Raw genomic sequence first — 119,932 nt, forward strand, 5'->3', positions numbered from 1 at the left:
GGACTTCGTCGGCTAGACCGGTGAGGAAATAGCATATGGCCGAGTCATCGGAGCAGTGTGCAACCTTCAACTGCTCCTCCTGGAATCTGGTGACATACTCCCGCAGCGTCTCACCCTTCTTCTGCCTGATGGTGGCAAGATGGGTCGCTGTCTTTTTGTCATAGTGCCGAGAAGAGAACTGGGCGAGGAACTCCCTTCTCAGCTGAGAGTAGGTCGAGATCGACCTGGCTGGCAGTCTCCGATACCACAATCGCGCGCTGCCAGTAAGCGCGATCTGAAAGGCGCGGCATTTGATTGCGTCTGATGCCGCTTGGAAGTCCATGAGGCCTTCAAAGACCTCAACATAGTCCTTGGGGTCCTTCGTCCCATCATAAGGCTTCACGGTAGGAGCTTTGAACTTCGGAGGGATTGATGCTTCCAAAACGTCCGAGGTGAAAGGCGATTCTCCCAAGTCGCCATCGTTCAGTGAATCGTCTTTCTGCTCACATTTGGCCTTTAAGGCCTCCACCTGAGCATCGAGCTCCCCCCTCAGCTGGTCGAACTCCTCCCTTGTGATTATCCCTGCGGGATTGTGAGAGGATTCAGCCTGCTGGTTGGAGCTCCTGTGGGAGCGGGATGGTGGCTGCCCTTTTCGGAGAGACGAGCCTCTCTTTCTGTTGAGATGCTCACGGAGGTCTCCCCTCTGGCGAGTGTACCCCTTGCTCTCGTTGTCTTCGGGGCGTTCCTCCTCGGCTGGGCCGAGGTGGGAACCCCTTTGCTCGCGTACGTCCATGCGCGTCACTCTATTTTCAGATCGGGACCCTGCGCCTGCAGCTAGCACCATTTCGTTATACATTGCCTCCATGGAGCGCATTTGTGTGCGCATTGCCTCCATCTCTCTCTTGAGCACATCAAAGTTCTCGCTTGTTGGGGCCGGAGCTGGATCCCGGGCGCCCTTCTTAGAGGTCCCACCTCGGCCACGGGTGGCCTTGGACGTCCTCGGGTGCGCAGGCGGTAGGGCAGACGCGGTGATCCGTGCCGACCTACGGAGGGGTTCCGTTGCTAAGCCGTCGTGACCTTGCCCCTCTACCACTGCCGCTCCGACCTCCCTCTGGTGGGCATCGCTGGCAGCTAGAGTCCTTCGATCTGTCGTATTGGTCGAATTCGCTGGTTGAACCATGTTCGCTCGCGTGTTGGTTTAAAGGGATTGGGATGACTTAGATTGTCGCGTCCCCACAGACGATGCCAAATGTTTGTGCAAGGATATGCACAACAGTGTGTTCCTGATTGTAGCTCGAACTCGGCCTCCGGATCGACCTGAACACTTGGGCGGACCTGCACAAAAAGGTGAGCACTCCGACGATCAAGTCAGTATAGGTCGGATTCCGAGTTTAGTTCGAGGCCAGAAATCATCGTACCTGATCGGGGAGTGAGGTCCTCTACTTATGGGTGGTGGTCCCGCTAATCTAGCGACGGTTACATTCGATAATCTCAGGACCGTCGGTTACACCCGGTAATCTCGGGACCGACGGTTACGCCCGATAATCACGCCGTAGACAGTTGCTCACATCGGCCCCTACCGAGCTCCCCGGTAGGTCAGACCTGGGCCTGGTTCACCTCGGCTCTCATACTTAGCATTTGTCGGCGTTGGTGGCGGCCATCTCGGCTATCTGAACTGGGCATGACTCATGAGCCATCTTGGAGCACCAATAGGGGTCCTCCACGTGTCCAGGGTATTCCCTTCCCCAAACATAGTTAAACATTGTTTTAGCTCAAGTGTGTTCTAGAAGTGTTAACTCTCGTTGATTTCTTGTTTCTATATTTGTTGAACTCAAGATATTATAAATTTAAAATGCATTTTGAAAAATGTACTTTTAAGAGAAGCACTTCTTATATAAACACTAATTAAATACTTTATAAAATAATACTTAAAAGTATTTTTTTAAAGCATATTTAAAAATTTAAAAATTACTTTTGTTATGTAATCAAATGCTATCAAAGTTTTAAAAATTTATTTTCATGGACATGCCTCTCTCAAAAATTATCTCAAACTCATCTTAACATCTAATGATTGTTACCAACTTAACATAACTTAACTGACTAAAACATGTCGTTGAACAAAAAAAAATGTTGTTGAACAAAAAAGAAAAAACTAAAAGAAAGGAACTAATTGTTGTTAGACTTTTATTTCTCCATAGGAATATAAAATATGTATTACTACTTAAATAAACTACCATCTATGATTTATAATTTTCAATGCCTTCATTTTTATAATGTGTGTGCTTACTATTAAAATTCTTATATTAGTATTCATTATTTATTACCCGTTGACTTCTACAAAGGAAGGTAGGTAATTATCATGATGTCGGGATAAGTCATTTTTCTCGACCTTTCGGAAAAGGTCACTTGTCTTGACTTTTTTTTTAAATAGTTGGGAAATTTGTATTTATTTATTTTTCATAAATCCATATTAGAATCTCATCCAGACTTAATTTAAGATATTTCAATTCACGGTAAATTTATATATCCAAATATCAAAAAAATATGATATTTATATTAAACAAAATAATATTCTTACAAGATGTTACAAAAGTACAAATGTTACAAAATAAACCTAGCTAAAAGCTTCGTGTCATTTGCTTTATGAAATCTAAAAACAAACCTAACTTTTAAAATCAACATCTCATGCTTGGAACCTAAAGCTAATACTTGCAATACTTAGAAATAACACGTGAGTTAAAACTTTATAGGATTCCAAAAAGGCATTATACTCATGACAAAACACTAAACTCAATGACAAGCATAATCATATCGAACCTAACTCACCCCAAACTAAAAATGAAAAATCAAAGTTATAATGAAAAATTCAACTCATATATCAAAAGAACATGATACTATACCAATCAGGTAAAAAAGTGATTTCAATAACATGAAATTTGTTGGGATCAACTATTTTTTTTTAGTACAATGTGTGACGGGTGTGGAATCAAACTCACAACCTCTTAATTGGAAATATATGTCAATTATCGTTTGAGCTATGCTCGCTTTGGCATCAACTACTTCCTCTTGACGATTTATGTTCTAATATTGATATACATCACCACATAATTATGTGTGAGACTATAAATCACACTCATTCCACTCGACAACTATGGTTAGATTCGACGGAATGAAATTACTCAAGTTAGGTCACCATTATGCTTCACTATATAATAAACATTACATTTATGTCTACCTTTTGAACAGCAGCCTCATTTTTACCAATATATTTCATGGAAAAAACTATTATGACCCTTACAAAGGAAAAATAAAATTGAATTGAGATTAGGGGCATTCACGTGACAGAGACTATCCCTGTCCAATCATTTCAAACCCCTATAAAATTTCTCACCGTACGTTACCCGCTTATTATTATTTTTAAATAACTTGTCGATTAAATATATTTTTAAAGAAATTTCTAATAATTAAATGCTTTTACCAACATTTTGTATCTGGACAACTTTGAACATGCATAGACATCAAAAGAAATGGGTAAGAAAGTTTCAAACTTTCTAGCTCGACTTAAGAATATACATGCATGGTCCGAAGAGTGAATCTTGTTCACCCTCTTTGTAGGCAAATGTTTTTCTCAATAAAACGTGACTAATAGAAAATCTTAAATTTAAACATTTAAATTTATTTAAACATATAAATAGTTAAATATATGTTGCTCATAAGGTAAAAAACGTTTAAATATATGTTTGCATCCCTGTCACTTAAAAAGCTGACACGATAGATTTATTCGATAAAAATAGTTAAGTTCTAATCGGTCATCATGCATCTTCCTATTGACCATCAATAAAAAAACTCATAGCTATTTAATTTTTTAAGAACAAAAAAATATGTATTTTTATATATTTATCTCTCCTACTTGCCAGCAATTTAATGACGTAAATAAAAAAGGGGAAGGGAGTTCAATGATAAACATTTAAGCATTATTCCCTTATTCAATATTGCAATGAGTCAAGTAACATATCTCAGTGTAGGAACCTTAATGAATTGGTTTTTAAAACTATTTAAATTATAATATTTTAAAATTTAAGGACTAGATAATGAGAACTATGTTTTTATTTTAATTTTTTATATCAAAATATAATATTTAAATTTAGTAACAATGACCTTAGAAGTTAGAAGTAAAAAATAAAACATCGAAACATACAAATATGATATATATATTTTTTGAAAAATGTATAATGTTGTACTTTGTTTATGCAAAGATTTGCACAACAGTGTGTTCCTGGTTGTAGCTCGAACCCGGCCTCCGGACCGACCTGACCACTTGGGCGGACCTGCACAAAAAGGTGAGCACTCCGACGATCAAGTCAGTATAGGTCAGATTCCAAGTCTAGTTCGAAGCCAGAAATCATCGTACCTGGTCGGGGAGTGAGGTCCCCTACTTATGGGTGGTGGTCCCGCTAATCTAGCGACCGTTACATTCGGTAATCTCGGGACCGTCGGTTACATCCGGTAATCTCAGGACCGACGGTTACGCCCGATAATCACGCCGCAGACAGTTGCGCATCTCGGCCCATACCGGGCTCCCCGGTGGGTCGGTCCTGAGCCGGGCTCACCTCGGCCCTCACACTTGGCATTTGTCGGCGTTGGTGGCTGCCATCTCGGCCTTCCGAGCTGGGCGTGATTCATGAGCCATCTTGGGGCACCAATAGGGATCTTCCACGTGTCCCGAGTATACCCTTCCCCAAACATTGGCCCCCTCTCTGTCTGGTCCGATCTCGACCTGGCAGAGAAGTTCATTCGACCTGCTTTTGACACGTGACGACTTCCTATTCGTGGGAAAATACAACCATCGCGGAATATTTATCGTCGGAATATTCAAATATTCCGACGCTTCGGGTCTCAGAGAGGATCCCAGCCACTCGTTGATTACACGTGTACGGTGGGGAAGTTCCTCCGACGGGCTATAAATGCTCCCAATCCTTCAGATCATACCTTACGTTCCTTGAATTCTTGGAGTTCGATCTGAAGGCAGCTCGAACCCCTGGTAGGTCGGTCTCTTCCCTCTCTCTTTCGAACATAATCGCCATGTCGTCCTCTATTAGCAGCAACCTAGGATCCGATCTAGCTCGTAGGTTAGAGGCCGAGCTCGAGGAGATAGAACACTTTAGAATCTCCGATGACGGGGAGGATAGCGATGTCTCCACTTCAGGTCAGGGTTTGGAATATCCTTCTAGGATACCTGAGCACTACCTCGGATCCCTCCGTAGGGGATTCGCTATCCCTGAGAACATCCTCCTCAGGCTTCCGGAGGAGGGGGAGAGAGCTGACCATCCTCCAGAGGGATGGGTCACTCTCTACTTCAAGATGTTTGAGTACGGCCTCAGACTTCCCCTTCACCCTTCTGTCCAAGAATTTCTCTTCCGGACTGGGTTGGCTCCGACTCAACTGGCCCCCAATGGGTGGGGTGTCATTTTCGCTTTGGCCATCCTTTTTTGGTTTCTAGCTCGGGATAGTGAGGAGGCCGAGCTGCTGGACGTAGACCAGCTCCTCGCGTGCTTCGAGGCGAAAAGGATAGCTAAGAAGCCTGGTCGGTTCTATATGTGCGCAAGGAAAGGCGCAGGTGGTATAGTTAAGGGGCCGACCTCCATCAAGGGATGGGTGAGGAAGTGGTTCTACGCTTCGGGGGATTGGCTCGCAAAGGACGAGTCAGGTCGTTCCTTCTTTGACGTCCCCACTAGGTTTGGGAACCTAGGTACGGAGTAGTTCTTACTTTTCGTAAATTTCTTCTGTCATTCAAGTCTAACTCGGATTTTGTCTTCGTGTAGTCTCAATCCGACCAGTCCCCGAGCTTACGCAGGCCTCCTTCGATACTCTGAAATACTACAAGGAGCGCTTTCCGAGGGGTAGGAAGGTCGGAACCCTGGTGACTGACGAACTGCTGCTCGAGTCCGGGCTGCTAGATTACAACCCTGCAGTTCGTCTCATCGAATCCTCTAGGCCGAACTCTGAACTCGGTATGCCGAACTTGCCTCCCCCCTTTTTCCTCTAACCTTGTGTTGACCCTTGTTTTATCTTGTAGCCATGGTTTGCGGATTTGCAAGCGGCGTGAAGCGCAAGTCCAAGGGCCGAGCACATGCTCTTGAGGCTGCCTAGAGTTCGAAACCGCCCACCCCTGCCGTGGCAGGGACTGCCTCGGAAGATCCAGCCCCGGTGATCGAGCTGGAGTCTTCCGAGGGTCCCTCGAGGGAGAAGCGCCCCAGGGATCAGGCCGAGGCGGTGGACGCCCAGACCGAGGCGGCGGAAGCCCCGCCTTTGGGCGAGGAGGCGAGGGAGGAAGCCCCTCTAAAGCGAAGAAGGAAGAAAAAGAAGGCGATCTCTCCCTCGGAGGTCGGAGCTTGCAGGGTCTTGCCTGCAAGTTGGGCTGATCGGGTGGACGATCCTACGGCCAGGATGGGCGGGACGTCCGATGTGACGGCTCGATTCAGAATTGAGCCGTCAAGTCTCGGGGTGAGGGAGCAGGTGACCCGCATCTCAGCTGCGAGTTTGGACCGCTGCATAAGGAGGACGTCCAAATTTGTGAGCGCTCTTGGGTCCGTTCTGCAGAGGACCATTGACTACGCTGCCGAGGTAAGACTAGTGCCCCATTTCTTTTTGCTTGATTTCGCCCAACAGATAGTTCGACCTAACTGTTTCCTTGTACCGTTTCTCAGACGTTTGTTGCTTCCATTCAATCGGCTCTGGTTATAAAGGCCGAGCTGGATGGGAGAGAAGCTTTGGCAGCGAGGGAGAAAGAGGAGTTCTCCGCTGCCTTGGAGGCTGCTTCCTCCACCATGAAGGATGAGCTGCTGAAGGCTCACTCCGAGGTGGAGACTTTGAAGGCCGAAGTGGAGTCTCAGGCCGAGCTACTGAAGAAGGAGGTGCCCACGCCATCACCAGGGGCTTGGAGAGGGAGAAGTTCCAGCTCCTGAAGGAGAAGGACGACATGCTCCAGGCGCTCGAAGCGAAGGATAAGGAGTTGGAGCATGCGACTGCCGAGCTGGAGACGGCGAAGGAGCGCCTCAGCAATGGAGTCCTGCTGGAGGAATCGTTCAGGCAACATCCTGACTTCGATGGATTTGCCAAAGACTTTTCTGACGCGGGCTTCAAGTTCCTCATGAAGGGCATTGCTTCCGACATGCCCGACCTTCAGATCGATTTAAGTGGTCTGAAAAGGAGGTATGCCGAGAAGTGGGCGTCTGGGCCTAGCGGCACCCCTGGCCCCCAAGCGTTGGTGGATCGGTATGTCAGGGATCTGGATTCTGACTACTCCGATCCCGAAGAGGACCAGGTCGACTCCACTCAGGAGGGCGCTCCCCCAGCAGGCTCTTAGGCGACCACCCTTCATGAGGCTTTTCGCTGTTCTCCCTCCCTTTTTCTTTTTGTTTGTAAGTGTCAGGGCAGAGCTGCAAGGTCTATAAGCCTTGGCTCTGCTCTTCATTCAATAAAGAGACTCCCATTCGCTTCTACTTTGTTGTTAGTGACCTTTTTTCTTCGCTTTTCCTTTGAACTGCAGCTAATGTCACCTCGCACCTCTTTACTTTTGAGGTCGCGCCTTTAATTAAAATAATTTGAAAGCTTGAGTTTGAATCTCTTAATGTTTAATCACATTGCACCAACTCTGGATTTTAACATTCCACCCTTAACTTAAAAAGGTAAAAAGGCCAAAATCCTAAGTCCGTAGCTGTTTTTCATATCATTCCTCGTACCCCCAAGTTCGGAGGCTTGATCATTTTGAACTTTTCACATCGCCCCTTTGCCTTAAAGGTTTGAATTTTAAGTTCGTCAGTGGTTTTGGCATCGCACCTCGTACCCTTAGGCTTCGAAGGATTGAATTTGAACCAACTGCTGGAATGCGATCGCGTGGGAGTCCGTGGCCCCCATTTAATTTCTGGTCGAACTCGGAAGCACGAAATTAAATCATCACATTTATTCCGATCATAATGCTTTTGGAACAGTCGTTACAAATTCATTGAAAACCCTTTTGGCATTTCAAGGATAATAACGCTTCAGGTGTTCCACGTTCCACGGGTGCGCGAGGACATCTCCTTCCAGATCGGCCAATACGTACGTCCCAGGTCGGACTATGCCCTTGATCTTAAATGGGCCTTCCCAGGCCGGATCGAGGGCGCCCACATGCTTTTGGACCCGCCTTAAGACCAGATGGCCGACCTGAAAGTCCCGAGGTCGAACGCGGGCATTGTAATGCCTGGCCATCCTGCCCTGATATTCAGCCAGGCGTAGCTGGGCAGTGCTCTTCTTTCTTCCAACAAGTCGAGGTTGAGGAGCAGCTCTTCCTCATTCGTCGAGGGCTCGTAACGCTCTACTCTATCAGATGGCATGTCGATCTCAACCGGGACCACAGCTTCGGAGCCGAAGGCCAGGGAGAACGGGGTCTCACCCGTCGACCCCCGTTGGGTGGTCCGGTACGACCATAGGACTTCTGGTAACTCCTCGGCCCACCTGCCTTTCTTGGAGTCCAGTCTAAGTTTGATGCCTCGCTTGATGATCTTGTTGACCGCCTCCATCTGCCCATTTGCTTGCGGATGTGCGGGGGACGAGCTGAGGTGACTTATGCCAAGTTTGCTGCAAAAGTCTTTGAACTTGGCGTTGTCAAACTGCTTCCCATTGTCTGTCACTATGGCCCGTGGTATACCAAAGCGACATATGATGCTCGTCCATACGAAGGACGTGACCCTGGATTCCGTTATGTGGGAGAGCGCTTCGGCCTCGGCCCACTTGGTGAAGTAATCCACAGCAACCACCGCGAACTTGGTCTGGCCCTTGCCCAAAGGGAAAGGGCCAATGATATCCACCCCCCACTGCGCGAATGGCCACGGGGCCGAGATGGGGGTGAGCAGCTCGGGAGGTTGGTGGATTATGGTTCCGTAGCGTTGGCAATTGTCGCAAGTTCTAACGAACTTCTTGGCGTCCTGGCTGAGGGTCGGCCAATAGTATCCTTATCGGATCACTTTGGCTGACAGCGACCGGACGCTTGAGTGATTGTCGCACACTCCTTCGTGGATCTCTCTGAGGACGTACAGGCCCTCTTCAGGGGTTAGGCATTTCAACAGAGGCAGGGAAAAGCCACGTCGGTACAATGCCCCATCTCGGATCACGAACCGAGCTGCCCGTCTTGCCAACTTTCTACGCTCCTTGGGGTCTTGTGGTGAGTTGCCCCTAATGAAGTCCGCGATCGGGTCCATCCATGAGGGTTCTGGAGCACCGATCTCCATCAGATCTAGCTCTAAGATCGAGGGATTATCTAGGATCTCGATGGGGACCGACCTGGCCAGGTCGGTCTCGTACGCCGATGCTAACTTGGCCAAGGCGTCAGCATTAGAATTTTCCGCCCGCGGAATCCGGCTTACTTCGTAAGTTCGAAACTGGGCGAGGTATGATCTGACCTTGCCCAAATACTTCTCCATTCGGGTGTCTTTGGCTTGGTATTCGTCCTTGATCTGGCTCACAACCAGCTGGGAGTCACTGAAGACCTTAACACAAGAGGCCCCCAATGCTCGAGCGATTCACAGGCCAGCAATAAATGCTTTATACTCAGCCTCGTTGTTAGAAGTCCGGAAGCTGAACCGCAAGGCATACTCAAATTGTTCACCCCCTGGTCCGAGCAAGAGGACCCCGGCTCCGCACCTCTTCTCATTGGAGGATCCGTCGACGTAGACTGTCCAAGGCAGGTCGGACCCGCTCAGCTCGGAAGGTGGTGTGAGCTCGGCTATGAAATCTGCCGCTGCTTGCCCTTTCAACGCAGTTCTGGGTTCGAACTGGATGTCGTACTCACTTAGCTCTATCGCCCACTTCATTAGGCGTCCGGAAGCTTCCGGCTTGTGGAAGATACTTTTAAGGGGCGAGTTAGTGAGCACCACCACCATATGGGCTTGGAAGTATGGTCTAAGTCGTCGGGCCGAGGTGACCAAAGCGAGAGCCAACTTCTCCATCTGAGGGTATCTAGCCTCGGCTTCGGTCATAGCCTTGCTTGTGTAGTAGACCGGGTTTTGCCGCGCTTCCTCTTGCCGGATTAGGGCCGAGCTGACGGCACTGTCAGACACTGCTAGGTATAATTGGAGCTTGTCCCCCGGCATAGGCTTGGCAAGCAAGGGTGCCGAACAGAGGTAGTTCTTCAATTGCTGAAACACTTGCTCGCACTCCGCCGTCCATTCAAACGGCCCTTTCTTTCGTAAGACCTTGAAGAAAGGGAGGCACTTGTCCGTTGACCTTGAAACAAACCGGTTCAGGGCCGCAATCCTCCATCTCGATCACGGCTTTAATCTTTTCGGGGTTGGCCTCGATTCCCCGGTTGTTTACCATGAAGCCAAGGAATTTTCCCGAGGAGACTCCAAAGGCACACTTAGCAGGGTTGAGCTTCATTTGATATGTCCTCAGAACCTCGAAGGCTTCGGCCAGGTCGGAGAGATGCGACTTAGACTGCTTGCTCTTGACAAGCATGTCGTCCATATACACTTCCATATTCCGGCCGATCTGCTTGGCGAACATTTTGTTCACCATTCTCTGGTAGGTCGCTCCTGCGTTCTTTAACCCGAAGGGCATGACCTTGTAGCAATACAGACCTTGGTCTGTTATGAAAGCGGTATGACCTTCATCTGGGACATGCATCTTGATTTGATTGTACCCAGAGTAGGCGTCCATGAAAGTGAGCAGTTCGTGCCCGGCTGTGGCGTCCACGAGCTGATCGATCCTCGGTAGTGGGAAGCAATCTTTCGGGCATGCCTTATTTAAGTTCGTAAAATCTACGCACATTCTCCATTTGCCGTTAGATTTTTTAACTAATACAACATTGGAGAGCCACTCGGGATACGAAATTTCTCTTATGTATTCAGCATTCAAAAGTTTGTTAACTTCCTCAACAATTACATCACTCCTCTCCTTGTTTATAGGTCTTCTCTTTTGTTTCACAGGTCGGAATGATGGATCTATGCTGAGGCGATGCGTCATAATTCGCGGGTCGATGCCAGGCATGTCCTCATGGGACCATGCAAAGACGTCCGAGTTGGATCTGAGGAAGTGGATTAGCTCCTCTTTGTCGGTGGCCCCCAGCTTGGTTCCTATGCTTACCTGCTTCTCGGGACTAAGCAGAAGGACAAGCTCGAGCTCCTCAGTGGGCGCGGCAAACTCCTTCCTCGGCAAGTCGGCCTCGGACTCGAGCGTCCCATCCCTGAGAGTTTCGAGGGCGCAGACCGATGGGCCTTTGAGTGCGGCGGCATAACACTCCCTCGAAGCGGCTTGTTCTCCTTGGACCGTGCCCACGCCGTTGGGGGTGGGATACTTCAAAACTTGATGAAGTGTTGAAGGAATGGCCCGAAAGGAGTGGATGATGCGTCTCCCAAAGATGGCGTTATAGGCCGACCTACCGTCAACTACCACGAACTCGTCCATTTGAGTGATCCGGGTTTGGTTCTGCCCCAGCGTGATCGGCAAGTCGATGCAACCCTCTGGGATGACCGACTCTCCAGAGAACCCAACCAGTGGCGTCAGGCTTCTCTTCAATTGCGACCTCGTCCAGCCCAAGGCGAGGTAGGTCGGTAAGGACAGGATGTTGGCTGATGCGCCCCCGTCTACCAGCACTCTCCTGACCACCACATGATCAATCAAGGGAGCAATCACAAGGGCATCATTGTGGGGCAGGTGTACCTCCTCCAAGTCTACACCGTCGAAGGTGATTGGGCAGGTCGGCCCCTGCTCCCTGATGACGCACATCTCGCGTCTGGCTGCACGGGCTAACTCCTTTCTTTTATGTCCGGATTGACCCCCGCTCGGCCCTCCGAAGATGGTATTGATGACCGCAGGTTGGTCGGTGCGCCGGGGTGGCGTCCTTGAACGCTTTCGCTCCTCCTTTTTCTCTGCTGAGCCGGTCCCGGGCTTTCCCACAAACTTCTTGAAGTAGCCGTCTTGAATCAGATCTTCAATTTGGCGCTTCAATTCCCAGCAGTCCGACGTGTTGTGGCCGTGCTCCTGATGAAAGCGGCAATACTTGTCCTTGTTGCGCCTCTCCGGGGCTCCCCGAAGCTTCTCCGGACGCTTGAGTAGTTTTTCCATTCCAGAATCCTCGATGTTCGTTAGGATCTCGGAGATTGGAATCGTTGTTGGGGTGAAGCGCTCGTAGGGTCGGCTCCTGGTAGGTCCGTTCTCCGCCCTTCGATACTCAGCTCGGCTGCTGGAGAAGGATCCTTTGTCCTTGGACTTGGATCTGCCCTTTCATCTTTTCCACTTCTGCCCAGGCCGATCTTTCGTTCAGGTCGGCCGGTTTTGGTTCGAAGGAGCTCCTGTCCATCGATGACTTTCTTTGCCTTCTGGAGCACCTCGGCGAAGGTGGCCGGGGCCTCCTCTCCAAGTTTCACCGTGAGGGCCTCATCGGCTAGACCGGTGAGGAAATAGCACATGGCCAAGTCATCGGAGCAGTGTGCGACCTTCAATTACTCCTCCTGGAATCTGGTGACATACTCCCGCAGCGTCTCCCCCTCCTTCTGCCTGATGGTGGCGAGATGGGTCGCTGTCTTTTTGTCGTAGTGCCGAGAAGAGAACTGGGCGATGAAATCCCTTCTCAGCTGAGAGTAGGTCGAGATCGACCTGACTGGCAGTCTCCGGTACCACAATCGCGCGCTGCCAGTAAGCGCGATCTGGAAGGCGCGGCATTTGATTGCGTCTAATGCCACTTGGAAGTCCATGAGGCCTTCAAAGACTTCAACATAGTCCTTGGGGTCCTTCGTCCCGTCATAAGGCTTCACGGTAGGGGCTTTGAACTTCGGGGGGATCGGTGCTTCCAAAACATCCTAGGTGAAAGGCGATTCTCCTAAGTCGCCATCGTTCAGTGAATCGTCTTTCTGCTCACATTTGGCCTTTAAGGCCTCCACTTGAGCATCGAGCTCCCCTCTCAGCTGGTCGAACTCCTCCCTTGTGATTATCCCTGCGGGGTTGTGAGAGGATTCAGCCTGCTGGTTGGAGCTCCTGTGGGAGCGGGATGGCGACTGCCCTTTTCGGAGAGACGAGCCTCTCTTTCGGTTGAGATGCTCGCGGAGGTCTCCCCTCTGGCGAGTGTACCCCTCACTCCCGTTGTCTTCGGGACGTTCCTCCTCGGCCGGGCCGAGGTGGGAGCCCCTTTGCTCGCGTACGTCCACGCGCGTCGCCTGATTTTCAGATCGGGACCCCGCGCCTGCAGCTAGCACTATTTCGTTATACATCGCCTCCATGAAGCGCATTTGCGTGCGCATTGCCTCCATCTCTCTCTGGAGCGCATCAAAATCCTCGCTTGTTGGAGCCGGGGCTGGACCCCGGGCGCCCTTCTTAGAGGTCCCACCTCGACCACGGGTGGCCTTAGACGTCCTCGGGTGTGCGGGCGGCAGGGCAGGCGCGGTGATTCGTGCCGACCTGCGGAGGGGTTCCGCTGCTAGGCCGTCGTGACCTTGCCCCTCTACCGCCACTGCTCCGACCTCCCTCTGGTGGGCATCGCTGGCAGCCAGAGTCCTTCGATCCGTCGTATTGGTCGAATTCGCTGGTTGAACCATGTTCGCTCGCGTGTTGGTTAAAGGAATTGGGATGACTTAGATTGTCAGTCGTCCCCACAGACGACGCCAAATGTTTATGCAAAGATTTGCACAATAGTGTGTTCCTGGTTGTAGCTCGAACCCGGCCTCCGAATCGACCTGACCACTTGGGCGGACCTGCACAAAAAGGTGAGCACTCCGACGATCAAGTCAGTATAGGTCGGATTCCAAGTCTAGTTCGAAGCCAGAAATCATCGTACCTGATCGGGGAGTGAGGTCCCCTACTTATGGGTGGTGGTCCCGCTAATCTAGCGACCGTTACATTCGGTAATCTCGGGACCGTCGGTTACATCCGGTAATCTCGGGACCGACGGTTACGCCCGATAATCACGCCGCAGACAGTTGCGCATCTCGGCCAATACCGGGCTCCCCGGTGGGTCGGTCTTGAGCCGGACTCACCTCGGCCCTCACACTTGGCATTTGTCGGCGTTGGTGGCGGCCATCTCGGCCTTCCGAGCTGAGCGTGATTCATGAGTTATCTTGGGACACCAAGGGGTCTTCCACGTGTCCCGAGTATACCCTTCCCCAAACATACTTTTTTTTCCTTCTTTTGTTTGAAAAAAAGAAGAGGTATAATTAATTTTTAAAAAGTGAATATTTGGAGGAAAAAAAGTCTCAAACCGCGGAATCGGCCCGGTCCGGTCCAAATAACAAACCGCTTCGTCGGCACGAAAACGGTTGCCAGCCTGAGAAAATTATTTTTTTTTTTGAAAAAAAGGGGACCAGGATAAGACCGCTGGTTTAGCCAAAAATCTTGTTCTGCTGCTCTCCCGCCTCTTGGATTTTGGAGTTCCCATTTCAGTTGCATCTTCTCTGCTCCACATTTTTGCTCAAGTATGCTTCTCTCTTCTTCCTCTCTATTCTAATTCGTTCTATTTCGACTTCATTTCTGTATGGTAACCTGTTTGGTTGCTGAGAAAATTGTGCTCAGAAGCGGAGAAGAATGAAGTGTTTTCGAATTTTTAGTTTCGTTATTCGAGCATTTTGTTTCCGAGCTACTGGATTAGTTTGACTTAGCTGCTTATTTGTTGATTATGTTGAACTTAAGGTTTTACCGAGACAGGGGAAGTTGCAGGAAGAATTTGAGTGGCAGTGCTATTTATTTTTCGCTTTCGTGTTCTTCGTGTCGAATGGAGCACATTTCTGCCGGGGTGAACTAAGTGTGTTTTTGAGGTTCCTATCATTAGTTTTTCGGAGCTTGGGTGTGTGGATTTGACGGGAATTTTCACAATCTAGTAACACATGCGACTATTGGAACCCTAATTCTATCCGGAATTTAGGGTTTTCTTCGTGCCGGGCAGATGGTTATTGAAGATGAAAAAAGCAATGGGGATTGCACGGGACATGCTTTGGAGGTCAAGTTTGTGAAGAGCGAGGCAGGAAAAAATGGAGTCGGCATGGGGGTTTTGAATGTTGTTACTGAAGGGGTTCCAGGAACTAGCGATGGTTTTCGAACTTACAAGAGGCGGAAGCACACTAAGTTGACTTCTGGAAGCGAGTGCAAGGGAGATGGCAAGACTCATGTTGAAGCTGCTGGTCAATTAATGGTCCGGGTTTCTCTCTCTCTTTCAATCTATTACAGTTGAAATTAATCATATGCACCTATTTCGTTGAACTCCAAATTAGCTTAATCTAATATTCATGTTGATTTAGTGTTGTTTGTTGATTTTATCTTGGCCACGTACTTGTATTTAAGAGTTAAGACTGTAAGTTCTACGAGATGTAATTGTAGTTAAATGTGAATCATGTTTAATTCATAAAACTATCAGGGCAAAGTTATAACTTGAAATTTGGAATTTGGATTCTACACATAAAACTTAACCTTTGAACAACGTATAAGATTTAAGGATGTACTTTTAAATGCAAATGTTCTCAACGTAAAAGGAGGGTTGAGAAAAGCTATTGATCTGCTGTCAAATTTTACTTTACCATACTACCCTGTATTAGTTGAAAAACTTGTAGTGAAACATGACCGAAGTTTTTATCAGATGGTAGGAGACTTAGAATCTAGAGTTTCTGCAACCTGATTTGGTGCAGTGGAATCCTTCAAGATTTATGACGTTCTTTTGCTTTAGGAATTTGGAAGAATCAATGGTTTTGATTGTTTTTGGGGTAAAGTGCATGTTCATAAATATATTAGGGAGTATATATGTAAATCCATGGAGGTCTTGACCTTAAGGCTTTGTAGGTATATGGTGGTTTTTTTTAATCCAATCCTTACTGTAATTTTGCCTTGTTAATGAAATTTGTTTTTTTTTCTTTCCATTGTCAATGATATTTATTTATTTTTTTAATAATCAAATTCTCCTTTCAGCAATAAATTACAGTTATGATTAGTTAACCATTGATTGTTTTATTTGTTTCTAATTGCAATTTACAAAGAGTTCTGGAACAAGGTTCTTAATGGATTGCTGTTCAGGAAAGTTTTTCAAATTCGTCAATGGGATTTGTTTGGCTGGCGGTGATCAGGGAGAAAATTTTATATAGGATTGTCCAATTTTGGCCCTCTTGGATATTAATATTATGATTAGAATCCAGTGGTGGAATGTTTTGGAGGTCAATTCAATGAAATTGAGTTTACTTGAGACTGGAAAAAGTTGTTTCCCGTTAGATTAGGGATGTCAAGATCATTGGGATTTTAAGTTTCATTTTTTTGCTTGCTTGATGATGGTGTTTGGTAATGTTATTCAAGTTTGTGCACTTTAAGGAGAACCCTGCAAGGGTTCCTCCAACTACCGGTGTTCCTTGTGTAGATATGCCTAAGAATGCATTCTCTTCCTCTGTCTGGAGCAAGTTCTTTCAATGCTTCGACAGTTATTGGGTACATTCCTTGCACTAGAAGGGAAAATTCTTTGGGATAATTTGAATCTTGGAATTTGTTTAGGATGGAATAAGAACATTTTTGAGATGGAGTTTGAATATGCTTGACTATGAAGCAGAAACTATATGAAATGGCATTTATAGATTGATACATTATTTTTTAAAAAATGAGGACATCGTTGAACTGAAGGACATAACAATGCAGTCTTTTTTTATGTATACATCTGTAAGCAGATTTATTACATGATTATCTATTTATTTATCTTTGACAGGGAACATTTCTTTCAATGAGATGATCTGTTTTCCCTTGTTGCACGATGCAATTCCTATACACTTCACTGTTATTATTCTCTCTCTCACTCTCTCTCTCATGCTCAATATGTCATGATCTTTAAAAGAATTAGGGATGTCTTTTTGCTGGTATTTGTGGTTTTGGACCCACTTTGTTATTCCATGGGACACAAAACTGTCCCCCGATACTAGCTTCGAAGATAACAAGAACTTCCATTTGTTTGTTTTCCACCTGGAGCTTGAACTAAATAACTTGGGAACCTTCCCCGAACATCCCAAATCCTTACTACAACAGCGATTCCTGGTGCCATGCCATTAAACAGTTTATTATGCCTTTTTTTTTTGGGGATCATAAGTTCAAGGACAAAAAGAAAGTTATTTGGCTTTGTGATATATCTGCTATCTTATCGGAAGTTCGGTTGAAGACAAATAGAATACGTTTCAAAGGTTTAGAGGAATCTTTGAATGAGGTTTTAGTTGCCATTTTTGACATATAGTTATCGTGATCATACAAATAAAGGAAGAACCATCTACTTTACATAGATTACTCATTTTCATGATGCAACTGATCAAAAATACAATTTTCTGTCATTGATAGATTAGATGCTGTGGTATATCGTGTGTGCTTGTTTTTTCTTCTCAATCTATTTTTCTTTTTTTTTGCAGACTGATGAGGAAACTTTTCACACGCTAAGAGGCAGTAACTCCTGCGATCATGTCCATTCTTCAATGGTCAATTTAGATGAGTGCCCAGAGGATATCTGGAGATCTGTTCTGTTACAGCAGATATGCCATTCATCAAGTGTTAATGGAGGCAATGTTGTACAGGATGGAATTCATTCAGGATTCAATGACCCCTCAAGAGTTAGGGCTAGCTCAAAACATCCTTTTCCTTCAGATAAACTTGTTCTGAAGTTTTCTTTCTTTCTTTTGGTTCAATTTTTAAATAACCCTTGTTCTCCTCCTGTAATTACTGTGCAGATATTTGATGCTCAAGATGGAAATAGGAATAATGACCTTGCCTGTACTGAATCAATGTCTAATACAGTTCAGATGGCATCTCATAGAGGGAACGGTGTTGTATCAAATGGATCATTAGAAAATTCAAACAGATGTAATATTAACGAGAGTTGCCGGCGAGCTTTCTTTAGTATTATAGATTCACAGAAGTTTGTCTCATTGTGTAAGCTTCTATCTGAAAATTTCAGAGGAATCAAGGCTGATAATGTTTTTGACTTTAGTCTTGTAAACTCGAGGATCAAAGAAGGGGCTTATGAAAATTCACCCATGCTCTTCCTCTCTGACGTACAACAGGCAATATTTGATTATCTTGTTTTCCTTTTTAGTTGTTACCTTTATTATACATTTTTGCTCAGTTTATTGTGAAGCTTATTATTAATAAAAAGTGCTCGTCTAATGAACTAAATATTTATCTTCCTGGAGAAATGAAATTTAACTGAATGTATTTAATAAATTTTTCATGTATAATGGCTGCTCCCCAGTCAATTTATTCTTCTCATTGTATTTTCATTGTTTATATTGAAAAAAAAGCTTGTAAAAAATTGATTGTTTCCTTATTTCATTTAACTCTACAGCATTCTCTTGGATTTCATTCTAGATTGTTTTTCCAAATCTACTATTTTCCATTTTTTCTGATTTCTAGATTGTGTTGGAATTGTGCTTTCAAACCACAGCTGTACTCCGTTACTTGTCTTGATTTGCAATTATATGACAGTTATTTTTTATTTTCTTCAGATATGGAGAAAGTTTCAAGCAATTGGTACTGAATTGGTATCACTGGCAGCAAGCCTCTCAGACTTCTCCAGAGCTGCCTATCGTGAAAAGGTGAAAACAAGTATCTTCAGCAGTTGAATAAGATGCTATAAGAATTGTTGATCATATGTTTTAATCATCTCTATTTGATTTTCCTTCAAAGAAAGCTATCTGGTTTTGTCTAAATCTATTGTGGTTACCAATAGTTTTTGCCTTCTATCTTGCTTTTTCTTACAATTTTCACTCTTTCAGGTTGGAGTTTCAGGACGCAATGTATTTGAAGATGGAAAGCATGAGGTAAAAGAGTTCATGTTACATTACATTGGGCACTATTGATTTGGAAAAATTGCATAAAAATTTATAAATTATATTTCTTTAGACGAATATTTGAGAAAAAAAGGAGGATTGAAGCACTAAGACACCACATAGTTCGGGTGTTGTTAACTAGTCTGTATCCAAAATTCATTTAGTTCTTAAACTTAAACTTAACCGAGTTCTTGTGTTCTAAAGCTCATTAGATGCTCTTAAACATCATAATGCTGCTAATTTGAGGCTCCATCATTAAGGGCTAGGAGGAACCCTTTTGTCTGTCACCAATGAAGGTGGTCGTTAACTATTTTGCAAGGGGAAGAGTGGAATGAAGGTGGCGGGAACTGGAAGGATGGAGTAGAGTTAGGGTTTATTCTTCAGCTGAGCCCCATTCTTCATCTTGGACGGTCTCCAACTTTCCTTGTAATCTTCTGCATCAGAAAATATTGAGTTTATTGTAGTTTCCTATGTGCTGTGTGGACTCGCATTCAGATTTTTTTTTTGAAATGAGAGCACTGGACATACTGGATACCCGTGAAGTTGGGATGGAGATATTTGGGATAACCAAGGTTTCATGTAATTATTGGTTGAGTTTTAATCTATGTGAACACCTAGTGAGAGGTGAATTCTCCTTGTCTTTGTTCATCCTTAATAGTCACAACTGCCATTGGCCACTTCCTTTAACTGTTTCACTATGTGACACCTTACTTGGATGTTGGGTTTGGGGGAGTAGATGGGTTCCATAGGACTACCTTTTGAATCATCAACCTCATCTATTCAGTGTTTTATGCATATAGGATTGTCTCATTCCCATCCATGTTAATTATGGCCATTTTTCAATCTGAAGCATCCTATTTATGTACAATATGTCTATCTTCCAAATTCTTAAAAAAATGGCAGTGATGTTAGAGAGAAAAATTAAGATTTTCATTTGGGAATGCTACAAGGAAGGGAGGTTAAGTCACTTAGTTAATTGGAATATAATTTCATTACCCTTCGGAGAGTGGTGGATTAGGCATTGAAACACAAGGATAAAATATTGGTTCAGTCTTTATCTCCTCGCCCTATGGGTCAATGTGATTAAATCCATAATCTTAGAATCTTGGTTTGAAAGGAAGCAATGGATATTTGAAAACAAGCGTAAATCTTGGGTGGAACGTTTTGACTTAGGTGTCTACGGAGCTTTACAATGGTGTTCTCTATCTAATTGTTTTACTTATTATTCCCCAAATTATATTTGTTTAAATCGAGAGGCTTTAATTGGTTCTTATTAGATTCTTGTTTTTTCCCTGCTTTGTTTTACTCCTCATGAGAGTTTCTCTCCAATGAACATTTTTGTATCTTATCATTTTATCAGTGAGAAGTTTGTATCTCGTTAAAAAAAGGCTTGGGAGATTTTGGAGAAAATCTAGTGAACCATGGAGTTAGATAATAGCGAGTGTATGAGGGAGGGAATATGGATGGTTAAGCCTCATTAATGGCCAGTGGTTCAAAGGTCAACCTAAGTGGCTAAGCCTAGCCTAGTTCATACTTTGGAAGGTCGGCTTGGCCCGTTTTGTTCATACATACTTTGGATTGGATGTGAGTCATCTCTTTTAAAGTTGGGGCCATCTTGTTTGGGCCATGTTTGGACTATTTTGTTGGGTCAACCCTTTAGGCTAGGCTTTTAGCTTTCGGCTCTTCTAGCTTTGGATCCAATTCAATTAAATAATTAAATATGTGGGAAATATTTTTTTTTATTATTTTGAAAATTAGTTTGTAAGCCCTGCGGGTGGCAATGGGATAATATTAATGAAATAGATTTAGTAATTTAAACTTTATTTTCTATTTGAAAACAAGAAAGGGAGAAATTACCTTTTTATCCTTGAGTCATCACTTATAGTTATAGGTCACTTTGGTCCTTGAGTTTTTAAAAGCTACCCTTTAACCAAGTTTTGAGAACTAGGTTTAAAAGGTCCTTGGACGAGCATAATTGTTAGTTTCCAAATGAGAAGGTGACTATGGTTTATAATATGCTGATGTGGCAAGCTGAATTGATAAAAAAAAATCACTTATGTGGCATGTTAAAAGACAAAATGGCTCACCAAAAGGAAGAAATGTGGGAGCACTTGGAGCCCATGGGAGGACTAGTGGTGGGTGGGTGATAAACCTCTTTTGCCCCATCCATACCACCTTTCTAATGTGAGGTTGCATTTGTTGGCCTCTATTTTGGCACTAATGGAGAGTTGGTTCTCTATTTCTTTGGGTCCCAGTTGTCCTTTGATGAATAGGGAGACTCTGGAGGTTTTTGCCTTGCTTCTTTGGTAAGGGATCTTCCTTTTTGTCGGGGGAGGAAAGATTCCAGGGTCTGGCGCCTAGCTTTGCCAAAGGGTTTTCCAGTAGCTCTTTTTTTTTTTTCACCCGCTGAGTTCTCCTTTGCTCCCCCATTTTGCCTCGTTTTCTAGTAGGAGAAGTCAACACCTTGGATTGTATTCATAGTGTTCTGCCCTTTCTCTTCTTCGATGATGGAATATTGGTGGGGCTAAATCAATGTCTTTCTGCTGGCTTCGGGACTTTCCCTAAATGCCTCCGAAACAGCGGTGATTGAGATAAATTGCAGCCCTTCGAAGGTTGCTTTGTGGGCTCCCCCTTTTGGTTGTAAGGTGGAGAACTTCCCTTTTTCTTATTTGGGCTTCCCCCTTGGTGGCAATCATCGGCTTTATAGTTTTTGGGATCCTTTGATAGAAAAGATGCGCAAAAGACTCCATAAATGACCTACCTTGATGCTCTCCCAGGGAGGTAGACTCACATTGGCTCAGGCGGTATTAAATAATATTCCCTTATATTATTTTTCGCTCCTCAAAACTCTGGCAATAGTGATAAAGGAGATAGAAAAGTTGATGCGAGACTTTATCTGAAATGGAGATACTTATCGTTCGACAGGGAACTTAGTCAGATGGTTTTGGACTGTGCTACCCTACAATCGAGAGGGATGGGGGTTGGCTCCCTTCTTCAAAGGAACAAGGCCCTACTCATGAAACGGTTATGGCATTTTGATCTTGAATAGTCAAGACTTTGGAGAAAGGTCATTGCTACTATCTATAGGGTATAATCTTTTGGATGGATGATGAGAACCTCGAAGGTCTCATCGATTGGAAGACCGTGGATTGACATCGATGACACTAGAAAAGAGTTTCTCAATTTTGTGATGTTCAAGGTTTATAATTGGAACCAAGTTCGGTTTTGGGAGGATGTTTGGGCAGATTCATCGTCTCTTGCCACCTCTTTTCCAGATTTTTTTTCCTTTTCATCAAAGAAGGGCCTTTCGATAGCAGAATTTTGGGACACCGAGGCTTCTACCTGGAACCTTGGCTTATGTAGAAATCTTTTCGACAAAGAGCTGAACAGTTGGGTTTCCTTCACAGAAAATGTGGAAGGGGTGATGTTAGGGCAAGGTCGAGACAGATTATGGTGGAAAATTGACAAGAGTGGAGTCTTTTCGATCGAGTCGGCATTCTTGGCCCTTACATCTCCTTCACATAGGCTGGAGTCTTCATCCTTCAACCAAATTTGGCACTTCAAGGTTCCAAAAAAAGCTTCCCCATTTAGCTCCTTCTCCTTCCTTTTGTTGTATGTGTATGAATGGTGCAGAATCTTTGAACCATCTTTTCGTTCATTGCTCATTAGCATCTAAGGTTTGGTCTTTTACCTCTTCACGTTTGGAGTTGTCCTTTTGTCTCCATAGGAGAATTGATGATTTTATTTTAGAAGGTTTTGGTGGTATTTCTCTCAAAGGTAAAGCTTTTGTCCTTTGGAATTGTGTGGCTCGGACTGTTCTTTGGTTCATTTGGAAAGAACGGAATAGTAGGCTTTTTGAGGATAAATTGTCCTATGTGGATTCTTTTTGTATGACTTTACTGCATATAGTTTCTTGGTGGGTGTCAAATCACAAGAATTTCTTTTGTAATTACAATTTACATATGATAGCAAATGATTGGAAAATTGTGATTGTATAGTTCTAGGGGAGGGTTTTCTTTTCTCAACCCTCTGCCTTTAGGTTGTTCTCTTTTGGCCTCTTTGGCTTTTTGAATATATTGTCACTGTTTCTTATAAAAAAAAAAAATAGTGCTCTTCCCCACTATATTTCCAAAATTTCCACAATTGAAATTGTTTGGAATGCAAGGGGCGTTAGCAATGGCCCCACGCGTAGGCGTCTCGACGATATTGCTCGGACAGGGCTTTAGTCTATGGTTGTCATCCTGGAACCCATGGTTAAAAGGGCCAACTATGTATCAAAATGGAAGTGGAGATTGCGTATGGATGGATGAATGTCGAACATCTAGCTCGGATGAATCCCCTGCCAATATCTTGGTCTTTTGGAGAGAGGATATCCTTGACCTGTCCATGATTGAAGTCAATGCCCAATTCATTTCTACCAATGGAAAGATCAAATCTTAAAATACTCAAGGTGCTCTCCTGGATCCTCAGTGGCACGTGCTTTACATATATTTTCCCCACTAGAAAGTTTGAAAATCCTAGGAAATCTTTAGGATGGTGGCTGATACCCGCCCAAATATTATTCTAAAATAAGAGAATTTCCATGGCCTATCCTGATCGTAGAAAACTTTTCAATCATGTCTTCAAACTTCATGATGTTCTACTAAGAACTTCTTGAAAACCTATTTCTTTGAATCAAAGTCATGGGACATGATTCTCGGTATTTTGTTTGTTTTTTTTGGAAACTGAGGGACCAAACAGCCATGCCAAGCATTGTGGAAGCAATCCCATCTTGAGTTCGACTTGATATCCCACTCTCTTTCCTCGCTTGATGGTGGGGCAATGGCACATACATCCAATCGGATGAGAGGGACAAGGTGGCAGTGGTAACTAGCTTGTGCAACATATTAGTCAATGGGCTGCACACTTGTGGTGCCTTAGGCATCAACTTGAACGTTCACTTTTGCTTATCCTACAACATCCTTGGCCACACTCACAGCTTGAACGTTCGCATTGCAACACATCACTTTTGCTTATCCTACTACATCCTTCGCCACACTCGCATGCTCTGGGGGCAATGCGACTACTTGGAGTCTTGGACCTTGGGTGCTTGCTTGAAGGTGGCAACCAGCACCCTGTTATCCTGTGCCCAATGAGGCTCATTCATGGGAGGAGGCTTTGTGGATGTCATTTTGAGTAGATAAGGTGCAAAATTTCTTGCTTGGTTCACAAAAGTTGGTAACCTTAGAGGAAGCTTGTGGCCTGAAATCATGAAGAAAACAGGATTGTTTCTAAGCAATATTTCTTTCAAAGTAGGCATGGGACAAAATATGTGTGGTTGGAGGCATATTTCTTGTGTGCTATTGTCCCTAATATTTATGCTATTTCTAACACTTAGGGTCCTTAATTAAGGAGACATGGAAGGAGGAATGTGCAGGCCTACTACTAACACTCTTCTAGTGGAACCTCTCCGGAAGTACTTCATGGGGAATAGACTAGCGCTTGCAATGCTAGCATGTCATATTAATAAGGGTTTTTGACTGAGTGGTTGATGAATGCCTTCATTTTTCCTTTAAAATGTGATCCTACTAGGGTGGGCTTTGAGAAGAATATAATGGTTTGGAACATTGAGAGGAACGACTATTTTTCTTGCAAATAAGCATTTTCCGACATAATTTTAGTGAAGTTATATTCATCTGATGAACATAATATTTTCCAGACTATTTATCTTGCAAAATATTATGTAACTAAGGGATTTCTATAATTATGATAGATGGCCTTAAAAAAATTTACCTTCAAAATTTAGGCAACATGAAAATTTCTTTTCCCCAAGAGGCATTTCCAACCAATAATTTACAATATTAAGGACAAGACAACTGTGAATGTCAGCAGTATATCATGATCGGATATCAACTTCTTGACAATTAGGAATGCTTCTAAACTTTGTCCTAGTTATGATCTCATATTGTGGGTTGAAAGTGCACTCATTTGTTTAAAGGGTTTGTAACATCTTCAAAGCTAATTTACTAATTATATTCTTATGAATTCATCTGTACAGAGTTGGATTTTTAAAATGATTTGTTATGTTTGCTAACATGAAATTTTTTTGTCCATTTAGTTCTCAACTTGGGAATCACCCTCTCATGCTAAAGCAGAGCATATGGATGGTAATGGTACGTATAAAGTTTGTACGTGCAGAAGCTGTGGAGAGAAAGCAGAAGGGATTGATTGTCTGGTTTGTGATTCATGCGAGGAAATTTACCATATATCCTGCATCAAACCTCCCGTCAAAGAGATTCCCCTTAAGAGTTGGTACTGTGCTAGTTGCATTGCAAGTGGATTTTGTTCACGTCATGACAACTGTGTAGTGTGTGAGAGGTTGAATACGCCCACAACGCTAGCCAATGGAGTTGGTGAAATTCTAAATACAAGTGAACAAAATCACGATCACAGGGATGAGGATCCAAACTGTTGTATAGATGACGGAATTGAACAACTAAAGGAGAGTAAAGATTTGGGCCCTTGCAAAATTTGTGGAAATGAAGTAGAAAGTGGCGATAAGTTTAGAATATGTAGCCACCTCTTTTGCCCTCATAAATGTTACCATACTTGGTGCTTGACAAAGAAGCAGTTAAAGTCTTACGATACATGCTGGTACTGTCCTTCTTGTCTTTGTAGAGCCTGCCTCATAAATCAAGACGACGACAAGATTGTTTTATGCGACGGCTGCGATCACGGATACCACATTTATTGTATGAGACCACCACTTGCTGCAATTCCGAAAGGAAAATGGTTTTGTGACAAATGCGAAGCTGGAATCCAGGCAATACGCAGGGTAAAAAAGGCATATGAGAATTTTGAAAACAAGCAAAATAAGAGAGGTAAAGATACATTTGGGGGTTATGGAACTTCGGGCAAGAAACGGGTCAATAGTGGCGATGAGGAATCGGAAAAAGGAATGGGGGGAATGGATATGCTTCTTACTGCAGCCAAGACTCTAAATTATGAAGAGGGTCTGGCTAACATTTGATATAAATAGTTAATTAGAGGGAAGGCCTGAAGCAGGATGGATTCCCCGTGACTGATTACACATTTTATTTCTGTTAGAATTTTGTTTTATTATGTTCTTGGATGGAAATTTCATTAGGTTTTGGACATTTAGGTATGCTGACTTTTTGGAGAATTGTAACTTGTAATGATGTCTGTAGGCAGGCTGTGTAAAAGAAAACATGACACATCTTAAAACGAGGAGTCTGAGTAACCAGGATGCTGTTGGATTAAAGAAGATCCAGGTGAGAATCAACCTTTTAATGTTTTACTCATTTTGTACCATGAAGTATATAATCTCCAGGGATTGTGAGAATTCCGATGTTTCGGTTCTGTTGTAAAATCCATTTAACACATTTGACAATCAAAGGAAATGATGCCTTTTTGTACGTATTCTTAGGCATTCTTTATTTCTATAATTGGCACTTGATATTTATTTATTGTTACTATCTTTTTGTAATCTATGTTATGTTTTGGGATTTTGTCTGTCTGTTGAATTCTTTGTTTCTTTCTTGTTCAACCCAAATTTCCTTATGCACGTCTTAATTTACAGGAATGTTTTACATATATATATATTTCTTAAATTAACTGTGGCACAGATCGGATCCTGCTATGTTCAGGAAAAAAGCACATATGATTATTTAACTGGAAAGCAGGTTTTTCAAAGTTATCACTGGCAAGATCAGCGAACTGTCCATTTAGCTGAAAGTGAAGGAAAAATGAACAGAAACGGTGAGGTAAAATGTTCCTACTTGATTTAGTTAGCCTTAGCATTGCATCGATGAATGCGAGGGAAAGGCTAACTTTAAATCACAATCTTAATTTTCATGAAATAGATTTTGGTAATACTGGCCCAATCAAGGTTCAAGCAACTCTTGATGAATGACCATACTGCCTACAAAGTTAGTGTAGGAGATGGAAGGCTTGGAAAGCCTCTTCTCGTACTTTTTAGTCTTCTCTCAAATTTCAATGGATGAGGAAACATGGAACAGTGGGTGGATTTTGATATCAGGGGACGATCTAGAAGCAGTGTTTCCTACTAGCTTGATGACTGGAAATGGGCTATAGTAAGGCAAAATAAACACCTCACTTTTGTTTAGAATTTATGGAATGTTGTCTAGTTTTAGGAAGGCTAGGTCATCATATGAAACTGCACTCCCACTCGATTAGATTACAAGTTTGGTCCCTCAAGTTTATGTGTTAGTATCTAATAGGTAAACTTTGAAAAGTACTAGTAAGTTTCTAAACTTTCAATTTTATGTCTAAGTAATTTAAAATTCATGGACTCATTGATGGGTATATGACCTTTCAATTATGTGTCTTTTATGTCATTTAATTGCCACCTATTAGACATAAAATTGAAAGTTCAATGCTTACTAAAAAAGTTTCAAAGTTCTAAAGTTCATTGAAAGTTTAGGGATTTATTAGACAACTTGAAATTTTAGGAACTAAATTTGAAAATTATCCTATTATGTTGTAAATGATCAAAATACAAGGCACTTGTGGAATTGGAATTGCATTGAGGGGTAGGGAATTGCTTACACCTTCCGACTCTTATTTGGTTTCATTTCAATATTTTTTTAATGCAAAAGAGGGAAGTAAGTTTCAAAGCTACTATTCACCACTGTAGGTAGCTCGTCCCCATGTCATCATCTTTCGATGGCTTAGTCTTTTGGAGTGACTAATTTGCAAATAGAAGTTGCTCCATCGCCTTCAATTGGAGGAACGTAAAGGGGTTGATCCCTTGAAGGTCGGGAGTGAGGATGAGGCAGTATGTCACATGTTTATTGCAGTTCAAAATGCTAGTTGTGAAACATCAATTGGAAATAGCAAAAGATAGGATCGAGTGAGTCACAATCGAACTTGATAGATGCAAAATGACTACTTGGACTCCTTTTATGTGTTCCAATTCTCAAGTTAGTTATGAATTGACTACTCATCATAAATGGATTGGTCTTAGGTTACTACTGTCATCCGATCTAATAAATTATGAGGATTAGTTTCAATAGTATATTATGTATTGTCTTGTTAGGTGTTAATTTTATGATGAAGCTAGTAACGAAATTTGTCGAGCCAATCAAGTAAATGGAGGCAATGACATGCCACCATGTGTTGAGCTGAACATGGTTGACCATGACTTGCCTAACTGATCCATATCCATGTCAGGCCAATGAGTTAACATTGACACATTGGCATCATTAGAGGAGTGGTTTTTCAATTATGCGTTACTTTTTCTCTTCTTTGAGCCCAGCAAAGTAGCAACTAACAAGGCTTTAACTCGATGTTTTCTTACATAACTCAGATAATTAGGTAAAACAAATCAGTCACATTGAAATGATCTTTAAAACAATCATGTTCAAATTAAAATAACGGTAAAAAAATCTCTTTAATTTCATGGTGAATTATTTATGCAGAGCCAAAAAACAATTAAATTTTTTTTTTCAGAGCAATATCGAAAAAAATTATTATGAGTGCCTACTTAGTTCTCAAGTATTAATTAAAAATTTAAAAATAATTGACCAAAATTACCTAACCAGTAGTTCTTAAATAATCGTTCACAGGATTGGTAGCAAGATTAGGCACCATCGTAATTTCAAAAGTTGAATATAAAATTTTAAATTTAAAAGATATTACAAAATCCATGTACAAGAATGAAATTACAACTAAAAAATCAACTTATAGAACAACTCATACACATACATCTTTTTCAACAAAAAAAAATTTAAAACTTTTCTTTGATTGTATTGTGCATATCAAGTTCAACATCAGGTAAGTCAATCGAAGTTTCCAACCGCCCCTTAGTTACAAAATTTACAAATCACAAAATGATTTCATTGAACACAGCCCCATACAGTCAAAACTAACTCATCATTTGGGATTCCTGAGAACTATAATAACAGAGTCTCCTCTCAAGAACATCTTGCTGATGAATCTGTCTTTGTTTATAGGCTGTGCTTTATTCTTCCCTTTTCCACTTTTAGGGGCCTAACCCATTGAAGATAAAAAGGCACATCACAAGATGCTTCTAAGAAACCAAGGGGTTGAAATATTATGACAAACTTTAGAATGCATACCTCAGTCCACATTTCTCTGACATTTTCCAAAACAATGTTACAGTGGCGAAGGCTCTCACTCGTCCCAAAAGCTTTTTATTGTTTCGACAGTTGATAAGAACCTATGCAATTGATGAAAAACTTAAAAAGCTTTTGGGCCTTAAGCTAAAAACCTATTCACTAATAAGAAGCCTGTAATTCACAAGCTTTTCCCACTTTGTGAAACAGAAATCTTACCTGAGTGTTGTTTTTTACACTCATCATGAGAACAGAAAGTGGACCAGTGTTGAATTCCTCTTCCTCGTTCTTGCTAGACTGCCATAACTTTCATTAGTACTTAGACGGGGCACAAATAAGGGGGGCCAATTGCACTTCTACACCTCCTTTGGTTTGTCTTTGATTAAAGAAAATATATAAAAAGTAGGTATTTCAAAATTTTTTCCCTAATACGTAGCCTAAATTTATGATAACAAATTAGAATGTAAAATTTTGCCCCAAGAAAAAATTTCTGGATTCAAGGGAAAGCACTGGGATATATCAAAGGATTTCCAACATGATCCTAAAACGAAAAAAAAAATGACACAATTTTGCTTCATCACTTCCAAGGGAAATAGAATTATCCCAACCAACCCAAAAAGGAATATGTAAGTTTGGATGTAAATCACAAGTAAAAACATAACAAGGCTTTGTAATTAGTAGTAAACTTCTAAACTGTCAAGTTAAAAAACAAAGCTACGTGCTAGAACAGAAGTGATATTCCAATTAGTAAACGGACAAAAGTGCTAAATGCATAAAAGAGTTAAACAACTTACTTCCTCTTCCATTGGTTGGCTGCAACAAAAAGGGGAGAAGAATAACAAAGCTGTTAGAAAGTGAGAATGCACAAAAAGAAGATACAGAGTAGATTAGGTAGATAGGTGAAAGCCAATACCTCATCTCGCATATAAGGAAGTACTTATCTGATGCTCTTCTAGTAGTAAACCTGGCAACCTGCTACAGACATTAGAAAGGCATTAATCACTAATACTTAGCATTAAAAGCAAAGACAGAAGCCAACCTTAAGTTATGCATGATAAAATGTAGAGATCTAAGGAAATTGACAAGTATTGTTGCAACCAAAGTGGCACTTCAAGTTCTAAAAATTCAGAGTACAATCAATAAAACTCTAGACACCTGGACATAGAAAAACATGCACAATTTTCAAAATGTTATACTTCAACAGATATGAATACTGTTAAAATAAATAACTCTGAACTGAATAAAAGACACTTTTATTCTCATCCATGTTATCCTCATTTTAAACACACTTTTCCTAAATAAAGTGTTGCAAAAATCATCAGCTTTGAACAAACATATCACTGTTAACAATTTCATACATGACATTGAGTTTTATAATTTGAAACCAAGTCAATTTATATCCTTTTATGGTTTAGCTTCTACAAGCCTTTAAAATATAGCAATACAAATGTGGGGGGGAGGCTCAAAACCTTCAACCTCAACAAATGCTCTAGGCAGCTATGCGCATGTAGGCTCTGCAGGATGGTATTATTTTATAAATCGTCTTAGTATAATGAATAAATATTTCTTGGTCATGATAAAGAGTTATTATATTTCGAATAATAATTTCCAAAATTCATTTTCTTTTACCATGTAAAGTGTATTTCACACATCCTTCTTCCCATGGGATTTCAATCTTTTATTAATCCTCTTAGTTTCTTCAATAGATATTCCTCGTCAAGATAAGGAGTTATTATCTTTGAATAATTTCCAATAGTCCTCGTCTTCATTTTGCAAGTAAAATGCATTTCACACATAATTCCCATGCCCCATCTGATCTAAAGATGTGTCCTGAGTGTGACTCTTATGTGTCCATAACATGACCAAGACAATTTCATGTACAATATAAAATTAAGAAAGCCAGAAGCGAAAAGCACTTCAATTGGCATAAACAATACTTAAGCAAACTAAGAACATTGATAGAACAATTTTGGGAACATTTCATTCATTCCATGAAATTATGATAGCCAGTACTACAAAGATTTAGAAGTCCAAGAGAATAATTAACGGATAGAGATGAAAAGATTCTTCATGAGTTGACATGAAAAGAATCTTAACCCTTCAGTTCAGGTCTCCAATGATTTGTCAGCATTGATAGCCTCAGGAGAACGAAAGTTTCAATAATGGTCATCCTTAGGGTCAAGAAGATTTAGCATGTCCACTCCCAATCATGCAAAATTAACAAAGAGATAGCATTAATTAAAATGCACACTTCACAAAGTCAACATAAAAATGGGCATTGTGCCCAATTGAAGATTATGAAAACTGTAGGAATTTTGCAGAGAACATATCAAAACGAGTTAGAAAGAGAAACTCAGATCCCAGATAGTCGAATTAAAAAACCAAGGCAACCAAAAATTTTTCTTGAGAAGAAACAAGAAAGGAAGAAAAATAACTGCAATAAAGCCTCTTCAGTTCAGGTCTCCAATTTTTTTCCGCATGGGGAATCTCGGAAGAACGAAAGTTAATTTTTTTGATCATCCTAAGAGGCAACCAAGAACGCAGCAAAATCGAAAGACACATTGAAACCCAAAACTCATCAACAAAACCGATGAACGATGAAAAATAATTAACCACAAAATCAGTTTCTTGGATTACAAAAACAAAATGAAGAACATAAGACGTTGACAAATCTAATTACACCTCAATCGTACAGCGAATCGAAGTGGGAAGAACTAGAAATTACGGAAAACAAAAACTGTACCAAATTAGAAGAAACTTCAGATCTGAGCGTTTCTTTTTCACTTTGAAGAATTTGATGAGCGGCAATTACCTGGAATTTATAGAGGCAAAGCGGCAAAAGGGGGAACTTCAAAAACCCTAGCAATGGAATCGAGTTAGGGTTTATTGCGGAAGGCCAGACGATCACTTTTAGGGATCTTAATGGGCTTCTCTCTCGAAATTGGCACAAAACAGTTATGGATCTTCAAATTTGGGCCGAAAAGTTTATTCAAAATGATAATCTTTTCTTAAATATTCATGAATATGTATTTATTCATTAAAAACTTGTAACCATTTCCTTTTTTTTATTTTTGGTTTTTGATTTTTGATTTTTGAAAATAGATTGTTCGGTAACTAATTCAATTTTCTGTTTTTTATTTTTCAAAAATCATTTTGAAATTATATGCAAATAAATAAATAAATGAGTAATTTTCAAAAAGTTTAAATCTCATTTCTTCTCTTAATATTCAACTTTTCTTTTTCTTTCTCGTATTTATCTCTAAAAAAATTATTTTCCATTCTAATTTTTTTTATTTCTAAATTTCTCTCTCTAAAAATTTCATATTTTGAATATTTTATTGTTATTTGTCTCTCTCCAAAATTTTCTCTACTTTTGGTTTTTTTTTTTCTAACAAACCAGTTTTATTTATCTTTCTAAAAACTTAATATTTTTCCTAATTTTTTTTTCGAAAATTTCATATTTTATAACTTTTTTGTCTCTTAATTATCTATTTTTTCTTCTAAAAATTATATTTTATTTTCTCGTTCAATTTTCTTTTACTGTAACTTTTGTTTATCTTTGTATTTATTTATTTTATATAAAAATTATATTTTGAATCTTATTTTTATCTATAAATTCGTTTCCACTATAATTTTTCTCTTTCTTTATATTTTTTTTTCTTTAACATATTCTTTCCTCTCGACTTTATTTTTTCTCCAAAATTTTTATTTTTTGTCTTTAACTTTTCTTTCACTATTTTTTTTCTAAATATGTTTATTATCTCTGTAAAATTTATCTTGCAAAATTTTATTTACCTATCTATTTTCATGTCTCTACGAAGACAAAAATTTCCGCAGGGTCGGGTCCCAAAATAGAAAATGCATGTCCCAACCCCGTCCCCGTCCCCAATTCCATTTTTCAAATAATTAATATATATTTATTACACTTTTTTTATATTTAAATTCTAAAAATAATTAAAAACAATTATAAAACCGATAATTTTTCTCGAGAACATCTCTCGGACCCAAGAACTAGATGGAGACGGAGACTAAAAATTTTCACGAGCCCGAGAATGGGGGAGAGCATCCTCATTCGCAACCACACCATCTCTACTCTACATAAAATTTTCTCTCTCTAATATATATTTTCAATTTTCTAACTTTTTAAAAACAAAAAACAAAAATGGTTATCAAAAGTTTTGTTTTTAAAAAATAGAAAACCAAAAACCAAAAACTAAAATATTATCAAACGGGCCCGTCGGCCTTAGTTGGATATGATCCATATTTATCTCATTAAAGAAAGAAATAAGAAAGAGGATATGATCCATACTTTATTGTGTTTATCATGATTTTTTACGTAATCAAGCACCAATAACCTATAGAATTAGTGGATATAGTCAATCATTTGATTAAGTATGAGTATAATTTGTATGATACATTCCGTCGTTAGTTATGTTTATAACTATTATAATTATATGAATTAAGTTTTGTAGATGGTTAAAATTATGCCCGAGTTGAAAAATAAGAGAAGATAGCTCAAGGATTTGGATATTAGTGTGGTATTAGTTAAATAAGCTTTGATAGTCAAGTTAGAATACTCATATTGTATAAAGAGCAAGTGAATGTTAAAAATTCAGAAGATTCATTAGCATAGGTATGAAGGTGGTCTTTATTAGAATTGGACAACTAATTAATTATGACTAATGAAGTATTTTGGTGCAGCTATAAAACGAAGGAATTAGTAATTTTTATATGTTTCTCGACACCAAATGTTATAGGGTCAGACAGTTACTCCGTGAGACTAATCGAGGTGAGTGTAAGCTGGTCCGAATACCAAAATAAATAAAAATAAAAAGGAAGGAAGAAAAAATTAGCACAAACGAAAAAAGAAGAGAGGAACTCTTGGAACGTGAGAAAAATACAAGTGCAGACCCTTTGAGAGAACTTTAATTCTCATTCACTTGCCTACTACGTGATGGCAAATATTATATTTTATAAGCTAGAGATCTTTCAAGCTTCTAGGTTCTTGAAATCTTGAATATCCTAGGATATTTCTTTGGAAATCTAACCCTATCTAAAGGAATTCAAAACTCCTTAAGCTTAAGGAATATTATTTAAGACTAAAATATTTTTTAATCTTTTAGATATCCATTTACAACTTTTGAGATGTTTGTAAAAAGAATTCATATAGGGTAAATATTTGAGATATGTATTATAAACTTCAAGAAACTAGTCAGCGTTGCATTTTATTTTATAAAGGCATACTTCGACTTTTTTTTTTTTTTTTGACATGTATAAAGCCATACTTCTACTTAATTATCTGCTTGAGTGATGTGTCATATTTTGATTGAATAAATGATAAAAGATTTTGATAAAAAAAATGTGTTACCAACTAATTTGACATATTAAATGAATCTTCCAGGAGAAATAACTAGCTAAGATTTTGATTTTTAAAATCATACTTGCTTTCTCACCATTTATCTGGCATTCATCACATTTCTTAAAAATTAACTTTAAAAAACATAACTAATTTTTTAAAAACTAATTTTTATAGTTTTCAAATTTTGACTTAAAACTTTAAAAATATATAAAAGGGTAGATAACAAAACAAAGTATATAATTTATTTCATTCTTTCATGTGCTTTCTAGAATCGATTATAGATTAAATCTTAACGTTTTAAAAAATCAAATAGGCACAAAATTATAATTTAGCCTAATTGTTTTTCATTGAACACTCATAATACTTCAAATAATTATGAACTTCATGCAGAAGTCCACAAAAGCTATCTTTTAAGAGCATAAAAAAGAAGTGGACCTGTATAAAAATTTTATTCTAAAGACATCCAATCATAAAACTTGAATTTTTACAGAATTTATCCCTAGTAATACTAATGGGTCAAAAACAGAATATTGGAAAATCTCTTCTAGGATTGTTTCTTATTCACTGATAAATTTCTTGTGAGAAACATATTAGATTGCAACTCATGATTGCCATCTCCCTAAGCCACAACCTCTATGTGATGTAGTAAATAACAAAATTTGATGCCAAAGTTCGTTTTTCTTTGTATGCACATTCTGCATTCTGATGCCAAAAAATATAACGATACCTCGACAAACCTGTGGCAAAGGCTTTCGAGGTTGCCACTTCGACCTACGCCACGAGTAAGGTGAGCCAATCTTTACGCGTCACATCGTGTGGTTTCCGCATGTCGTGATCGACCACCTAAAGCAGCAGCAACTAAATTTGAGTAATGGGTGTGAGGTTAATACCGTTCATTCTTCTGATTAGTCATTATGTAGATGGTGCTTCCTCTTTTGGCATCGGTTGATATACCAAGTTGAATACTTCTGGAGGCTTATGCCAACCAACGTCTTGAGGCTTATGAGCATGACATAGGTCACGCCGAAGAGGAGAGGAACCAGAAGAAACCTCCATCGGAGTGGATCGTAAGGAAGAAGGGCAGCGTATACTGGAGTCAGCACTCGTATGACCTACACCGAATGTAACATTACTTTATGCATCCAAACTTTTCAACTTAAACTACCAAAAGTGATCATGATCCGTGAGAAAAGATCCATGAGAGTCTTTTTGCATAAATGTTCCTAAATCTTTGGTTCACACATGAGAAAGAAAAATAATTGCCCACACCGGTAAGTAGGGGCCTCCTATTAACTTTCTAATATGGTACATTCTTAGTGGTTTAAAAATGTAAGTGAGACCCCACTTATCTACTAGATGTAGTAATGGAGTTTAAAAGAAGTACTATATTAGAAATCCTAGCGTGTACACAAGTATTGTGCATGAAAAACTGCAACATTCCATACCGTCTATCTTCTATAAAGAAGTTGATAAAGTGGCAAAAGCAATTTAGCTCTAAAGAATTAACATTCTTATGACGTGGCAAGACACTCCAGGGGACAGAATTTACGGTTCATAGAAGGATATTTCCTACTTCGATTTGTTGAAGGTATAAAACAAGTATCTTACCACACAAGCTGGCGCAACGGGAACAAATGTCAAGTTTTTCTTTGCATCTTCACCTTGCATATTTAGAGCCTAAGGATGGATGTAATAACAATTTAAAAAAAGTTACATTATGTATTTATGACGTAAAGTGATGTATTGACAAATTAAGAAGAAGAGGCATAATTGAGAAAATTACGAACCTGTTTGCAAAGGTCTTCAAGAAACTCTGAATATGCAATAGGCTTTATGTCGTTGAATTTAGCTAAGAATGAGTGCTTTATGATATCAATGAGCATTTCACAAATGAAAACCAAGAGAGCGTTCTGCAGCCACCCGACAAAAATTATTAGAAATATAATTCCTACTCATCAATTTCAATAATAAAATGTTTTCAAGTAAAGCTGTGTCAGAACTTACATAGAGAAAACTCCCAAACCAGGGACCCTCCGCCTCCAAAATATTTTGAGCCAAAACAAACAAGAGAAACGCCAAAATATGGAATCTTTCGATTGAATCTATCGAAATTAATAACATCAATAATTATAAGATCTAAACAATGCTTTAATCACACAGGATGAGATAGAGAACACTAATGACCAAGCAAGATTATTCGATATCTAAACGAACTTTAGGGTATGGAGAGGACAAGAAAACACCAGCACATCACTCCCTATCGCAAAATCTTATTAGATAAGATTCCACGCACACGGATAATATGCATCTAATATAAACTTTAGATAAGAGATTTGGTATCTTCAGCATACAAATGAACTCTAATCAATCAAAGTAATCTTAAAATTTAACAGAATGCCATCAGATAAGATTCGAAAGCAGTAGTAGTAGTAGTACAATAGAATCATAATATTTTACTCCTAAATACAACTTGATTTATTAATACGGGAGTAGCATGGCATTTTTGCCTTCTAAGTTTCCTAACAATAGTATCTGAAAATTGAAAAATAAAAGAATTACAGTAAAAGCATGCATAAGACTCCTAATTGTAATCATGCAATAAAAAAGGCTGACGTACCAAAGTAAACCAGTCTGTGAATATTGTCTTTGCTATAACGCTTAAACACATTGCTTTTAATCTCTGCAAAGTTATTAGACACCAGCAAAGCAAGCAAGGCGTTGTTATGTGCCACTATACAGGTTGATAAGGTGATTGCCTGAGCTAATAAGATAAAAGAATGAACAAGTATGAACAGTCAAGGAGCCAAAGGAGCATCAAAATATCTATAACTATGAGAAAGATTCTAGAACTCAAGGATAAGGATATTTGAGGCAGTAACGGCTAAAACTTGATCAGAAATGAATCTTCCAATCCAGAACCCCATGTTTTCCGGTGGACAGTTTGCAAGTCCGTCTGCTGAATTAAATAAAGTTTGCAATACATCTCCACCAAAACTTTGAAATAGTTTATCAAATATCTGAAACAAGGGAACAAGGATCAAGAATGTTACTATTCTCATTAACCAGAAACAATAAGACCTTCATTTATAAAGTTATCAATATTTTACAGCTACACAATAGTGCAAGAAAATTTCTCAAAGATACAAAATCACAGAAAGTTTGATATGTGATCAAAACTGCAAGGCAATTAAACCATTTTACTCCCAACATTAAACTCGGTCCCATCCTCTTCTATGCATTATCTAGATCTTCAAATTCTTTTACGTGCACTCCAACCACGAAACAACTCAAAGCTGAGATAGCACATTCCAATTATCTGGATCAATACCAAATGCATTGGGCGCTAATTTTTGGGATCAACAATTTGCTTCATTGATGGATCTCACCCTCCCCCCACCCCCGCCTCGTTGCTGGACTCTCTCGACATGAACCCTGATCCCTGCCCTTGCAGCCATGACACACAAGCTTTCTCCCCGCCTCATTTACATAGAAAGAAAACATTTCACAATAGAGATTGATAGGAGAACTAGAGGTAGCAGAGTCAAACTTACAAAAACCACCAAAGATAGAGCTTCTTCCTAACCATCCATTGGTCCTTCCTCACCTGGATCAAGAACAGCTTTCATTCCCTCCTCAGTGTTCCCCTCAACCAGAAATTCTTCAGAGAGATGCGCACATATGACCACACAATCTGGGTGGAAAAGATCCTCAATAGGAAGGGAACCCTTGCAGAAATCCCGAAACTCGACAACAATGGAGGTCCGAATAAGATACTGGTTCCTATAGGTGAGGAAAGAAAGGGATGGGAGGCTTTATATAGTCTTTTAAAGACTTCCCCTATTAATGATGCACCAACCTCAAATCCCCCCACCCCAATTGAATACTACTGAAACTGCTTTAAACAGCACAACTACCTAATGCGATATAAATGTCATTAAGAAAGGGAAACAGGTTGTGATGGAAGACCCCACACCTTGCCTTGCCATCCTCCTCCAAACAAATGAACAAAAAGGTTCATGGAACTTTTGAATACTACCCCAAAGCAGATCCACAGCTTGAACCTTCCATCATTATCATCAGAAAGTATTTTCATGACGATTGGTTCAATGTTACCAGTGCACTCCTGGAACATATCAGCCACTTCTGCACCATAAATCCCTTCTTTATGAACATGAATCTCCTCCGATGTGAAAGCAAGGACCAAAGCCTTATTATTTGCGGCATTAAAGAATGGTACAAAGTCGGAAGATTCCATCTAAAGTTTATGCCTTGGAGCCCTGAAGTGGCAGCCCTTTCCCCTAACATTCCACCTTATGGTGGATGGATCAAGATTAGGAACCTCCGATTGGACAAATGAAATAAGGAGACCTATAAATCGTGAGAGTCCTTCTAAGGATAGTTTAGGAATGGTATTAGTATTATAGTTAGGGTTATTATAGTAATTAGTTAGGGGTGAGTTTGTCATAAATAGTAGTAGGGAGGGAAGAAAGATATCTTGGGAATAGTGTATGGTGAGGAACTTGAAAGAGTTCTTGGGACAGAGATAGCCCTCTCAAAAGACTATTGATATTGTAATTTCTCTTTGATATTGCAATATAGTTATCTTGTTTCGTTTAGTATATTTGGGAACCTAATAGATTCTTGTGGTGGTTATGTTGAAGCAACCAAAACGACCCTTTTTTCAGTTAGATATGCTCGAGGCCACCATCAAAATCAAGGATTACCCATATGGGGGTTCCTCACCATATCTTGGGAATAGTGTATGGTGAGGAACTTGAAAGAGTTCTTGGGAGAGAGATAGCCCTCTCGAAAGACTATTGATATTGTAATTTTCTCTTTGATATTGCAATATAGTTATCTTGTTTCGTTTAGTATATTTGGGAACCTAATAGATTCTTGTGGTGGTTATGTTGAAGCAACCAAAACGACCCTTTTTTCGGTTAGATATGCTCGAGGCCACCATCAAAATCAAGGATTACCCATATGGGGGTTATTCCAGTGGAGATTAGGATACCAACATATTCCTCGCCACAGATCAAAGTGATAATAGACCCCTTCTTCAACACAGAGCAATATTTGAGTTACTCGACCACAATCCATGGCAGAATTCCCTCCGTAAAATTTTTCCGTCCAACATCCTTGAGGTTGGGTTGCTCGAACTGTACCCTCGAGCTGCACACTCTGAAAAGCCTACTTGTCCCCTTGTCGAAAGTATCCTTACCTCTGCCAATCTGTGTACTTCTACTGCCAACGCTGCCAACCCTAGCCCACACCATTTAATGGCTCCATCTTTACCCCTTGACCTAACAATATCACAACTTATACACTGCCCTTAGCCAAGGTTTTAAATGTCGATGTCGATGGAAATGTCGAGGTCTCAAATTCATGGAAATATCGATAGAAGTATCGATAAAATGTCGACGTCGATGGATATTTTGTAAAAGTTAGAAAAATTAAAAAATCGTAAAAAATATTTAAATTAACAAATAAATATTTTCCTATTTATAAATTTGTTAAAAATAATTCATATTAATATTATGTACATATTAGTGATATTTTGTTGATATTTTTTATATTTTGTTGACTTCCTTATACTATGATGGAAATGTCGATTTATCTCTCATGTCGATGTCGAACCCATGGAAATATGGATATGTCGATGGAAATTTCAACGTATTTATGGATATTTAGAACCATGCTCTTAGCACAAACCTTTCTGACAACTTTTCTACACTCTTACCCTCCTTAGCTATCTCTTTCACAAAACCCCAACCCAACTTTAACACCTCTACCCCACCCCCCACAAAGAAAATGATGTCCAACAAGAAGGAAAGCAGGGTAATCATCAGGAATCATCAGGGAATTAAAGGGGCTTTCTTCATCCATCAACTATGACAAGAGAATAGGTGGGTCGACCTCAAACTAGATGATCATCTTGTCTTGGAATGCCAGAGGTTTAGACTCTTGGAAAACAAGAGCACTCATAAAGAATCTCATCCTCAAATAAAACCCCACCATTGTCGTCTTGCAAGAGACGAAACTGATGCATACTGATTGGCTTACCATCAAATCTCTCTGGACCTCTAAAGACATTGGATGGACCACATTGGGATCTAATGGAGCATCAGGGGTATTCTCATTATGTGGAACGACCCATCCTTCCAAGTCTCAGATATAACCAAAGGTGTGTTCTCCCTAACCCTCCTCATCTCTCTCACGGATGGTTCCAGTTTCTGGCTTTCAAGAGTCTATGGTCCATCCCAAACAGAAGACAAACTTTTATTTTGGCGTGAACTGACTAATCTCTCATATCTTTACTCTTACACTTGGCTTATGGGAGGTGACTTTAACTCGATCAGATGGACGAAGGAGAAATCGACTTACGAAAGACAATATGAAACACTTTAATGACTTCATTGAACAAGCTGCACTACAAGAAATTCCTCTATCCATTAGCCTTTAGACTTCCGACTTTAGAGAGTCCCATCCTCACTCTTATCGACAAATTTGTGGCCACGGAGACCTTTACTACGAAATTCTAGAACGCTTTTACCAAAAGACTGAACCGTCCTACTTCTGATCACTTCCCAATCCTTCTCTCCTTCGGCTTGCACAAATGGGCCCCACTCCATTCCAGTTTGAGAACATGTGGTTGCAACATTGTTTATTTCCCCAACTGGTCGAATATTGGTGGGCTAAACCTACTTTGAGAGGCTGGCCAGGACATGGCTTTATACAGAAGTTGAAGGGCTTGAAGGCAGTCATCAAAACATGGAACGAGTCTACTTTCCGCAGCATCAACTTACAAGAAGCCAACTCCAGATGGAGCTTTCTATCCTAGACAATTTGGAGGAATAAGGGGAGTTACTACTTGTCCAAAACACAATTTAAATCCATCAAATCACTGAATCACTGCTTCTTTCAGTAGCTGCCAAAGAGGAAATAATTTGGAGACAACGATGTAAATCCAGATGCTACACGAAGGTGTTCTAAACACTTCATTTTTCCATTGAGTAGTGGTTGCAAAGAGAAGGAGGAGCGCTATTACTAAGGTTTAATCTGAAAATGGTAAGAGCCTTCTCAATGAAAACGAGATTGTAGAAGAATTTCTAACATTTTTTCACAGATTGTATACAGAAAAGGAAGGCAGCAGATTTCTCCCTCACCCTATTGATTGGAACCCAATCTCTCCCCAACAAAGTGCTGATATTGAAAAGCCCTTCTCGAAGGAAGAAATTTGGAGAGCAGTTAATGATCTGGGTGCACACAAAACCCAATCTCTCCCCAAAGAATAATTACAAAACAAATTAGAATTGAAGAGCCCAGGAGAAATATTGAAAAAAATACACATTCCGCAAACCCTCCCAAAAACCATCTTTTCTGAGGAACACTCATCTGTTTATTTCCAGGAGAGTGTTCCAAAATCAATTATTGGAAATAGAATTCTTCCGATGATTCTAAAAATAAGTTACTGTTCACAAGATCGATTTGAAGAAACAGCGGTACAATTGATAATTAGCTAAAAAGTTCTATCAACATCAGGTTTTAAAAGACATTAAACATGCTGGTAGGTGAGTATACATACATCATGTTGTTTTTTCATCAAACAATTATGTCCAAATATCAATAAGAACAAAATGAAAATAGTTCCAAAAAATTAATGACTAATACATTTGAAATCTATTAAAATGGTAAAGCACTGGATTAAAAGAAGGGTTATTCTACACCTGATTCTCAACTAACCTCCAGTACATTGTAAACAACATATAGTTTGATTGTTCCTTGACCACGAATCATGTGATAAATTAAGCTGATATCTGAAAAGGGTTTACAATATATAAAAAAAAATATTAGCTAACATAAAATGTGTAATGTGTATAAATAAGACTTGCTCACAGTTGCGGCACAAATTACTTTTTGAAGAAGAAACAACTTTTCATTGGTAGATAAAAATGAACAAAATGTGCAAAAAAAACCAACTTCCAAAAGGAGGAAAGGAATAAAATCCACAACCAACCAAAGAGAGTGGGGCGAAACAACAGCCCTAACTATATAATCCAAAATCAAGTCAAATTACCAACAAACTGACCAGGAAAACAAAAACAGGAGCGAAAGGAGGAACCCTTCCCAAATAACCAGAACCAAAAAAAAAATCTAGACAGGCCAACCAACAGTTGTGGCACAAATTTTTACTCATCTACGAAAGCACAGACACAATTTTTTGAAGAGATTATGTGAGGCACAACCATGACATGCCAAAATGCAGCTTTTGAAGAGATTTTCTCATTAAAGACTATGAAAAATAAGTTTTAAAAGAAGCAGAAAATATGCATGTAAAACCTTGGAAGGAAAAAAAAACAAAAGTTTCTCAGCAGCAACGTACAAAAAACAGAGGGGGAAACGATCAAAAGCAAATCCTACGTCACTCGGTCATAGCAGAAACAAAGAGGGAAGGATGAAACTGAAAGAGGCTTAACACTGAAATAATGCTTCTGTTTTGAGTGTTGGCAACAAATTTTAGTCATGTTATGAGGGGAATCAAATATTACTTGCTTTTCGATATTTAAACTTGCATCAAATTGAACATTGTGATTATTATCCATGAAGTAAAATTTTATATACACGACTCATAGACCTATGAGAGTAGAGTCCATAAAAAATATCTCCGACCAAGAAATCGTGAGTTCGAATCCCCAACCCACTTGTTGTACTGAATAAAAAAAGACTATAAAAAATATTAAAATCTATTTCTCAAATGTATATTTTAATCAATTGGGACTATGCTCTATGTGTCTTAAATTTTTCCACATTCGCATACCAACCAACTATATCCTAAATTTCCAAAAATGGCATATTTTAAAAATCTATCTATGTTTGAGCTTCCTCAGTACTCAAGCCACTAGTCTAATGCAAAACAATAAACAAGATATAATAAAAGTTCCATGATCTGAAGTCGTATCCCATACCCGTCAATTGTAAGAGAGCAACTCCACATGCCATTATTAAAAAGCAGCCAAAATCAGATAACTCTGCTGATGAAGGTCTTTCAAACTTCCTGTTATGAAAGCGAAAGTGTAAATTTTTACATATCATTAGTTACCTTGAGTTGAAAACATTGACAGGCAACAAGCTAATCAAAAGTATCTTGTTCAAGAAAAGAGATAACAAACAGATGCTCCACAATATTTCATAAGTTTGACTTCAAGTATCTGAATTTAGAATTCCTAGAACATATCAAAACAAGCAATTAAGCACAAAAGATACCTCTTTCACACAAAAAATGAGATCAACATGTACGTTGGTTTTGGAAGTTGAAATCAATAGAGAAAGTGAGATGAAAGAAAAACATTTTTCTTGAATATATGTTTATTTAAGTTCGGATATAAAGATCCATGTAGCATGACTTGTTTAATATCACACTACCAAGTGTAGCCTTTTAGGTACATGGCACTGGCAGCCAAAACATCTGATCATATTAACCATGCAAATGTTTAACAAAGAATAAGATGGGATGTCGTCCAACTATAAAAGAAGAATCTTGCCTTTGAGCAAGGATCAGAATTTGGTCATTCAAAGATCATATAATAAGTTTTATCATAATTATCTACTAATACATAGGACCACTAAAAGGCTAGATTCCTCAACGACTTGACTCTTCACAGGAAAATGCAGTATCTGCAGTTTCATATCAAACTTCACAAAGAAAAGGATATCGAAGCTGATAACTAACCTTGTGTTAAAAAGCCTCCAAAGAATTATCATGATCCTTGTTGGCATAACGGTTAACAATGAAAGAAATGAATCAAGGCAGACAAAGAAGCCGACATCTATGAGCTGCAACAAGTCCAAATTAGGAGTAACTATTGGAAGCAAGACTGTTCTTCCATAAAGCTCTTACCCTCAACCGACTACCCAGCCCCCCAAAAATGGGCGGGGAATGTTTAGTTTTTTTCCGGAAACAAGTATATATCAACAAAAAAAAAAACAAGGATATAACTTTAATCCATGTATCTATCAACAGAATATAAACCAACAAACGTTATAAAACAATGCAAAATACACCTATACAACACTTGAGACCAACATAATTGTCAAATGATTAGTTTGATCTAAATGATTAAAAAGCTAGTCTCAATAGAACCAAAACCATGTTCATGTACTAACAAGTTTGCAGCTCTCTAATTGATAATTATGAAAGGAGAGCCAAGGCTACCAATTCACATCTCCATGGTAAGCGAAAGATAGTATCATAAACTCTTTCTCGTTCTTTCTCATTGCCAAAGGTGGTTGTAATCCGCAATGAGTTTCCATTAAACATTTCCTCCAGGTAGCCTTTAACTGGTGACTTATCTGCAGATAACTTATCTGGAGCAAAAGATCAGTAATATGAAGAAAGCATAACAACAGATGAACTAATATTGATCACATACAGGAATCATATCGGCACACTTCCCAATTTGACTTTACTTGCATCTTCTATAGGCCCCATTTAATTAATGTGAATAAGAATAAGAGAGAATGAGATAAAAATTAATCATACTAAAAAAATTAAGCAATGAAAATAAAATTTTTAATATTGTGTTTATTATTATTTTGGATGAATTGTACTGTCAAAAAACATTCTTTGAATCCTCGCTATACTGACACAATGAAAAACATAGTCATTTTAAACAACATACACGAATTGGAAGAGATACGGTCCCTCTTCCAGGAAGAAGCACCACATTTCCAATTTGCAATAATTTGTACATGAAATTTATTTGGTAAAACTCCAATCTAATGGGTTAATCTAGATTCAAATGTACACCATAATGGGAGTAAACGATCAGAATTATTTTTTACAACAACTTTTTAGTTCTGTAAAAGCATAAAAACAGAAAGCATAGTTAGCGTTCCTCATCACTTGATTGACTTAATTTTAATGCAAACATGAGGTTGTGCTCTACTGCACTGCCATTCTTCTTTGTCGATGGAGATTTGTTCAATAAGGAAGAGATCAAAATTTCTAGTCAAAATTTTCCTACATCAAAAGCAACTAATGATATTCAACCACCTGACCACGTCTACCTCACGGAAGATGCTAAGGGAATTCATAGAGAAAATAATCATAAGTAACAAGGAAAGTTCACTTACAATTAGGATCTTCGGCCATGAGCCGCTTCCAGTCCAAGGATCTCGCAGTATCCAGTCTTGGCACCACATTTCCATTTGGCTCACTTTTTTGCTTCACTGTAGAGTTTTCTTCCACGTAAGTCTCCACGTTCCTCTCATCGCCAAACCTTGACGATGTATCATCTCCAGCCACAGCTCTTTGCCTCAACTCACCGAAACTAAACCGATCATTGCGCAAATTTTGACAATCCAGCTCTGTTGCCTGCCCCAATATAGATACGCTCCCTCTACTCTCCTCCGGAACAGGCAACTCCTCACAAACGACAGTCCCAGCAGAACAGCTCCGGTAATTCAGTTCCAACTCCAATCGATTGGTACAACTACTGTCTCTGTTCACGGAAAGTCGCCCCAAGTCTTCGGGCTTGTCGTAGACGGAATTAGAGATCATGCATTTTTCAGTGATCGGATCCTCCGGAATTGACCAATCCGTAGGTGCCGTCATCGTCGCCGTCGCCGACCCTGCCTTATTCTTCCTCGAGCCACGATGCCGCCTCTTTTTCCGATTGGGCTTCTCAATCGCATGTGGAGATATGGCTTCTACGACGCCAATCGGAATTGGATCAGACTTCGACGCAGACAACAAGGATCTGTCTTCTTCAAAGGAACTGCTTCCGCGAAGCACATCGAAAGACAGCTTTCTACCGCTGGTTCTCAATTCCATGACTGACCAAAAAAAAATCGCATATAAAAGAAGGAAAATACCGAGAATCAAAGAGTGATTCTAATCTTCCTTCCGTGCATCCCTATGAGGAAGGGAAGAGCGATTGTTTTTTGATCTGGGAAATGGGATTATGGAAATGGAAATCTAGCAATTGAAATCCAGAAAGGAGGAGGAGAAAACTTGGATTGGAATTCGAGAATCATCAATGGAGACCTAAAGAGCGACACGTACGATTCATCCAATGGAGAACGATACACAACGTTCCTCCGCCCAATCCAAATTGAGGATGAATATAGAACAAAATAGGGAAATTGAACCAAAAGAATCCGCTCTTCACTATCTACAGTTTGGCAAAATACCTTCCCTAAAACGTCCAATATACATAAATTATTTGAATTTTGAATAATAGTCCTGATTGAAATTTCGCATAGATAATGAAATATATATTAGACCTTCTCAAAATGGAATATATATACATATATTTATTCCATAAATTTCAATTTTATGGGATTTTCTATTTTCAAATCTTGCTTCTTTTTTTTCCATCAAGAAAAACAGAATCCTCATTGCTAACTAATTGTTGTTTGTTATTTTTTTTAATTTTTATCGGAAAATGACAGAGATAGCTACAACGTAACTCACCAAGACTACAGATTTCGTAGTGATCTTCATGAGGAGTCGCGCCATTTGCTTTTCAAAATGTCAAGCAAAGTCTCGAGATATTCCAAGGATGCTTCGAGGATTGGATGCATAGTGGTAACCTTAGACGTTGGACAGTCGTTTTGTAAGTATGCAATTCTTCATCACTAATCTCGAAGGAGTGTCTAATTAGAAATTCTTGAATGGGGACCGTGCGAATGACTGGAAGAAGTTGTGTGACGTCATCAAGTTGCTTGTCTGATGATGGGACAGAAGATGTTTGAAGATAATGCAGATCTATCTTTCTTTTGCTTTTGTAAAGTTGTTTGTCTGTTTGTAATTATTTCGCTTTACTTGTAATTATTTTACATTTTTTGTTAGGGTCTTGTCATTTAAAGATAAGATTCCATAAGATAGGGTGTTTTGTCCTATCTTGTTGGCCACGTCTTATCTTTACTTTCATAAAGCAGATTTCAAAGTGATAAGGTTATCGGTCAGGGTCTTGTCCTGTGACCACAAACTTATCTTTATCTGTTTTTCATGTAATCAATCATTGTCTTGGCTAGAGACTTATTGGTGTCTCAAGCTCCTATAAGTATACTCATAAGCCTCAACCAGTTATGGTATCAGAACGTTTCCTCAAAAAACTTCTCTCTTCTCTTCTTTCTATGAAGTAGTCTCCTTTTCGAGGGGAGGAATTGGGAAACATATAACCTTTTAGTGGTATGCTTTTGCCTTTTGAATTTTAAGTATGATATATCTCTATTGTTTTGTTATATCTTCTATCTATTCAATCAATCCTATTCCTCAACAGATACGATAAAATAGTATTCTAAATATCAATGTCATAGGTGGAAATCAGGCGATAAACGAACAAAAGGACTGGTCAACCTCATGAACGGGTGTTACAGATGAAATTTCCTTCTCCAAGTTCAGAATACTCTCTTATAATCTCAAAAGAATAATATTGAAGGATAAAACTAGGAGAATTAACGAAACGATGGATTTAGATCGTATGTAGAAATTTGAAGTAAAACATATTGCTACTCTAGGTATCCTATCCTCCCCTCCATATGCCTTTATGAACCCCCTTTATAAGTTTCTCTCTAAGCTCTATCTTGCTCTCTAGACAAAGGTCTTAGTTCCTTCTTCATCAAGTAAAAAACTATACATGAACACCAAGATAATGGTGAAATCGTCAATAAAAGTAGAGACATAGTGAAAATTGAAGAAGCTCTCTATCTGGAATATTCCTCATGTTCTTAAAAAGGAAATTTATCATATCAACACTTTCAACTTTGGTCAGAAAAATATCATAGAGATTGTGGAGAAAAATCTCCCTATTGCTCATGAATTTACTACTCTTGAATTTACTTACTCGGAAATCAATTTTAGAACACCAAACGAAATTCAAATATATTTATATCGGTTGCGTTCAAGTTGCTGTCAAACCTCTATTAAGAAGAGGTTTAGACAACCCTGTTTATGTTGCCTTAAAGAGACAAAAGGCACTTAAACTTTTCTGACTCTAGAAATCGTGCAATCAAACCTTAAAAAAGGACAAGCTTCTTCAAGTGTAGACCCGAATATTGCATTGCAGATGATGATCCTCATATTCTTAAAACCCCCACTCTAGATATTAAATGTAAGGGTTTAAAATCCAGAAGATGAAGTCATAACATACTCTATTATATTTAGAGTATATCACAAATTGCTTTATATCAGTTTGGCCCTAAGAGTCTTAGAAGTCTATCCGCAAGGACAGACTATGCTTATGGAGGTTAACCTTGAGATCCTTGGTTATTGTCCCAAAGCTTCTCCAATGGGATCAAATAACTAGAGATCCAAGAGTCTACATCAAAACCCTTTAAAAGACAACTAGTTGTGGATTGAATTGAAGAAAATCCTGACAGATCAATTGATGTTTATTTCAAGGAAGAAGAACCATAGTCAACGATAAAAGAGTTTATATAAAGCAAATCGAGTATGTCTGCATCTAGACCTGTAAAGCCAAAATAACAGATAGACATGTCTACTTCATTCAGGCGTAAATCACTGGATTTTGAAAAACCTATCCCTAGTATTCGTTACGAGAGATCAAAGTGATCTCTATCCCCTACTCAAATTGATATGGATACCTGAACTAGCACGAAATTCCAAATCAACGTAATAACACAAGATTCCATAAGATAAGGGTCTTGTCCTATCTTGTTGGTCATGTATTATCTTTACTTTTCATAAGTAGATTCAAAAGTGATAAGGTTGCCAGTTAGGGTCTTGTCCTGTCGGCCACAAACTTATCCTTATATGTTTTTCATGTAATCAATAATTGTCTTAGCTAGAGATTTATTGGTGTCTGAGCTCTTATAAGTATACTCATTACTGGTTGAGCAACTTGATGACGCCACCCAACTTCTTCCCGTCATTCCCACGATCGTCGTTCTAGAATTTCTAATTAGACACTCCTCCAAGATTAGGGATGAAGAATTGTGGACTTACAAAATGGCTATCCAACACCTAAGGCTGCCGCCCCACCGAATCATCCTTTAAAGTATCTTCAGATTTTTCTTGACATTTTTCCAAGCAAATAATTGCACAGCTCCCTGTGAAGATCACTGCAAAATCTGTATTCTTAGTCATAATAGGTTTTAAACATTTAATTGTGTGAATACGTCTCCAAATTTTATCTAAGTCTCTTGCGTCTTTGACATTTAAATGAAATTAAATTTTGTGTATGATAAGAATCCTAAATTTTCAATTTTTAAGTTTAAATACGTATTAGACACGAGACTTATTAAACACAGAATTAAAGTTCAAAGCTTATTTGGTATTTTTTGTTCAAAAATTTAATTATTAGTAAGAAAGAAAAAAGAAAATTGGGAGAGTGTAGAGCAAAAGGAAAAAAAAAAAAGGAAAGCGGGAAGATTTTTTTTTCTCTTTTTTCGAGAAAGAAAGTCTGAGATTTATTTGTGTGTATGAACGTAATTTTGAAATTAACCTTCTTAATTTCAAATTTCAAACTTTATTAGTCAACTCAATTTTATTTTTGTTTTATTATTATTTATTTTGCTGTAACTTAAAACAAACGGAGATTTAGAAATAAAAAAATAAAAAATGATCTATCCATTTGGTTCAAGGTTTCTTGTTTTGAGAATGAAATATACGGTTGTATATATGTTTGAGATTAAGATGTCTGAAAATAAATTTTATATATGTTTATTTTGTGTGATTATTCTAGAAAAATGTATTTATGTGATCGTAAATATTGATTATTAACGAATCAAATTTAATTCAAAAATTAAATAATATATATCAAATTATAAATTATTTTATATTAACATTCTAAATTTACAATTTAGCACCATCATCAGTTAAATGTCACAATATTGTAATATTTTAAAATATAGTCTAAATACGATTTTAATTTTTAATGTATTTTAATATTAGTATGAGTTTGACGTCTTTTGAACAACTAACAAATGAATATTTTACCAAAACGAGTATAGCTTAACACGACCTAATAATCCCAGGGGCTTTCACTTCGACACGTCTTCGAACTCACGATCTTCTGGTCAGAGATAGGTGCCTTAATCATTTGAGCTATGCTCGGTTAGTGAAGGAAAAAAATTACTATATTGGTAAATCAAATATTACAAGTTGTTTTGTCATCCATTATAATTTGCTATAAAACTATCATTATGCTCTTTTCATAAATTTTATTGTAAATTATTTAACATAAACTTAATACAACCACGTCTTTTATTTATGTAACTAAGTAGAACAATTTCAAACCACATCTTATAAGTCAAATGACTAATAAAAACTCAGCCACAAAGACTTTATTTTAGTTAAATTACAAGCTTTAGTCTGTAAGATTGCAGCTAGTTCGTGTATAATAGGTTCTTAATCTTTAAAAAATGTCTGTTAAGTCTCCAAACTTTCAATTTGTATATTATAAATTCTTAAACTTTAGAAAATATCTAACATGTCGTTAAACTTCCAAATTTTATATTTAATAAGGCATTTATCTCAAAAAAAAAGTCATTAATTTTTTTATTTATTTTGACATAACCTACGTTAAAAAAAAGCACAAACTTATTAGACACAAAATTGAAAGTTGAGAGTTCTATTTGACGAAAAATTTAATTTTATATCTAACAGATCATTTAGTTTTAAATATGATAAAATATACTTTTGCCTAAGATTTGAACTTGATTTCTATTTGGTCCACGAGTTTACAAGACCATCATTTTTGGTCCTCTAGGATTTAAATTTAGTTTCAACCGGGTCCTTGAAATTTCAAAAGTGACATGTTTTGTTTCTGAAGTTTGAATTTAGTTTCTAATTGGTCCCTAAAGTTTGAATTTGGTTTCTAATTGGTTCTTAAGTTAAGTTGACATAAAAACATTCTTCATTTTCTTTTACCTAAAGTCTAAGTCAACATAATATCAATTGTAACAACTGTTGAGTGTGTTGTCCTAAACTCGTAGTTTGTAATTAATATAAAAACAAATTTATATTCAATATAGTTTTATTCAATCAATTTGTTGTTGAATTCATAGCATTGCATTGTCTAAATCCAATAAACTAAATATCCAATGTTATTATATGTAACCGGGACAATATATATACTGGGTATATATTTGATATACTCTCGATATACAAGTGGATAATGTCTCAGGAATAATCTAAAGGGTCTATAGTATATGGATAAGGCTGCGCACCTTATTCTGACAACACTATGGATACGGCCCACTTTGTAAATATTACAGACGACCCGATCCAGGTCGTTCGTGTGGAGACATGCGAATGAGGGTATCCTATACAATGAGTTTGTATAAGACCGGACCACGAAATAGTCGATGTTTATATGTAACGCCGTTGACTAACAGATTGCTATTTCATAGGATGACTAGACAACTCATTCTCAATCCTGAGTGAGTTATGGACTCATGTCCGTGAGGGCTCGTTCTTTGATCTGTATGGGTAAGAGTGGTCCGAGTTGCCAACTCAATATTCCTACCATTTTGGGGACGAGACCGAGTGGGGAGCTGGGAACATAACTTCACGAGATGGAATTCACTTCTCCCCAACTTTCGGGAAGTAGATGAGTGTTCTCTTAAATGCTGACTCCAGGACTTGAATAAAGGGCTCCATCCTCTCACTGGCTCGAGATGGACTTTCGGTTATTGGTTAGACCATAACTGGGTTGATCATTAGAGGACCAGTGGTATTTAAGGAGTAAGATGTAACTCAAGGATAAAATTGGTAATTTGACCCAACTTGAGTTACGAGCACTCGTGAAGGATTGACTTGCCATTAATGGTCGTATATCCGTAGACACGAAAACATTCTGCAGTGAGAAGAGTGCAGCTGCGAGTCTTTAGTGGAGTGACCCGTAGTTAACGAAAGTTGATTAACTCGGTTAATGAGTTTGACCGATTAATCTCGTATCGTTGGAGCTTCTGATCTGTAGGTTCATTAGGTCCCCTTGCTAGCTCACAATGGGTAAAAGAAAGATAATTTTTTTTGGAAAAATTTGAAATGTTCAAATTTCTCAAGGGATTATATATATGTATATTGATACATTATAATATATAGTTAATTCTAAATTAAAAAACTATATATTATTAGAGAAATTTTTTGAATGAGATTCAAATAAAATCAATATGAATAGGATTCATATTAAAACTATAGTTTAAAAATAATGTGCATAAGATGTACATTATAACTATAGGTTATACGAGAGAAATACTTTTAGAATATGATTCTATTTTGATAATAAATAATTAAGTGTTAATTATTTATTTAGTTAATATATCTATATATATATAATTAATCCATTATTAATTAATATGATTAATTAATAGTTACTATTAATTATTAATATTATTATAATAATAATGTTAAAACACTCCCTTGCACGGGAGTGGGTTTTTTCTTTTCTTCTTGTTTTTTTTGTGCATAATGGTTTTTTCTCTCAAATCTCTCTCTCAATTCTCTCTGGGTTTCCAATCGTTGTTCCCACCAGCAAAGATGCTCACTAGAGACATTTTTCTTTTCCATTTGTGGGTTTGGTTCCTCAAAATTCAAGAACTAGATCTCCGTTTCCACTACGGGATTAACGTCCCTTCAACATCTCTATTAGGTTAACTAATGCCAACTCAACTCAAGAATCCATAAGAAACCAAACTCAATACTACTAGACACTGCTATTTTGTAACGTTTCTATTTCTTGTTTCTCGTTTCTAATTTTCTTAAGAAATATAAGCATTTTGCAACTTATATAGAAATTTTAGAAACGTTCTCAAAATTATATAGAAATTTTAGAAACAACACAAACAAATTTCTTCTATCATATCCTTATTTCCAATTTATTTCAAAACATAAATAAAAAGCTTGTTTATTATATTTGAACTTATGATGTTGGGGTCATGCAATTTATTTTTCTTTATTAAAAATGACGTTAACAAACATGCTCTTAAATTTAACATATTAGATACTTTTTAAAGGAACGTTGCAAATAAAAGTGCTACTTGTAATTTAACCTAAGTGGACTAAAAAAAGCGGAAAAAATAAAATGGAACATTAAAAATTTTAAGAACCTACCAAAAAAAAAAAGGAATTTGAATCCATTTTGATTTTACCTCCCGGAATGCGGTTTGGCAATGGGAATCATATCGTTGGTGGGGAAACTGTGATATCGGTTACTGCCATTACAGCCTTCAGTTTCGTCCTCACGAGGAAGCGAATTCGCCATTTGAGCTTCTTTTTCCTCGCTAAGGAAAAGCTCTGCTTCTTCCACACTCGAGGAATTGTCGTCCAGATTCCATGGATGACCGTACACCATTTGATACAGACCTTCGAGCTCTGCGGCAACTTCCTTCATCGTCGGCCTTTCTTCTCCCTTCACTCTCAAACACATCTTTGCCAGGCTCGCAACTTCCTTCAATTTCTCGAATTCGACACCGCCGCCAAGAGTTTTGTCCAAAATTTCTCCGAGCCGATTCTGTTTCAGAGCGAGAAGGAAGTACATCGATAGATTCCGTTCTTCCTCGGATCGGCTGAAGGAGAGAGGAACTTTTCCGGTCATCAATTCGACGAGCACCACGCCGAAACTGTACACATCGCTCTTCTCTGTTAATTGACTGGTTTGGAGATACTCTGGATCTAGGTATCCGAGAGTTCCTTGAACGATCGTGGACAGATCGGCTTGATCTAAGGGGACGAGTTTCGAGGCGCCAAAATCGGAGACCTTCGCGGTGAAATTTTCGTCGAGGAGAATGTTTGTGGACTTCACGTCTCTGTGAATGATCGGAATCGTGGCGGAAGAGTGAAGGTAAGAGAGAACTCCGGCGGTTTCCGATGCGATCTTCAGGCGGATTTTCCAAGGAATTGACCGCGGCGATTTTTTCCTGTGGATGTGTTCGAAGAGCGTGCCGTTGGAGACGAATTCGTAGACGAGAAGCGGAACTTCTTCTTCCAAGCAGCAGCCTAAGAGTCTCACCGCGTTTCTGTGGTTGATCTGCGAGAGAACGACGACTTCGTTGATGAACTGTTTGTTCTGAGTTTTGTCGACAATCTTCGATTTCTTGATCGCGACGGCGGCGCCGTTTGGGAGGATTCCTTTGTAGACTGTTCCGAAGCCGCCTTTGCCGACGATTCGGTCGTCGGAGTAATTGTCGGTGGCTTTCTGCAATTCCTCTGCCGTGAAGATTTTTGCAGATTGTGCGGCTTCGTCTCTGATTGAAAGCTGCTGCTCCAACATTAGGCCTCCGTTTCGTTCGAAGAAATTGGCCTTCAGCTTGATGAGCTTCCATCTCTTGAATCCGATGTAGAACCAAGAACAAGTCACTAGCAGCGCCAAGACGCCCACGCAGATTCCTGTGAATTCAACATTAATTGTGAATTAAGAACAGTGATTCCTCCAGAAAACAAAGAAAAAGAAAAGGAATCGTACCAAGAGCTAAAAGGAGGACATGAGAGCGGCGGCGGCGAACGCAGCCGTCGCCGTCGTATCTGCCATTGCCGGAGTATCCATCAGGGCAAGAACATTTATAACCTCCTTCCGTATTAGTACATAAATCCGTACACTCGTTTGCATTACGATCATCACATTCGTTGATGTCTGTACAAATTAAACAATAATTACTCCTTGGGTTATTATATATATATATATATATAAATGACCATGAATTTTGTGCAGCGAAATGCAAACAAAAGTTTCATATTCGCCAGAGAAGATTTTAATATATAATATATAAGATATGATAATTATCTCGATTTTTTAGATGAAACACAGAGATATTATATGGAGATGCCTAGAGTAGTAGGGATATTCTTGTCCTTTTACATTTTGAGGTTAGTTTTTAATTCTACCTTTATCACCTAAAAAGTTTGAGTACTGCCCTTTACCTTTAAAATTGATTTAAATATCTTTTTGAACAATTTTCAACGTTGATAAAAACAGAAGTGGTTATTGAGTTTATGATTTTTAGAAAATGAATGACAAATACATGAAAAGCATGTACCTGTAACTACCAGACAATCACTCAAATTGAAAGTGAGTTAAAAAATGAACGGACGAACGTGACGTGAAAAGTGATTGTCTAGTGATTATTAATACTTGCCACGTTTATTTTTTAATGATTTTTTAAAAGCCACGGCTACACCACTTCTCTATTTACAATTGAACAACCATGTCAATTTACAATACTTGTTTTAATAGTATAAAGATTGTTTAGTAGCACGTTTGAATCAATTTAAACGTCAAGAGTAGATTAGTTAAAAATTTTTGGTGTAATTGAAACTAACATCAAAGTTCTCCAATAGCAAAAGAATACATCATCGCAAGTCAATCCTATCATAGAATTGTTCAACCAAAAAAACACTTTTCTTTAGAGTTATTTAAAGAATTACTAAGAAACATTATTATTTTAAATGGAACCTATGACAGTAACAAAATGATTTTGATCACGCTAAAAAATCACTTTCATTTAAATTTTAAAGGTGTGTTTGGGAGTAATGATACGTAGAAGAAGTGATTCTAAAAAAATAGATTTAAGATGATTTTTCAAAATCACCACCCAAATGACACTTTAAAAATCAAATTTTAAGTGATTTTATGTTTTCTTAAAATCAATTTTTTAATTTGCCAAATATGATTAATGGAAATGATATTTTGACAATTGCAAAAATGATTTGGCCATATCAAAATCACTCCCAAACACACTATAAGTAATACGTTAAAAATTCTATTTGAAATGATTTTTAACCTTCCTAAAATAAATTTTTAGTTTGTCAAATACCGGAGTAATTTTGACAATTGCCACACCCAAAATCACCTCCAAATAGAGTTCAAAGTGGTTATTAAATGAGTAGATTTCAAAAGCACCTTGAATTATCATGTCCCCCAAAACCACACCCTAAAGTTCGTACAAAAGAGAACATAGAGAGTTGAAAATTGTTGTACCTTGACAACCAACATTGGGCAAATATGGATTCCCAGTGAACCCCTCCAAACAGCTGCAGCGGTGGCCCCCCAAAAACCCTGGGTTGTCGCAGCGGCTGTTTCCCTGACACGCATTCCTCCCGCCACCTACGGCCGCCTCGCACGGCCCGTCGCCCACCGCCCAATCCAAAACCATCGGAACCGTGGTGTTCGGAAACTTTGGAATGTATGCCGATGAGAAGTTGAACTCCCTCTCCTCCACCACGAAGCTGTACCCACATGAATATATATCCGACCCATTTGATATGTCGTTTCCTTCCTCCAATGTTATATTCATCTGTGTTTAACACATACCATTTTCATATGTTTATAGATTCGAGAGGATTAAATTGATGATAAAATATGAAAATTAAAAGAATTTACCTACAAAATATAGATATGTATAGCTTCATGGAAGTTTATACTTTTCAATGATTAAACTCAAAATTTCACTAAAACCTAAGAAACGTACCAAAAAAATGAAAGAAATTGAAAAGTTACAACATTTAAAAAACATTATAGGTTAAAAATTAAATATATTTGCAAATACTTAAATAAGTGTTACAATCACCTTAAATTTGAATTACCTTTTTGATCAATTTCACCGAAAAGAATCGTTAGAAAAATACTCTCAATCTACGTTGTATGAATTATATAAAAAAAATATGTTAATAGTATTTCGGAGAAAAACAACATTATTTTTTTTACGAATTATTATTTATTTTTATAACTTTTTTCATAAATTTCTAAATTATCATCCACCCTTATAAATTTGAGACCTTCGAATGCGCATTGATATTTAAAACCTTGCCTCTTTCAATCCGCCAGGGATCATCATTTGACAGCACCCGACGCCAGAGCATGACCCATTCACTATACTTCGATAACCACTGCAGAACGATGCACATCCCGCAATGTAACTTTCGCCGTCCCGGAGGGCACCACCGATCATCGAGACCGTGCTGCAGCCGACAACTGTAAAGATGTTCCTCGTCGAGATGGTAAACTGGTCGACGTTGAGAAAAGCTTCTTTGTGGCTGCCAAAGGTATTCCCATTAGCATCAAAACAATAACTGGCCACAAGAGTCTCGATGACCAACTCGCCATCTTCGATCGAAATACTCACGACCGGAACGTCGCCAATGAACGGCTTGCTCGGGTTAAGCGAGCTGTTGCAGGTGATGAGAAACGCCTCACTGAAAGAACATTCAGGAGTGAGTCCAAATGGGTACGGAATCTCCACTTCGCCGCACCGGTCCGTGCAATTGGGGAAGGTGATCGGCAACTGTCGAGGAAGAGCTTCCGACGCTTCAGCATCATGGCTCGCCACGGCGGCCATGATCAGCAGCACGATGTGGGAGAATGTTTGCATCTTCCATAAAAAAGAAGCCATTGATGTGTGATATGCTTGAGAAGTTGATGATAAAAGTTTACATACTCAACAGATTAGATATATGAAGGTAAAGGAAATAAAAAGCTTGGATTATAATTTTATAAGTCGTCGCTGGCCGGTTATTAAGTATTTAAAGTTTATGGTAATTAAATTTAATTATGAAACTTAATGAAGACGACAAGCTCAGCTCTAATTTTCTGACAATTCCAACGACATGGGATGAAGATGTCGTTCTCTTTCTTTGGTAATATCTCATCCAGCCTTTTTCCAAGCAGGAGACCTAAAAATGTATACAAAGTTTTGTTTTTTTTGAAGAGAAATTTACACATAATTACAAATATTTTAACTTATGACCATGTCATTGGATCTAATCTTTGTTTTTGATGGTGATTAGTGGGTATATATAAAATTTGAAAAATACATCTTCCTTGATCTATTTCTATCGAATTTAATAAAGAAAATGTTTGACTCGGATCTATATTTTTATTGATCTATTTCTATCGAATTTAATAAAGAAAATGTTTGTAATTGGTTGAAGGTGTTCTAGTCCCTACCCCTAGCATAGGGGGAGACTCACTCTTTGTCTATGGTATATTCTACTTTTTATACGCGCATATTCTATCTCGTCTAGTCTCTTTAGTTTTGAGGAGCTCATGACTAAGAGTTTTTACCGCGGAATGTGGCTTTGACGGAGGGAATTGGGCTTCATTAAATGAAATGTTTCGTTGGTTCAATTTAAGGGGTTTAATTTTTCGGAATCGACCAAATCGAAAAAATGATAGGTTCAAAATCATATTGTTCATTGGGAATTGATGAGGGAAGAAGGACGACATGAAACGATTCATTTTGATTTCTTGTTATCATCGAATCATTCATCGTTAAGATGGATTTGGCCTTGCACGATCAATGAAATTCATACTAATGCTTGGACTTGTCGCAAGCTAATTTGAAAATGAAAGAAGTCTATCGAAAGCCTTTAGTATTTATCGCATGAATCACAAATTGATCATTTAAATAGTTCATTGAAATTTTTTGTGGTGACCAGTAAAAATTCAAAAAATTAGTCCCGACTATAGAAGTTGTTATAATCATATAATGAAAAAATATTAAAACATAAAGAGACGAAATTGATTTTTTTAAAAAATAATAATAGGGACGACCTTGAAAAAATATGGAATACATATTAGTGACTAATACACTTAGCTTTTAAATTATGGAAAATACTGAAAATGAATCTTGTACTTACCACCATTAAATATTTGACAACTAAGAGAGGAAATGCAAAAACAAGGAACTTTTTATAAAAATTAATGAGTTCTCAAATTTTCAATAATGGTGAGGAAAAAGTTTGGTCCTTAGTGTTAAGGAGCCAAAGTATTTTTCTTAAATTATAACTAGAATTTTGTATTTCCTCGGTGAATATAGAGATTATAATTCACTCGAAGTAATATAATAATTACAATCCCTTCTGCCAAGCCGATATTAAAGCCAAAGCGAGCATGACTCAGTGGTAATTGACATATATCTCCAACCCAGAGGTTGTGAGTTCGATGAATAAATTTGGAAATGGAAACAAGAAACAAGAAACTTGTTTGAATTGTTTCTAAAATTTCTACGCAATTTTGAGAATGTTTCTAAATAATAAGAAACGAGAAACATAATTAATTGCGAGAAATAAGAAATGATAACCTTACCGAACGAGGCCCAATATTGACTCCAAAAACTGTTATGGATGAATAAACCACCTCCAACAAAAAAAGCTTAAATTAATGAGTTGAGTAGAAGTTTATATTTTATATATTGGATATCTAACACTCCTCAGCTCACTTGTGGGTTTGGATAATTACACAAAACCCAATAAGTGGAAATCATTATAACGGGTGAGGAAATAACAATGTAATGATTCAAATACAAGATCACCCGCTCTGCTACCATCTTAATATTTAGGGGTTACATCTCAAAATCAATTGGCTATGAGGAGAAGCTCACTTATATTATAAACTCTTTGTTAGGATTGTGGCTATTTTGACTCATTGATTTTGGTCGAATCCTATTTTGGATCAGATCATGCTAACTTTTGAGCTCTTGTACCATATTAATAGTAAAAACACATTTAAATTATAAGAGTCATCATAATCATAACTCTCGGAACGTTATTCTAATCAAATTATGATTTAAACTTACTTATTAACTCTTAAATATTGCAAAAATGTACCAATTACCATTAAACAAATTGTTGCATGCAATCAAACTTTAAAACTATAAATTATTGTTACATCAAAACCAATTTTTTTCTCATTTCTACCAAATTTGAAATCAAAGGTGATTGATCAAAATTTTGAAAGTTTCGAAAGGGTGTTATTGTAACAATTCCTAAAATTCATGAGTGAGATAGAGGTTAAAATCTCCCACATAACACTGAGAATAAGAACAGTGTCTCTAAACTTTCTCGTCCCATTGTCATCCCTAATTAAATTATTACAGTTTGAGTAGTTAATTGGGTGCCTAAAGCTCATCTTTTCACGTACAATAATGATCTCCATTATATTAATGGTCAAATTTGGTACATTTTTCAGTCCTCTTATAATAAAATGCTATAACCCTTTTTTGATTCAACAAGCAAATTTATACAACAAAAAATACTAAGCATAAAATTTAGGTAATAAATTAGAAAGAAGTCAGCGATTAAGAACTTTTATATTGAAATTTAACAGATCCAAAGGCAATAAAATGAGACTTTTTTCACTTTCATTCTCTGGTGGGAAGTTTCAGAAACAGTTCTATTTGATCTTCTTCTCTTTATTATTTTTTTTTTTTTGCTTTTGGTCTGATCATGATCCACCCCATCATCTTTACAAGAGGGTTTCCAAATTCAATCAAACAAAAATAATAATCTAAACCAATATCATATGTTCATATATCCGCCATGAAAGCCCATCTCCAAGAGCTCGGGCCAGCCATCGGACGCGAAATCAGTGGTAGCTTCGCTGTAGGTCGCCGCCTCCTCCTCCTCTAACTCCCCCAATCTTCATCTCTCTGGTGACTCCGCGAAGAGTAGAGAGAGGAAGTATTTGAAGTATAATGTGAGTTCGACGTGACAATCAACTGTCGGAAACCTAAACCTTCCCCTCCTTTGCGGGCAATATCCCATCAACCTTCACAGCCTTTGCCACAGAGTTGGTCCCTTTCGATGGTGCCGAGGACGGCGATGGAAGCTTCTTTGGCATCATTTGCTCCCAATACTCTCTTGGCACCCTCGCCGCCTCCGAGACAGTGGCGAGGGCGATAACAACAGCCGTTAAGACCAGAATGAATCTAAACTTCGAAGAAACTAACATCATGAATAGTACTAGCTAGTGAGGGGTTTCGATTTCGGCCCTGGTTCAAAAACCGAGGAGAAATCAAGGGTTTTGAGAGATGTTGGGAGGAGACATGGTGAGTAATGTAAGGGAGTTGCCAACTAGTTTTGTTGTAAAAAAGGAGTGACAATGGCAGACAAAAGAGGAATTTATTATTGTTGCCTATCATGTAGCTCATGTTATGCCTTTCATTACCTAATTCCAGAGGGAATTATGAAGAAAATGAGATTCAGGGAAGTTTTATTGAAGCTTTATAAAATATTCTGAAATGGGAAAGTTGAAGATATATTATATAGTTAATTATATTTTCATATGATTATGATTTTTTTTTTAATTTATGGTTTTGAGGGTAAGAAATCTTTGCTGTCAGATATTTCTTTTTGGTTTTAATTTTTCTAAGTGTGTGATTTAAGTAGTAATTATGAGTTATGCCACACGTAGAAGTTTAGCTTTGCTTTACTTTAAGAATGATTAATGTTGTGTGTTTTGGCATATTTTTAATTTAAAGTTTTTTCTTGGACATTTTAATTTTAAAGTTATGCTTTTAGATTATTTATATATTCTAATGTCACAACAATTTTTTAGTTATTTTAGTCTGGTCTCTAAAAGTTCACAAAGTAATCTTTCAAATTTTGGAAATAACGCTGTTAAAATTAAATCTTTTGACAAAATAGTGGCATGACTCAGTGTTCTCGTTGTCAAACATTTACGATTTTGAATACCAAAAATTTTAAGGTAATATATATTTGTTTTAATTTTTCTATTCAAATTTTAAGGTAATACAACAATTATTCAAACACAAATTAAATGGATAAATATTAGGTGACAAAATAACAGCAAGATTGTGAATATGGTTATATTTTTAAAATTAAAATGAACTCTTCGTTTGATGTCAAGAAAGTTCAAGAAATGATTTTAAATTCCGTGATTTGAAATCTAAGAAATGATCTAAAATTCTTTAGGTTGTTTGAAGCGATAATGAAATGAATATGTTTAAATTTATTTCTTTGATATTCAGGAAAGGAAAAGAAAATAAAAAGTTTACTGATGTATGCCTTTTTAATCTAAATTTATTAATTAGTAAATTAAAATATGACAAAATTAAATATGTAATTTACTCTGAAGTTCTATAAAATCCTGCAAAATCCCACCATTTTGATCAAAATTTTTTTTTACATAAATACACGATTTCAAATCATTCAAAATACTGAGGTACCAAACAAACCATTTAAAATCCCTCAAAATCCTAATATACCAAACATGCCCTAAATAAGACACATGTTAAAAGTTGGTGGATCAAAATGTTCATCTTTTAAAAATTTAAGGACTAAAATAGACATTGCGAAAGTATAAAAACCAAAATAAACCAAACCCGAAAAAATTTGGTAGCAATAAAATTGAATCCTGAAAATTGATACCCAACAATCTTTTAATTAGCTTATCATTAGTGTATTGCTTGCAAGGCAGCATTAAATTAAAGGCTAAAACAAAACCACTCAACTCCATGAACATGTAATATTATTAAAACAATTATTTTGTGGTTCAACAAAAAGGAATTTTCTAAGGTTGTGGTTGCACAAACAAAGGAAAGTTGTTCCAAATTAAATAAGGTTTTGATGTTCTTGAGATGGGCAACAATGGAAAAAAGAAGCAGATTTTAAAAGTTTAATGGAGTTGGATCAAAAGGAAGCAGTTTTTGACACACTGTTGTATGCCATTTAGCCAACACAAGAAAATTATTTTATGCCATAAAGTTTTCTACACCCATCACCACTCTGAGTGAGAGATTTCAAGTACTCTGATTTAAATATTATTTTGGTAGTTGAACTTTGATTCATATGCACCCCTATTTTTGTTCATTTTAGTTCTTGTTTGGGTCCGGATCATTTATTTTAATTATAATTTTAATACGATACTTTACTCATTAAATTTCTTGAAATATAACTATAAATTTGTATTCTATGGTTTCTATTGTGTATAAAATGCACGTTAACTAAGAAAGATCAAATTGATCACTTTTTAAAAGTTTATGGACTAAAATAGCGTTTTGAAAATAGAAGGGTTAAAATGAATAAAACTGAAGAGTACATCAACTAAAATAAATCAAAGTTAAAAATATATGTACTAAAATAGTATTTAAATCCATTGATAAATGAAGTCATTGTAAGGGGAAATACCTTTTGTTTGAATAAATAATGGGTTAAGCTTTTATTTTTATATATGATATTTAGAAGAGAAGGGCATGTGGGTTTCTATAGTATATTGTTGTTCTTCATTTCTTTTTGGGTATGGAACTTTTGTTCGATGAATATATTTTGATGTTCATCATTACTTTCAACGTTTAATGATATAAAGATTCAACTAAAAAAATTCAAAACATTAAAGACAATATTATAAATTTAGCACTTGAGACAATAGACAATTTAGCTACGGTCATTTTAAAATTCACTATTTATTTGTAAATGTTGTTTTATACAACATGTGGGGATTAAATTTACAACCTCTCGGTTTAAGATATATGTCAATTACCGCTGACCTATGTTCACTTTTGACTATTTGTAAATGTTTCAATTTCACCGATCATATATATATGCAATGTTGTGACATCAAAATACCTTTTATTGGGTTATAAATACTAAATGTTTTGATTTGATGAATAGAGACATGCTGACCCATAAATTTTCAAACATCCTCGTTTCATATGGCTTGACGCGTAATATTCGTACATAACTTGATATTATTGAATGGGGTCAGAAAGGAGGTTCAAAGATAGTGGCAAATCCAAAATTTATGTTAAGAAGACATATAAATAATTTTGAACACATCGATAATAGGTTAAATTACAAATTTTATCCCTCTAATTGAGGCAAAGTTTTAATTTGGTCTCTATGATTTTAAATTGGTCTCTATGATTCAAGATTAGCTTCAATTCAAGTCTATATAGTTTAAACTTAGTTCCAGTCTATGATTCAAGATTAGCTTCAATTCAAGTCTATATAGTTTAAACTTAGTTCCAGTCCAATCCCTATGGTTTGGTATCTCGCCGGTTGTATATTTTAACCACCCAAAAAATTCATCTATTTTCTTTTATTTTTTTTTTCACTCGACCCTAAACCTTAATACACTCAACTAATATAGTTACCTCGATAGAAGACTACTATGTAAAAAATAATAATGTTTGAATTGAACTATAAGAACTCTAACTGAAACTTTTAAAACCATAAAGTTGAAATTGAAATCAAGAACAAACTAGGGCAACTAATTTGACTTAAAAACCAAATCATATATTTAAGAGTCTATAAATATAGAATTCTTTAACTAAAACTGATGTCCACAAGAGGAGACAAAATAACAGCTGATAAAAGTTGGTAAAAGACAACTAAGATAGTAAATGTATTATGAACACAATCAATCTCGGATCCAATAAGAAATTGTTCGTTTGAAAATTTCCCAACGAATTTACAACGATTATATAATCATATAAGAATATAAACATTATATATTATATATATATAAAAGGCAAATATATGCAATAAATTGCTCGACTCATGAACCCAGAAACAGCATACATACACATACACAACCCAAACGCTGGCTTCCCTATTCCAAAAGATAATTTGGTAATATTGATAATTCTTCAATCTGATGCAAAACCTGATGGGCTAAACACAACTTTATAATCTGTACCGACACCATAGAATTCATCTTTACTAAAATGTTCAGAAAGACCGGTTTGGATTCGACGATCCAGATGACCGAGCTTTGGCGAAATCAACCAGATCTTTGAATAGCACATCTTCCGACTTTTCCTGTTTAGTTGGAGTTGGGGGATTGAGAGAGAGGTTCTGGGTCTGTCCAACTAAGCTGTCGTATGAGGAACCCGACCCGCGAGCCTCATGTTGGTCAAAAAATTGCTGTCTCTGACCGAATTTCGATGGTGGAGGTGGAAGGGTGGAGGGGCTTTGGGGCTCCTGCAAGCCCCATGATGCCGTGGGATTTGGTTCATCATACACAGGTTGTGATGAGATGGAGTGTTCCACATGGGAGACGGGTGAAGGAGATGGTGGGATTGAAGTTGCAGTTGAGTGAACTGGAACCGTACGTGAAGTTTCGGAAGCTTCTGATTTGTAAGTATCACCACTAAGGTAATCAACCATGCTGCTACCTGCAAGAACTGGCTTCTTTGATGATGGCGGAGGAGGTAGAAGAGGTCCAACTCGGGTCGATTCAGTACTACCATTGGCTGGTTTTCTGCTCTGTCCTTGAGAATTGTCTCTAGATGATCTGCAACAAATACAATACGTTTGTTCGAACTTCTGCTACGAAGATATAAAATTGAAAGAAAGTTAAAGCATATAGGACTCGTGAAGGTGTTTGGGGGGGGGGTTTGAATTTTGGGACTTTGGCTTAAATTCCAAACTCATGTTTTATCCCATTCGTTTAGTCAAGCCCGAGGTTTACTTGTTTGTATTTCAACAGTACCCGAAACCTGCCCCTCCCCAAATTCATTTCCTTTTCTAAACCCAAATTTTTTAAACCTGCACCTCAAACACAGTTTCCTAAACCCTCCGCTCAAACTCCTAAGGTTAACATTCTTAGGCTTAAGATGTCGAACCCACCCCATAGTTGCATCCAACAATCATATCCAAACTCCTAACAAGAATTAACTATTCTAGCCTGATAAAACTATGAGAAAGATGGTAAGTACTGAGCAGAAAGACATATGGAGATCATCTCGAATAGAGAATTTTAAAAATACCTCCGAGCTAACTGAGCAAAATCATCTTCTGATTCATCATCCTCATTGTTGATAGTTACAATTGGAAGAGCTGATGATTCAGCTCCTGTTGTTTCTCTATTAGCAGTTCCATTCGCAATATCATCATGCTGTTTAATCACTCGCTGCAGAGTATCATTCAAAGCCAATCCCTGACATAAAAGTTCCTCATCTCTGGTAAAGTGAAAACAATAATCAGCAGAAAGAATATGAATTTCGAACAACAAAGAATTTGATCTTTTCTTTTGTTTTCTTTCCATAAGTAAACTTAATAAAAATACTTTGATTTTAAGCGCTTAAGTAAAAAATACTTAAAAAACACTAATATTTGGTTCTACATTCTTAACAATAGATCATTATACAAGCGCTGTCTCATCAAAGCACTCCTAAGTGCTTCTGATTTTTTCTAGAAGCACTTATATATCACTTCCAAATATGATGATTTTAAGTAGGAAGTGTTTTTTGGACACAGCAAAAGTGGTACTCCAGACCTACAAGAAAACACTAACCCGGTACTATTTACAAGCAGCATGACACGCTTTTGATATGACCGGCACTGGTCAACAAGGTCAACAATCACTTCTTGCTTTACACCCTGTCATTGTGTTGAGTCATTAGAAAACCAAAAATGGAATGGAAGTTTTTGTTTTCTCAAGTTTTACTAAAATCACATGCACATGAAAATGTTGAATTGCATTGATAACGGCATTATTAGTGCCTGCCTAAAGGAGAATTTCATTTGCCTTATTCCAAAAACGACAAAGGTGGACAGAATCCGAGATTATAGACCAATTAGCCTTTGTTCTTCTATTTATAAGTTACTGGCTAAAGTCTTAACGGAACGTCTTAAGAAGGTTATGCATTCCACAATATCGATCAATCAAAGTGCATTCATTGAAGGAAGGAATATCCTTGACCCAATTTTAATTGCCAATGAAGCAGTGGAAGACTATAAGGCTAAAAAACGCAGTGGATGGTTGTTAAAGTTAGACCTAGAAAAGGCATTTGATATAGTTGATTGGGACTTTCTGGATGATGTTCTTAAACAAAAACAGTTTGGGAAGAAATGACGTAGATGGATCGATGGTTGTGTGTGGGGAACTAAATTCTCCATCTTTATCAATGGAAGGCCAAGGGGTCGAATTTCAGCCACTAGGGGATTGAGGCAAGGTGATCCCCTTTCACCTTTTCTCTTTCTGTTAGTAGGGGACTTCTTCAGCAGTATTTTGGACAGCATTCATTCGGGAGGTTTCTATGAAGGGTTCGTGATTGGCAAGGACAAAGTCCATATCTCCCATTTGCAATTCGCAGATGATATTCTCATTTTCTGCAAAGATAATGACAATATGTTGGACAACCTTATTCAGGCCATTAAAACTTTTGAAAGAATGTCGGGTTTCTCTGTCAATTGAGGAAAGTCGGCGATTTGTGGTATTAATTTGCAAACTGAAAAAGTTAGAAAAAGGGCAGAATTTTTGAATTGTCTGACTGCCTCTCTTCCACTTCTATATTTAGGACTTCCTTTGGGTGGCAACCCGAGATCAGCAGCATTTTGGAGCCCTATTGTAGAGAAAATTGAAAAGAAATTGGACAGATGGAATCGGTATCAACTATCGAGAGGAGGTCGTTTAACGCTTTGTAAGTCTGTCCTTTCTAATTTGCCTCTCTATTATATGTCCTTATATCAAATGCCAGCGGGAGTTTGTAAACAAATTGAGAAGAAAATGAGGTCTTTTTTGTGGAAGAGTGGTGCTTCAGGGGCTCTAAATCATCCGGTAAACTGGAATGTGGTATCTAAACTTTTGGAGGATGGCGGTTTGGGTATTGGAGGTCTTTCCAAGCAAAACAGTGCCCTGTTAGCTAAATGGGGTTGGAGATTCGGCTGTGAACCGCATGCCTTATGGCGAAAGGTGATAGAAAGTTTGTATGGTTCCTCTGAGTTAGGTTGGTCTTCCGGTTCTATGTTAAATGGTTGCCTTAGAAGACCTTGGATCAACATCTCTCGCCAATGGAGCCATTGGAATCAGTTTGCGGGTTTTAAGCTTGGGTCAGGAGATAGCATCCTGTTTTGGACTCATAAATGGATTGAAAATCAGCCCTTAAAGGATAGATTCTCAAAGATCTATCAAATCTCCACCAATCCTTCCCGATCAGTAGTTGAGTTTTGGGATGCACAGACCCTATCTTGGAGAATTTCTACAAGACGAGCTCTAAAAGATGATGAAATAGAGGAGTTCAGTGCACTTTTATATCTTCTGCATTCTCATTCTCCTTCCAATGAATTGGATAGGAGACTTTGGTCACTTGAACCTTCGGGTATGTTTTCAGTTGCATCAATCAGTAAACTATGTAGTGCTTCTTCATTGCCAAAGGCCTTATTTAAAGCTATCTGGAAATCCAAAAGTCCTAAAAAGGTCCTGTTTTTAACCCAAAAGCCTCTTTATTATGGATCAATTCAGTCGGCATTGGTGTACGAAGTTTGGTACGAAAGAAATCTTAGAACCTTTGAAGGAAAGAAGCAGTCCCCCGCGGCTCGTCTTGACATCGCTAGATTTAAAGCTTCTCAATGGACCTCTCTATCTCCTTTATTTAAATCTTATTCCCCTAGTCTGATTTGCTCGAATTGGAATGTTTTTATGGCAGTTTTTTAAGATTTTAGTTTATTTTTGTTTCATTTCAATTTTCACTCTTTCGAGAGTTTGTATCCTTGAACATTTTGTTCCTTTTCATTATCTTAATGAGAAGTTCGTATCTTGTTCAAAAAAAAACGAATTACTACCCTTGTTTGCATCTAGCCCCCTTTTTCTGCCCGCCTCTTTGATTTTGATCTTAAGAATGCTGATTTTAAAAATGAGTGATTTTCTTTCTCTGCCCAACCAAGAGCCGAGAGCTAATGCATTACACTTATTGAATAGGATTCTATACTTTCTAAACTTAACAAAAAAAACTATTTGACTACTTTTACAAAAAATTCTATGCCTATTTTACTTCAAGCAGTCTACCAAAACAATAGTGAGGTACATAAGTTAAAAAAATAGTTCACAACTTCCTGAATCTTGAAACAAAATTTGTACTATATCAATCGGCTTAATTTAAACTTTTATACTACAAAATTCAATCAATATTAGACGCGAAGAAAAGATACCTCTGGTTTTTTAGGGTCCAGGGCACCAAGCATTTCCATTAGCACATCTGCAAGCCCCTGTGCATTTCGAATTTCTGGCAAGCTGTTGAAAGTAAAATTTTTATTTCAAAGCAATCGATTGCCCATCAAATAGGACTGCCTGATATATAATATCAAGTTTTTTGGCAATAAGGAATAATGCCGAAAAACTTGATTATTATGGAAGGAATCTGAGTTGTTAATAATCAATTTCTAATACCTCAGTGCAAAACTAAAGACAAAAATAACTTAGTTTATTTTAACGAAGATGGATAGAAGTGGAAACTTGTTAAAGAAATAAAACATATCAAACAACTATAGCAGCGTTCAATATTATCCTCAAGGGGTAAAGTCCAAGAAAGCAATATATATATATTTTTTTTGGTTGCAAAGGTAAAATAAATGCAAGAGTGGATATCCGAACATATGATTTCCTAGATTTTTACCATGAACATCGCAGTGTAAGACAAAAATTAAAACATGAGTAACCAATGTCATTGCACATCATCAGCGGTTTGACGTCATATGAAGTTAAGAACACCACACTGGGATAATATAAAATTATGGGGCAGCACCAAACCAGTAAATGGGCAAGGCAAGGGTGTATTAATCATGTGGGTGGCTGATGTACTAAAAGCTTTTAGTTTACTATTTTGGTTTATCCGCCATTTATCTGTTATTATTATACATTAAGTGGTTCAGTTTTTTATTTGATAAGCTTATTGGATACCTTATAAACTCAGATTGAAAGACAGCAGTTAGAATAACTTTACTTTCTGAGAGAAATGTGCACAAGGCTATGGAAGAATACTAGCAGAATGAGTAACACGTTTTACAAAATTCAAGTAATGTGATAGTGGCATAAAAATAGATATGTAGATGATTTAGTGGTGGAATGGCAATCAAGCATCACAAACAAACACGGAAGAGGAAGATAAGAAAAAGGTACCTCAGCCCAGAAGCATCAGATTCAAGAGAGGCATGAATTGCAGCATCCTCAAAAGCTGCAGCAGGTTGATGAACAATGGGCTGGGTTTGAGGTGGAGTAAAAAACGGAACACTATTCTCTTCTCTTGGTGGAAAATCAATTCCAGCATTCTGCAAAAGGCCAGACCAGAAACTATACTAAGAATGACAGACTAGAATATCCAAATAATGTTGGGTACATAAGAAAAAAAGAAATCAGATGACGATATCAGCAACACAACACACGAAGGAAAGAGACCACTTTTTAAAATATTAATATTGGAAAGTTGGAATAATTTTTTACCTCTTACTTTTCCACATGGGAGGGAGGTGGAGAGATATGAAACAAATTTATTTAAACAAACAGATTTTCTTTCAATAAATGAAAGGAAAGATATTCTCTAACCCAGAACCAGGAATCACAGAAACTCATCCTGTTGGCAACAGTTAAAGAGTTGGGATCATTTCTGAGAGGAAGCTTCAACCCAAAGTGAGACCCAATAACACCATAATAAAAGAGAACAGAAAATGACATCATAAAAACCAATTGGAAGAATCCTTAGATACCTATTGATAACCATTTCATTTTTGGTTAAAAACTACTTAAACCTAAACCTTCTGCTTAATTTACATTTTAAAAATTAAGCTTATAAAAACTACTTAAACCTTAGTCAAATTTTAAAACAATTTTTTTTTTTTTTATATATATATATGTAAGTGTTTGGGCGAGCTTGCGTGTCCCTCGACTAATCTCACAGTCCAACTGCCTGACCCTACAACATTTGGTGTTGGGAACACATAGGAATTAATTCCTAAGGTAGGTGGTCATAATGATGTTTAAACACATTCCCTCTCAATTAACCCTAACCCCTTTGGACCAATGGGTCACCCATTGTGTTTTTTTTTTCCTTAACAAGATACGAACTGTTCGTTGATGAAATGAAAAGGAATAAAATTGTTCAAGGATACAAAGTCTCAAAAGAGTGAAAATACAAAATATATATATATATATATTAAAAGACATAACGAACAAGGAAATATAAAAATTACGAGAACTACTCTGGACTAATGAAAACACCCCAATTGTTAAAAATAACAGAAAGGGAATAATGAGAAAAGGAATCCGCCAAAGAACGCCAATGAGAGGCCTTAAATTTGGTTGAGTTGAAACAATCGAACAAAGATCTTCATTTGCCCAAGCCTTGTGTTCCGCTCAAACCATAATTCTGAGAGGAAGCTTTTAACCGCATAAATCCATAAAAGTCGAGCCGTAGAAGAGGAATGCGAAGTCCCACACAGAAGCTGAACCAAGTTGGCTTCAAATTTTAAATTGAAAACCCAATCAATCTTGAACCCTTTTGACCAACGGGACACCCATTGTTTTGAAAACTTTTCTTTTTAATGTGTCCAAACGTTTTTGAAATTCGGTTAGAAAAGAAACATGTTATAAACAAACATGATTTTTAAAAACAGAAAAAAAAAAGCATTATCAAACAGCTCCAAACAAATTGAAATTTTGGACAACATAATTATTTTTAACAGAACCCATAAACCAAAATTCTAGTTGGATTATTTGAAATTCTCTTTCCTAATATCCTCTATGTCCCTGCCCCCTTCTTCCATGTTTCATTCTTCCTAACCTAAGTCGTTCCCTTCTGCCTCCCCCCATACCCTGGTCTAGTTTGTTTTTCTTTTACTCTTCACTAGCCGGGGCTGGAGCTACAAGCAGCATGCTGTGGTTGTGGTTGTGAAAAAGAAGACTTTCACCACTGAGATTGATAGTGCTTTAGATGCAGCAGAGCCAAAATCTTTAAACAGAAAAAGTTATTTCTTACTCTCTATCAGTTCAATGGGCTGCTCTCGCCTAGCTGACCTTTTCATGTTTTCCCTAAATCAAAAATTCTTCAGAGAATCTAGAAGTGATGTTATGTGGTTTGGATAAAAAACCTCCAACAGCAAAGGGATACCATTCAGCTTGTTAAATTGTAGGAAAAGGTTCATTATGATCCTTGTAAGTAAGAATCTTTTAGCTCGGTCTTTTTGTCTTATATCCGTGAGTCTCCGAGCCAGCTTACGTGCACCTCGACTAATCTCACGGGGTAACCGCCTGACCCTACAACATTTGGTGCCGGGAAACACATAAGAATTACTAATTCCTAAGGTAGGTGGCCAATTTGAACCCATTCCCTCTTAATTAACCCTAGTCCCTTTGGACCAATGGGCCACCCATGATGGTTAGAGAGCACCATTGTGAAGCTTTAAAAATGGAAGGTCTTCAAATATCCTTTGCTATCTTTCAAACCAAGATTCGAAGATTATGGATTTAAGAGATTGGTGCAAGGAGATAGGACCGAGTCATTGAGTAGCTGAGTAACGTTCTTGCTTATTTGTCAAAAACCCCTATTGTTCCATTAGCCCTCTTCCAAGTTGATAAGAACCCTCCTCAAATGCAAATTTTCACCAAGCAAGGATCCTCTATTTACAAGTTGGATGGCACGTAACGGGAAGAAGATTTACCCGACTGTTGGAAAGATGGGATGCTCTCAAGCACTCCAAAAGCATTGTCAGTAGAAATGTGCCTCTTCCTAGTTGACACTTGGACTCATTCCTTCGTGTTAGCAATGCTTGTGGTAACTGTATTGAATGCACTCCTAAAACCCTCCAGTAACTAGATTGCATGAAAACCCACATCAAATTTAAAAAGAAATTCACTGGCTTCGCCCCCTCTAAACAAAAGAAAAAGTGGCGAAAAGGATAATCTCAAGCATTAGAGAGCTACAGCTACTAAACCTTCACTCTTCCATCAATCACAACAAGCCTCAGTCTCTTCAAATGATGGGAATCTCATGGTTCCTCATGAGAATTCCCAACTGGAATGTCTGAAGTCTTTGAAGCTTTGAAATAAAGAGCTATGGTCAAATCTTCAATTATCAAAGTCAATCCCTCCCTATTGTATTCTCTAGAACCAAACTCCCCCATTGATAGAGGAAGGCTCACCAAATCCACTTGGAGCTTGAAAAGCATAAGTTGGCTGCCCTCAACTCTTTTGGTTCCCCTCAGGTGGTACCCTCAACTCTTTTGGTTCCCTTCAGGTGGTATACGTATTCTTTAGAAAGGATTCTCTTCTCTTTCCACAGTACAAGTGTTATTGGAGGTTTCTTCTCTTTGATCATCAATTTCTCCTTTGTTGATGGCTCCTCCTTCGGGTCTTTGGCATATATGCACCCTCTGAACTTCTTAGCATAAGAATTTGAGAATGTATGGAGAGAGTTAGAGATTGAAGAAGCACCATAAAGATCAATTATCAGGTTTTTCTGTGATACATAAAAAACTGCCTACTTATATCATGACATAGTATCGAAATGAAGGGATATCGAGAAGAAGCCCTGCAGCAGCATAATACCTTGTAAATGCAACAAAGTGATATTTAATTCCTACCATCCAAAGAACATAAAATTTACGAGTTTTAATGCATAGCTTGGATACAAATGAATGAATTGAAATAATTCAAAATAGGAACCGGTGAAAATGATATGTATAATTTGATTCAGGCAATTACTAGTTAAATTGTTAATACGCAAGGATGAAGAAGAAGAGAAAAAAAACATCAAAATACCTCCTGTTTAAGGAAATGAGAGAGTGCTAAAAACTTATAAAGCAAGAAGGTGATCACAATACATAGTTTCAGGCTTCGGAAATAATGGATAAAAAGAAAACAATAATCACCTTTAATTCATTATAAGCAGCATAGCACTGGGGATACCTTCCCCTTGGTCCCCCAAATGCTTCTTGCCATGTATCTATCAGAGTTAGTATTTTCTCCCTCACACCCAAGTCTGGCTGCAAAATTGGAACATATTGAAACAAAGAATTACCATGCTTGTCTGAGGTTGCAAAGAAGAAAAATAAGCAGCAAGCAATGAACAAACAAAATGGAACTACGGAAACAAGTCATTCATTTAATAGTCATATATCATACTTTATACAGAAAAAAAAAATCACCTTCTTCTTCACTATTTTAACCATGTCATGCAGGATGTCACGCTCAACAATCTGCTGAAACACATTCTCACCACAATTTTTGCTGACAGTCTCCAGAGCCTAGATGATTAATCATTCAAAGAAGACATAGTGAGATTTTCATATTGGATATAGTAAGAGAGCCTCAAATCATTCACCAAGTAATAAATTATACATGGGCTGACCAAAATATAACGGAATTGTCAAGAAATACAGAAAACCCACACATTCTCAAAGAAAAGTTTATTATAAATGCAAGTATGGTATACAATAGCTTTACATTTAATGAATTAATCAATGCCATGGTCTGTTCAGTTAAATCATGCAAGAACATACGTCTCATTGATAAGTTCTGATTTGACAAGGGAAAGAGAACTTTACAAAAAGAGCCAAAATCTGAATCTTGGGATTTTTGTTTGTTAGCTTCTTCTTGAGTATCTTTAATGCCTCCTTTGCTTGCCTGACATTGCCAATTTGAAACGATGATCAAAGTTCAAAACCAATGCAATACATAGAAAAAGCGTATTGATTTTAAAATGAAAAATTATGTGGAAGAGAAAACTTGAAACGTGACAAGAGGTTCAAACAATAAGCAAGATTCTAAAAAAGTCAATAAAACTAAAAATGGAAAGAATCTCTTTTGCATGCTGTAGCATCAAGAAAAGAAAACTTGTATTCAGAAATTTAATCGTAAGACATGATATATTGGTGGTTCAACAGATATTTCTTTCTGTAAATGGATTAAAGAGGCTTTCAAGTTCAAGCAACTTGTTGCAATGGCATTTATCCTAGAGACAAAACAGTAGTAAGAGGTTGAAAACATTAAAAATAAAACTAAAAGACTGGATCTAACTAACATGGAATGATCACTCATTAATACTGTAGCATTAAGAAAAGGAAACTTTTAGTCACTCATAAGACATTTCGTGTTAGGCATTCACCAGATATTTCTTTCTGCAAATGGATCAAGAGAAGAACCAGATTGAAAACTCTCCAAGTTTGAACAACTAGTAGAAATTTTGATTCACAAATATATTCTCTTAATCTCTCTCCAACCACAAAATCCAATAGACAACTGGAATGGAACAATTCCCAAAAGCAGTTCTTTCTCTTTCGAGACCAACCGCCAAAGAAATCCCGATAAAGCTTAGCATTTGCATACTAAAAGAATCATTTATTTTAAGATAAGTTTGTAGCTTCATTTTACGACTCAGTCATAAAAGACTTTTCAGGTACTCCTTTTGTTTTTCATCTTTCCCCAGTTTGAACAATTTTTGTGATTTTCACTTGGTTCCTGAACTGGGGTGGACTGGTTCTGCTTCTATACATCCTACTTTCTTTGATAAAGTTAAAAATTCCTATCTCGATAGAGAAACAATACAAGAGAGGGAAAAGATCACGACATGGTATAGTTGATAGCATATCACTTCAAATTAGTAACTGTACGATAAATTTGGAGCAAATAAGTTACACCTCCTTACAGTCTTTATAACACAATCAACCTGAAAAGGAGAAATAATAAACACAAATTGAAATTACCCAGGGTCCATGTTAATGATATCGCATAGCTCAATGTTTATGGCCCAGTCTGGACCAATCAGCATATCACTGGTTGCCCTCTCTGCGCAGGCTGCTGCATTACTGGCCATGTTCCCCAACGTCAACTTCCTGAATATTCATACAACTTATCATAATCTCAATCCTCTATAAAGTTGACCTTCAAATAAATAAACCAAGGGAACTTTCGCATTCGAACAACAATGGAAATGAAAAAAGAACTATATTTTCCTTTCACCAAAAAGACCATGGAGACATACTACATAAGCCCTACCGGAATCCAGCAAACATTAGAACCGAGAAATCTTCTTTCAAACCCAAAGAAATAAGAAATTGGCCACCAAATTGGCAAGAACCAATCGGATCATCAACAAAATCACTTTTGGCAACAGATGATTCAATTATCAGCTCAAATTTTTGAAAAATGAAGGATAGAATTCTAACCGAGTACCCAAGCTAGAGCAACCAACAATAAAAAAGAAAAAAAAAAAGAAAAAAAAAGCCTCTTCGCTGAATCAAGAAGATTTGGAACTTTCTTGCGCCTCAATTCGGATCCAATCATTCAAATTCGCAACCTAAAATCCGGGTGACATAATGGATTTGACAGAAGGGTATCAGAGAAATTGAAAAATTAAAAAAAGAAGCGTGGAGATTTCAGAGGAGGCTTACCTTACCGGTCAAAATCCAAGAACAAATTGAGAACCAACTAATGGATAGTGATGGGTTTATATATGAGAAGAAAAATGGAACCAGAGAGGTTGAGCTTGGGGCGGGGGGAAATGGATTTTTCTTGTTCTTTAATTTTTCTATTTTCCATTTCTTTTTTAAAGATTTTTTTAATACACCAAGCTCGAATGATTGAAATTTCGACCTCAATAAAGTTACATTCTTTTACGTAAAAAACTTAGGTTACTTTACGAGTAACTTCCTTCTCAATACTATTAGATATTTTACAACTCATTCTTTTTCTACTAATTTTTTTTTTTTACATTTCTCTCCTATTTTTTATTATTATTTTTATTTTTAATGATGTTAAACATGAATCTCTTTTAACTCTAGGAGTCAAGTTTTTTTCGTTTTTATTAGCTTTCAATTTATTGTTTTAATTATACAACTGAGACAATATGTCATAGCTGAATTTATTAATGTTGGAAGTTTGGAACCTCGCTTCATATATATATGTAAAAAGAGAACAAGAGTACCTACTTCCTATATTCATACCATAATTTTTTCTTTATAAATAATTATTTAGTTCTACTAGACGTTGTATCATTCTTAAATGATATTGACATAGCTAACAATAAATGAGGGTATTGTGTATGCTCTTATAGTAATTTAAGTGATTAGGATTCGGGTCAAGAAATCCTTGATTTAGAGACCATGTTCTCAGGAGATTAGGGTAATAAGTGTACACGATGAGTGGGAGCATGATTCTGATAGATGGTATTCTTCATCTCATTAAGGAATTGTCGTTCATCTTTGTGTCAACTACGACGAAGGGAATTTAGCAACAACCTAGTATTGAGACCAGAAACTCTAATTCTTAAGTTAGAGTTTGGATGAGAGAAAATTGAGGTCGTATTATTAGAATTGTGTACCTTGTATGTTTTCCTGCCATTAGTGGTCTCCTTTATAATGAGGACGCAACTAATTTTTATTCATACATGTACATACATGCATTTGGTTGTTTGGAACTCCTTGGCTTGTCCCTCTTACACATTGATCTGTCAATTTGTTAGAACTAAGGGGACAGATCGAGGTGTCATCCCACCTCGGTCTTATGGCTAATCCTCGTTTAGTACTTTTATCTTGCCCCTCAAGTCCATATTCAAACTTTCTTATGGGCTGGTGCTCGGTTAGATTCACCTAAGATTGATCTTTCTTGACTTGGGACATAAGTCACTGTATCCACGATGTCTCTCATTGACTTCACCGAGGTGACTTCTTAGACCCTTAACCATGTGGCATCTTGGTTATGCTACCCATAACATTGGTCTCCACTTTTTGGCTTGACCTAGCTAAGCGAGATCGGGGGTCGTGGAGCTTGACCTTTTATGACGATGTGGTCTGGTCCATATCCACGTCTTCGCCATAGGATTTAATGAACAAATAGTCATTGTCATGGGATTCTTTGGGTGTTGTTCCTAGTGTCGTTTCTTCCTCCAATGTGACGGTGCACAAGAAGTGCACCTCTTCCCCATGTTGATCGATCATACAATTAAGATACACATGGCTTTCAAGGATAAGTAGGAGGGTGTATATGTCTCGTCTTTATGAATGCTCTTTCTTGTCGATCATTCATGCCCTAACTTTCGACATCTCTTCCAATTTCTTCTCCTGTTTACTCTACATCCTGAGGTAGTTTTTCCTTGTTTTGGTGCGAAAATTGTTCGACCCTAGGCATTTACTCCTAGGCAAGTCGTGCCATGGATTTAAGGCAAAGGGTTAAGTCTCCAATCTCATGGATTTAAGGCAAAGGGTTAAGTCTCCAATCTCATGGATTTATGACTGTTATGGAAAGATAAAAAAAGAGTTGACCAAGCAACAGAAGGGGAGATTAAGCTAGAAGCTCAGACTCACAAACCAGGTAAGCCGGAACCCAACTGCCTAGGTCAACAACCACGGCCGAGAACCTTGGTGGTTCTCTCTCGACCTCTGTGCAACCCCAACCGAACCTACCTTGTCTCAACCCTCGATTCAACATTAGGCCCACAACGAAATCCTGGGGTTGCACAGAGGTCGAGAGACCTGAGTCCCAGTCGAATCACACTTTGTGGGCCTAATGTTGAATCGAGGGTTGAGACAAGTTAGGTTCGGTTGGGGTTACACAGAAGTTGAATCCTAAAAAGATTATGATTCGACTTCTATAATTCTTAAAGTGATTAAGATTCGACTTCTGTAAATAAGAGGGTAAACCAAATCCTAGAGGTAAGTCGAAATACCCTACTCTCTACACTCGACTACTCTCATTCTAACTTAAGCATCGGACCCCATGTGACAAGAGCCACACTCATTTTAGTGCTATTATATTTGTAGATCTCGTCGATCCCTTTTACATCTAGAAGATTGGTGCGAATTTGGAGGAATTCCAGGAGACCAAATTTCTACATCAACAATGACTAAGGTTGCACTTTAGCATCTTCAAAGAAAATACGTAGCAAATCCTCGAGTTTTGTAGTCATAAGAGTATCGCAGATGGGGGAGTCGATTACTAAACGGTCATCTATATGTTGGTGGATTTCCACTCGCAAATGCTACATAGGGAATTAGGTTCCGTGATTTATACATCCCTTCATACAATAATTCTTAGAGCGAGTGGTCCTTGCTCTAGGCTAGCCATAAAACAACCTCATTTTGAATAGGTGACGAAACTCATTTTTTCACCTAACCACAAAACAACGTTGTTTTGATTCACTGTTTTTCCAAAACCACACTTTTTTTTTTTTTGCACGCTTCTACTGTCGCATTTTCAGCAATGAAACTTTGTATCGTCGCTTCTTTAGCGACGAAGTTAGAGTGAAGCAAATACAGTTTGTCACATATTTTGGCGATAAAAGCGATTTTCGTTGCTCCAAAATGTCGCTAAACGTCCAACTTCTTGTAGTGTTATTTGATTATTCTATTGATCTTCTTGAATTTTGTGTATAATCCCCTGTTAACCTATATCACCATGCCATTCTCCATGGAAATATGCATGATTTAGTTTGTAAGCTTAATAAATTGTTGGGTGAGTTGTCATTTTCTATTAGATAGGAATCGAGTTGGAAAGTTTGTTTGATTATCCAAGCTTGTTTTGAGCTTTGGCAGTGGATGAAATGATACTGTTGGCTTACTTCACCACCTTTTTGAACTAACATTGAAAATGACCAAATTTGGGAGTTTTTGAGTTTTGGATGATTCTGCTAAAGTAAAATTGTGTTTCCAACCTTCTAATTCGAACTCATGCAGATACAAACTAAATTTTGGTGCTCTGATCTTTTGACCAATTTGTTGTTTCTGAAAACTGTGTAATATTATTATACTAAAAAATTATATTATATCTTAGAATCACGTAATCCATTATGATTTTTATTGAATTACGTTTTTTGATTCAAATTTATGATTTTTGACCAGAGACAGATGTCAATCATCACTAAGTTAAACTTGTGTTAATTAAGTTGAGTTTATATCTATATCTGGTGCGTAGGTCTACTTATCACAAAATGCTTTAAAAAAGACGAGAAAGACGATCTATGCTGACGCTTTTAAAATCATAATCCCGACGCTTTTCAACGTGCCGGCATAAACCATCTATGCCGATGTTTTGCTTTTTTTCTTTTTTATGCCTAGTTCTCTGACGGCCCTATGCCATGAAGGATGAGTTACCACAAATCAATAATTTACTAAAATTAGATAGTTTTATGATAAAATAAGTATTTTTATTATTTAATTATTTAAATAAATGTATTTTTAAAAATATTTCATAATATTTTTACTAATAACTTGATTAAAAGAAGTTTATAAATATATTTAAACAATTAAAAAAATAGAGAGGTGTTAAAGTTAAAAGTTTAAATTCTCACTTCACATGTTTGTTAAACTGAAAAAAAAAAATGCTCGTGACCCAAAACTATGTGAAATTTTTTTCATCTCTATATATATTTCCATTTAATTTAGTGTGGTCCCGTGTTCTAAATAATACTCGTGTCTATTTTTTCCCTATCACGACCACCAAATGCAAGATGCAATATTATTATATACAAAGTTTGTGAAGGGTCCATTAATTTGAGGGTGTTTAGGTATCGATGGATTAGGATTGTGAAGCCTAACTCATAGGATTAGTTGTACTCCAAAGTTCCATGCCTACTTTTGCATACTCACTCCTCTAGAAGGTGAACTAAACTCATACCTTAATGCTAAAAATTCATATCGATTTTTTACTTTGTTTTTAGTAAAATAAATTCAGGTATAGGAGTTTGAACCTTTGGTCTCGAGGGAATGAAGGTGTGTGAGAGTTATTTTAGCAGGATGAAAATCACTTTTACTACGGTCAAAATTAAGAAATTGATTTTAAGAAAACTTAAAATCACTTGGTATCGCTTAGATGGTGATTTTGAAAAATCAATTATACTTAAATCTCTTTCTCAAAATCACTAATTTTACTATCACTCTCAAACATACTCTGACGTAACCTTTTCGTTGGAGATATATGCCAATTAAGTTGTTCGCTTTGGCCCTGTTTACAAATTTTTCGTTTCGTTTGATGGTGTTTACCTAATTATAGGAATAGAATCAAATGATGGGACCTGTCTTAAGCTTTGTAATCACTTCTCCTACGCATGAATAATCATTCCTCTTACAATTTTATAAATATCATTTTCATTTTTTATTTTGTGGGTCCCGCAATTTTATTACAATTATTTTTAGAACTTTTATCATTTATCTCTCTTATATTAATGAGATCCATAACTTTTTAATTAATTTTTTTTACACTTTTTTACTTCTTTTTTATTTATATTATTAATATTTTTTTTTCTAATGAAAATTATTACCAGATGAGATTTTATATAAAAAACTTTATATTTAATTTTTTGAATGATTTAACTTTCCTTTATTATTATTAATTAATACTAACCAAAATTTTAAAATATAATTCATTAGTATTGAATATTAGAATAATAACATTTAATATTAAAGGAGGGTTGTTATAATAAGGAAGAATTTTAGTTCGACCACCAAATTTTTGCATTAAAAAAAGTATTTTAGTTGATGTATAATATTAAATAAATTGTTATATGAAAAATATTTAATATTAAATTACGATTTATTATTATTTTAATCGTTGATGGCAAATTTTTTGGAGAGGTCCTGTGTCCCTCGGATGAGAGTGTTCCCGAGAAGCAAATGAGGCTGCAACCAGAAAACTCGACAGCGGTGTGATGTCTCGCCTAATATACTCTAACGCTCAAGTCAGTAATCAGAGTAAGAAAATAGGAGTATATACCTTTTGGTTTAAGTAACAAGTTTTTCACTTGCTTGGTGGTGATCGGAGTCCTTCCATTTTATAGGTGTAGGTGGCCAACCAGGAAGGACGACGATTTTGGGTGTAGGGGCACGTCGAGCTGTACGAAACCGAGATTGATGGGCAGAAGCTCCTGACAATTAGTGGGTGGTGCCTCCACCTGTAGGTTTGTTCCCAAGCAGACGGTAGGTTTCAGGCTGCAGTCCTCGGCGTCTCCCCTATATAGCCTGCATAGGGTACAATGTTAACCGTCTATGGTCTCACGCCTTGCTGTCGCTCCTGGAATCCAATGCGTGTCCTGCTCGGGTTTCTCCCTCAACATTAATTAAAAAAAAGATTACCACAATGTATTTATAATTAGCAAGAAAAAAAGAGGTATACATATACTAGTAATTGTTATGTATTTAATTCCTATTTCGATTCTAAACAGCTTTAGTTAACAACATCAAAAGATTTCTGATTCTGATTTTAGAAAATTTCTTGGTAAACAACACCAGAATAACATTCCTATTCTGATTGGTTTTCATTCCGATTCTTAATAGGTAAACAGAACCTTAAATATTTTAAAATTTTCATATAGTCTTTTTTTTTAAATACATAACATATGGAGGCAGGAGAAATTGAACTCACAACCTTCCAGTCGTAGTACATAAGTGCTTTAACTCGCTGAGTTATGTTCAGATCGACAAAATTTTCATATATAGTCAAATCTTCGATAAAATCGTAAAGTTCGTCTACCTTACACTTTCACCAGAAGATGCACACTATATAAGAGTAAGCGCATTTAAGACCGGTTGGTGGCTTCCTTTCAAAATTAAGAAGCCATTAAAAATGCACAACTTTCCACAAAAATGTGACTAGAGCTAATTATAACAACCAAATATGTCTTTTTAGAAAGAAAATTTATTAGTTATTAACTTATAAACTATTAATCAGTTTTATAAATTCCAAATATTTAATTCAACATTATGATTCTCGTGTCATTTTAATTATTAGCGTTTGCAAGTCGTGACCTTATTATAAAAAAGAGAGAAGTTAAGCAAATAGTGTCGTATATGAAAATACATAAAAAAAAATGCACTTTGGAAATTATAAATTAATCGATTAGATGCATTTAATCAAGATATATACAAATATATATATATATCAAATATTTATTGGGGATGCTATTGGGAGTGCGACCAAAGTCTTTAATTTCATCGACTTACAGATGATGACGGAAATGGATAGTTATTAATATTCATAGGTGTCATCTCAACATCAATTGACAATGAAATGAGTAGTCCATGCCTATTATAAATCTTTGTTAGGTCTCTTATCTTTTCAAGTGGGATCCTTGACCATGTAATATGTATAAAAGTTTAAATCTATAATCTAAATTAAACTATTTTTTTTAATTGACATGGAAAGAACGAGTCCGTATCTATCTTCAATGTATGATATTATCCGCTTTAAGCATAAGTTTTTGGTTTCACCCCAAAGGCCAACCTTATTTCAATAGAAATAATTGTTCTCACTTATGCACCGTGAACTTCCCTTTTCTCTGGCTTAATGTGGCACTTATTTGCACTCCTAACCATGAACATGATAATATTATGATTAGTTGCTTCTTTTTTACACATGACCTTATTTTAGAAGAAATTGTTGTGCTTTTGAGGACTTTAGCTCTATTTTGTATGTGTATTCAATGCTTAATTACTATGATGAATTAGACTTCTATGAGTTTCGTCTCGTGAAGTATACAAAGTTCGTTGATTTTAGGTGTTTTGGGCTAGGTATAAATAATGCTGGTGATATACGACAACCCAAACGTATGGACTACTCCAATTGTATAGTTAGTTCAACTTGAAAGGGAAAGGTTAGATGAATTATTACCTTTGCAGTCGATTAACTTGAGCTTTGCTCAAGGCCGGCAACACTTGGGGATTGTTGCACAAGACAAGGTTTCGGAGAAAACAGATGGGGTACATGCCTATTCATAGGCTAAGGACAATGACCTTTTGTAAATAAAATAAACCTAAAATCCAAGGAAGATAAATAAAACAAAATATTTGAAAATATATTCTCCTAAAATTCCAACTTGATAATTAAGCCAAAGGCAAGCAAGGCGCCAAGGGCTGGGGAAACGGGAAACGTGCGAAGGCTTGGCGCATGGGTGCTATGTGTCACAACCATACTAGTAGAGAGCAGGTTGTGACGCCCACGTAGTGTGCAAGTGTCAGCGACAAGCATGTGTCGTCCATCGGGTCATGACGAGGACCGAGAGAGAACTGCCGTGATGCGACCAAGGAGGATGGTGCATCACCTATCACACCATATGGATGTGCTCAAGAATGCCTAGAGAAGGCGTATGCAGAATGCAAGGCGAAGGCGATGTCAGTGGTGTCGGTGACAAGCTCAACGGGGGCCAGTTGGGGCCTGGCCACGACCCTAGAAGTTGGGGTTCCGTCGAGAGTTTGGACGAGCGGCTTTAGAGTTAGATGCATATTAGTGAGATATGTAAGCACGCCAAGTTTCGTGTCAATCGGAGTTCAGACGTGCACTCTACGTTGGCGAGTGACTCTTCGCCACTTTCGACGTTCATGCCTGCCAGACCAAGTTTGCCTTAAAATGTACCTTAGGGGGAGGCATGGTGTTGGCTCTCCACCACCCCTGGGCCATGTTAGGGCCTAAGCGAGCCACCCCATGACACATGTGTGTGTCATGGCGAGGGCGAGCGTCTACAAGACGAGTGTCTTGGGCGACTTCCACCGAGGATAGTAAACTCGAGGACAGTGTCGGGTGGCACGGGTGTGCCGGCATTGCGCCTCGGTCCATGTGTCGGAGGTTGCACCACGGGGGTCCCTATGCGGTACGGTATGCTCGAACGACACGGCACGGGCGCAAGAGTCGTCGTGCCACGATAGTGTCCGGATGCTTGGATGTCCGGAAGGTCCCGATCATTAAAGACAAGAACATGGGTTGGTTCTCGGTATGCGTGCTCAATTGAGCAGTGAAGCCCGATGACATCCCGATGCTGAGGTGGCATCCTAAGGTACCAGTGGGCACCTGGTAAGTGATAAAAAGCTAGTCTTGGCCCGGTAAGCGGAAAGACTCATCCCGATTGTCAAGTTTAATCATTCTTTGTCCAAAAGTCGGCAGGAATCATCCCGGCAGTACCCGGTAAGGCCGTTTAGCCCGTTATTGACTAGTTTCTCGGTATGAATGGTCTTAGAGGCGTCTGATGGGCCCGATAAGCTAGTTTTGACATAATTAAGCGGCAGGAATCTCCCGGTCGTACCCGGTTGGCATTTTAAGCTCGTTATGGCCCTGTTATGGGTCAGAACTCATCACAGTAAGGTCCTGGCTCATCGTAGGAGCGGGACGGCCGAATGGCCGACAACCAAGATGGTTGAAATCAAGTTGCGACGTCGCGTTTAGAAGACCTTGGCCTAAAGTAGAGGCAAGGTAGAGCCTTGGGGCTTGGCCTAGCGTAGAGGCAAGTCGGCTAGAGTCGCGTTAGAGTTTAAATGCACGTACGGGCGACGTGCATTGCCGAGACAAGTGAGAATTCCGCTGCAAGTGAAGCTCGGTCGAGGAAAAAAGAACCTCGCCTAAGGTCCGACGAAGCCACAAAGGGGCGCGAAAAGTGGATTGGAGCTAGAGTTCCTCGTAAGGCTGGCCATGGTCGAGCTTAGATCATGGCGCCGCACGGTTGAAAAATGTACGACCGTGACACTAGGCGTGCAGGGTAACGACAGGCGGGAGTGTTGCTGGGCGTGATGGCGTGCGTGGGTGGCATAGCAATGACGTTGTGCGGGCATTGGCAAAGGTGGGTGCGTACGACATGGCCGATAGACGGCAGGCAACAAGCGGCTGGAAAAGGGCGCTAGCAAAGGCGCGCACGGCAAATGGGCGCTACCTTGTGGGGTTAGGCATGCCCGACATGGGGATGGCGTGAGGCGTGCGCGGGCATGTGCGAAGGTGAACGGTTGGATGCGCTGCGGGGCGTGCATGGACACGGATGCTTGCGTGTGGAGTGCAAGCGCGCACGAAGGGTGATGTCATGCGCACATGGGGTATTTCCATGAGAGGTTAGCGTACACTTGATGACGTTGAGCGTGCGGTGGTGCTATCTTCTTATCGTGATGTGGCTCCAATGACTTGTTGCCAAATATGATCATATCAGCTGGAGCATTCAGAACTTTCAATGAGTAGTTGGTTTCTCTCAGTTTAATCCCCTGTGATGTTGGAGTATCAGGTTCAGAAGCAGAAACAGCAAACAACGCAGACTTATTTCACGTGTGATTTTTACTGATGTGTCTGTACAACCTGCGCGTTGTTGCCCTAATTTTAAAGGACAATATAACTACTTAAAAAAGATTTGTCCAAAACAGCAATCCCGAGAGAAATTTCAGAAGAAGGAGTACAAAACAAGAAAGGGGAATATTTGGACAGCTGGCTGACACAAGAAAGGAGAAGAACAGTGGCTAGCATCTAGATCCAGTAGCTTAAAAGGAAGACCAATTTGTGTTTTCTTTTTGTTAATTCGGTATGTGTTGTGTTATTTCTTCCTTTTCAACATTTTTTTAAATGTATTTGAGCCAAACCTATTCAGGGGAGGTTGATAACTCCTGTCGAGTAAAGTTTATTTCAAAGTGTTTGAAATTCTTGAATGTTTGATCAACATCCTTGAACTGCTAGTACTTTTATTGTTTGGATAAACAAATAGGTGTGTGTTTTGCTTTGCTTGGTGTTAGATCTATATTTTCAAATAAGATTTACCTAGCATTACCTAAAATTTGAGTTTATGGTTTGTCAAAGCAACAAAACATGTAGAAAACAAAATCTAGATAGTTCATAAGAATAACAAGTTTGGCTGCAGTAGGATTTCGATACTAGAGCATCAGGTACGTAGTACTAGACTAAAATGAGCCAATCTCCCCCCTTTTTACCTTGAACTATACTTGTAAATTGTTTTGTGCCAGTTTATATCTGTCTTTATTTCCCCCTAATTTCAATGTTTTGTTTCGTTTATATGTTGATCTTAGTTTAGCCTAGCAAAGAAGTAAAAGCATATTTGTTTGGTCATTACTTCGTAAGTCCAGCACTTTAGTTAATTCAACCTGTGGAGACGGTCTTTTATTACTTGCTACAACCATATTGTATAGACTTGCACACCGTTGGCACATGGGTTGCTAGGTTGCAACAGACTTACAATAAAAGAGAGTTGCTCAAGACTTTATTGTTATTGTTAGGGATACTACATTGAAAAGAGAAGGGACCTAGCAAAAGTTTATAATAGACATGGACTATTCTGATTCTCTCATTGCCAATTGGTTTTGAGATGAAACCCCATGAATGTGAATATGATATCGGAGCCTGAAGCTCAAACAAGCATCCGGTCCAAAAATGAGATCCGACCAAGATCGATGAGCCAAAAAGAGCCACAATCTTGAAGGAGTATGTTAAGGATCCCACATTGAAAAGAGGAAAGACCTAGCAAGGGTTTATAGTAGACATAGGCTACTCTAATCCTCTCATTGTCAATTGGTTTTGAGATGGAACCACATGAATGTTAATATGGTATCAGAGCCCAGAAGCTTAAACGAACATCTGGTCCAAAAATGGGATCCGACCAAGATCGATGAGCAAAAAAAAAAATCACGATATTGAAGGAGCATATTAAAGATCCCACATTGAAAAGAGAAAAGACCTAACGAGCATTTGGTCCAAAAATGGGATCCGACCAAGATCGATGAACAAAAAAAAATCACGATATTGAAGGAGCATATTAAAGATCCCACATTGAAAAGAGAAAAGACCTAACGAGCATCTGGTCCAAAAATGGGATCCGACCAAGATCGATGAGTAAAAAAAAAAAAACCACGATCTTGAAGGAGCATGTTAAGGATCCCGAGACCTAGCAATGATTTATAATAGACACGGGCTACTCCTCTCATTGTCAATTATTTTTTAGATGGAACTCATGAATGTTAATACTTATACTGGTATAATTTACCAAGCATCTCTAACCATCAAATCAATCATAGCAATGATTTTTGGGAGGGATAACATATCAAAGTAAATGAAAGGAGAGTCCAAGATTATTTCTCATTTTTTAAACCATAGTCCTCGACAAAGTTTGTAGCTTCATCAAGTCCCATTATTGCTACTTAGAAATAAAACAGAAACAAGTTCCCATTTTAGCTTGGCTACTAATTTGCGGCCGAGTACTTGGACGATGAGACGACGGCTACGGCATTGCCTAATGGCCATGCAGCCTCCGCGACGGAACCATGATATGCCACTTGCTTCACCAACGTTATTTTCTTTTGAGAATCAATGCCTATCACGGATATATAATACGTCAATATTTGTAATCGACCTGTTAAGTTAACGAGTATTAGAGTCGGGAAGGAATGTACCGAATCCATCGACGAGAAGTGTGTACTCGTAAACGAGATCCATGCACACGTATTGCACATCACTTGAGTAAACATTAGGGTATTTAGATTTTGCATCGACATATTTAGTTTGACAAGCAAGCATGGCTGCTTTCTTGAATTCTATGACCTTCACTGCCGCTTCTGGTTGGTTGCCATCGATGAAACCCACCTGTTTGAATTGAATATCATTATTTAAAGACTCGTTTAATAACAATTTTGTTCGAGAGCGTTTTGCCTTTCACAATCATACTTGTTTGTACATGAACACATGCTTTTTTGGTTATTAATTTTCTTTAAAAAAAAGTTTCTGAAATGTTTTTTACTGAAATTTCAAATATCAAACTTTGTCAAAAATATTTCAATTATATTTTTGAATTTTACCTTTATGAGTCTAACAACTACTTTGTCATTAATGATATTAATTAAATGATGACATGACATTTATGAAATAAATGTTGATTGATTAAGCACGATCAAGAATAAAAGTTGATTTGACATATGAGCATGCCATTATATTTTATGGATCCAATTCATTTTACTACCTACTATTATATTATACCAAATCAATCAAATATTTGTCTAATAAATATGTTATACTATCGTTTAGTTAATAATAAAAACCTTTCTAAGAATCACAAGAATTGGAAATATAATCAAAATTTAAAAAAAAACTAAGAGCTAAAGTTAGTACAACCATCAAAGTAGTCTTAAGAACTAATAAGCTATCTTGAATTTTTTAAGTTAAATTACAAGTTTAGTCTTTAAAAAGTCGTTGAACTTTAAAAAGTATCTGATAAATCTTTAAGGTACCGTTTGATAACTATTTCAAAAATAAGGCTTGCTTTTGTACAATTTCATCAGTAATTCGGTTTTTCACCTCTCATCAAAACATATTTAAAATTTTAGCTAATCAAATTTAAAATACAAAAACGAGTTTTGAAAACTTTTGTTTGTTTTTAAAATTTAGCCTAAATTTTAAAAATACTTATAAAAAATATATAACAAAACAAATGAACACATGCTGTGAGAGTAATGTTGCTAAGTTTAGTTTTCAAAACAGAAAACCAAAAAGGAAATGATCATGAAAGGGAACTCAAACTTTCGATCTCGTGTCTAATAAATATTTTCAACTTTTCAATTAATTCCGTGTCTAATAGTTCTAAACTTATTCATCATCTTTTAAAGAAAAACACTTGAATGCTTGAAATTTTAAGAACTAATTAAACTCTAGAGAGGGTGGAGTTGGATTTACCTGAGCCGCCTTGTCAAAGAATAAGGAAGAAACATAGAGATTCCTTTGGCCGGCTCCTCCGCCGCCGCTCCAAATACCATCAAACGAGCACTCATTGTAGCCGCAAGATTCGTTGATTTTGAGCGCCTCTAAAATTACCTTCCGGCAACGACCGAAGCTCGACCCTGATTGGGAAGCTGATGCTTTGTATTCCTTTCCATCGTACGTGTATGTTCCTATACCAACCACACAAACAGAGACCATGCCATCAGGGTTAAATTAAATTAAAGACGAGTTTCGTCTTGTACCACTACAAGAATCATTAGTTTTCTCGACGTTTTTATATAGCGTAAGTAACAAAAAGTTTGGAGAAGATAGTATTCTCGATGCATTACCGACGTTGTTCAAAAGTGTCAGGATAAAGTAGGTCTCATGCGTCAACTTGGTCAAACTTCTCTCCCGCACTTTTGAAAAAACGTCGAGAGAAGATCTTTTCTTGACGCTTTTGAAAATGTTGTGAAAAGCGACGTTTTTTCTTGCATCGGCAACAAAGTTTATCCCAATAAGTTACTAAGGCCCCCTCGGCAATGCATAAATTTTTTAGACAACGTTTATTTAGTTCATGTGTGCATTTTAAAAAGGATTCTAATAGGTTACTAGGGCCGTTTGAGAAGGACTTTTCCTTTTGAAGATATTTTAGTTGTGGATTTTTTGTTTTTGGAAATTAAGCTTACAACGGATCTATTTATGTCTTGTTTTTTTGGTTATCCTAAGCCAAAGTTTGAAAAAAAAAAAAAGTAGTTTACGAACTTGTTTTTTATTTTAAAATTTGACTAAGAATTCAAATGTATCACAAACTTATGAAGAAATGTGAAAAACATACCAAAGAAATGGTGAGAACATAAATATAATTTTCAAAATTAAAATATTAAAAACGAAATCGTTATCAAAGATGCCTACATTTCAACTTTGTATCTAAAATGTCTCTACTATTAACGTTATCAAGTGAAACATTAAGAGCTCCTTTGGTAAAATGTTCCAAATGAATAGCATGATCCTAACATCCATGAATTCAAGTATGATAAGACAATCGTTTTAGAACAAATTAAGAATTGGAAAGAAAAATGAAACTTGTTTTGGTTGTTTCTAAAATTTATATAAAATTTTGAGAATGTTTTGAAAAAAAAAAAAACAAAAAACATATTTAATTGCAAAATGATCTTATTTTTTAAAAAACATTGAAAACAAGACACAAGAAATAGTAACATTATCAAACGAGCCTTAACTATATTTATGAGCTTATTTTAGGTGGATTCAGAACATAAAACTAATGGAATTAATGACACAGACCAATTAGACACCAATTGAAAAATCTCGGGATTTACTAGAATTTTTTTTTAAAGTACATGAGTTAAATAGATATAATTCTTTATAATAGAACAAAAGTGACTCTAATCTAGTCTATGGGACTGGTTTTAATTTTGGCTCAAGGATAGAATTGAAATCTTTGGATGTTACACACAAAATTGAAACCATATATTTTCTCACAGTTTACTTGAGATTTCATACACGTAACTTATGAAAATCAGACTGCACAAAACATGGTCCAACAACACTTAAAGAGGTCGGAGGTTCAAATCCTCTCCTACATTTATTAAATTATAAATAAATAAAAAAAGTTAAAAAAAAAAAAAGTTAAAATGCATATGTAAGTTTAGTTAAAAATACCTTCATAACCAGCTAAAATGCAAGGGTTGCCAAGCTCTTTGGTCACCTCCAAAATCTCTACTCGGGAGGCTAGTAAACCATAATGCAAATAACTGATTCACAAAAATAAATCAAATAAAATTCACCCCATTTCAAAAAATTTCAACCATTATTTGCATAAAAATAATTTTCAACCATTTCAAAATGTTTTAAAATCGGATACAAGAATTAAAATAATTTTTTATGCAAGCCTTAGGAATTATAACATGAGCATATTTTAAAATTAAGAAACTTGACCTAAAACACGTACCAAAGTAACTTTAAAAGTTGAACAACTAAATTAGAATTGGTTTGAATCTTATTTTGATCCTATATAAGTGTCACTTTTTGTCGCTGGTTTGAAATATTCACTTGGGTTCTTGTAGCTTGAGCTTTTGTCTATTTTTTATGTATTTCCGTAACTTTTTGAAAAGTGAATATTTTGTTAGTAGAATTTAAACAAATATTCTATATACGAGTAAACCCTTTAACCAACCTTAGCATAACTTATCCACAAATCATCTTCACCTTACCAAGATTTATAATAGATATGAACGCTGTTAAGGATACCACATTAATAAAATAAAATACTTAACAACGGTTTATAATAGACATGGACTACTCCTCTCATAAACAATTGATTTTGAGATTAAACCCCATGAATATTAATATGGTATCAGAGTCCAAAACACTCAAACGAACATTCAATCGAAAATTAGGATCCGATCAAAATCGATAAGTCAAAAGAGTCATGATCTTGAGAGACATGTTAAGGATAATCGAAACAAGGTAAAATGAGAGTTAAGGGTAAGAGTAAGACCTGTGGACGTAGAGGTTATATTTAGCATCCTTGATGTACAAATTTTGAACAAATTTGGTGTTTACATCGGAAGGAATGGGCGCATTCGCGGCATCTTGGTCGGAAATTGCATATGCCATTTGAACAGAGCCGCCGCCGAGATCAATTACTCCCACTGTGTTTGAATATTTCTTGCCCAATTTCTCCAGCAAATAGTTTATTGTCAACTGCATCCCAGAAACAAAATATATAAATAAATGCCTTTTTCATTTCTCGATTATTCTTAATCAAATTTAAATTACAAGGTTATTCTCCCAAACTAATTTCAACTTTATGCGTAACTTTCAATTTTGTGTTTAATATATTTTTAAGTTTTAAAAATATGTCTAATAAATCTCTAAACTTTTAATTTTGTGCTAAAAAAATCTGGGACTTATTGAACGCAAAATAGAAAGTTTTGGATTCTATATTATACACAATATTCAATTTTATTTCTAATATCAAACTAGGTCGCAAGGACGACAAAGTTGAAAGTTTAGCGTTTATTAAACGCCTTTAATGCTCAATGACCTATTATGTATAGAAATGAAAGTTTTAGGTCTATTCGACAAATTTTAAAGTAGTTCATTAACGTAAATAGACACAAATCTAAGGACTAAACTTGTAATTTGACCTTATTGAATACAACTTGAACAAACTTGTCGGTTATGGTACAAGTACTATCCTTTTATAGGTTTTAGGTCCTAGATTCAAAATTTTTACCTCGAATAATATCCTTAAGTTTAAACTGCAAAGTTAGGGCATATTTTATAACGATTTTGTTTTTTGAAATTTATGCTCAATTCCTTGCAATTTTTTCTAGTATATTTTTCTTTACTTTTTTTTAAATATATTTAATTTTTAAGCTAAGCTTTACAAAAGAAAAAAAGTAAATAAAAATAAAATCTTAATTTGGCGTAGATTTGAATTTTTTGAACAAAGATAACAAAACAAAGAAATATATATATGTGAGCAATGGCTATTATCTTAATTTTTTTAATAAAAAATTAAAAACAATATGATTATCAAATAAAACCTCAGTGTTTAGATTTTGATGGTAGGTTCATTTTATTCTTTAGATTTGAAAAAAGTTCAATTGCAATTCTTCAATTCTTCAATTTTAAACCGGCTTGATTCAGGTCAATTGGATTTGATCTTTACAAGTACGGTTTGATTTTTTATTTAACCAAATTGAACCGATTCATTAGTCCAAAAGACTAATTTAAGCAAAATTTATGAATAATTTTAGAATGAGTGATTTTAACTAAAAAGAGATTAGTGATTTTGTGTAAGTGATTTTTATATAATTTTTTAATGTTTGATTACACGATCTTGAAGGAATAATATTTGATTTCAAAAATGATTTCAGAATCACCAAATTAATAACATATATTCGAAAATTTATTAAGTAATTATGATGAAAAAACATGATATATATATATATATATAAAAGTAAATAACCCATCTCAATCTCAACAATTTTAGAGAGAAATTTTAGAAGGTGAGACAAAAAATTTAAGAGATATGGAGACAAAAGCTTGGAAGATTACAAAAATTTTAGACCAAATTAAATATTAAATATAGTATTTTTGCATATTTTAAAAACTATGGAAAAATATATATTGTTTTTTTAATTTACAAACATGAATTAAAATAAACTATAAAAAAGTAAATTTTGTATAATTTTTTTATGCCAACTCACATAGATCTATTGGTTAAACTATCTATCATCGATTAGAAAAGGTAGAAAGTTAAAATTTTCGCTCCACATGTTATTTAGCTAGAAAAAAAAAAGAAACCTGTATTCATGATACAATTGTCAAATTCTATTCTTTTATAAAAGCAAAAAGAAAAATATTTCAAACTCAGCCATTTTAAATTGTACTCACTTAAAATTCTTTAATATTTTATTATATAACTACAAAGTACTTTCGAAAATTTTTAGAGCACTTGGAAATACTTTTTGTTTTTTATAAACATTATGTAGGCTTACATTTAAAATAATAATTCACTCAAATTTCATTAGTTTTATAATTATTTTGGTTAATTTAGTATCCTTTTATCTCCCTCCTAAATATTCAAAAGAATTTGACTAACTAATTTAAAATAAATACAAAACAATTCAAATAAGGTTGTAGTCTAAAAATCATGAGGGAGAATGGAGACTATAAATTAATTGCCATAATTTATTGTTATGGGTGAAATTAAGCTCTAGGACATCATAAATTAACACGTGTGGATAAAATTAAATCTCTAGACGTCTATTTACTTCTTTACTTTTCTTTTAGTTTTAATTTTTAAAATCTAATTTATATAGATAAACTTAGAATCCGTTAAAAAGTTACTGCAATTGAACTTTAAAAGTAATTAGAAAATTCTACATGACTAAAAATGATTTTAAAAGTAGGGGGAGAAAGTTTGAGATGATTTGGGGAATCATTTTTTCTATAAGTAATTAAAATAAAACATCAATTAAATGCTTTTTCTATAAACATTTTCAAAAGCAAATTCGATTATACGACTAAACACTATGTAAATTTTAAAATTTAGATCTTAATTGATTAAAAATATTTTCTTTATTGACATCAGACTCACTTAGAAGAACACTAAAAAATCAGAAGTAGTTAATTAGTTTTTTTTCCCCCTTAAAATTATTTATAAAAATTTTTCCATATCCAACCTTGAAAACATTCAAATATATTTATTAATAAAACGCTAATAATTTAATAGGTAAATTACTAATTTAGTCTGTACAGTTTGGACTTGATTTCAATATATTCTTGTTAAAGAATAGGATAAACCAAATTGAAACTTTTAAAACGTAAAATTACGTAATAATTATAAGGCTTAAATTTGTAATTGAAAACATCTTCCAGAAAGAAAGAAAAAAAACGAAGGGGGATTTGGGATTGGCCAATAACTATGAAGGCCAGTAAAGTCACTGCTTCCTGCAGCACAACAAAATCACACGAGAAAGCAAATTCGTGAAGAAATCATACCCATTGATATGAACCTTCCTGATTTCCGTCAAGAATCGAAACCGAATCGGCGTCGTACTGAAATCCGCTCTTCGATTTCAGAAGAACCCTAACCTGAAACAACGAATTCATCTCAACAAAAACAATCAATCACCGGCGAAGAATCAGAGTACTATTCAGTAGCAAGGAATCGGAATCGGAATCGGAATCGCTAATTACCGCTTCCAAAATCCTCTCAGATTTATCGCCTTCCAGAAGCCTCAGCCCTGCCGTGGCCTGAAAACAGAGACGGAGATCCAATGGAATGCGCGTTTAATGGAAGATGTTCGAGAAATTTCGGGGAGGAGAAGTGAAGAATGGAGGATTTACGAACCCCGAGGCGAACAGGTGTTACTGATTGCAGTTCTTGAGGAACTGCGTTCTCTGCTATCTCCAGTAAGGGGATTAGAGAATCCGCGGCTTTCTGAGGATCGTCGGCGTATGAACTCAGCCCCGGTTTTATCTGTAGAACAATGGAATCGCTTCATCGAGGTCATTAGGCGAAATAGATTCGAAATTTTGAAATCGAAGAGCAAGAGCGTGCGTTGTGTTGTGAAATTTAGAAATCTAAGAGCGAGCGTTGTGGTGTTTACCTGTGAGAAAACTTCAATGTCGGAACCGATGAAGAGGAGATTGAGATTGTGGTCGAAGTTGAAGACGTGGACGCGGCTGCCGGAGCTTCCGGCGTCGAAGATGACGGCGTAGGTGGAGTTGGATTTAACGGAGGAAGAACTTCCGACGACGGTGGAGATCTTGCGATTGCGGAGGTTGAACTTGTTTGCACCGGCGGAGGAAAGAGGGAGGATGGCTAAAAGTGAGAGAATAAGCAGGGTGGAGAACTCATTCCGCCGTTTGGCTCCGGTCTCGGCCATGGCGACGGCGGCTGTGGACACGACGGAGAAGAAGGTAAGCCTCAGGGGAAGTTGCCGGCGAGTTATCCTCTTGTCTTCTTGGCCTCTAAAAAAATGAAAAAGAATGGCTCGTGTATAAATTTGGTGGATTTTTTATATTATTTTTTACAACGTGTTGATTAAGCTGAATGGAATTAATTGGTGGGATGATCTTTCGTTCCTTGTTGGATTGACCTCGCACCTATGTAATAACTCATTTACAACTTTTATCATTTCCCTCTATTTATCCATAATTTTGTAATTAATTGTTTTTCATTTTTGTTATTGTTATTTTTTATTTATACAACTTGGCGATGATGCAGGAATTTGTCCGCCCCTAACTGTTGCCATATGGACTCCGACTCTAGAATGAAAAAGTAGAGAGTACGAGAGAGAACCCCATCAGGGTTCTTGACCGGTGGTCGAGAACTCCAGGTCTGGTCGACTATGGCCGACTTGAGTCGTCAGATTACTGTCTCCGTGGGTTCACTCCCCTCCTGGCCCAATTTCTCTCAGTTGTTTAGTCTGGTTCCATTTTATCTTCCCATAGCACCACTAATAATTTTTCTTATTTGTTAAAAAAAAGTGTTGGGAGGGAAAAAGCTCAAGAAAATATAAAATGTTTAGGTGGAAAAAAAAAGTGTCACGTGATTAAAAACATACGTGCTCCCACTACTTTCAGTGTCTTTCTTTGGTTGGCTTGGCCCACAAATATAAGCAGAAATCACGTGGGAAAAATCCATATCTTTTTAGTAAAAAATAAAAGGAAAATCTATATATAAATTGATATGACAACTTAGAGGAAGGTTAATAAACTTCAATGGAACATTAATAACTTTTTTAATGCGATGGTTTAGTTAATCAAATCAACACACTCTTTACAAATAATTAATTTTATCTCAAAGTAATAAATTGGAAGTGCAAACACTTCAATAAATTCTACCAATTAAATAATTATCAACAAATAAAATTAAAAGTAGAAATTTGTACTCATTAGTTCATGCAATCGAAGATAAATAAATTAATTACAAAAATTAGAGAGCATAAAGTTAGATAAATAATTAACATCGAGAATTTATTATGGTTTGTCAACACCAGCCTACTTCATTCTCCAAATTCCTCTTGGATGTTCGAGTAAGAAACCTGAACCTTTCCACAATAGGAGTCAAATCAGTACAATACTTTCTTTTTCTAAGGGCAAGAAGAGATCAACCTACTCCACTCCCTAAACTCCTTTTAAATGTTCGAGTAAGAAATTCGACCCTTTTTCAGTTTCTATAGTAGGAGTCAAACCAGTACAATATTTTTTTTAGAGCTAGAAGAAACTTGATCCTTTACACGGTTTATAATCAAACCGATATAAAAGCTCTTTTTGTGGCTCAAGAGCAACTCTTATAAAGAATTTGAGATTTAAGAACACTCCCACAAATCTTCTTGGCTTCCGACAAACTAAATCTGACTATTCGTTGTTTGTTTGAGGTTCTCGATCATCTTTCGTCGTTGCATTGCTTGTCTATGTTGATGACATAATTATCACTGGTGCGTCGTCCTCCATCATTGATAGCTTAAAAATTCTTCTTAATAATGTTTTTAAGCTCAAGGATTTATGACCTCTTCGTTATTTCTTGGGACTTGAACTTGCTCGATCGACTGCTGGTATTTTTTTGTTGTAACGAAAGTATAGCTCTTCAGTTACTTGAAGATACTGGGTTTCTTAGATCTAAGCCTAGTTCTTTGCCAATGGATCCTAATTTGAAACTCTCTATGACTTATGGCACATTGTTGGTTGATCTTACTGTTTATCGTCTGTTAATTGGTTGTTTATTATATCTTACGATCTCTCGCCCTGATATTACATATGTCGTGCACAAGCTCAGCCAGTCTCTATCGCAGCCTCGTTCTTCCCACTTGAATATTGTTCATTCTTTATTGCGTTATCTGAAGGGTTGTCCAACTCGAGACATTTTGTTACAGCCTACCTCTTCCTTTCAGATTAAGGTTTTTTCTGATGCAGACTGGGCTTAGTGTGTTGATTATCGAAAATCCACTACTGGCTTCTGTATTTTTTTAGGCGTCTCTCTTGTTTCTTGGAAAGCAAAGAAGCAAACCACTGTCGCTCAATCTTCAGCAGAAGCTAAATATCGAGCTCTTGCTGCCACAACAAGTGAAATTGTTTGGTTCACTAAGCTTCTGACTGATCTTCGGATTCGGATTCCTTGTTCTTCTCCGACATTGCTCTCTTGTGACAATCAAGCGACACTTCATATTGCTTCCAATCCCATGTTCCACGAGCGAATGAAACATATAGAGCTCAATTGCCACTTCGTTCGGGACAAGGTTATCAATGGTTTAGTTAAGTTGCTTCCTATTCGAACACAGTTACAGCTAGATGACATTTTTACTAAACCATTATCTTGTAAATCTTTTGATCTGTTTTGTCCAAGATGTTTTCTACTGCACCCATCTTGAGGGGTAGTGTTAATCATTAGTCACTTAACTTTGTTGTAACTATACCTCTTTGGTCTATATATATGACCATCTATTCATTAATAATATTATGCAAGTTTTATTTACTCTTCAAGTTTGATAAATGACTTGTCTTGAGAAAAAATAGAGATAATAATGGAGAAATTTTAGAGATAAAATTAGGAGAGAGTGATTATTTAATTTTGAAAGAGTATGAATGTTTAAATAGAACGAGTTTGACAAAAGGTATGAAATCAGAACTGATTTGAGTGATTAAATTTTGGTAGGAAAGAAATGAAGGGTAGAGATTAAATTTTGGAAAAAGACAAAAAAAATGGGGTAAAATACATTTTTGGTCCTTGAGTTTGAGGATAAATTTTAATTTATTCCATAAATTTCAAAAAGTGATAGTTTAGTCCTAACATTTAAAAAATAGTTCTAAAAGGTCATTAGGATTAAACTTCCGTCAGTGAACAAATGGAATGTTGACGTGTCAACGGTTGGATATTTTATAAATTTTATATTACTTTTATTTATATGGAATTTTTTTATTTAGTAATTTCCTCCGCTCTTTCTCTCTCTTCTTTTCCTCTTTCTCTCTCCTCCCGCTCCTTCTCTCCGATTGTTTTCCCTCCCCGTATCTTTCCCTCTCCCTCTACAAAATATCATTTCATGACTTCTATTTGTAAATTATAAGTTGGTTTCAATTCCTATTGATTCACTTGCATATAATAACTTAGAAAATGATAAAATGATTCATTGCTAATTTGTCGTCATCTACCCTAAAATCCTTTCCAAGATAACTCATCCCTTCACAAGCCATAAAAAATTGATGAGTAAGTTGAATGAAGAGAAGTTTCCGAGTATAATTTAATTATTGAACGCTCAGAGGTCGTATAGACACTGGAGAAGAAAGAAAGGAAGTTGGTTTTCAAGTAGTATACATATTTGATTTTGGTCTTCATGGAAAGATATTTTGTAAAGATAGAAGGAGAGATTGGAGAGGGAAAACTAACTCGAGAAGGAGGAAGAGAGACAAAGAGGAAAAAAAGAGAGAGGAAAATGATTAGAAAATTACATAATAATTAAAAATAATATGAAATATCAAACTCAACATTGTCATGTCAATATTCTCTTAGTGACTAATAGGGGTGTTCACGGGTTGGGTTGGGTTGGGTCGGATTAGAGGGATTTTAGGGACCAACCCGAATTTTCGGATTGATCAAATATGTAACCCGAAAGACCCGAACATAGTCTATAACCCAACCCAACCCAACCCTTATATTTTTGGGTTGGGTCGGTCAGGTTCTCGGGTTGATAAAAAATTTTGTACAGATATGGGAGATGGGAGACCAAAGGGGAGGAAGTTGGGAGGGGAGGAAGTTGGGAGATGGGATCCCAAAACCCAGAAATCCAACAAGCACCATGTTCATCAACATCCCCACGATCTCCAAGCCCAATGGCACCCTTTCACCGTCACTACCAACATCGATTCAGACGCCGACACTCTCTGTCATCATCAAATGCGAAGGAAGTTGACCCTCCTCCACCTCCTCCTTGCCTCCGACGACGACCTCTCCGGTGACTTAGAGATCCAAATCGAAGCCTACATCACTAGAGAGAAATCGAAATCCCAAAATCAAAAACCCAGAAATCAACGAGATGAAGAAGATGAGGGAATCGACAAAAGAGAGGGGAAGGAAGGGAAAAAGAGGAGCAGAGATGAAGGGAGGGAGACGAGGGAGGGAGTGAGAAAGGAGAGAGAGGGAAGAAGATGAGAGAGGGGGGAAGAAGATGAATGTGGGAGGGGGCGGCTACCAAAGAAGAAAACCCTAATTGTTAATATATATATATATTATTTTTTTTTAATTTAACGGTTGTTCGGTTGAACCGAGAAAAAAATCTTCCAACCCGTGAACCGAACCGAAATTTCGGTTTTAAAAAATTCAACCCAACCCAAATCGAAATTTTTTCTAACCCAACCCAAACCGTCTGGGTTGCTCGGATCGTCTGGTTTTTTGAACACCCCTGATTACTAACAAGAAGTTTAACTTCAGGAAACTATTTTTTAAAGGTTGGGATCAAACTGTCACTTTTTGAAACTTAGGGATCAAATTAAAATCTATCCTCAACCTCAAAGACCAAAAATGTATTTTATAAAAAAAGTAAAGTTTAAAAAGTTTAAAAAAGTTCGCTTCCGTTTTTCTTTCAGTTACTTTTTTTAAAAAAAAAAATTCAATTCTTTCATTCCCGTGGTCTATATCTTCTTTACCATTTTCTTTTCTTTTTTTTTCTTTTAATTTTATTTTAAGACCTTCAGGCGGCAGCACAAATTTTGTTTTTGACCACCAAGGTAGTGCCACATGTCGATATTTCGATGGTCCATGTCATTCATGTTTGACATTTTTCATTTGATATCGTTTCCATAACTTATTCGTTAGAACTCCGATTTGATTCCAAAGACGTTAAAATCGTTTTTTCGAACTTTACACCATGAAAGCCTCAAAACACCAAATTCATTGTTAAAATAAATAATCAAATATATAATATCATGAACTCATCACACTGACACGACAAAGCATGCATTCAAGTCGTCGTACCTTGATTTTTTATGTAGTTGTAATAAGTTTACTTTTTGTTTGCTTGTTTTTTTTTTTCTTTTCAAGTACTTAGCTTCTCTGGCAGCAAGGGCATAAAGTTAGTTCAGTTTGAGGAAGCAGAGGTAGAGAATGTTCGGAGCAGGTCGTTGAGCTGGAGAAGCATGCTGTTGAGCAGAAGCGACGTACTGCTACCCATGCGGATTTAGGATTTTGTGTCACGGGGCACTAATGTATATAATTTTGGTGATTTGTATCAATTTACACATTACAGTTAAATAAATGATGCAATCTTCACCTTAACTTTATAAAGTGCCGCAAATTCATTGATAATTTTCATTTGAGAATTTTTTGAAAAAAATATTCTCAAATGTGTCAAATGAATTAAAAAACGCATATTTGGTACAAAATTGATATGATTTAAACAAAAACAACATTGGAATTAGTCGGTCTACGTGGTTGGGTCCGTCACTTGAGAATCGTCCATAAAAAGTAAAAAGAAAAAGGAAATGTACCATTATGCCTCTCTTTGTATTTTTCAGAGAATCAACTAATACCTTACAACAAAATCCATCATCATCTCTTCAAATACACAGTTCAACCATCTCATAAAATTTCTCATTAAAAAAGAAAAAAAGAAAAAAGAAAGCTCCTGTTATTAGAATTGGAGCAAATTAATATCACTGCAGCTTTTCTTCATTGAGTTTTAGAAGAAAAGATATATATGTTCAAATCTTCAGGGTTCATTGAAGTTGGTAAAATGAATCAAGTTTGTTTCTTAAAATGGTCTTTTAGAGGGCAGAACCAATCCTCTTGGCAATGGTACAAGTGTTGAATGATATTAGAAGAAGTTTTTATGATAATTGTGCTTATATTAAAACCATATCCCAGGAGGTTGTAGATCTTTAAATTTGTTCGGTATTCTTTTTTTTATATGATTTGTAGTAATAGTAATTTTTTCCCTCTTGTGTGTTTTATCAAAAGAAAATAAAAAATTCTACGGTATTTGGTTTATATTGATTTCCTTATTTTTTTCAAAATCAAATTATTTTAAATAAAATCAAAAAGATTTTTTTTGGATTAAAGGTGAATTTTCTTGTTTTCTCAGAATAAATTTTTTTCAGTAAAAATAAAATAAAGTCTTTCTTATTGGAAAAATGTTAATTTGATGGAGCAAAGTTGGGTAAAAATCAAATCTTTTAATTATAAATTGAAATCATAATGCTTTTTCCCTTTTTCGAAGATTCCATTAATTAATAAAAAATTATTATTGTCATTTTGATTTAATTGCTTGATCTTTTCCTAAAATAGTAGAGGATTTGAATTCACTATACACTATAAATAAGAGGTAGGCGGCTAGGTTTTAGGGACGGAGAAACACAGAGGCTACATTTTTTGTTTTATTTTCTTCATTTTTTTTTGCTCCTTATTCATTCCATCTCAAATTTTGCTCCATCACTATTTTCACGACTTCTTTCTTCATCATTTGACTCGCGACACATTTGAATAAAAAGGCAAAAATCGGAGTTTTGTTCTCAAGATGAAGTTTCTATGTTGCTATTGAATAGATTGATATACTTCCTCCTATATTGTTTTTGCCTACCTATGTTCCAAGCACAATATTAATTCTTTCGACATTACTTTTGGGATATGTTTCTTCCCTTATTTTATTTCGCCTTTGTACTTCTTTTATATCTATTGCTAATTTCATATTATGGTTGCTTGAACTATTTGTAAAATGTGATTCTATTGATTATCTTTTTAACATGTTTATTTTGATTACAGGTATGATGTTTGACAAATGTATATTTTTCTTAGTTTTAATAAATATCTTCACCTAAAAATTTGCAAAAGGGAACTTCTTACCATGGAACCACGAAATTGGGAGACCGAAAAAAAAGTGTAATTTAAATCAATATTAGTTATCCCCATATTTTTCTTAAAAAATATAATAATTAAATTACTAATACAAATCATTTGCATTTTAACAATAGTGAGAAGGACCTTGACAACAACCAATTTAGCAATTGGAGATAAGGTTTCAATAAAATCAACATCTTCTTGTTGTGTATATCCCTTGGCAACCAATCGAGCCTTGTAGTGCTCTACCGAACCATCGGAATTGTGCTTCACCTTATAGACCCACTTACACCCAATCGAATATTGTCCAGGTGGAAGATGAACAATGGACCAAGTTTTGTTAACTTCCATAACCTCAAGTTTAGCAGCGATAGCAACACGCTAGTGAGCATAACAAATAGCCTGATGGTAGAACTGAGGTTCGTAATAACGGACAAAAACATTCAACCAAAAAGCCTGAAAAGTAGGAGAGAGCTTGGAATGAGAAGATAAACCTGACGGAGAGACGTTGTGCAATAAGTTGTAGGTAGTAATCTCGTAGGTAGGATGGTGGGTGATGTGGTCGGGTTGTCTGATAAGACTTGATTAAAGGCTAAAAAGAGTAGTTTTACATGCTTAGTTGGGAGTTAATTATGATGAAAAATGTATGTTCATGCATATATAGGAAAAATGTGCATAATTTGCGATTAGGGACTTTGGAATTCAGTTATAGGTAAATGAAAACTAATTTGGGTAAATATGCTTATTTTGTAAGAAAAAATGAAGATTTATGATCACAATGCGTTAGACACATCGCAGGACCAAAATTCTAGTTTACTAGAGGAATGAGCCAACCAAGTTACGTTGAAATTCCAGCTTCACGATGCTTCACCACATTCGATGCCTAAATTGTCAAAACGAGAATAACAACTCCTGACCAAGTAATTGGTCCAAGATTTGTTATTAGTTCCTAAAATCTCTACAACCTCATTTGGTTCCAACCTCTCATGCATTCCTCAACATCTTGTTACCTCCATGGCCTATAAAAGTAGCTTCCAGACATCTCTTCAAGACATTTCATTTTTCCATGCTTTTATTTTCCTTTCTACTTTAGTTTTTTAGTTTTTATTTAAGTTTTGTTTCCAATTATTTTTCTACAATTACTCTTGTTTATTTTATTGCAATTCAATTTGTTCCATTTTGTACTTTCTTTCCAATTCTAATTAAAATGCTTTCTTTTCTAATCTTCTCTTGTGTTTTAATTTCTTTCAATTCCATGAGTAGGTAAATTGTTTCTTCAACCCTCCTACGAGTTTAGTTCATCTATTTAAATTACATCTATCAGTGAGCACGACGTATTACGCTCTCTTTTGCTTATCTTGATTGATCTAATTTATCCAGTTGATTTTCTTGTTGGCCACTTGTTTAAATCATATTGGTTTGAAATTAATTCTGAAAATGTTAGAGTCAAACGGATCTCATCAAGGTAAAACGGGAAGTTACATAGAAATAAGAACTAAAATAAGATCCTAGATATAAGCTCTCTTACCCGTGAAACGAAAGTTGACATTTAATTTATTTAGGATTAACAAACCAAAAGCAGTATGGAATATGAGTTGAACCAATTTGCATAAATTGAGTTTAATTATGGACACACTTGACAGGTATAATTCATCTTTTAGAATTAAATCTTAGTAGGGGTTGGTTTTTTAATCTTTGTGTTTTTAAATTTTGTTTCCCAACATATTCACCAATTTTTATCCCAAACCCGATTGTTCATTCAAGCAATTTACAAAATCAATTTTAAAAGAAAACTAGTCCCTGTGGAGACGAACTTGTGACAGTGTGCACTTACACTTACCCTCGAGCTATTAAGCAGAGGCACAACATTGTCTGATGAGTAGCAAGAACACCCATCGCATCGGGAGCAGGGGTGAGAACAGGGGAATCCGATGGAGCATCGTGGGAAGTTCGTGAAGATGTAGTAGGTGCCAGAGCAATTGGCGAATGGCAAGCAGTAGCTGGATGGAATCGTCCCAGGGAGGTTGAATAACATCAGAAGGGATTGGTTGATGCCCATCAAGTGGAGCGAGAGGCGAAGGAATTGACTGATTCGAAAACCTCACAACCTCAGATGCAAAAAATGGGATCAAAAGCAAAGGGATAATCAACGCCAACTGGAAGATCAAAAGGTGGTGATAAGACCAAGTCCGAAAATGGGTCAAGAACTGCAAACCAACACCGACAACATGGAATGGAAAAGAGTTTCATAAAGAAACGACATCACAAGAGACGAAGATACGATGATTGGCAATATCATACACCTTATATCCTTTCATGCTAGGTGGATAACCCAAAAAAATAGTAGGAGTGGCTTGTGGGTTAAGTTTGGATCGTTGACCTGGCAAAGTAGAGGCAAAACATAAGCAATCAAAGAACCTTCTTTTGATCTAATAAATTTGTAGAGTGATCCATAAGCATTTTATGTTTAAGGGAAAACTAAAAGAAATCGTTGTAAAACTGATGGTAAACTCTTCGAAATTCTTCCTAGCTTTTTAGTAGAATCTACAACGATAACAAAGAACAAGATGCTACATTGAGTTTTCTTTTTCTCTAATATTTATTTATCGTTCTTGCGTTATTATTCCTTTATATATTCTTTTAAGTTGTAAGTTCCAATTAGTTTTATTTAATTCAACATTAACTAAAACCAGAACCTAATATACAATTAACTAACAAATATTGTCTGCTTTTGTGATTTTGATCATTTTAGTTATTAGATTGTTTTTTATTCCCCAACATATTATGCCCTAACAAAAAGTGATAAAGGCGGATTTACTGTCGATACCCACAAATGATGGTTCATCCTATTAACCTAGGGATCAAATCTCTCTATCGTCACATGAACACTTAAAAACGAAATACCAACAATATAAAGGGTAAATTAATGAAAGAAAAGTCCAAGATTCTTCCTCATTGTTTAAGACAAAGTCGTCGTGTTAAAACTGACGAGTCTATTGCTCCATCAAGTCCATTATTGCTACTTAGACATAAAACAGAAACAAGTTCCCGTTTTAGCTTAGTAATTTGCAGTTGAGCCCTTTGGCGATGAGACGACTGCTACGGCATTGCCTAATGGCCATGCAGCCTCCGCAAGGGAACCATGATATGCCACTTGCTTCACCAATGTTATTTTCTTTCGAGAATCAATGCCTACCAAAGATACATAATACGTTAATATTTGTAATCGACCCATTAAGCTAATGAGTAATAGAGTCGGGAAAGAACATACCGAAGCCATCGACGAGAAGTGTGTACTCGTAAACGAGATCCATGCACACGAATTGCAAGTCGCTTGGGTAAACATTGGGATATTTGGATTTTGCATCCACAAATTTAGTTTCACAAGCAACCATGGCTGCTCTTTTGAAATCTATGGCCTTTACTACTGCATCTGGTTGGTTGGCATCGATGAAACCCGCCTGTCCAAATTGAATATCGTTATTTGAAGACTTGTTTGATAACAATTTTGTTTTGGAATGCTTTTGTGCCTTTCAGAATCATATACTTGTTCATATATTACTTCCTTCTTTGATTATTAATTTTATTTCAAATAAAACGATTTTGAAAAGTGAAAACTAAAGAGAACATTTTTCAAAAATATGTTTTTTACAAGAATTTCAAATGGTTTTTGAAAAACGAGACGCCAAAGAGAAAAGAAACCTTCCTTGTAGTTTGAACTTTGAACTTTGAACTTTGAGGGTGGTGTCTATCTAGCCAAATCTCAAAATGTTTCAATTACATTTTTAAATTTTAAATTATGTTTCTAATAATTCGTTGTCATCGACAGTACTTTATCAAATGATGACACGACAATTTTATGAAACAAATGTTGGTTGGTTTAGCACGACAAAGCAAATCAACACACATAAGCATATCAATCGATTTTAGACTAGTGATCCACTTTGTTTTACTCGTTACTCTTATGTCATGTCAAATCAATCAATATTTATCTAATAAATATATATCACGCCTGTTAAGGATCTCATATTGAAAAAGAAAAAAAGATCTAACAATGGTTTATAATAGATATGGACTACTCATCCCATTGCCAATTGATTTTGAGATGAAACCCCATGAATATAGATATGGTTTCAGAGCCGAAAGCTCAAACGAGCATCCGGTCCAAAAAATAGGATCCGGCCAAGATCGATATAACGCCATCATTTTAGAACATGTTTTGAATTACTTTGGTTAAATTACCAGTTTAGCCAATAAACTCAGTGTATAATAAGTCCTCAATTTAAAAAAAAGTGTCGTAACATAAATCCTAAAATTTTCAATTTTGTGTGTAATGAATCATTGAATTTTCAATTTAGCGTCTAATAATAATCCTTGACCTATTCAACAATTAGTAAAGATAAATATTTCGATACTTAATCACCATTAAAAATTTGATATATCTTCATTTAAAAAAAACAGAGCAAAAAAAAAAATTCTTTTTATGCATTTCTTTCTCCTCCATGTCAAAACTTTAATTTAATGATGTTAAGCAAAAGATGGGTTCGAGCAAAGTATTTTCTTTTTTTAAAATTCAGATACCTATTTATTAGACACAAAATTATTCCTTAAACATGAAATTCAATGTCTTTATGATTTTCTTAGATATGAAATTCAACGTCTTTATGATTTTCTTAGATATGAAATTCAACGTCTTTTTTTAAAATTCAGATACCTATTTATACGACACAAAATTATTCCTTAAACATGAAATTCAATGTCTTTATGATTTTCTTAGATATGAAATTCAAGGTCATGTCTAATTGATTTGTTACTTTTAAAAATATCAAATAGACAAGTTACTCTTTCTTTTAAAATTAAATAACCAATTAAACATAAATTAAAAGTTTAGAAATCTATTAAATACTTTTAAACTTTAGCGACCAATTAGAAACCAACTTAAAAGAGAGCGGAGGATCAATTGGATTTACCTGACCTGCCTTGTCAAAGAAAAAGGAAGCAACATAGATATTCTTCTGGCCGACTCCTCCACCGCCGCTCCATATGCCATCGAATGTGCATTCGCTATAGCCGCAATACTGGTTGATCTTGAGCGCCTCTAAAATTACCCTTCGGCAACGAGCGAAGCTCGACCCTGATCGGGGAGCTGATGCCTTGTATTCCTCTCCACCGTACGTGTACGTTCCTACAAACATAGAAAGAAAGAGGATATCATTAGGATTAAATTGGATCAAAATACTTAGAACAGATCCTGTTCAAGTAAGGTCGTAAATTGGGTCAAAATACTATACTATGGTTTGGTATATTTAGCTTTAGTTTATTTTGGTCCTTTAAAAAGTTTTTTTTTCTTCATTTTTTAGTACAACGACGTGTTTGTGAGAATTCAAACCGACGACTTTGTACTGAAGATATATGGCTTAACCAATTAAACCACCACAATAGTATTTAAACTTAAAATAAGCCGGAGGCATATGTAGTTTTAGAGTTAGAAATACCTTCATAACCAGCTAAAATGCAAGGGTTGCCCAGCTCTTTGGTCACCTTCAAAATCTCTACTCGGACAGCTTGTAAACCGTAACGCAAATAACTGATTCACAACACACAAAGAACTTCACACCCATTTCATAAACTTTCAACCATTTTATTTACTTCTTTTGATTTGCATAAAAAGAATTTTAATGTTTATCATTAATTTTCTATGAATATTAATTAAACGAGTAAATATCTAGAGATATAAGCATTTGAAGCCCTATGTAATGATCAAATATCACGTTTTAAAATCTATTCAAAATTATATTAAATAATTCATGATAAGAATTGAAATAATTTTTTATAGAGTCTAGAAATTATAAAATAAGCATTTTAGAGTCCAGAGACTCCCCTTTAGCCATTGTTTGATAATCTTTTTTTTAATAGTTTATTATCATTTCTAAAATCTAAGTCAAATTTTGAAAGCCAAAATAGCATAGTTTTAAAAAACTTATTTCTCCGAATTATGTTAGGAAGATAGATTTAAAACATACTAAATAAAATGTGAAACAACAAATAATTTTTAAAGACAAAAAATAAAAAACAAGATGTGTTGGGTTTGGAGCCAAAATTCATGGGCCAAAAGCTCAAACCTAACTTTTTAGGTTTTCTACCGCCTATATATATATGAGTTGCTTTATGTGATGTACCCATGGAACAAAAAGGATTTGTAGCAGCAGTCAATTTTGGAGTTTTTTTGGCAGCTCATTTGAAGCCGCGGCTTGGGACATTTGGCAGAGGTTTGGACAAATCAAGATCGTCTTTATGGGATAATTATATCTTGATTAATTACAAGTAGAAGATTTGACGTAATCTTAGTGGTGAACCACTATAATTTTGCTATGTCGTTTTCTTATGTTTACAATTTCTTCCTTATTTGCATATTCTGATGTGTGTTTAATATTTCTGTGGAAGAGGAAATTATTGAGAGCTATTAATTTCCCAACAAAATGTTTATCTACCTTAAATATTTAGCAATAAAACTAAATAATTATGAATTAGTCTAAATCGTCATCAAACTAAATTAGAATTGGTCTAAATCTTATTTTGGTCCTAATAGCTAGTTTCACCATTGGAATATAATTTATTTTTTGTCCCTCTTTTCGAATATCTATTTTGATATATGTATTTCAAGTTTTTGTTTATTTTAATGCATGTAATTTTAAAAATGTCCATCTTAATCTGCGTATTTCTAAAAGGAGATAGCTTTTGTTTGAAAAATTTTAACAAGAATTCTAAACAGCCAACCTCTTAACTTGTTAAAGACATATATCTCGACTAAAATGTTAGAGCTTCGAATCTATATCTCATATGTTGAACTAATAATTCAAACCTTTCAGATAACGGTCACTTCCCAAAAATAAAGAGATGAAAATGAATGGTTAAAAAGTAAATATAATAAATTGGATAAAAAATAAAAATAGAAAGACTAAAATAGATGAGGGTGGAAGCCAATAGAATAAGGTAAAAAGAGAGCTAAAAAGTAAGAGAGAACCTGTGAACGTAGAGGTTATATTTAGCACCCTTGAGGTACAAATTTTGAACAAATTTGGAGCTTCCGTCAGAAGAAATGGGCGCATTCGCGGCATCTTGGTCGGAGATTGCATATGCCATTTGAACGGAGCCGCCGCCGAGATCAATCACTCCCACGGTGTTCGAATATTTCGTACCCAATTTCTCCAGCAAATAGTTTATTGTCAACTGCATCCCAATTAAAAAAGAGAGAGATTTAAATATAATTAATTTTTCAAAATCATTATTGACGTGATTACCTTAAAAACCAATTTAAAATGATTTTAGATTTTTTTAAATTTAATTTTTTAATTTGTTAAATAGAAGTAATTTTGACACTGATAATGCTAAAATCACTTTCAAACACAACCGGTGAAAAATACTCTTTTGGTACATAACGTTAAGACTACATTGACTAAAAATAATTTAAGAAACAGGTAGAGTAAAAGTTTTTATTAAATCATTCTTTCCATAAGCATTTGAAACAAAATCATCGTTGCTTCTTCTATAGCCACTTTTTAAAATGACTTTGGAGGCCCATTTGAGAAGAATTTTAGGATTAGTGATTTTAGCAAAAGAGATTTAATGATAATCGATTTTATGAAAATGATTTTTATATAATTATTTTAACGTTTTGTTACCTACTAGTGATTTTTATATAAGTAAAAATGATTTTGAATGATTAATTTAAAATTTAAAGAGAGAATTTAAAAAAGAAAACAAAAACAAAACAAAAATAGAGAGAGAAACAAAAAAAAATCTTAGAGAAAGTGAGAGACAAATTTTAAATAGAGAAATACAAGACACTAAAAATTTAGAGAAAAAAATTAAAGTGAATAACAAAATTTAAAACAAATAAAGTTAGGAAGTCCCAAAAATTTTCAAATTTAAGGTGAAAATAAGGTGAATAGAAAGAGAATTTTGAAATAAAAACAATAATCAATTTCACATGAAATGCAACTCCACTGAAAAAATAACCCTTGTGTATGTACAAATATGGGGACAATACGTATATTGGTATAAGGGCATAAAGACTAAAGGACCGTCAACTCGTAGATAATAAATAAATAAAACTAATTTTTTATTAAATTTTTTTTTTTAAAAACCAGTTGGAGAATTACTAGTGATCGATCGAGAATCACTTCTCAAAACCACTTTTGAATCCTAGTCAAACATTCTATTTTAAAATGGAAGCTATATAAATATATATATTTTTTTTTATAAATTACTTATCCTAGTATAGCAAACTTAACGCAGTCAACTAAATAGAAAATATGTAATCAAAAAAGAAGAAAAAATAGAAAACACATACTCATTACACATTAATAGAAAATGTGTCACACTAGTGATTAATTAGACCAGTAGTAGGTATTATTAGTGATGTTTGAGACTAGAACCAGATTGAAACTTTTAAATATACCTCCACCAAATTGTCATGAAGCCCATACTACAAGTACATGGTTGAAACTTTTTTTAAAGGGTTTTAAATATTATTTGGATCCTTCTACTTTTGATTTTGGTTCATTCTGGTCTCTATACTTTCAACTTTTATTTGCTTTTGGCCGATGTACATTTGAAAAATGTTGCTATCCATACTTTTAAAAGGTTACCTTTCATTTTCATCTCATTTTTGTTAAAATTATCCAAACAGGAACTAAAATGGTCCATTTTTAAAAATTAAAAGATTAAAACAAACCGTCTGAAAGTATAGATACCAAAATGAACAAAAAGAAAAAAAAGTTAGGTTAAAAAACACATTTGGTCTCTATACTTTTGCTAAAGAAATGATTTAGTCCCTAAATTTTAGTCTATAACAATTTACTCCTTGTACTTTTAAATTAGTAACAATTTAGCACTTGAATTTTAATAACAATTTAATCTCTATAGTTTAAAATTTGTAATAATTTAGTCTTTATCGTGAAAATTTTTGTCAAAATTAAGTATCAATTCTATCTCATAAAGATTTAATCTTTGGAATTTATAAATATATTTGGTTCTTCATCGGTTTATTGATCTAAATTTATAAAAAATTTAACATATTTTTTACAAGGTCTAAATGGTTATACAGTTAAAATTACAGCATATTTAAACCCTTTTGAAATTAGGTAAAAAATCACAGCATAATTTAACCAAAATTTGATGAATATATATATTTTAAATAATATTTGCTTGAAAAACACAACTGCCAGAAAACGATAAAAAAAAATAGAGATAAGCGGGTTTGGGATTGGCCAATTACTGCGACTGCACAACAAAATCACATCGATAATGACCAGCGAGAAAGCAAAATCGTGAAGAAATCATACCCATTGATATGAACCTTCTTGATTTCCGTCGAGAATCGAAACCGAATCCGCGTCGTACTTGAATCCGCTCTTTGATTTCAGAAGAACCCTAACCTGAAACAACGGATTCATCTCTACAAAAATCAAACAATCACCGGCGAAGAATCAGAGTATTTCAGTAGCAAGCAATTGCAAATTACCGCTTCCAAAATCTTCTCAGATCTATCGCCTTCCAGAAACCTCAGCCCTGCCGTGGCCTGAAAACAGAGACGGAGATCCAATGGAATGCGCGTTTAATGGAAGATTTTCGAGAAATTTCGTGGAGGAGAAGTGAAGAATGGAGGATTTACGAACCCCGAGGCGAACAGGCGTTACGGATTGCAGTTTTTGAGGAACTGCGCTCTCTGCTTTCTCCAGTAAGGGGATTAGAGAATCCGCGGCTTTCTGAGGATCGTCGGCGTATGAACTCAGCCCCGGTTTTATCTGTAGAACAATGGAATCGCTTAATCGAGGTCGTTAGGTGAAATAGATTCAAAATTTTGAAATCGAAGAGCGCTGTGGTGTTTACCTGTGAGAAAACTTCAATGTCGGAACCGATGAAGAGGAGATTGAGATTCTGGTCGAAGTGGAAGACGTGGACGCGGCTGCCGGAGCTTCCGGCGTCGAAGATGACGGCGTAGGTGGAGTTGGAAACGGAGGAAGAACTTCCGACGATGGTGGAGATCTTGCGGTGGTTGAAGTTGAACGACAGGTTTTCTCCGGCGGAGGAAACAGGGAGGATGAGCAGAAGTGAGAGAAGAAGCAGAGTGGAGAGCTCATGCCGCCGTCTGGCTCCGGTCTCGGCCATGGCGCCGGCGGCTGTGGATGCGACGGAGAAGAAGATAAGCCTGTGGGAAAGTTGCCGGCGAGTTTCCTCTTGCCTCTTGGCCTCTCAATGATTGCTCATATATTAGTTTATTTATAATGGAATGTGTCCATTATTTACGGAATCGAAATGATAAAAATCAAAATTTAAACTAAATGAGAATGTTTTATTATTATTATTTTTATTCGAGAGCGATTTTAACGTGGCCAAAATTATTTTTGCAATGGTCAAAGTTACTAATATATTAAAAGTAGTAATGTTTTGATAATGCTACTGAGTAATTTTAGAAAAGGAGAAAAATGATTTTAGCCCGACTATATCAAGATTTTAAATGTTGATGTCAATGGAAATGTCAATGTCTCAATTTCATGAAAATAATGTTGATAGAGTTCCATAAAATATCTATGTCGATAGATATTTCTAGAAAAAAATTATAAAAATAAATTAATGTGAGTCACACTAATTGACTATATTCATACATTTTAATAAACATAAGGAAAAAAAATTCATATTTATTCCTTGATTCTTCGTTCCTTGGAGTAAATGAGCCATAAGTTCAAATATTTTTTAAAACATTTAATAGATCTTTTTAACTTTTGAAATTGTATTTAATAAGCCACTGCCCTAGGAGCCGACACTAGTGGTTAAAGCATATTGCTCAAAGTCGGAGGTTCAATTCCTCCTCCCACATTTATTGTACTAAAAATAAGATTACCAAAGGGGAGAATTTTCTACCGTGTGAGTATCTACTCCATTTGTACCAATTAGAAATTTTCCCACCACCATACTTTAAATGCTTCTAGTACATCATGTGCATAACATGTCAATTGTATCGTTTAAAGATGTGTGATGGGCTAAGTTTAGGCGAGGTTAAGTATTTAATGACCTAAGTTTTTGAATCCGATAGAAATTTATTGAATAAAAAATGAAAATTTTATCACTAAGAACTTAGTTCAACGATAATTGATACCTATTTCTGATCGAGATATCATGAATTTGAATCATTGGTCTTCGCTACCACTTATTGTACTAAAAAAATTAAAATTTTAGAAAACTAAAATAAATATTTTAAAAGCTAGACTGTGGAATCATTCTAAACTACAAAACTTATCCAATTATCACCAATAATTAAAAATACGACTCAAATCATATTGCCCATGCTTCACTACTTTCAATGTCTTTTTCTTTGGTTGCATTGGCCACAAAATATAAAGTATAAATCATGTGCAAATTAAAAACAATATATAATGTAGTATAAACAAATTAATATAAAAAAACGTACTAACAGACAACCACGAGGTCCATGCTCCTGCTTTGTGTTGTAAAAAAGGATTGGAATTGAATAGAGTAAGACGCAGCTAAAATGGATTGAGAAGAAATAGAGAGAAAGAAGAGAAAATGACACAGTGATTTTACGTGAAAAACCCATAAACGAATTAGGGTAAAAACCACGGACAAAGAAGAAGAATTCCACTAAATAAAGTAGGAGTTACAAACTTTCTTTCTTATGAAAAAAAAAATCTCTCATAAGAAGAAACTCTCTCTATCTTTATCTCACCAAGCCTCACACTCAAACTCACACTTTAGCTCATTTGGAATTGGAGAATTTTTGGGATGGGTTGTAAGTTTTGGTGCCCACCTATTTATAGCTCATCCATACTTGCTCATCAAGCAAATTTCTATGGCTACAATTATGCCACATACTAACCTTGGATAGATGATGATCTAGTGGCCACAATTTTTCCACGTATTATACTCTAGTAGCTTCTAGTTTCTTCAATTCTCCAATGAGGCTTCTTGAGCAAGCTTTACTTATTCTAGTGGATTCTAGAGGTTTCCATCTTTAAGGAGGCTTCTTGAGCAAGATTTGGCAAACCACTTAATTTAGTGGTTTCTAGAGGCTTCTTGAGCATACTTGGGAAATATTATTTAACAATCTCCCACTTGGAGATTTGATTGATAATCAATCACATCTCCACACCATTCTTTCTACCTTGCCACCTTCATGTTGCTTATGTTTCTTCTAGGCCATTCGAGGATTGACACCAATTAAACTTGTCAGCATTGACTGCCTTTGTTAAGTAGTCTGCTAGGTTTTCTTTTGTGTGATTTTTGTGCAAGTCCATTGTTCTTTCCTCCACTTTCTCACGAACGAAGTGGTATTGCACTCGAATATGTTTTGACTTGGAATGGAAAGCTGGATTCCTTGCAAGATACAAGACACTCTGACTGTCACAAAACAGAGAAATATTCTTCTGTTCATGCCCGAGTTCCTCCAATAGTATTTTCAACTAGATCGCCTCTTTACTAGCTTGTGTAGCTGCAACATATTCTGCTTGTAGCCACAACTGACTGCAGTTTTGAAACCCATCTTATAGTTCCCCTAGCAAGAGTGAACACATTTCTTATAGTGGATTTGTTTTTATCACGATCACCTGCATAATCTGAGTCAACATATCCCCTGACAATAAAGTCTGATCCTCCACAACACAATGCAACATCAGTGGATCCTTTGATGTATCTAAGGATCCTTTTAACAGCATTCCAATGCTCTCGACCTGGATTCGCCATATACCGACTAACTACTCCCACTGCATGTGCAATGTCTGGTCTGGTACAGATCATGGCGAACACTAGGCTTCCCACTGTTGATGCATACGGTACTCGAGACATCTCCATCCTCTCTGCTTCACTGATAGGACTCATACTAGAGGATAACTTGAAATTAATAGGAAGAGGAGTAGAGATTGGCTTACAGTCTTGCATGTTGAAGCATCGCAAGACTTTCTTCAAATAATTTTTCTGTGATAGCCAAATCTTCCTATTATTTCTGTCTCGATGAATTTGCATCCCCAGAATCTTGTTTGGGGTCTCAAGTCCTTCATTTCAAACTCCCTAGCCAACTGAGCCTTCAATTCTTCTATACGATCTTTGTTGGGGCCTCCAACCAACATGTCGTCAACATACAACATCAACACAATAAAGTCTTTTTCACCAAACCTCTTGAAATATGCACAAGGGTCTGCATTAAGTCTGTTGTATCCAAGGCTCACAATGAAGGCATTAAATCTCTTGTACCAACACCTCGACACCTGTTTGAGATCGTACAAAGATTTGTTCAACCTACAAACCAAGTTCTCTTTTCCTTTTACTTCAAAGCCTTCTGGTTGGAGCATATAAATTTCTTCTTCGAGATCTCCATGGAGAAAGACAGTTTTTACATCTAACTGCTCCAGCTGTAGATCAAATGTAGCACACATTGCCATGACTATTCTAATCATAGTCAGTCGAACTATTGGAGAAAATATCTCATTGAAGTTAATACCTTCTTTCTGAGCATATCCCTTCACCACCAATCTTGCACGATACCGCTCTACTTGGTCATCATTGTTGTGCTTGATCTTATACACCCACTTGTTGCCAATGGGCTTTCTCCCACGTGGTAGCGTTACAAGTTTCCAGGTCTTGTTCTTATGGAGAGCTTCTATTTTTTCCTGCATTGCTGTCATCCATTGGGCAGCATCTGAACTAATCATTGCCTCTTGGAGATTTAATGGCTCTCCATCCTCAGTTAGAAGACAATATGCAACATTACTCTCGATAATGTAATCAGATTGCCAACTGGGTGGTTTTGTCAGCCTACCTGATCGACGAGTCTCTGGTACTTATGATTCTTCTGGTTCTTGGATCTCGTGCGCTGATTTAGCTTTAGAAGAGTCCTTTTCAGATTCTTTCTCCACGTATACTGTTGTAGTCTCTGAACTTTTATTTACAGTGTTATCATCTTCTACAGCTTGTTTCTTGTCCTCCATAAAGATCACATCCCTGCTGATGATAACCTTGTGGGCAGTGGGATCCCACAAGCTATATCCCTTCACACCATTAGCATACCCCAAGTATAAACATTTCCTGGATTTTGGATCCAGCTTTGTAGATTCTTGGGCATTGTATATCACGTACACCAGACTTCCGAATGTATAGAGGTTTGAATAATCACCTGGCTTGCCCATCCACATCTACATCGGTGTTTTCAAGTCAATTGCGGTTGATGGAACACGATTCACTACATAACAGGCGGTATTAATTGCTTTTGTCCAAAAAGCTTTGTCTAAGCCTACAGCTGCTAACATTGCTTTTGTCCTCTCCAACAATGTTTTGTTCATCCGCTCTGCTACTCCATTTTGCTGAGGAGTGTAAGCCGTAGTGAACTGCCTCTTGATGCCTTCCTGATTGCAGAAATCCGCAAACTCATTGCTCGTATATTCCCCTCCACTATCTATCCGTAAATACTTCAACTTCTTGCCAGATTGAAGTTCTACCTGCGCTTTGAACACTTTGAAGACCGAACACACATCTGCCTTTCTCTTGATAGGATACACCCAACATCTTCTGGAGTAGTCATCTATAAAGAACACGAAGTACCCTGCTCCTCCTAGAGATGTAACCGGTGCTTGCCATACATTAGAGTGAACCAAGTCTAGAATCTCTTTACTTCTAGAATTTGATGTGTTGAACTTTAACCTGTGCTGTTTACTTGTAACACAATGCTCACAAAAGGGTAAAGATACCTTAGTGAGCCTTGGGAGTAGATTCTGCTCCGCAAGAACCTTCATTCCTTGTTCGGACATGTGTCCAAGTTTCTGGTGCCAGATCATCGATAACTTTTCACTTGGACTTTTTGAGGCAACTGATGCTTCTCCTTCTTGCAAAGTCTCTCCCTCCAACATGTACAAGTTTGTAGCCACCTTTTTTCCCTTTATAAGTGTAAGCGCACCTTGAATCACCTTCATGATACCTTTCTCCATGATCACCTTGCAATCAAGGTCATCTAGTTGACCTACCGAGAACAAGTTCTTTGTCAGGCCTTCTACATGTTGCACTTGTTGAATTGTGCGAACTGTATTGTCATGGAACTTCAACTTGATAGTTCCAATACCGACAATCTTCACAGCTGAACACAGATCCTCAAGAGACGGGTTCATAATGATGGAACAATTCTCGTCGAGAGGTTATGTGATAAGTGGCTCCTGAGTCGATGAACCACACGTCAGCTAAACTATTTTCTACCTCTAACAGTTGTCGCTGCTTCACAACACACGATATCACCTTCATTTGAAGTGTTTGCTACATTTCCTTGAGAATTGGAATCTTTCTCTAGACTCCAATAATCCTTCTTCAGATGTCCCTTCTTACCACAGTGGTAGCACTTCATGTTCTTCTTACTTCTAGATTTTGCCCTTCCTTGATTTTTGCTCCCACTTAAGCCACGTTCCTTTGATCTACCTCTTGTCACCGCTAGATCCTCTGCTTGTTGTGAACTCACCAACTTATCTACTTTGTTCTTGCGTCGATTTTCCTCTTCCAGGACAGCAACTTCAATATCTTCAAAGTTTAGATAGTCGGTGAGAATATTATTTGTCAGGTTGATGACAAGTTGATCATACGAATCAGGAAGACTTTGAAGTAGAAGTTCAGCACGTTCATTTGGCTCTATTTTACAAGCCAATGATGTGAGTTGAGAAAATAGAGTATTCAACGTGTTGATGTGCTCTGTCATTGGAGTAGATTCTGACATCCGAAGAGTATACAATCTTCTTTTAAGGAAAATCTTGTTGTGAAGTGACCTGGCCTCGTACAACTTTTCGAGATGATCCCAAATCTCCTTAGCAGTTTTCTTGTCCTCTATGCTTCACAACAATTTATTTGTTAGAGCCATATGAAGATTTTCAACAGCATTCCCGTCCATCTCGTTCCACTTATCATCTGTGACATCTGCCGACCTCGCACTAATGGCTGCAAGGCAATTATCTTTTCTCAAGATAGCTTTCATCTTTATCTTCCACAACGAGAAATTAGACGCGTTGAATTTCTCAATCTCGTACTTTGCCGCCATTACTTCTATCACGAACTGTAGACAATCTTGCGCGCCTTTCAATTAAAGTGAAAGATATCTAACTTATTTTCTGATGTGGAGGATCCACTATTAGTGGCAACCACAGAGCATACGATAACTAGATATCAACACCCAAAACCAGGCTCTGATATCACTTGTTGTAAAAAAGGATTGGAATCGAATAGAGTAAGACGCAACCAAAATGGATTGGGAAGAAGTAGAGAAGAAAGAAGAGAAAATGACACAATGATTTTACGTGGAAAACCCATAAATGAATTAGGGTAAAAACCACGGACAAGGAAGAAGAATTCCACTAAATAAAGTAGGAGTTACAAACTTTCTTTCTTATGGAGAACAAAATCTCGCATAAGAAAAAACTCTCTATCTTTATCTCACCAAGCCTCACACTCACACTCACACTTTAGCTCATTTGGAATTGGAGAATTTTTGGGATGGGTTGCCAAGTATTGGTGCCCACCTATTTATAGCCCATCCATACTTGGTCATCAAGCAAATTTCTATGGCTACAATTATGCCACATACTAACCTTGGAAGTGGCCACAATGTTACCACATATTGTACTCTAGTAGCTTCTAGTTTCTTCAATTCTCCAATGAGGCTTCTTGAGCAAGCTTTACTTATTCTAGTGGATTCTAGAGGTTTCCATCTCTAAGGAGGCTTCTTGAGCAAGATTTGGCAAACCACTTAACCTAGTGGTTTCTGGAGGTTTCTTGAGCATACTTGGGAAATATTATTTCATACTTTGTGTATTAGTGCCAATAAAGAAGTCGAAAAAGCGATCTTAAAAGAAAAAAAGAAGTCTGACAATAGCTTAGTCGGTTAAAGCACCTATATCCTACCAGAAGATCGTAAGTTTGAATTCACCACCCATACATGTTGTATTAAAAAAACAAGTCTAAAAAATATAATGTAAAGAATGAGGGAAGAAGCAGATTGGAGAACTCATGTCGTCGTTTGGCTTCGGTCTTGGCCATGGCGTCAGCGGCTCTGTACACAAGGGAGAAGAAGGTAAATTTGAGGGGAAGTTGCCGAAAAGTTACCCTCTTGGCTTCTCAATAAATATTTATTAAGCATGAATCCGGTTAAGTATGGTGCTAATATGTAATATAATAAATGGAAAAAATTATCCATACTTGTATTTCTAGAGAAAAAATTAAAATATAAAAAAACCAATTAGATTACTAAACTGTTCAAAGATATGTATTTTGAATCGACACTCCACATTTTATATGAAAAAAATAACTTACATTAAGAAACCAAAAAACTTAAAATATTTTTAAAATAAAGACCGATTTAGCCACCACTATGAACGTAAAAACTTATC

At 36.7% G+C, this 119,932-nt stretch overlaps 6 protein-coding genes, 2 non-coding genes and 1 pseudogene across 15 annotated transcripts; 1 reads left to right on the top strand and 8 right to left on the bottom strand.

Moving 5' to 3' along the window:
- The first annotated feature begins 14,307 nt into the window (after window positions 1-14,307).
- Window positions 14,308-26,195, top strand: LOC111021164 (RING/FYVE/PHD-type zinc finger family protein). The gene is made up of 7 exons (XM_022298020.2): window positions 14,308-14,420; window positions 14,635-15,133; window positions 17,364-17,561; window positions 17,679-18,011; window positions 18,453-18,542; window positions 18,723-18,767; window positions 24,874-26,195. Exons 2-7 carry the CDS (start codon window positions 14,888-14,890, stop codon window positions 25,783-25,785), a joined length of 1,824 nt encoding a protein of 607 aa, XP_022153712.1. The 5' UTR covers window positions 14,308-14,420; window positions 14,635-14,887; the 3' UTR covers window positions 25,786-26,195.
- A 2,328-nt stretch (window positions 26,196-28,523) lies between these two features.
- LOC111021168 (uncharacterized) lies at window positions 28,524-31,816 on the bottom strand (annotated as a pseudogene). The gene is made up of 6 exons (XR_015789047.1): window positions 31,686-31,816; window positions 29,787-29,845; window positions 29,668-29,686; window positions 29,093-29,170; window positions 28,877-28,977; window positions 28,524-28,787 (listed from the first exon to the last, which is right to left on the bottom strand). The product of XR_015789047.1 is annotated as an uncharacterized LOC111021168 (transcript).
- On the bottom strand, window positions 30,968-31,053 carry LOC148208087 (small nucleolar RNA Z159/U59). Its single transcript, XR_015789109.1, has one exon. It is a non-coding gene; the product is annotated as a small nucleolar RNA Z159/U59 (small nucleolar RNA).
- LOC148208088 (small nucleolar RNA Z159/U59) lies at window positions 31,318-31,403 on the bottom strand. The gene has a single exon (XR_015789108.1). It is a non-coding gene; the product is annotated as a small nucleolar RNA Z159/U59 (small nucleolar RNA).
- Window positions 31,817-34,662: 2,846 nt separating the features above from the next.
- Window positions 34,663-46,428, bottom strand: POD1 (POLLEN DEFECTIVE IN GUIDANCE-like protein). Of its 2 annotated transcripts, none has more exons than XM_088119703.1 (11): window positions 45,366-46,428; window positions 44,446-44,597; window positions 43,963-44,123; window positions 43,199-43,287; window positions 41,976-42,049; window positions 37,099-37,249; window positions 36,850-37,017; window positions 36,237-36,334; window positions 36,020-36,142; window positions 35,841-35,909; window positions 34,663-35,344 (listed from the first exon to the last, which is right to left on the bottom strand). In XM_088119703.1, the coding sequence occupies exons 1-11, from the start codon at window positions 46,063-46,065 to the stop codon at window positions 35,138-35,140; spliced, it is 1,992 nt and encodes a 663-aa protein (XP_087975829.1). In that variant the 5' UTR covers window positions 46,066-46,428; the 3' UTR covers window positions 34,663-35,137. The 2 variants fall into 2 exon arrangements, with proteins under 2 accessions (XP_087975829.1, XP_022153682.1); XM_022297990.2 differs by having other exon boundaries at window positions 43,963-44,066; window positions 45,366-46,427.
- Window positions 46,429-53,130: 6,702 nt separating this feature from the next.
- Window positions 53,131-57,533, bottom strand: LOC111021159 (wall-associated receptor kinase 2). Its single transcript, XM_022298014.2, has 4 exons — window positions 57,006-57,533; window positions 56,177-56,492; window positions 54,665-54,832; window positions 53,131-54,588 (listed from the first exon to the last, which is right to left on the bottom strand). Exons 1-4 carry the CDS (start codon window positions 57,531-57,533, stop codon window positions 53,348-53,350), a joined length of 2,253 nt encoding a protein of 750 aa, XP_022153706.1. The 3' UTR covers window positions 53,131-53,347.
- Window positions 57,534-64,425: 6,892 nt separating this feature from the next.
- Window positions 64,426-76,249, bottom strand: LOC111021145 (TOM1-like protein 3). 6 transcript variants are annotated; one of them, XM_022297999.2, is made up of 11 exons: window positions 76,099-76,208; window positions 75,874-76,004; window positions 75,412-75,540; window positions 74,254-74,332; window positions 73,855-73,953; window positions 73,579-73,692; window positions 69,836-69,984; window positions 68,869-68,950; window positions 66,233-66,318; window positions 65,706-65,897; window positions 64,426-65,230 (listed from the first exon to the last, which is right to left on the bottom strand). In XM_022297999.2, the coding sequence occupies exons 3-11, from the start codon at window positions 75,519-75,521 to the stop codon at window positions 64,666-64,668; spliced, it is 1,476 nt and encodes a 491-aa protein (XP_022153691.1). In that variant the 5' UTR covers window positions 75,522-75,540; window positions 75,874-76,004; window positions 76,099-76,208; the 3' UTR covers window positions 64,426-64,665. The 6 variants fall into 6 exon arrangements, with proteins under 6 accessions (XP_022153691.1, XP_087975842.1, XP_022153689.1 ...); XM_088119716.1 differs by having other exon boundaries at window positions 76,104-76,204; XM_022297997.2 differs by lacking the exon at window positions 75,874-76,004 and having other exon boundaries at window positions 76,099-76,249.
- Window positions 76,250-87,494: 11,245 nt separating this feature from the next.
- Window positions 87,495-95,669, bottom strand: LOC111021142 (apyrase 2). Its single transcript, XM_022297993.2, has 9 exons — window positions 95,284-95,669; window positions 95,025-95,153; window positions 94,871-94,927; window positions 94,673-94,765; window positions 91,656-91,861; window positions 90,818-90,909; window positions 89,111-89,325; window positions 87,838-88,027; window positions 87,495-87,758 (listed from the first exon to the last, which is right to left on the bottom strand). Exons 1-9 carry the CDS (start codon window positions 95,560-95,562, stop codon window positions 87,628-87,630), a joined length of 1,392 nt encoding a protein of 463 aa, XP_022153685.1. The 5' UTR covers window positions 95,563-95,669; the 3' UTR covers window positions 87,495-87,627.
- Window positions 95,670-105,404: 9,735 nt separating this feature from the next.
- LOC111021140 (apyrase 2) lies at window positions 105,405-112,802 on the bottom strand. Its single transcript, XM_022297992.2, has 9 exons — window positions 112,398-112,802; window positions 112,184-112,312; window positions 112,030-112,086; window positions 111,851-111,943; window positions 109,528-109,733; window positions 107,999-108,090; window positions 107,474-107,688; window positions 105,775-105,964; window positions 105,405-105,695 (listed from the first exon to the last, which is right to left on the bottom strand). The coding sequence occupies exons 1-9, from the start codon at window positions 112,674-112,676 to the stop codon at window positions 105,562-105,564; spliced, it is 1,395 nt and encodes a 464-aa protein (XP_022153684.1). The 5' UTR covers window positions 112,677-112,802; the 3' UTR covers window positions 105,405-105,561.
- Window positions 112,803-119,932: the final 7,130 nt, after the last annotated feature.

This window comes from Momordica charantia (genome assembly GCF_013281855.1).
Source record: "Momordica charantia cultivar OHB3-1 chromosome 11 unlocalized genomic scaffold, Mcharantia_2.0 BLBB01000011.1, whole genome shotgun sequence".
NCBI classification, from domain to species: domain Eukaryota; kingdom Viridiplantae; phylum Streptophyta; class Magnoliopsida; order Cucurbitales; family Cucurbitaceae; genus Momordica; species Momordica charantia.

Excerpts from the sequence above, each read along its gene's own strand:
- LOC111021159 (XM_022298014.2), bottom strand. The coding sequence starts at position 57,533 with ATGGCCGCCGTGGCGAGCCATGATGCTGAAGCGTCGGAAGCTCTTCCT. Across the intron at positions 56,493-57,005 it reads TCCCTGGCGGATTGAAAGAG|ATGAATATAACATTGGAGGA; the intron begins GCAAGGTTTTAA and ends TGTTAAACACAG. Across the intron at positions 54,833-56,176 it reads GCCCAATGTTGGTTGTCAAG|ACATCAACGAATGTGATGAT; the intron begins GTACAACAATTT and ends TAATTTGTACAG.
- LOC111021145 (XM_022297996.2), bottom strand. Across the intron at positions 73,693-73,854 it reads TTAAAATAGTGAAGAAGAAG|CCAGACTTGGGTGTGAGGGA; the intron begins GTGATTTTTTTT and ends CCAATTTTGCAG. Across the intron at positions 69,985-73,578 it reads CTGCTTATAATGAATTAAAG|AATGCTGGAATTGATTTTCC; the intron begins GTGATTATTGTT and ends GGCCTTTTGCAG.
- POD1 (XM_088119703.1), bottom strand. The coding sequence starts at position 46,065 with ATGGAATTGAGAACCAGCGGTAGAAAGCTGTCTTTCGATGTGCTTCGC. Across the intron at positions 42,050-43,198 it reads TGCTCTCTTACAATTGACGG|ATATCAGCTTAATTTATCAC; the intron begins GTATGGGATACG and ends AACCCTTTTCAG. Across the intron at positions 37,018-37,098 it reads TTTAGCCGTTACTGCCTCAA|TTGTTCATTCTTTTATCTTA; the intron begins ATATCCTTATCC and ends GACTGTTCATAC.
- LOC111021164 (XM_022298020.2), top strand. The coding sequence starts at position 14,888 with ATGGTTATTGAAGATGAAAAAAGCAATGGGGATTGCACGGGACATGCT. Across the intron at positions 15,134-17,363 it reads AAGCTGCTGGTCAATTAATG|ACTGATGAGGAAACTTTTCA; the intron begins GTCCGGGTTTCT and ends TTTTTTTTGCAG. Across the intron at positions 18,543-18,722 it reads GAGCTGCCTATCGTGAAAAG|GTTGGAGTTTCAGGACGCAA; the intron begins GTGAAAACAAGT and ends TCACTCTTTCAG.
- LOC111021142 (XM_022297993.2), bottom strand. The coding sequence starts at position 95,562 with ATGGCCGAGACCGGAGCCAAACGGCGGAATGAGTTCTCCACCCTGCTT. Across the intron at positions 90,910-91,655 it reads TATAACCTCTACGTCCACAG|TTATTTGCATTATGGTTTAC; the intron begins GTCTTACTCTTA and ends TTTGTGAATCAG. Across the intron at positions 88,028-89,110 it reads TCTTTGACAAGGCGGCTCAG|GTGGGTTTCATCGATGGCAA; the intron begins GTAAATCCAACT and ends CAATTCAAACAG.
- LOC111021140 (XM_022297992.2), bottom strand. The coding sequence starts at position 112,676 with ATGGCCGAGACCGGAGCCAGACGGCGGCATGAGCTCTCCACTCTGCTT. Across the intron at positions 108,091-109,527 it reads TATAACCTCTACGTTCACAG|TTATTTGCGTTACGGTTTAC; the intron begins GTTCTCTCTTAC and ends GTTGTGAATCAG. Across the intron at positions 105,965-107,473 it reads TCTTTGACAAGGCAGGTCAG|GCGGGTTTCATCGATGCCAA; the intron begins GTAAATCCAATT and ends CAATTTGGACAG.